The 144,179-nt window shown below is 41.0% G+C and overlaps 1 protein-coding gene and 1 pseudogene across 4 annotated transcripts; both read right to left on the bottom strand.

Moving 5' to 3' along the window:
- Positions 1–34,266: 34,266 nt before the first annotated feature.
- Positions 34,267–103,273, bottom strand: FAR1 (fatty acyl-CoA reductase 1). 3 transcript variants are annotated; one of them, XM_079789124.1, is made up of 12 exons: positions 103,120–103,273; positions 73,499–73,694; positions 66,857–67,032; positions 59,934–60,113; positions 56,084–56,261; positions 54,786–54,830; positions 54,546–54,664; positions 52,138–52,205; positions 50,443–50,614; positions 43,023–43,152; positions 38,633–38,760; positions 34,267–35,567 (listed from the first exon to the last, which is right to left on the bottom strand). In XM_079789124.1, the coding sequence occupies exons 2-12, from the start codon at positions 73,685–73,687 to the stop codon at positions 35,405–35,407; spliced, it is 1,548 nt and encodes a 515-aa protein (XP_079645250.1). In that variant the 5' UTR covers positions 73,688–73,694; positions 103,120–103,273; the 3' UTR covers positions 34,267–35,404. The 3 variants fall into 3 exon arrangements, with proteins under 3 accessions (XP_079645250.1, XP_079645251.1, XP_079645249.1); XM_079789125.1 differs by lacking the exon at positions 103,120–103,273 and adding an exon at positions 102,654–102,810; XM_079789123.1 differs by lacking the exon at positions 103,120–103,273 and adding an exon at positions 88,640–88,757.
- Positions 43,159–49,956, bottom strand: LOC307110079 (small ribosomal subunit protein uS8-like; annotated as a pseudogene). The gene has a single exon. The product of its transcript is annotated as a small ribosomal subunit protein uS8-like (transcript).
- Positions 103,274–144,179: the final 40,906 nt, after the last annotated feature.

Consider the following 144,179-nt stretch of genomic DNA (forward strand, 5'->3'; position numbering starts at 1 on the left):
GGGCCTCACAGGGGCTGCTGATAAGACAGAATGAAGGACAGGCAGACCTAGGCCCAAATCCTGACAATGCTACTTACTAGCTGTGTGACCTTGGGCCAGTTACTTTACCTCTCTGAGTCAGTTTTCTCACCTCTAAAATAGGGGTAGTAATCGTACCAACTACTTGTAGTTGTTATGAGACGGCATGCTATTTTATATGTGAAATTGCATAACCCGCAGCATGGCACATGGCAGCTGAGACTCAATAGCATTGAAACCAGTACACACACTGCCAACACCTCCCGGCCTTCCATGACTCACCACTCACCTCGGCCCACAGCTAGAGACGGCCTCAGCCTCCTCTGCCTCTGCCGGTGTGTGACTTCCCCACGCAACACAGGATGTCGTCACTCCACAGAATCTGGATGCAGCTACACGAGCAGCCGATTTGGCCTGTGCTGTGGTTCAGGGGGGCTGGGCCGAGTCCTCCACTCCATCCCTGAGGACTCCACCGCAGCAGAGAAAGCTGAAGAGGGAAGAAAGTGTGGCTGAGCCACCACCAGGGCCCCGGGGAAGCCAGCATCCCCTTGAGACAGAGGCGGGAGCAGCGTCACTCACCGCCCAGCATCCCATCCTCAGAGCTCGCCCCGCTGGCCACCACCTTCCAAGAAGAGCTGACTCTCAGACCACCCTGCTGTTGGTAGAAAACCTGTGAGGCATCTCTGAATAGGCTTCCCAGCTTACGGCGCACGCACGTCTTTAGCAAGGCATCCACCCTGAGATGGGCAGGGGCTCCTTTTTGTGGTAAGATACACATAACATAAAGCTTACCGTGTTAGCCATGCCACCATCCCCGCCATCCATCTCCAGAACATTTTCATCTTCCCGTCATGAAGCTCTGTAGCCAGTGAACAGCCATTCCCCATTCCCTGCTGCTCCCTGGCAACCAGCTTCCAGCTTCTGTCTCTAGGGACCTCATGTGAGTGGAAGCATGTGTGTGGCATGTGCCCTTTGGTGACTGGCTCATTTCACTCGGCATAGTGTTCTCAAGGTTCATCCTTGTGTAGCTTGTACCAGAACGTCCTTCCTCTTTCAGGCCGAAATGTATTCTACTGTGTGCGTGCGCCACGTTTACTGATCCAGTCACCCATCAATGCGCCCCTGGGTAGCTTCCCCCTTTTGGCCGTGGTGAATAGGCTGCTGTGAGCATTGGTGGACAAATATCTGTTCAGATTCCGGCTTTCATGTCTTCGCCGTATAGACCCAGAGGTAGAATTGCTGGGTCAAATGGTAATTCTATGTTTAATTTTTTTGAGGAAGCACCATACTGTTTTCTGATGTTACTTTTTTTTTTTTTTAATTTAGAAATTGTACCCTTTTATGCCTCTGTTCCCCATGCTGCCTCCCCACCCCGACGGGGCTCCTGGGCAGTCCTTGTCCGTATGCACAGGCTCATCCTCGCTGTTTTGACCCAGCCCCTTGCATTTCAAGAATCCTGATCCCTAAGCCTCTGTTTCTTCTCTGCCCTTGGGCCACACCACCTACTTCATGCAGGTGAGCCCCAGAACCCCAGCCCTAGGCTTCCTGCGGAAGCTAACACCCCAGCACCTTCAGATTGGTGAGGGCACAGGTTGGGGAGGTATTGCTCAAATCCATGGTACAAAACCAGGGCCCAATACGTGCGGCTCCAAAAAAGCCGCCATCCCATTTTTCTCATTTGGGGAATGATGGGCAATAACGTTTGAACTTCCCAAAGGATTAGAAAAACTGAATGTAATATTAACCTACTAGGAGCCCAGCACACAATTCGAAATCACGAGGCACCGCCCACCCTCAAGTCACCGGTCCGGCCCTGCCTCCCTCTCCTGCCCTTGAAGCAGCCTCGGCCGCTTCTGATCAGGCCCTCCCCCAGCACAGGCGCCGGAGGCCCCTGCCACCCCGTCCCCGACGCTGCGTGCTCAGCCTCCTGCTGTCCGGTCAACCCATTACGGCGTCCTGGTTAATTAGCATGTTTCTTAGATAGATAGATAGATAGATAGATAGATAGATAGATAGATTTTTTTGTAAAATAACTACATTCATTCATATTTATTCTTTATTGTGGGGATCCTTAAACTTGTCTTAGATTCTCAAGTGCCTTGCCCTTTCACACTGCTAGCATCCCCACAAACAGAATCTGCCTCAGGAGCAGCGATTAATTCAGAATTGACTTGAACTCCATGTCCAGTGACCTCAGCCTCAATCCCACCAAGTCAGACCAAAGCAAACCAGGGAGAGAAACACACTTGGAGGAAGAAGCTTCTGACTGTGACAAAGAAAGCGAATTTCTTAACAAATATCACAAAATAATGAGCCAAGGCACGGAGCGCTGCGCAAAGTGTCTGGAGACGTTGTAGGAAATGCTGACACCGCTTCAATGCCAGCTGGAGGAATCAAAGCCCAGCAGTCTTCCCTCCTGGAACAGTTATCCACTTTCTCTGGCTTTTTTTGGAGACAATGAAGTAAGAGCAGCAGAAGATGCTGTCCCCTGGGCCCTCAAGATGGGAGAAATGGGGTCCAGGAAAGTCCCCTGCGCAGTTTATGTCAAAGAAGGCCCCACCCCCAGTTGGCACAGACTGGTGTAGACCCCCCCTCCCCCCGTCTCTACGAGAGCAGATGTTTCTGTATGCCCCTCCTGGGCACCAGGGTTGTGATTCGACAGAGAGATTGGGTTGCTCTTCTTAATGGTACTTCTGTCAGTCATTGGTTCGGCACGTGCTTTCTGAACACCTACTGTGTGCCAGGTGCTGAGATCTTCATGGCCCTGCTAACATGCTCATTAAGTGCAAGGCACTGTTCCCACACCTTATATTATCCAGTTAATCCTCAGGACAACGCTGATTGGTGACCGTTGTCCCCATTTTACAGATGAGGTCCCTGAAGCCTGGTGAGTCTATGTAATTTGCTCAAGGTCACAGTGACAGTGGCAGAGAGAGAATTTAACCCAGATTCCCGCCCGGAGAGCGCATGTTTTCAACCACTTTGCTAGAATGAGGACAGCCACTCGGGACTCTCAAGGCTACAATTTAATAAGGCATGACCGTTCACCATTTCCCCCGCCCCTGCTAGGAAGCTCAGAGTCCCACAGGAAGAGTCAAGGCAATAATAGTTCAACACTGTCTGGTTGTTCAAGATACATGGGTGACACCAAAAGCACAACAACAAAAAAGCAATCGATTGGACTTCATCAAAATTTAAGACTTTTGTGCTTCAAACGACACCGTCAGGAAAGTGAAGAGACACAATCCATAGAATGGGAGGTGGACATTTGCAAATCGTATATCTGGAACTCACATCCTATCTAATAAAGAGGTAATATGCTAATTGACCATCACTCCATCACAAAGATGGCTGCACCCACAGCTGAGGCCAAGTTCACATAAGGAGCCTTAACAAGCAATCAGCAGGGACCTGAGGCTACACCTCTCCTGCCCCTGTGGGGCTTGACAGGGGATCTCAGGCCACGTCCCCCACCCAACAGGGCTTGACAGGGGACCTCAGGCTGTGCCCCCCACCCAGCAGGGCTTGACAGGGGACCTCAGGCCCAACCCCCACCCTGGTGTCAGGCTGGGAGACCTCAGGCCACACACCCCGCCCCAGTGCCAGGCCAGGGGACCTGAGGCTATGCCCCCCGCCTGGCGAGGCTTGACAGGGGACCTCAAGGTGTGCTTCCCATCCTGGTGCTGGGCTAGGGGACCTCAGGCTGCTCCCCCCGCTCCAGCGCCAGGCCAGGGGACCTCAGGCCGCACCCCCCCCCCCCACCAGGTGGGGCTTGACAGGGGACCTCAAGGTGTGCTTCCCGTCCTGGTGCTGGGCTAGGGGACCTCAGGCTGCTCCCCCCGCCCCAGCGCCAGGATGGGGGACCTCAGGCAGCACCCCCTCACCAGGTGGGGCTTGACAGGGGACTTCAGGCTGCACCCCCCACCCTGGCACCAGGCTGGGGGACCTCAGACCACACCCCTTGCCCCAGTACCGGGCCAGGGGACCTGAGGCTGCGCCCCCCTGCCTGGCTGGGCTTGACAGGGGACCTCAGGCCGTGCCCCCCACCCAGTGGGGCTTGACAGGGGACCTCAAGGTACACCCCAGTGCTGGGTCAGGGGAACTCAGGCCATGCACCTCCCAGCAGGGCTTGACGGGGGACCTGAGGCTGTGCTCCCCTCCCAGTGCTGGGCCAGGGGAACTGAGGCTGTGCCCCTCCACCTGGCAGGGCTTGATGGGGGACCTCAAGGCATGTCCCCCGCCCCCGGTCTGGGCTGGGGGACCTCAGGCCACACCCCCCATCCTGGCGCTGGGCCAGGGGACCTGAGGCTATGCCCCCTGCCCAGCAGGGCTTGACAAGGGTGGGCGTGGCCAGGTTTGGATTTAGCCCAATGGGGAGGTGGGGGGCGGCCGGGTCTGGGTCTCATGTGATTTTGAGGTGCATGAGTCCCGTGGTGAGCCCCAGACTCTGACAGGAGGAAGGTTTTCATATACACTTTACTAATTTTCTTTCATTTCTGACACTTCTATTATAGAGAAAGGGCAAATATCAATATTAAATTATTTCCTCTAATTAATCCCCTTTCAATGTGCATGAATTTCGTGCACCGGGTCACTAGTCTAGAATAAATGAAGAACTCTTTATACATAAAGTCCATCAGACCAGTGATTAAAATTATGTCCCAAATGGTAAAAAGACAACCCAAGCAAAGTAGCTGATTTGGCATTTTTCCAAAGAAGACACACAAGTGGCAAAATAAACACGTGAAACAAGGCTGACCATCATTAGCCATTGAGGAAGTATAAACAAAAGCACACTGAGCCACGAGAATGGCTATAATAAAAAAGACAGGCCCTGGCCGGGTGGCTCCCTTGGTTGGAACATCGTCCTGTGAATGGAAAGGTTGCCGGTTTGATTCCTGGTCAGGCACATACCTAGGTGTGGGGTTCCATCCCCGGTCAGAGCACATGAGGAAGGCAATCAATCAATGTTTCTCTCTCACACTCTTTCTCTCTTCCTCTCTCTCTCTCTCCCCTTTCTTTCTCTAAATATGTCCTCAGGTAAGGATTAAAAAGAAAAGACAAGTGGTGGTGAAAGTGTCGGGAAATTGGAAGCCTCGTACGTTGCTAGCGGGAATGTAAAATGGTGCAGCTGCTTTGGAAAACAGTTTGGCAGTTTCTCCGAAGATTTAACACAGAGTTGCCATATGACCCAGTTTTCGGGTACAGAAAAACTTAAACACGAATGTTTGTAGCATATGAACATTCATATTTATGTTAATCGTCATAGAGCCAAGAAACAACTTAAATGTCCATCAACTATTGGATAAATAAAATGTGTTGCATCCATAAAATGGAATATTATTTGGCAATAAAAAGAAATGAAGTACTGCTACATGCTACAGTGTGGATAAAATTTAACTCGTCGTGCATATTGTATAATTCCATTTAAGTGAGATGAACAAAAGAGGCAAATCCAGAGGGACAGAACGCAGATTGGTGCCTAGAATTGGAGACTTTGGGAGGACTGTAGAGACTAAGTATAAGTACAGTGTCTCTGGGGTGATGAAAATGTTCTAAAATTAACTGGAGTGATGGTTGCACAACTCTGAATACACTAAAAACCATTGAATTATACACATTAAATAGGTGCGTGGCACGGTTTGTGAATTATTTCTCAATCAAGCTGTCATTTACAAAAAGATACGCTGGTGACAAATTGAAGAGAGAGCAATTGGGAGAAGACTGACATCCTCTGGGAATGCCTTCATTCAGCAGAATGTACTAAGGGGTGCCAGGTGCTGTGCTGGGCGACACAGAAATGAGTCAGGTGCCACCTGTGCCCTCTGCTTGGCCACAGTCCTGCTGGAGTACATGGGGAGTGCAGGGAACTGTGAGGATGTCCATATTGGGGTGCACGAAGCCGTAGGAGCTCCTGGAAGGGGCCAACCTCACCCTGTTTGGAGTGAGGAGTGTAAGGTCGCCTTCTGGGAGTGGAACTGGACATAGACATACCACGTGGGACAGCAGAGAGATGCAAGTCACCAGGAGCAGAGCCCATACCTCGGGGGGAGCTCATTTCAATGCATTGCCATATCCCCAGTAGCAGTTCACTAGGGGGATGAATTTTCTCCCTGGGGGACACTTGGCACTGTCTGAAGACATTTTCGACTGTCACAACTGGGAGTGGGGGTGGGGCAGAGAGCTACTGCCAGGTAGTGACAAGGCACAGGACAGCCTCCCAGCAAGAAGGAATGATCTGGTCCAAAATGTCAATAGTGCCAAGAGCTTCTGAAGCGCTGATCTAAATCTAGTAAGCATTGATCAGCAGGGAATGGTCAGCCATAGAAAAGCTTAGAAAAGGGAGAACCACAGAAACCAACTTCAGAGAGACCATCCATGATGGTTTGAATGGTGTCACCCCTCCACCAAGAAAGAAGATATATTGAAATCCTAATCCCCAACACCTCAGAATATAATCTAATTTAGAAAGAGTCACTGCAGATGTATTTCGTTACGATGAGGTCCCACTCAAGTAGGCTGGGCCCCTGATCCAACATGACCTGCATCCTTATAAAAAGAACGTCACGTGAAGAGGCATGCATGAAGGAGAGCATCAGGTAACGATGACGGTAGATAGTGGGGCGCAGCACTGAGCCATGGAGTAGGATTCTTTCTCAGATCCTCAGGAGGAACCAGCCCGACTGACACCTTGATCTCAGACTTCTAGCCTCTAGAACTGCGAGATAATAAGTTTCGGTTGTGTAGGCTACCAAGTATGTGGGACTCTGAGCACTGTTTGTGGGACTTTGCACATCCCAGGCCTCCGTGAGCATCCTTCAGTCCCTAACATTCCCTAGTTCAGTCTCCAGACTCGCTAAGTTAGAAGTATGATAGTCACTCCCTCCCCATCGCAGGAAAAGGATGAGCTGATTGTGCAGCACAACTATGCCGGCCCCGATGTCTTTCAGGGCCTGAGTTATCCTGGACATTGACAGACAAAAGGGAAGCTCTGCCTCAGGGCTGAGAGCCAGACTCAGCGGGCACTGCAAGGAATGAACAAGACCTTCCATTGGAATGAAGGGAGGAACTATTAGACAGTATTTAGAGTTTTTAAAAATTACAAATAAGTTAAGGTTTAATGATACTTCATGAATGACTTGACAAGACAACCTATAAATAATTTGTGAACACACACGCATGCCTCGTGGGTTCATGTTTTAATTCAGTTTCAGTGATGGCGTTGGGTGGTCACTGCCTCAGTCATGGCCTTAGATGACCACTGCCATTTCTGCAGCCTGCTCTTGCTTGAAACTGATTCATGAAAGGCCTTGGGAGTCGGGCTAAGGAATTTGGCTTCTCTCCTATGGGCTGTGAAGGCTCTCAGAAGGTTTTGAGTAGAAAAGAGATGTTAGCAATTCTGCGGGAAGATTAACAGCACAGTAATTAGTGTGGATTCTGGACCAGCTGGCTAATTTACTAGCTGTAATATTTGCTACATGTTTAACCTTGGGCAAATTATTTAGTCTCTTTAAGCCTCTGTTTCCTCATCTGTGGAACAAGGCTAATAAGAGTAACCACCTCTTTTTTTTTTCTTATTTATTTGAGAGAGAGAGAGAGAACCATCAATTTGTTGTTTCACTTTTAAGCATTCATTGGTTGATTCTTGTACGTGCTGTGACTGGGGATCGAACCCACAACCTTGGTGTATTGGGACGACACTCTAACCAACTGAGCTACCTGGCCAGAGCCAAGAGCAACCACCTCTTGATGTTGTAGTCTGCATTCGGAGCACTGCACACAGGGCCCCTGGCACATGGCAAGCCATCAATAAGTGTTTGTTATCGCTCTCTTTTAGGGTATCCCTCTCTTGGACCCTCATCTCAATGTAAGATTCAGACCTCAAGCTGCCACATTCTAGAACCAGCTCTTCAAATATAGGTGCAAGCTGCCTAAAAAGCAGTATTAGAAGATACAGAAATTCTTTGGCTCCAAAACCTTCTGGTTTACTCAGTCCTGGGCATAAGGGCTCTGAAGGCCTCTGATAACCTTCCAGAGCATGTCTGAAAGGTATAAGCCATTATATGTGGCCTCTGTATAGAAGATTTAAGTCCAGGTCTACCACACCCCGGTGCTCCACGCTGTCTTTTTCTAATATGTTAAGCTCTAAAACTAGTTCCGACTTAAATGCCTTATTTTTTTTAATTCAAAATATTATTCCTTCTTGGTTTAACATCACAGCCTTGGAGCTGTATCTGCCCCCACTGCTAATCAGCATTAATTGGATTTTGAAATCCAAGTGAGAAAATGACAGGTGGTGTTATGTTCTTAACCACTCGGCTTCTAGCTGGTTTTAAAATTGCATTCCTCTCCCCCTCGGAAAATCCAAGTCCCTTTCCTAGTTTAAGAAGAAGTTATTTGCAGGTGCTAAATTTGTTCTTGTAGCTCCGCCAAATTACATTCAAGAGCGGCACCTCCTGGCCAAAGTTGAAAATAAAAAGAAAAGGAAAGAATCAGCAAGCAGGTGCCTAAATGGTCTTGTGCCTTTAATCAGGGGCTTACCTACTTAACCATGAAAAGGAGCTTCCCAAGGATAATGAGAGTTGCCCAATTTGCAGAAACTGGGTGTTTATTTTTGTAGCACAATTTTCCAGATGCCTGCATCCTGCGTCCTTTACAATGTGTAGCATCTGCTTATGCTATGTCATTGGTGTTTATGGTTTTGCTTAAAGATCCCTCCTGAATGCTGATGGGCGTAGCATGAGCTAGGTCTCCCAGGTTTAAAAAATTGGACTCATTGCCCAGCTGGTGTGACTCAGTGGTTGAGCATCAACCTATGAACCAGGAGGTCACGGTTCAATTCCCTGTCAGGGCACATGCCCGGGATGCAGGCTCAATCCCCTAGTGGGGAGCATGCAGGAGGCAACCAATCAATGATTCTCTCTCATCCTTGATGTTTCTATATCTCTCTCTCCCTCTCCCTTCCTCTCAGAAATCAATAAAAACATATTTTTTAAAAATTTGGATTTGTGGATCCAGGAAAGCTTCTGGGTCCTATTAGGGCCCAGAAATCAGGAACAAGTCTCTTTATATTTAAGTGCTAGATCCCACACACACACAAAAAAAATCTTAAGAAGACAGGTTGAATTTTGATGATACTGTCTAAAGCAAGAGAATTAATGAGAACTGAAGCAATGTGGTCTAAGGTCAACACATCTATAGCTATCTATCACTCTGCTCTTTTTTTTTAATGCCAGTGTTTCTGCAGTAATAAGATACATGTGTTCCTGGGGGATTGGGTAAAAACACACTTTCTGCAAAATGGCAAACTAAAAATAATAAGACTTATGGGGAAAATAAGGTTTAGATGGACAATTCAAACCGTTGCAACTTTGCAACCAAAAAGGAATAACAATCTTAATTTTTAAAAATGCCAGCAGAGTTTCGAAAGACTGCTCAGCTCCTAATAAATAAAAATTCTGCAGAAAACAAAGGTTTTACATTACAAGAAAAAAGGAAGAAAGGGTAAATTGATGGAAAGCAACGTAAGAGAAGTTGTAGTCCTTTTTTAAATATATTTTTATTGTTGATAAATCTCCCATTTTCCTCTCCTTCCCTCCGCCCCCGCCCCCCCCCCCCCCCTGCTCCTTCCAGTCCCTACCCACCCTATAGCCTGTGTCCATGGGCTATGTATATAAGTATACTAGTAAGTATATAAGTTCTTTGGTTTATCTCTTCTCGTCTCCCTCTACCCGACATTGAGGTATGTCAGTCTGTTCCATGCCTCCATGCTTCAGGTCTTATTTTGTTGGTCAATTCATTTTGTTCATTAGATTCCACAAATAAGTGAGGTCATGTGATATTTGTCTTATTTCACTTAACATAATATTTTCCAGGTCCATCCATGCTGTCCCAAAGGGTAAGAGATCCCTCTTTTTTACAGTTGCATAGTATTCCATGGTGTAAATGTCCCACAGCTTTTTTTATCCATTCATCTACGGATGGGCACTTGGGCCGTTTCCAAATCGTAGCTGTTGTAAATTGTGCTGCTATGGACGTAGGGGTGCATACATTCTTTCTGATTGGTGAGAAGCTGCAGTCTTGACTAGTGGAGATAAGGAAATGATGCACAGATCAGGACCCCTGAGCAGGAAACTCCTAAGGCTCAGCTAAGGCGACAGGGAGACGGGAGGCACGTGAGCACTGTGACCACTCTGGCTCCCTCCTCACCGTGCTGCAGTCAGCTGTGTTCCCGCACTTGGCCTTCACATGCTGACAGGCCGGGAGTATGAACCAATGCAACGTCCACATTTCACTGACATCGTTCCACCATTTATCAATCACATTGGAGCGAATTTATGTCAAAATCACTCACACACACACACAAGCGTTAGAGCAAAACAGACTGCAGGTGGGATGCTTCCCTGGCACTCGCCCCTGCTGAAAGGGTGGATCCGCCAGCCCTGCTTCTTCCTCCGGCCCCGCCTCCCTGCAGCCTCCGCGCTGGATTCACAGAGGTCCCCACCTCCCAGCCACAGGGGCCCCTTCAGGCTCCGGGATCCCGGGCTTCAATTCTGTCCAAGTTGCCACCAGGTAGTCAGCAAGAACGGTAGATATTTGACAAGCTTATTTTGGTTACTACTGAGAGAATCCAAAGTATAACTTCTTAAGAAAGAAAGATTTTTGCTAACCTAGTACAAAGTCCAGATGTGGCTGTGGCTTCAGGCTTCGCTGGAGTCAGGGGCTCAAATTTGGTCCTTGTCTATCTGTCTTTCCCACCTTCACTCTCCCCATTTTCTGCTCCCGTTGGTGATAGTGTAGTTCTTCCCCCTCTCCCATGAATGGCACCTGAATACCTCGCACTTCACAATCCTTGTAGCTATCTAGCAATCCCGGAGGAAAGTGAGATTCTCTTTCCCAATAATTTTGGGGGGGAAACAAAACAGGAATGGTATTGGCACGGTTTGATGCACGTGCTCCCCAAGAAATTACTCTTATCCACTCTGGTTAAGGATGAGGCCTCCAACTTGCCAGGCCAGGGTCGTGGGCTGACCTTTGGATTCGGGGGCAGAGTGCACCCCAGCCAAACGCATGGACATGAAGAGAGAGAAGTCCCTAAAGGAGAGACCAGTTCAGTATCTGGAAAGGGGGAGCGGAGCACCCCAGACACCCATCCCCATGGAGGTCCAAGCCAGGCACCCGTCGAGTAGCCGGTGAGGTTTAGACAATCTGGCTTCTGATGAACATGGTACCTGAGAAACACTTTATCTTGGACTTGAACAAAGGAACAGAAGAAGATGGGTCTGGCCTGCTTTATATATTTTGCTTGGCTCAACGGGGCTGTTTTTTGTTTTTTTAATTGACCGTCAACATTTAGAACTTGCAAAATTTAGGGCCTCTCTTAAACTGGAGCCACGCCGTGTCCATTTTCCCACACAGTGGCAGCAGGCTGAGCTGAGCAGAGGCTGCCCTGAGCAGGGGCTTCCCCTTTACTGAATCGTCCTCTCCTGTTCACAGTCATTCCCACTATTCCCTGTGCTCTTCCATCCTCCCCCAGTTCATTCCTTTGCCACCCCCTGGCCCCTGGAACCATCTGAATTTGCAATCTGCCATGCCGAGTTTAGCTCTGGCCACCCAGCCTCTCCAGCGGCACCTGGCGCGCGTCCCCTAGTCAGGAAGGGCTGGGTCAGGTGCCTCTGTCTGGCTGTGCTGCCCTGCCCTATGGTGCTTCACACACGCTAGGAAGTGAGTCGATGGCTACTGTTCTATTGCAGGGATTTGCTACCTTTGCATTCCTTTGAAGCTAACCAGCAGGTAATTTCTTGGGATATTTATTCTAGCTTATTCCCCCAGCTATAGGCAAATGAAAAAGTAAATTTTATCTCCCCCATTCTAATAGCCAAGCATTTGTGTCCAAGAGATTGAAGTGACCATTACTTGTGGGAGATTTAACAGGCTTTTGTTTTCAAGAGCCTGGTCACATAGAACCTGGAGCTGGATTGTTCCAGAGAGAAAAGTATTCCAAGGGCTGCAAAGTGGGAGAGTACCCAAGCCAGAAAATAGTCACACTCCGTGAGACTCGAGGAGAGAGGAGAGAAGCTGGATTCATAAATGACCTTGACCTTTGCCTCCCTTAAAATACCCCAAGAGGAGCGGGATCCAGTCTATGTTAGGATTCCTTCTACTGCAAAGGACAGAAGACACAACCAAACAGGCTTAAGGTGGTGATAAACAGATGAAGGGAGTTGGGTAATTTATTGGTTAATTACTAAAAAGTACATTGGTAACTAACTTGGGTATGGTATGATCCGGGGAATCTAAAATATATCATGAGGACTAATTCTACCCATTTCTCAACATTGCATTTTCCTCTCTCCATTGATTTCATTGCCAGGATCCACGTAATGTTCCCTCAGCAGCTGTCTCAGACAACAAAAAACCTCACTGGCTTCTCAATAGAATATACAGGGAGGGTCAGAAGTATGTTTACAGTTGTTCACATGGAAAACAATACAATAATTAATAAATAATAACACAAGAATAAATCTGTATTTCACGTACTCACAACTATAAACCTGCTTTTGCCCCACCCTTATGTCAATTACTGAGCAAATCACTAAAGCCAGTAATTAGCCAGTCACATGCTTTTTCTCTGAAACTGGGAGAACCAGGTACTACACATGGAAGAAGGGGCCAGTGGGAGGGAGAGATGCTGAGTAGCAAAAACCTAATAGAGACTCCAAGGCCACTGGGCACCAGGAACCAGGGCTTAGGAATCTTGGCAAAGGTCTCTGTGGTGAGTTTGTTATAACATGCATGGGGTCCACTGCTTCTGAATGGGTCCAACAGAACATGGACAAGGAGTACCAAGAGCTGCACCCACTTGCAGAGAGCCTTCTTTGGGGGAGGGGGGTACATGAGCCCCTAAGCTCTTGCATAATCACTGGTCAGGAAAGGGGTGCATGTAGTCACCTACACGTGCACACACAATGATAGCTTTTGCTTTTCTTTTTAATTTTGGCAGATAAAGGACTAAGCCAAATCTGTTAGTTTGGGAAGGTGATGTTTGTAGCACCCAAATAACCACACACAGTCAACTCATTTTCGTCATACAAACTTTTTGTCTCAGATCATCTGTTTCCTGTGGTTTCTTAACATCTGCAACTGCATTCCATACAGTCTCCTCGGACTGCTTCCCTCTGCACTAAGGCAGCTCTCTCCAGGGCTCCTTCATCACCAGATACATTTCACGGGCCACACCTGTGCTGCCGGCATGAAGGCGGGTACCCCATGCAGTCCTGGCTGATGTATGAGCTAATCCTAATCTACATGGTCGAAGCTTCAAAAAGCTTCTTCATTTAGGTTAGAAAGAATGGTGTTCATATTATGTTCATTTATGTTGGCCCCCTAACCAACACTATCAACACTATCTCCAATCAGAGATTTTTAATATGATAATAAAAATATATGACAAGCTCTGTGTGTGGTACTTGTTGGTTTCCTCACTGGAAAACAGTATTTTTCTAACCATTTGTAAGCTCTGTCTTTTTTTTTCCCCCCTAAACTGCAAAATCCCATGCCCTCTTATTCTAAGTTAGTTTGAACTTTTAAACCAAATATTTTGTCCACAATTAAATACAAGTGAAGATAATTTTAGATCACACTCTCCCCCGAAAGATTTGAGCCAGTGGGCTGGGGGCACATGCAGGGAAAAGCACAGAAGTTCATATCAGTGCACACAGAGGTTCCATGGGTTTAACACCTTTTAAGTCCTTTCTGTACTTCAGTAAAATGCTACTGACCAATGTTACATTAGAAAAACAAGTGTGGACACTGACCAACTAAAGCCTCAACCTTGTGTGTCTAAATATATGCACACATGCATATGCATATACATATATGTTGCATGTATGTCTGTAAATACACACCCACTTGCATATACATATATATGTATGTAATTTGTTCATTCATTCAATAGATATGTTTCAACATCTACCATGGTCTAGCACTGCTGAGTCAAACAGCAAAAAACTCTTAATCTCTCAGAAAAGGGGAAAAAAAAAAAACACCCACTCTGCAAGTTCGCACTGGAATATTCAGTCTTGTGCTTAGACCAGCAACATTTTCTTCTTTGCTTACAGTTGATTATCTGCCGGCTTTGTACCCAGAGCCACAGTGGGGCGCTTCCATGTAGCTGTTCAGACCCGGCAGGGAAGAGGCCCGCAGTGAGCACAGAGTGGGTGGGGAGAAACATGCTCAGGAGCGTTCTGAAATGTGATCAACAAACACAAGGGAGGCCAGGGTGGTGCAGGAGACCCAGTAATGGGAGGTTTGTTTATGGAGAATTGGGTGGAATTAAGTGGGCTGAGCCTGGAAGACAGAAGACCAGTTGGGTCAGGGTGAGGGCCGTGGCAATGTGCTCGCTGAATGGATCTGAGCTACATTTTGCAAGTAGCACTGCTGAGATGTGCGGAGCGGGATGGAGATTGAGCCCCTGATTTCCAGTGTGAACACGTTTAGTGGGGAGTGGCGCCGCTTACTGAGATAAGGAATGCACAGACAAAAACAAATGCGGGGTGAGAAGGGGAAGTAGAGAGTGTTGACTTAAACATCTGATTATATTTGATTTTTATCCACTCAGGGTCACAGCGTGTGCCCTTAGGGGAAAGTGCAAAGGCAGGCAAGAATTTAAATCTTGGCTCTAGCACCTGCTACTTGTTGACCTTGGGCAAAGTTAGTGAGCACTTAGCATAATGGTTGCTTAAATTTCAGGGCTAAATGAAATAATGAAAGTGAATGGGATTGCTAGGCTCGGTTCACAGCCAGTACTTAGTGAAATTAACTAACACTCTACCCCAGTATCTGTCTGCTGGAGTCAATTATCCTGAGGGATGAGAGAGTGTGGGTGGGGTACAGAGGCCCCTGGGGGGAAAGGGGGAGATGAGGACCATGAGGGGAAGATAATGCTGACAGGTCCCTGGTCAGTTTGAGGGACCAGTTTTGAGTCATCCCCAACCCAGGGTGGGGGTGGAGGGTAGGATGTAGTGGGGTGGGAAAGGGGCAATAGTGGGTCAAGAGTGGGAAGAGGGAGAGGATAAATAAGAAGCTGAGGACACTCTGTCCTTAAAGACCTGTGAGCTTCTTAGGAGCCAGGTGACCCAATATGATTCAAAATTGGGGAGGAGGACATTCATACCACACCTGGCCCCCCACTGAGGGCTTAGGGCACCCCCAACGGAGGACAGACAGCTGCACCTGACACAGCTGTGATTTAAACCAAGGGCACCGTTAGCAGGGACAGGATGGACCACAGGCACCAAGCTGTACCAGGGCTTAGGAAATCATGAATGGACTCGTCCTGAGCCCAGGTAAGCAGAAATACCTGGGTGACTTTGAGACCATCTGGAACTCCATTGTGAGCAGATGGGACTCACAGCAATCAAGATATGAGATTCAATGTTAATTCAATCATATTTTACACTCTCAGGCTGGTGCAGCCAGAAGATTTGAGTGGCCAGCAAATGGTAGGTAAGGCCTATGTGCTTCCCTCACCCATTCCTTTGCCTTTTTTACAATAAAAGCCCCTCCAGCCCAGATTCTGCTGTTTTAGTGCTTCGGTAAGAACACTCATTATTTTACCTATTGTCATTATCTTGCCTACAGCTGCACATATGTGCACATATGTTCTCTGTTGCCTGGCAACATGAGAAAAAGCTGATATATGAGGCTGAGTAAGCAGAGTTGATGATGAGCATTCACTCATTCAGCAAATATTTGTTGAATATGTGCCAGGCATTGTATTGGTTCCAAATCAAATGGTATATTTATTTCAAAATAAACCTAATAATAGGACTGGCACACCTAGAATACATCTTTCCTTCTGTATTATGTTTTTTACCTTTCATATGAGAATTAACTATTGGAATAACATTTACCACTGAAATCAGGGCGCACACACACACACACACACACACACACACACGAAAATCTTAGCCACTGCTGGCTAAACATTATAATAGCACGCCTTCCTGCTTTCAAATGTCAGTCACTCTTAAAATCGTGGTTGGACAAGCTGTCCTTCAAGTGGGTAATTGAGGAGCACGATCTGGGTTCAGACATAGTGCTAGAAAGAAGTGGTGCAAAAATAACTCTGTCCCAAGAGAGCTTTATCCCAGTTGGAAAGACAAGAGATATACCTGAAGTAACTATAGTCCCCAAGAAACAGGCCCCCAGACACTCACTTGGGCTACTTTCCTGGCCCCTTCTGGAGGGATGGGGCCTCGTGACAAGTTCGGTGTCACTTTCAGGCCAATCATTTAATTGTCCATGCAAGACCCTCCAGAGCTCTCCTTCTCTTTGGCACAATGACCAGGACTATTTGAGTTGTGGTAGCTCCATCACTCTGGGTCCCTGAGTGTTCACCGTGAGCTGAGCCCTCTCCTAACGCATCATGGACACGAAGCATTAATGAGAAATAAACGTGTTTTTATGTTAAGCCATTGAGTGTTGGAGGTTGTTTCTTACAACAGCAGAACCGGGGTTGTTCTAACTGAAACACTAAAAGGATGAAATGGCCTACCCTCTAGAGCAGTTTAGAGCATGGGGGAGGATATTAAAGAACTGAGACGAACAAATGCAGTGGTGTGTGTGTTTTTTAATGATTTTCTAAAAACTATAAGCTGCCAAGCTTGACTTTGACTCTCTACAAGAGTCTAGAAGGAATAGGTAAAGAGAATGATCTGTGAAAACTTAAAAAAGAAAGCAGAGACCATAAGGAGTCAATGTGGTTCAATGACCATCGCAACCAACTAATTTTTGTTTGCTCTGCAGGCAGGTTTTATATCAGCTGGAGTGTTGGCAGCTAACAGTGTATTCAAATTAGAATGTCTTTCAAAGAGAGATTTATAAAGGGACTATGCACAGAGACTATGCACAGAGACTATGCACAGGACATAGGGCAACCATAAGGAATTGTACAGTACTCTGAGCTAGAAGAGTTGGAATGTTACCTCCCCTGAGCTAGAATGAGAGAGAGTGACTGTATGCAAGCCACACCATCTTTGCTGGAGGGACTTGGCCAGCCTGAAGTAATCTTGTACTAAGGGATCTTGGAAAATAAATATCCCAACTCATCCTTCTCTTTTCCTCCAATTCCTTGTCTCCATTGGCCAACCCCAACTAGAAATCCAACAAGGGGCAAAGGGGCTCTTGATGTGGTTCAGATTGGTCAGCCTCCTCAGGCACAGAACAGGTGGGGAAGGGTGGAGGTCACATCTGGGGAGGGGAGGTGGCAAATAGAAAATATCCAGCTGAGGGTTATTAGAGAAATTAAATATACATGATGTGCCTGGGCTTGAGTGAGGTATTTGACAAAATTCATTGGGAATTTCTTAAGGAAGCAATATAGGTCACGCTCTCTTCTGTGCTCCCATAGGACTTTGCACTGATGCCCTGGAAGTGGACGGTGGTCAATGCACTTTTCTCAGCATGCTTCTTCATCTCGCTTCTGGCAATAGCACCCTCATATTCTACAAGAAAACTTGCCCCCATCTTTGTTTGGGATGTGCTCAATTGCCATACCTTGTCTTCCACTAACTCCGAACGGTAAACACCTCAGTTAGTCCGACCAGAGTCCTAGGAACGTTCTTGCTGAAACTAGTGGAAAGATGCTATTTTGCCTTTGGTTTACAGTGCTGGAAAGAGGCAAGTTTGGAGCAATGGACAGCCACTGACCCTAGCCCAGCAAAAGAAGCTGTTTACAGTAAGAGTTTGTGTTCCTCATGCAAAGAGAAGCAGAAAAAAAGGAAATCTAAAAGAAGAAGAAAGACCAAATACTTTCTGGATTAAACTGTTCCTGAGGTCAATCACTTCTAAATTTCTCACTTGTATGATCCACTCTATTCCTTCTTCACTTTTGCTAGTTAGAACTAGATTTCTTTTGCTTGCAACAGAGATCTCTGATTAACTTACCTGTATTATAGAGCTTCCAACATTAACCTCATAGTGTTATCAAGAGTTATTTATACATTTCAATCCAATTAATAAAGGCTAGCATAGTGATAAAATCAACTACTATTGTTGAGTGCTCAGTAAATGTTCATGAGATGAATGATTGTCACCAGAGTAAATGAAAGCCTGTCAAAGGCAGGGCAGGGCCCAGCCGAGCCCATAGTCCTGTGACCTTCTCTAGGAACTGCAGTTCTGCCTGCCCCAGGCCCCCATATAACATCTGCCACTAAGGGAGTAACCAAAGAAGCAACAAAAAGGTCAAGTCACTTTCTTCCCTTTCCTTGCTCCATCGCCTTCTGCTCATTCAAGCTGCAATGTTGGGCTTTCTCCCAGGTCACGTGCCGGGAGGAGCTGGATTTGAGGAAAAGGACCAGGCCTTCCCTAGCTAATATTTTAACATAGCCTTAGGACCCTCTGGGAAGCAGGTACCAAAGTACTGGGTCTTTCTCTCACGGAGTACTTTGTGGGTTTCTCACAAACACCCTTCCGTGGTTTCTCCCACTGCACCTCCTCTGCTGCGAGTGATGCAAACTCGGGCTGACTGCTCACAGCTGGCCCCTCCTTTGGTCCATTTCATGCAACCTCTCTGTACTGGCACAAGGTCCTCTGGGCCGGCTCCTTCAAGGTGACTAATGTGCCATGGTGAACATGCCCCTTGCCCTGCCATAAGTATAACCCACCTAATTCACTCCGCAGCCCTCTCTCCTTGCTCAGGCATCAGGCTCACTCCTTGTATGTACAGATGCTTCCCTCGCCTTGGCTCAAATTGGAGAAAGGAGACTACCCTCCTCTCCCCCATAGGTAGGGAAAGAGTCACATGGCACTCCAATAACTCTTTTCCAAGAAATTCCCATTCCTACTTCTCTTCCTGCAAACGCTACCTCCTCTTAAAAATGGTCTGGACATGGATGGCAGGCTAAGACTCATGAGCTGGTTGGAGATGTCCAGTTAGCAAGACCTACCTACATGGCTAGATTCCTTTCTTTAGAACCTCCCCATCCAATAAGGCAGCCACTAGCCACATGTGGCTATGGAGCACGTGAAGTATGGCTGGCCTAAACTGAGATGTGCTGTAAGTGTAACCAATACACCGGCTTTCAATGTCTTAGTGTGAATAAAAGAATGTAAAAAATATCTCAATGATATGAGACACATTTTTTATATATTGGGTGAATTAAATTTCTCACTAAAATTGATTTTACCTCTTTTTCTTTGTTTTAAAATGTGACTACTAGAAAATTTAAATTAGATATGTGGCCCACATTACATTTCTATTGGATGGTGCTGCTATAAAATGTATGGGCACAGGATTTAGGGCCTGGCCCAAACTCGGAGACAGGAAAGGTCCCATTTAAGAGTGTTAGGTGACATCTGTAAATCCCTTGGGCGTCTGCCTGGCACATGTTAAGCACTCAATAATTAGGGTAAGGGAGAGACCTGAGATGGAAGAAGAAATGTTCTTTTGGTAGCAGTAGCTGGTGCTGTTAGTGATCTGATTCGTCTCCCTTTGCCCACCTGTAAAATAAGAAAGTCACTGCTCTGCTGACTTCACAAGGTTGCAAGGCAGTTTGAGTGAAATAGTGTGTGTGATTTAAACGCTCTTTAAACTGCAGAAAGCTGCATAAACCGTGGTTGTCTTGGTGGCAATAACCATAATGGCTGCGGTAATATGCTTGACTCCTGCCAGGAGGTCGGCCAAAACCTGCCTGAGGAGCCTAGGGCTCGGGTGGGCTGGCTGCGGGCCCAGCCGTTCTTTCCACCTCATCAAAGCCGAGCGCTGGGTCACCGCCAGGTGGCAGTGGAAGCCAAGCTGCTGTCCCCGCCAAATCCCCTGCAGCGCAGCCCCACTAAGCCAAGCAAGAAGCATAGCTTCCCAGGGGACCCCTAGGCAAAGCTCCTTTTGCATCTCCAGCTTGATGTTCGGCACTGTGGCACATACAGAAAAGCTTCTTAGACATGGCCCAGCCCTTCGGGAGCTGCAGCATAAGGAAGGAAATCAGCCCCAAACAACCCATCTCATGGCGGAGATCCTGCTTGTCAGAGGGGCGGCTGCCTGGCTGGCCCTCGGTGGGGAGTTAGTTGAAGCTTCCAGAGAAGTGACATTGAGCTGGGTTTTCTTGCCGGATGATTCCACTTGGGGCAGAGGGTGTGCCGAGGGGCATTCCAGGCAGAGGACCCAGCAAGTGCAAAGAGCACGTGGTGCGTTTGGAGGTGAATGGTAAGAGGGTGAGGGGTTTAGTGAGTGCAGGCCAGTGAAGTCGAATGCCCAGCAATATGTGTGGGGGGTACAGTCGTGTATAATGAAGAAGTGTCCTGCCCTGAAATGGCAGTAGCGGCCAGGCTGAAAACTGATGGTCTGGGAGGGGAAGGGGGAGCTTGGATGTGAGATGTAAGGGGAGAGACAGAGTAGGGCAAGTTGAGAAGGGCCTTGTGGCTAGATCGTGGGCCTTGGGCCCTCCTGCAGTGACTCAGAGCCACTGGATTTCTTCCCAGCCGCAGGGAAATGGCTCCCGCTGTTTCTGAAATGGTGCAGGCATCCTGGCAGGGCGCTGGAGGAGAGAAGCTGTGGTGGGTGTGCTCACACGGTGCCCAGGTGTGCTCCTGAGGCTCACCCTCCCCAAGCGCTGGTGTCCTGTGCCTGGCCCCAGCATGATGCCATCCTCCGGGGGAGACTCCAGACTAAGAGTGGACACAAGCAGGCACTTATAAAACATTTGCCAATTTGCATTCACTTCCAAGACCTGGTGCCCCGGCTACATGAAGGCAAACCCTCGGTCCATGTTGACCTTGTATGTTAAGTGAAGGAGGCCCCACTGGATTGTCCGAATCTTTGCTCTGAGCCTGTCTGAGGTCTTCATCCCAGGAGGAGACCAAACACTTGCCTCTTAATGATTCTAAGAGCCAGCATTTAGTAAGCAGGCTACTTTGAGTCAGGCATTGTCCTGGGTACTGGACATACTAGTACTTTACACTTCATCTTCACAGCGAATCATTTTACAGGTGAGAAAACTGAGGCTCAAGGCGGGTAAATGAGTTAAGGTGTCCACGTGGCAGAACCAGACTTTCCACTTTGATCTGTCTGACGGTAAAGGCCTTTGCTCGTTCCCCTACACCAGCCTGTTTCTCTCAATCACAAGAAAATGGTGTTTCTGGCAAGGGACCCACGTAACCCCCAGGCCATGAAAACAGGCATCTTCCTTCAGCAGCCTTGGCAGGATGTGGTCTGTGGATGCTGCCGTGGGTTCCCTGGGAGATGGTGTGGGGCTCCAGCTCACTACGCTCCCGGCCCTTGGTTCAGAATGGGGCCCAGGAGAGCTGTGGAGCGGAAGCAGGAAGTGGAAAAGAGCTCGGGCAAGGTGTTGTCTCCCAGGGCTGCCCAGAGCTGCCTCTGGCAATTCCCAGCTTTGGGCTGGCACCTTGGCTGCACGGGAATGTATTGACTTAGTGACCTTTTCATGGGGCAGAGGAGCTGGTACCTGTGGAGGCAGCACCTCATAGAGAGACTCCTCTTTCCCCAGGGCACCAAAAAGACCTTTGCTAACAGCCATCAGAGCCACTGCACAAAACCCACCACTGGTTGGGTTTTCTTTCTCAACTTCCTGGGCGTGAGTTCAGTCTCTCTACTGTCAGAGGGCTATTGCCCTGCAGGATGAAACCAGAGAGATTAACTGTGGTTGGACTGGCCTGTGCAGGTCCGCTGTGGACTCAGGCCAGGAAATCCACCAAGCAGTTTTTTCATTCACCCATCCATCTATTCACCCACCCATCCATCCACTTATCTATCATCTGCTATGTCCAGGCACTGTGATTAACCCCAGGGAGAAAAAAAAAAAAGGAATAACAATAGCCCCGATCCTGAAATTTGGGGGTTCAGTTACAGAAGACTAAACTCAGTGTCCCCAGTCCTCTCTGCAGCTGGTGAATATAAATGGAGACCTATTAATTAAAATAACTGACTCAGAACTTTAATGCCCTGCAGTGTCCCTCAAATCTTTCTTGAAGTTCCCAAGGAGTGTTTGACATGTAATCATGAACCAATCCATCAGTTTAACCAACCTTGACCCCCTACCCTACAGCTTGCCCTGGTTGTCCCTGTCGTGAGTTCTGTGCACATATCCAGAAACGACAGTGCCCTTTCTGAAAAAGTCATGGCTACTTAAGTAGGGCTGCCCCAAGATCACAAGCCTTCTGTGCAAAGGAGAGACAGTTCTCCCTTGCTTTGCATGGACTTGAGCCCCTCTCCCAGTCCTTTGTTCTGGTTCCCATGTGCAGAGTGATACTGAGTTCCATGCCCAGGAGGACAGAAGGGCCTCTCACATTTGCATTGGACTTGTGTGAAATAGTGCTGCTTCCGCCCAGAGTCTCACAATGTCTGTGACTCACAAGCATTTCAAGGAGCTTGGAAGAGAATGAGCAAATGCCTCCTATGAACAGCCACAATATTCTCCCATCGCCCATTTTTCTCTCTGTCTTCTAATCCCACAACTCTCCCAAAGTTTTGCCTCTCCCAAAACTTCCAGCTTGTGCAAGTAGAATCCAAGAGGGTGCCCAGTCCACTGATTCTGACTCCCATTCTAAGCTCAGCTAAAACACTCTTGTATAAGTAACTACTGTGCAGAGGTAAAAAAATAAAAAAATAAAAAAAATAAAAAACACCTATCATAGTTGCAAGCATAGAGAAGGGTCCTGGAAGCCAGACAAGTGTGTCTTGGAGAAGGAACGACTGAATTAAACCTTTAACAGTGAGTAGGGGAAATTAATGTATAAGGATGCCATTCTAGACAAGAAAGTATGAGCAAAGTTTCAGAGGTGTCAGCTTGGTGTTGCTGGAGTAGAAGATGCAAGTCACGGGGAGAGAGGGGAAACCAGAGAAGTCGGCAGGAACCAGATCAAGGATGGCTTTATAGACCATACTGAAGAGATTGTACTTTAAGGTAACGGGGAGCCATTGAAGGTGTCTAGCTGAGGAGTGAGATGATCAGCTGTGTGCTTTGCAAAGATTGTTCTGGTTACATAGAATAAATTTGAGGAGTGCCAGAGAGGAGAGCGTTAATCTACTTAAGCAAATGTTTGGGTAAGAGGTGATGAGGACCAGAACTGAGCAGTGGAAGAGGAGGAGGAGGAGGAGGAGAGGGCAGAAGTGAGAGGAAACAGCTGCGGAGGAGGACAAGGAGAGGAGCAAGGATGACTCCCAGTTTGTGACTTGTGACTTCACGCATTGAGGCCACTAACTAAGACAGAAAGTTCTTCTCCGAGAAGAAAAATTGGAAGTTGGGAAGATGACCAGTTCCTTTTTTAAAACCGTCTGTGTATATCTTTGAGGGTTGACAGGCAGACTCTGGAAATAGGGATTTGAAGCTCAGGAGCTGAGCTGAGGACATCAATTTGGAATGATCACAGGGGAACCATGCTATGGCTGGGTTGCTGCCAGAGAGCATCTGAAGGAGAAAAAGAGTGCTGAAGCAGAGCTTATGTAAAGAGAAGACAAAAAAGCAACGCCAGTAAAGAGATTAGGAAAACCCAGGATATGACTGTGTTAGGGAGAGCCAAGGGAGGGCAAGAGAGTCAAGGAGAATGGAGTAGTCAACAGTCCCAGCTGATGCAGAGAGGTTAAATGAGATAAGGACTGGCTGAAAGAATCCACTGGCTGTGACTAGCTAGAGTATACCATGCTGAAGTGTGGGTGACAAGGGTGGTCACTGAGAGTGATGAGACCACTCTTTCAAGACTGGAGGTGACAGAAGAGAAACAAGGCATTAGTGTGAGCAGCCGGTAAGGGAATGCCAATCTCCGGATGGGATACATTTGAGCAGGTGGCTAGGGGAAAGGGAAGGAAGCAGACAGAAGGGGTTAGAGAGAATTATTGATAGATTAGTGGCCTGGAGCACAAAACTCATGCACGGGGAGGGGGGGTTCCCTTAGCCCAGCCTGCACCCTCTCCAATTGGGAACATCCTTCTCGCAATCTGGGACTGCTGGCTCCTAACCGCTCACCTGCCTACCTGCCTGATCACCCCTAACTGCCTCTACCTGCCTGATTGCCTCTAACCCCTCTGCCTGCCTGCCTGATCGCCCCTAACTGCCCTCCCCTGCCAGTCTGATCTCACTCACCCTCAATGGCCCTCCCCTGCCGGCCTGATCTCACCCCCAACTGCCCTCTCTGCCTTGGCCCCTACCACCATGGCTTTGTCCAGAAGGAAGCCGGATGTCCGGAAGATGGCTGGTTTTCCCGGTCTAATTAGCATATTACCCTTTTATTAGTATAGATAAGTAATCTGGACCAGTCAAGGGGAGAAGGGTACCTAAGGGGGGTGGAGAGGAGCTGTCTGGCCTTGGACTGGTGGAGAGATGTAGCTCCTGGGACTCAGAGAAGGGACAGCACTGAGGGAGACACTGGCTCTGGGCCCAGAAGCAGTGGGAATGGCTGGGCTAGCTGAGGCCCTCTTGTGGTGGGTCCAATCATCTGCTTGAGTCACACTGAGGGCTGCTGTGCTCCCTGTGATGTCACCCCCACTGACTCCGAGTTCCTTGAAGACAGAAGTTATTGGAGCCACTTTCCAGCACCTGACCAAGAGCCTGACACCGGGAACATTGTAGACACATGGAGAGAGGGTCAGATGAATGGATATATGGGTCAGTGCCCTTCCTGTCTACTGGAGTCTTCCAGGTGACTCCTGCCCAACAATTCTAGTCTGGTCCTCACTACTGGGTATTTAAAAAGATTAAGTCCAATTGGCTCCAGAATTTCTTACTAGAAGGAGCTTAGTAGGAAAGTGTTTGTGCAAATCTTTGAGGGATAACAGGTATACTCCTAAAATATGGACCTGAAGCTCAGGAGAGGTGTCTGAATTGAGGACATAGATTTGGGATCACCACAGGTGAACTTATGCTTGTAGATGGGTCACTGCCAGCAAGTGCCTCCAGACTTCTTACATAAGAAAATTAGCTGCAACCTGGGTTTGGGGATATTTGCAGTTGAAAGCATTCCTGATACAGACTTTATGCCTAAACTGAAATGCACAAGATGGGCGAGAGCAGACAGAATTTTGCAGGCAGAGGGGCATCATGATAAAGACAAGAGAGATTAGAACTTTGGTAGAATAACAAGGGGCTGGGGCATGAGGAGTAGGAAAAATGTGAGGGATGAGAAGCTGTTGTCCAGATCACAATGAGCCTTAGAAATTGTGTTACCAAGTATGGACTTGATCCTGGAGGCGGTGTACAAGTGGGAGATCACTGAAGAGTTGTAAGTATGGAGGCCAGCACAATCAGACTTGTGATTTAGAAAGATCACTCTGGCTGCTGAAAAGAGCATGCTTTGGAGATTAACCAGATTAGAAGCATGGGAATGAATTTTTAAAATTTTATTTTTAAAATTGAGCTATCAGCTGTTAAAAGTGCATATACATATTTTGGGACACCCTGTACTTACTATAAGGGAAGTGTCAGAATGATTTCTGCTTTTAGTTTACCTTGTAGATGATGGGTTTTTACTAATGGGACACATAAAGAGAATGGAGGGGAGGTGGGAGAAAAGAGAAATAATTTTAATTTTGGACAGTCTTGAACATTCTCTTCCAGTTGGTCTTACGGAATGGATGCATGATATTAAAGTACTACAACTGGATTCCATTATCTGACATACAATAGAAGTGTGTGTGTGTGTGTGTGTGTGTGTGTGTGTGTGTGTGTGTGTGTGTTGGGGTGGGATGTACAAACAGGGGAAGACAGACTGGGTAGAAATGAGTAGTTTATTGGGGCAAAGAATTTGCCTTCTGGATGTTGGTGGGCTGACCACATCTGTAAATGCAAAAAGGCAGGGATGGTTTCTATATAATAACAGTGTGCCCACATCAGCTATTAATGGAAATACCAGCCAAAATGAAAAAGAGAAAAAGGCAGTGCACATTTTCTTCAGGAACAGTCACTAGGCTTTACTCCACCACATTTGGGGTCCTAAACTCTACCTGTGGAAGGTACCAGCACTGCCACCCTGTAGACAAGGAGCTGTGTCGAGTCCAGACAGGAAGCATGGCACACTAAGAAAAGTGTGAGTTTCAGGAAGGGACTACAAAAGCATGAGCGGGGCTAAGGCAACCCACAAGGGAAGCCCAGGCACAAGCAACCGTGGAGAGCTGTAGGCGAGGGGGGGGGGCGATTACAGAACTGAGAAACATGGAGCTGTCAGAGGGAGGCCACCCACAGCAGCAGTGGCATGTGGTAGGGGGACACAACCACCCAAAACAGAGCCCAAGAGTGACTAAGAAATCAGTGCTCCTGCCCTCACCCTCTCCTCCTACCAGTGCCTCTCATTGGGTGAACCCACCTGGAAGCCAGAGAGCTATGGAACCAAATGTGCCACCCGCAAAGGTAGGCTTGCTGTGGCAGAGAGCAGAATGAAGAGAAGGGAGTGGGGCTGCAGGGGCAAAAACAGAATATTCAGCACAGGAACCTTCCTGTTAGGGGGAATGGGGCACTTCCAAAGTGAAGACTGAGAGAATTAGAAACTCAGCTCAAATGAAACTACAAAGTTCTAGCCAATGGAAAAGGTAAAAAAGATTTATTTTGTGAAGGCACTGGCTTAAACTGCAATGGAAAAAAATAATTTAGGCCTAGAAAAAAACAACGGGCAAGTGAATGTGGGAAAACTGTACAATCTCTTTTGAAAACAAGGGTGAGGAAGCTGTATGGAATACCTGGAGCAGCAAAGACCCAAATCCAGAACTGAGAACCTTTGACTTACGTAACAATTTTCGAACACATGCAGTACTCTGCAGTTTCTAGTTGTAGGTGAAACTCTTGGGAAGATTTTTGATTGAAGGAGCCTCGTTCGAATAAGAAAATTTAAAATGTATTATGTATGAGGGTGGAATGGTTTCCCTTCCATTTCAGTTAAGTGGGAGTTTGTTTCTGGACAGTTTAACGCTCTTTCTAATTACAGACCAGAGTGTACTTGTGTTTTCAATTCATCAGGGTTGAGAAGTACGGGGTTAATATTAGGAACGTGAAATGCTCTAGGAGCCAAGTTACATAAATAATTAGAAAAACCTACAGTTTTGTTTTATGCTTATTTAAATACACAAAAGAGGAAGAGAGCTCGCAAAATATTTTTGGAACACAAATGAGGCTATAAAATCTCTCAACCCTAGAAAGACAAACTTGTGTTTGCTTAACAACTGACTGCATACAGTTCACTGGGGTAAAGAAAGACAGGGTGAGTTGCCTAAAGGTGTGGCTAACCAATAAATCTGTGGAGATGGGTGATTTGGGAACTGACCATCTGTAAAGAATTCTTCTGCCCAGGGGTGAGACGAGTGGGAATTCTGTTCTTGAGTGGGGAAGTTGGAAGGACCCTCCTTCTATTCCAGTAAGCAAGAGCTGTTAGATGCAGAAGAGCCACAGTGGAGATGGGTGCTCAATTAAAGTGATAAATATTAGCACTGCAAGAAGAAAATAGAACTGCTTTTTAATATTTATTCAAAATGTTCACAATTTGTATTTCTTAATAAAATGTGATAGAAATATTAGAAATGGAAAAATCATAGTGTAACATCAGAGAATATAAACTGGGTCACATTAATATAATTCCAACATAATTCAGTCCACAGCCTGGGACTTTTTGGTGATTTTGAGGTAATACTGAACAGTTACTATGTGCCACACACTTTGTATTTAATCCTTACAACACCCTCCCAGGTAGGCATTTTACAGATGTGGCATCTGAGGTTGAGAGGTTAACTGACTCATTCACCGTCACACAGCTGGTGAAGTGGCAGTCAACTCATACCTAGTCTTGTAGCAAAACTAATGTTCTTTCCACTCTGCAATTCGGCTCCTCTGTCCTACAGAAGTTTTGTTAAAATAGTCCATTGTGCCCCAACCGGTTTGGCTCAGTGGATAGAGCGTTGGTCTGCGGACTCAAGGGTCCCAGGTTCGATTCTGGTCAAGGGCATGTACCTTGGTTGTGGGCACATCCCCAGTAGGGGGTGTGCAGGAGGCAGCTGATCGATGCTTCTCTCTCATGGATGTTTCTAACTCTCTATTCCTCTCCCTTCCTCTCTGTAAAAAAATCAATAAAATATATTTTTAAAAAATAGTCCATTGTTTCTGTGCATCTAGGTTAACACACTTTTGAAATGCCTCTTTTTTGGACCCCTCAAAAGGGAAACCACCCTGAAGAGAACACGCACATAATCTTGTTAACTCTCCTGTAATTCAATCCCTGCCTGGCTATCTTCCCCCTTTCCCGTAACCTTCCTTATGTTCCCTCCCTAATTCCAAATGCATAAAAGAAGCTGTCAACTGTCATTTTGGGAAGCATTTTTTCTTGCTTCCAGACATATTCTCTATTTGACTCAAAAACATTTTTTTAAAACTTTAAAAAAAATAGTATTTTTTAAATTTTAGAAATGCCAGGTACTTCTGCTCTATAGCTACCATGGAACAGTGTGCTAGAGATACAGATATGGGGTACTCACTTACAAAAACAATCAGAATATGCTTGTGCTGAAATAGCAGTGGAATTTGCTGAAAACTGCTAAAGAATTGAAATTTTGCACATTTCTGTCATCTTTCTTGTTTTTTGTTTTGTTTTTTAATCTTATTGGGTAAAAAAAAAAAATCTGGAATGTTTTCAAGAGTGGCAAGAAACTTCTTTAAAAAAAAAAGAAACTTCTTAAAAAGAGTCAGGCAGTTCTTGAATTGCCCTGAATATGTCAAATCACACAGAGGCTTGTTATAAATACATGTGTCTGGTCCCCATCCCAGATCTCTGCTATTAAAAGGTCACTGGGTGAGGCCCAGTCATTTATTTCTGTGCGTATGGAGCTGCTCAGATGATCCTACTGCATACCATTGGCCTAGGGGAGGGAAGAGCAAACCTGGGTCATCATTAGAATCAGCTGGGAAAGTTTAAATTCTCATCCCTAGGATTCTCCCTAAACCTATCAGAGACTCTTGGGATGGTTCCTGGGAACATCTACATTTGAAGTTACCCTAGGAATTTTGATCACAGATCAAGCTACTGGGAGCCCCTGGTTTGGGGGTTAGCAGAAATAAAACTCTGTGTTTGTAGGTTCCCATGGGATATACATCACCCAGGGAGAAATAGGATTTTCAGTTTGCACTTTGATTTATGACCTGATTCTTTAGCAAAACTCTAGCAAGACTACAAAAAACATGAGCTCATCAGAGAACTCATCCAATTTAAATACAAATAAGTATAATACTTGACAAATCCATCCTGACTACTTTTTTACTATTATTTATATTTCAGGGAAGGCTTTTATCTACCCCATATTCTTTCTCTAGATAGCAACTTTTATTTGTTGAATTATCTGGCATATAAAAGGGAAGCCAATCAAGAGACACGGACAACAGGGGGGTGGGGGCATACGTGGGAAGGGGTTTGGGATGGGAATGGGGGGATGAGGACAAATATGTGATACCTTAATCAATAAAGAAATTTAAAAAAGAGACATATTAGACAATATTTCCTATACATATCACTGTATCAGTGAACATTTTTCTCTTAAATTCATTTCATTTAGGAAAAAATGTAAAAGGTCAGTTCATTTAAAGTTAAAAATCTACTCATATTTAATAGGAACCGGGGGTGTTGTTTTTGACAGGTCACTGCACAGCCTAGAGTACATTCTGAGCATGCAGACACCCAAATGCCCCACATGCCTCATCTTTCCTTAGTCATTTTAGCGTTTAACACTAAAAAAATTTCCTTCCTCATAGCTCCCCACACTTCTCAGCCTTTACACATGCTCTATGCATGTGTAAAGAAATGTTTGTCTATCCCATCACTTCTCCCCATCAGACTAAAACCACAGCTCAAATGTCATGTGCGTATGAGCCCTCCCTTAACACTAACCAGTAAATCACTCCTCTCTGCTTCCAGTATTTTGTTCTGTTCTTTATATATTTTATTGAAATGAAGTTCCCTTACCTATGCTAAGTCATAACATCCTGGTGGGTAGGCAGTGTTTCACATTCAGGTCTGGACCACTGAGAAGCTCCATGTGGTGAGTGACACAGACAAATAAACAGATCATTGCAATATAAAACATAGTGTCCAACCCACAGTAGGTACTCAGTATTTGTTGAATGGATGGATGCTGAGTTTTAGAAATGAAGAAGCCAAATAAAAACATTTAGTACAACAGCATTTCAGAGAACATCTCTGAATAGTCCAGAAACATTTGTGGTCCCAAGTGAAAAGTAGTAGTGTGGTGGACAAGTGTAGTAAGCTTTGGAGCTAGACTGAGTTCAGATCTTGACTCTGCCACTAGCAGTGTGACACAGAGTAACTTATTTGTATCATTTGCCAATTACCAAACTATAAAACATGGATAACAGAAGGGCCCTCCTCACAGGGCTGCTATTAAGGCATCCGTGAGTCAGTACATATAAAATACGTAGACAGTGACTGGGACAAAGTGATAAATGTTTACCAGTGTTACTTTCTACAATGTACAAGGCACAAGGCTGGTTTTTCTCTCAAGAAACCAACAACTGCCCTAGCTGGTCTGGCTTAGTGGATAGAGCATCCGCCTGAGGACTCAAGGGTCCTGGGTTCGATTCCAGTCAAGGGCATGTACCTTGGTTGCAGGCTTGGGGGCATGCAGGAGGCAACCAATTGATCTGTCTCTCTCACATCAGTGTTTATCTCTGACTCTTACTCTCCCTTCCACTCTCTCTAAAACTCAATGGAAAAAAATATCCTCAGGTGAGGATTAAAAAACAAACAAACAAAAAATAACAGAAACCAAAAACCAAGTGGGGAGAAATGACAGGAATCTGTGAAAGATGTAACATAAAGCAGAAAATTAGGTATTAAATGTCAAACAATTAAGTACTGATGAAATAAATACACAATATCCTGGGACAACTATCCTATATAATAAAAGCCTAATATACAAATTGTCCCCTTGGGCGGTCGTTTGACCGGGAGACCAGTTCGAAGGCTCGCTGAGGTGCACTGACCACCAGGGGGCGGCGTGGAACATGTGGGTGTTGGTGACACACTGCGATCTCTCGCTGGCTATCTGGGGGTGGGGGGGATGGGGATGGAGGTGCGGTGAGTATGCGGGGTGTCTGCCAAGCTCGCTCACTCCCTCTGCTACCCACTCCCAGGACACCAGAGCGCATGCACCTGTGCTCAGGTGCCGGGCACCTGCAAGGAGCCTGCCCAGCACCCACACAGCCTCTTCTGGGTGAGCCAGGCCACAGCCGCCAGGACTACAGGGGCTGGTCGGACTCCCTGTGGGTTTGTGCAGGAGCTGGTCTGCGAGGCCGGCCTGGAGAGAGCACACTCCCTGCCTGGCTTCTATGCGGTGCAGCTGGGCGGCCCAGAGGCCCACGCTGCGCCCCGGCCCGCAGTGTCCAACTGCACTCACCGCATCTCTGCTTGGGGACTCGGGCGCTGTGACTCAGGCAGAGGGGAGTGCATGGGGGCTCGGGGACCCAGGTGCTGCCCAGGGCCCAGAGTTCAGCTGGACCTGCCCTTCCATGACAGACGCTTGAGCTTTGATCACCAGCCAGGCCTAGGGACCGCACCCATGCACGAATTTCATGCACCGGACCTCTAGTTTTCTTTCATTCATCTGTATATTTAGGTTCAGGTGTTTGTTCAAAATTGAAACCAAAAAAGCAGGTGAGGACAGGGAATGGGGGGGAATCTGCACCCTTCTCTTATCTTGTATAAGATTATAGGTATTGTCTGTGATCTGTGACCAAAAAATAGGGAGATATTTATAGTCTTCTTCATTTGAGTTTGAGCATATAGTAAACATACTAAACTCATACTTATCACTTTGTCTTTCTATATAAATGTAATTGAGAGCCATCAATTTGCAAAGGAGCACATCAAACTTAATTAATATTACTCAAATTTTTCTTTAATTAAGAAAAAACAAAGGAAGTATTTAACAATTTTGCACAACTATGCTCAATTGACAAAGGTGATTTGTTTAGGAATCTTAAGGGTAGCAGAGATGTATTTTAAAAAAGACAAATTCATTCTAAGACTAGAAAATGCTTAGAGATAAAAATATTAATTCAATAAGAAAATATTTTGTATTTCTTTTACCAGAGACTAATTAATTAACTCATTTCTATATCAAGTTATGCAGCACACATTCCTTTCTCTAGTTTCTCATGCAAAGTTAGAGTTTTTCTCAAAAACGAGCAAGTCAGTGCTAATGGCTTTAAGTCAGGTTTGGAGTCAGCCACGAAGAACATACTTGCTTGGCCATCTGCACTCGCCTGACCCCAGCCTGATGCTTTCCTTTATACAGTCTCTATTAAAGTGATATTCAATGCGGAGGAGAGTAGCTGGAACCTAACGACACCCTGGCAATCTTCTCATACTGCTTTTAGAAAAGACAAGGACCATTTCTTCTCAGCAAATACATAAAAATAATACTTTAACAAAATGTTTCATCCCGACTATCTGCTTCCCCTAAAATGCTAAGAAACGTGGGCGTAAGTAAAATTAGGATATAAGAAGTAATGAGTACACTCAAAAAGAGGTAAGAAGTATAAGTGAGGATGTGTCCTGTAAGCCTAACTACAGTATCTCACTGGTAATTTCCAAGATAATTATTGTAAAAATACAATAAATACTATAATGGAAATATAGGGATTCATTTATTACTTTCTGGTTTATAAACAAAGGCACCAATAATGCTTCTATTTACTTTGTGATAGAAGATTATCAATTTACATTTAAAACAAAAAGCAAAAAACCCTGAACCAGCTCCTATAGACAAACACAAAAAAAGGGGAGAAATAAGATTTTTTCCTCCCTGCTTCCATGCTTTATTACACAGATTCAAAGAATGTTTATTTTATACCATCCTTAAGTCAAAGAACATATTGCCATGCTTCTCTGTGTTGAGTTTTAGGACATATTAATGTTGCCAAGTCAAATCTAAATATAGTCACAAATGACAAATGCATATGACAAAATTATAGACTCAAGACTGAATAGGGAGAGAAAAACAAATGTTTTGCAATAGAGCTTTACCGAGTTAAATGAAATATTAAATTTATTTGATTTATTAGGCTATCCTATTAAAAACTAAATTTGTATAGAAAATATAATCAAACAGAACTAAAAACCATTTCTAGCAAATGACAAATATAAATGATTCCCCTAATCTTTAAGTTCGAGTTAAGCTTGAAGTCTAGTTAGTGGGGATCAACAATCCATGTGCTCTTTATACTAATTTTAGAACTTTAAGTTCTAGAATAACATGTTAATTTATTCATTAGCTTTCTTTTGACAACAAATCCTGTTAAATGAACACACAAAATTAATGCAGTGGCCTCAGCACCGTCCCAGATAGCATTTCTTTTAAGTGAAATTATAAGAACAACAACATAGTTCCAAAGGCATACAGCCCATATGTATTTCACATGCCTGCTGAAATTGTACCTGAATCTTTTTCAAGATACAAAGACAATTCATCTGATTCTCAGTATATTTGGCAAAAGTGTAAAAAAATCATACAAATGTGAGCATGTTCTCAACACACTAGGGAAACGCACTTGAAGAGATGGAGCTCTCAATGTACAGAGCACCTATAGTCGATTATGTGGGCCACTTTAAATCAAAGGCATCGTCATTTACTCCATCTTTAGACACTGTTATGGTCTCTCACACCTTATACAAGGTATGGTCCTAGACCAGAGGCTTCAGTGTCATTCCAAAGAACACACACATATATATATATATTTACATACATATTTCTTTTAAAATATTTTTTTAAAGTTTTACTACAGAAAATTTGGCTTCAACATGGAAGCATTTTTCTTTTCAAGATTACACACCTGCATGGGAGAAGGTGATTTCCTTTACATTTCATTTTTTACAATAACAAAATAAACTTCTTATACATTGCATTTAAACTGACAAAGAAAATTAAGATGTAAAGTTCTATGTAACTTTTTGTATTATGAACTGAGCTCATTAAACATATTCAAGATATACTGTTGATGATTTAAATATAGTACAACTTGATCAGCTAAATTAAAACATGTTATGCTGATCAATTTGCTCAATCAAATATATGTTAAACAGTAAAGAGAGTTAACTACTATTAAGGTTTAAAGGGAATTATAATGTATCATTAAAATATACATTAATTTTCTTGCTATTACTTGTTTCTATAGTGCATTTCTTTCTAAAGCTAAAACCACATGCAGAAAAAATAAATGGTATCTTCAAACTCATTCAATAGTTTGCTACTTTATGTGTTACGTAAATAAAGTCCTTTATTTAATTTGATACACATTATTTTATGCATTATTTTATTTTTCTGAAGGAATTCAGTTCTCAAGGTCAAAAGTTAGTATGTGTTTACACACATGTGAGAATATTTTCTTAATGTTATATCTACCTGCAAATAACTTTTTCCATAATAATGCACTTTCAGTTTTCATTGGAAAGACAGCATAAGCCTTTTTAAAGTCTCATTAAAAACATTTATAAAGGGAGGAGAGCACAAGTATGGTGAATCCCTCCCCAACCCCACCAGTCCCCATTTGCCAAAGTCTCAAGAAATCCTCCAGCTTCAAAACATGAACATCTCACAGGATTGATTTCTATTTGGTCATTATGTAGACAAGAAAAATGTATTCTTATTTTTTGATGCTAATAGTCTTATTTAATTCATTTTAATTTTCATTTGAACAACACATAGCATATATTGATATGGATTTTCAAACCCATTTAGATCCAGTAGGATCTTTAGAATATATAGCCTTCTGATTATGAAAGCAACTGATTTCTTATAGGAAAATGATATGCATCAGACCTCTAATCAGAGAAAGAAAAATGAGAACATGTCTTTCATGTCTGAGACCACTCAATAACTTACAGGATAATGTGAAAATAAGTTGGCTATAATTTTAACAAAACTTCAACTGATGACAAAATCAAACACTGAAGAATCAAATATCTACCAACTTAGCTAATGTTCCTGTCCAAATAAATGCTTTCCATTGCACTAAATATTAAAATTAGAATTCACTGTATGTTAAGGCATATTTTAATTAATATGTTCCAGAATTGCACAGTTATACTGGTCAGTGTTCCCATATCCCCCCTTCTACCCTCATCCCACCCCTTTCCCCAAGGGATCAAAATATTACATCATGGTTTTGGTGGCTATTGCAGATTTGAGCTAGCATACCACAGTGTGTTCACTAGATTTTTATGAGCATGAACATTAAAATGTTACATAAAATGTACCATAATTTACTCCACACTCCGATCTAAGATGATTTAATATCTTGACAAAAGGTGAGATGACTTAAGCACATTTTACATTTGTGCATTTAGACCACCACATATGCATAGATGTTCTAATGCTAAATTCTTGTCTTCAGTATCTCATAGTGCTGGATGCTCGGAAGTATGACAGAAACTTGTAACACAAACTAACCACAAAGTACCAGATGTTTCTTGCCATTTGTGATCTTGCAATAAAAATGCGCCAGATCAGGATCACAAGGATCGTATTGAAACCATAACGTATGTTCCTCAACCTGAAAACAAATCAAGAGACCTATTAGATCATATTTTCTAGAATAAAATATTGCTGGATGGCATATAGTCAATACTCAGTTTTTAAATAAAACTCAAGTCCATATTAAATTGAAATTTATTTAAAAACTAATTAAAAGTCCTTAAGTTAGAAAGTTAGCAAAAAATCACCTGATTGCAGTCTATCAAACAATGTATTACCTCTATTAACAATGAATAACACAAAGCTTTTTTTATAACAGTATATTTGGGATGCAAAATTATTCATTCAGCAGGTATTGAGCATCTTTTTGTGTGCCCAGTACTGTGCTAGGCAGCAAGTACACTGGAGGTAACATGGACATGTCCCTTATGTGTTTGGCGCTTTTTCCTTCTTAAATTAAAACGGTTTGTACATTACATACATCATCCTAAAGACAAAATAAACATTTTTGTGACATCTTTAGCTGCTTACAAGTTGTCAGGAAACTGAATTTACTCCTTTCATTATAGATGACTAGAGGCCCAGTGCACGAATTTTGTGCACGGAGGGGGGTGTCCCTCAGCCCAGCCTGCACCCTCTCCAATCTGGGACATCCCTCTCACAATCCAGGACTGCTGCCTGCCAACTGCTCGCCTGCCTGCCTTCCTGATTGCCCCTAACCGCTTCTGCCTGCCAGCCTGATCACCCCCTAACCACTCCACTGCCAGCCTGATTGATGCCTAACTGCTCCCCTGCCAGCCTGTTTGCCCCCAACTTTCCTCCTCTGCTGGCCTGGTCACCACTAACTGCCCTCCCCTGCAGGGTTGATCATCTCCAACTGCCCTCCCTTGCAGTCCTGGTCCCTCCCAACTGCCCTCCCCTACTAGCCATCTTGTGTCCACATGGGGGCAGGATCTTTGACCACATGGGGGCAGCCATCTTGTGTGTTGGAGTGATGGTCAATCAGCATATTACTCTTTTATTAGACAGGATAGAGGCCTGGTGCATGGGTGGGGGCCAGCTGGTTTGCCCTGAAGGGTGTCCGGGATCAGGGTGGGGGTTCCCTTGGGGTGTGGGGCGGCCTGGGTGAAGGGCCTGTGGTGGTTTGCAGGCCAGCCACGCCCCCTGGTGACCCAAGCAGAGGCCCTGGTATCTGGGATTTATGTATCTTCTACAATTGAAACTTTGTAGCCTGGAGCGGAGCCAAGCCTCCTGCTCGCTCTGTGGCCCGCAGCCATTTCTCTTGAGATTGATGTATCTTCTATAATTGAAACTTTGTAGCCTGGAGCGGAGGCCTAGGCCAGCCAGGGCTGCAGAAGCTTTGCTTCCTCCATTGCCGGGGGCAACCCTTGCCTCCTGCTCTTTCCAGCTCCGTAGCTGCCGCCATTTCTGTTTGGATTTGTTTACCTTCTATAATTGAAACTTTGTAGCCTTGAGTGGAGGCTTAGGCCGGTAAGGGCAGGTGGAAAGCTTAGCTTTCTCTGTTGCCGGGGGAACCCAAGACTCCCTCCTGCTCTCTGTGGCTGTAGCCATCTTGGTTGGGTTTATTTGCATATTTGCTCATGATTGGCTGGTGGGCGTGGCTTGTGGGTGTAGTGGAGTTAGGATCAATTTGCATATTACTCTTTTATTAGGTAGGATAGTCACATGACCAAAGACCAAGAACTCATTCATGAATGAAACATGGTACTAGCTCTGGATAGGAGGGCTTGCCATTCTCAAAGTAACATGTACATTTTCTTACTCTGGTTTTAAAACACTTCATATGCTTTTTAATGGTTAGAAAGGAATGCAAATCTTTAGATATGAAGTAATGTTACATACAGTCCATTAACTTCAACAGGCAGGGTAAAAGAGGACTTTAATGTATGAACAATTGGTGTAGACAAGAACTTTGAATTACATTTCAAAAGGTCATGGTTTGTTTTGCCCCCTAATACAATATGACCCAGGCAAACTCAACTTCCCTAAACCTCAGTTCCTCATCTATATAATTAACTGCCCTACAAAGCATCATAGAGTTGGAAGCACAAGAAGAATAATGTGAAAATCTTGAAAACTGTTAGAAAAATTATATTAATCAGGCCCTGGCCAAGTAGCTCAGTTGATTGGAGTGTCATCCTGATTCAGCAAGGTTTCAGGTTCTATGCCCGGTCAGGGTACACACAAGAATCAACCAATGAAGGCATAAGTAAGTGGAATAACAAACTGATGTTTCTCTCTCTCTACCCTCTTACATTCTCTCTCTAAAATCATTTTATATTAAAAAAAAGTTATTCACTAAACTACCAATAAAATAGATTGCTATTAAAATTTTAACTGCATTTCTGAATGATAGATTAACAGTGATTTTTCCTCTTCTATTTTCTGTGTGTATGTTTTTTTAAACAATCTGTATGTATTACTTTATAGAAGACTAAGGGGAATAATTATAGCTCTTTTATAAACAAACAAAAATTCCATGTTAAATGATGTATTAGTATATCTATTTTCCTCTTCCAAAGATAGAGTAGGGTGAAAAAAAAAAACATTAAATAAATAAATTACCTCCAGTTTATAATATATTTTTATTTTCTCCTAATATCTTTACTTCTTCAATAGCAATATAATGAAAGATAACAGCGATTTTTAAAACTAAATTACACTAGCCCTAGCTGGTTTGGCTTAGTAAATAACAGTGTCAGCCTGTGACCTCAAGGGTGCTGGGTTCAATTCCAGCCAAGGGCACATGCCCAGGTTGCGGGCTGGATCCCCAGTGGGAGGCATGCAGGAGGCAGCAAATCAATGATTCTCTCTCATCATTGATGTTTCTATCTCTCTCTGAAATCAATAAAAATATATTAAACAAAAAAAAGAAAACAACTAAATTACACCTGCACATAGTGCTCAGAAAGAGTATAAATTGACGAAGATATCAAGTTTAAACAATATTAGGCTAACTCAATACTACCAAAGTTCCAGTCCAAAGGTAAGAACTTTTCCTAAATACGATAGATTATTAGCAATATTTTTCATTCAATATACCAGCTTATTAAAAACAAACAAAAAAACAAACACCACTGTAAGAAGAAAGACAAAAGGAAATCAAACCCATGTAAAACTTACTTGTTCAGATGTTTTCTAGCTGCAGGGAGGCCAGACATTTCTTCATTCAAAACATATTTCTTAGTGCCCATGCAGTAATTCTCTATGTACTCTGCCCAATGTAACTGCCTTACATCAATATTAAAGGTCTATATAAAGAAAAAAATTACTGGTTACTTTCTTAATTTTTTTCACAACTAGTCAAAAATTCATAGTTTTTCTAAAGGCTAATTTCAAATGACATGATTACAAAATGCTTACTCTATTAACTTTTAAAATCTTACTGCTATTCACAAAAAGTTTTTATTCCTATTCTATACCTTCCCTTAAACACGGAAACATTTGAGACGATAATCTGAAAACTCAGGCTAGCATTTAAAGAGTATATGAAGTGTGAGGAGATGCCTGCAACATCCTCCCACCCCAAAAAAGAAAAAATCCCATTATCCAAATAGATTTATGTATTCCTCACATATATTTATACATATGTTTATGTATTTATTTCCAGTTTGTATCTACAGCGTCTCTCTTCTTGAATATCCTGCATACCATACAGATTAATTTTCTTAGAGAGTATTATTGACATCAGGAGAAAGAATGTTATGAAAGCTGGTTTAGGAGTTTAAACAACAGAAATTTGGTCACCTTGATGAAAAGGGTAGACAAATCTAGAATAAAAAGCCTTATAAAAATGATATTTCATAACAAAATGAGAGGGCCATGCACTACTCAGTGCTCCATACATTTGGATAAACAGACTATTCACTATATATCATCACTTATTTGAACACAGTAAGTTCTAGACCAAACCCCCCCCCCCCCCAAAAAAAAAAAAAGAAAAAAGCTACCATAAGTAAATTGTTACAAAAGTGTAATTAGATTCCCGCAGAAGAGTGAAAAAGGATGGAACTGAAGACTGGCTAGAAATTCTCAAAAAAATAATGAGACATCAAGGCACAGATTCAAAACTCACAATATACTATATGTACACACACATCTAAGCATGTCAGAGTAAAACTGTTGAAAGTAAAAGAGAAAAACAGTTGATTTCTCAAAAGAAAATGGGAAGCCAAAACTATGTTTTCCAAGTGCTCAAAGAAAACTGCTGACACAGAATTCTACACCAGCACAAATATCTTTGAAAAGTAAAGATGTTCCCAGAAGAATAAAAACTGAGACAATCTGACATCCTTGGACGACCCACACTAGAAAAATTATATTGAAAGGCATTCTTTAGGCATAATGAAAATGATTCCAAATTGACATGTGAGATGGAAAAAGAAAAAAAAAAAAACAATTACGCTGATAAATCTATACATGAATACGTATTGCATAGACTGCAATGAGAATAATGAATACTTATTGCATAGACTACAATAGTAATAATGGTTATGAGGCATATAACACATACAGAATTAATATATGTAAAAGCAATAGCAGATAGGTGTCAGTCCTCGCATTTTCCAAGAAAAGCTGGAATTATCAACATTGTATTAGACATTGATAAATTAGGAAAGCATGCTGTAATCTCTAGAGTAACCTATGAAAACACCATAAAAATTAATATATTTGTATGTTACTAATACAGATGGGAAAATACACAACTGTAAAAATAACCTCACAGAAAGCAAAAAAAACCAAAAACTTAAAACAAGGTGGGGCAAATTGTAAGCACTGAGTCAGATTTAAATTTAAAATTACCAGAAATTACATTATGGGTTAAATCTTCCAATTAAAGGTAAAAAATTGTCAGACTAAAAAAAATTCCATCTGCTATTTATAAGAGAAATAACTGAGAGATAAGAATACAGAAAAGTTGAAAATAAAAGTATGGAAAAAGATATACATTTCTAACAGCAATGTAGGAAAACGCCCATTTGCCCAAGGCCTCACCAGAGTATGTTGATAGCTTGCATTTTTTTGCAAATCTGCTAAGGAGTAAATATCTCAGTCTAGTTTTAATTTGTACTTTCATTTTTATGAGTGAGGTTATCTTTTCATATGGTTAAATATAATTTAAGAATTATTTTTTCTATAAACTGTTCATCTCTCTAGCCCATTTCTCAGTAGGATTATTGACATTTTGGGCATGTCTACATAAGCTTTTTATGCAATATGAAATGCATTGAGATACCACTACACACCACCAAAGTGGCTAAAATTAAAATTTTAAATGCCAAATGTTGGGGAAGATGTGGATTATTAGGAATTCTCATAACTGTCACTTGAGAGGTAAATTAATACAACCACTTTGGAAAACTGTTTGGCATTATCTACTAAATTGAACATATGAATACCCTTTGATTCAGCTAGATTTATATCCTATACAAATGTGTGCATGTGGTTCATAGAAGCATTACTCCCAATAACCAAAAACTGAAAATAACTCAAATGTCTATCAACAAAAGAATGAAAAAAACTATTATCCTATATAATAAAGAGCTAATATGCAAATGGTCATCACGCCCTCATGCCTTAACGGCTCAGACACTCAACACTGGGGAGAGAGGAATGGGGACCAGCCAGGCACAAATGAGTTCGTGAGAGAGGAATGGGGACCAGCCAGGCACAAATGAGCTCGCGAGAGAGGAATGGGGATCAGCCAGGCTGCGGCCCGGGAGACAAGCCACCCGCCCACGGTCCCCTGCAGCTGTGGCCAGCCTGGGCGAAGCCGGCCCGGATTCTGCGGCCGGCCAGACGAAGGGAAGCCTGTGTCCCAGGTGCCTGCAACTGGCTGGAGGAGGGAATCCTGGGTCCTGGGTGCAGGGCAATGCAGAGGCGGTTAGGGGCTATCAGGCCAGTAGGGGAGCAGTTAGGGGCGATCAGGCAGGTAGGCTGAGGTGGTTAGGGGCAATCAGGCAGGCAGGCAGGCAGAGGGGTTAGAGGCGATCCGGCAGGCAGGCAGGTGAGCAGTTAGGAGCCAGCGGTCCCGGATTGCGAGAGGCAGTCAGACATCTCCCGAGGGATCCAGGATTGGAGAGGGTACAGATCGGGCTGAAGGACCCTCCCGCCCCCATGCACAAATTTTGTGCACCGGGCCTCTAGTATGATATAATTTGTGTAAAGTCAAAAATGTATAAAACAGTGTAAAAATTCACAATAGATTAGGAGAGAGGAGGTAGTGATTGGGAGGGATTATAAGAGGAATCTTCTGGGGGTAATTTCTATTTCTTCACCTGAGTGCTTATTTTCTAATTATCCATTCAGCAGTATACGTTGTGCATTGGAATGTATAGTGTAAGGTGGGAAGGCGGGGGGGGGGGGGGGGGGGCCGAGTATGGAATCAGCAGAAGCCATAAATCTTTCAACTTGAGCCGAACTGCAAACCCTAGTGACTTAGACCTTCTGCTTTGAAGGCAAGAAGACTGGCTCTAAAGCCTATGGCCCCATAAATTAAGGAGTCTTATCAAATATTCCTGCAAAAACGTAGGAATCCAAAAAGCTGTATCTTCAGAGCAAGAGTGAAAAAGAAGTAAACCCAACACACACAGAAGTGAGCAGAGAGACAGCACACTTGAGAACCTGTCATGCCGAACCAGTAGAATGGACTAAATCTGCACTTTCCTATAAAAGTCACAAGAAGCCACATGCACCTCATGGACATGTGAAATAAGGTTAGCCCGAATTGCTGTGAAGTGTAAAACGCACACTGGCTTTTGAAGGCTCAGTATGAAAAATACAAGGTAAACTATCCTTTATATAATTTAAAAATTTTATGTAATCTTTAAATTTTTGTTCAAATTATATATTGTTTTGAATATACTGGGTTAAATAAGGCATTTTTTAAAAAATGTTTAAAGAAGTGGAAGAGAAAGGAAGCTGAAAGAAAGATCTCAGATAAAACATTTTAATAAGGTCCTGAATACACTCACTAAGCAAGAGACTATAGAAATTGCTTAATTTAAACTTTGTTAGGTATACACATTAAAATATCTAACGTAGCCTCAAAAAGAATACACATGAAGAGTTAAAGTTTCAAATTAACAGAGAGGGAGAAATGTGGAATGATAAAAAGTAAGAGTATGTGAAAAACAATTTCTGAAGGAAGGTTTTTCTCAAAATTCAAAGAAAACAAAGTGTTTTGGCGGGGGTTGGGAGGAGGAATGCATACAGAAGCTAAAGTTCTCTTTCAACCTGACATTAAAAGAAAAGAAAAAAAAAGAATGAACATTTCAATCACACTGTAAATCCAAATCATACTGCCACATCCAAATACTTTATAAATCTAAGGTAGAGCAATTTTATTTCATCATCAACAATTATGATTGAAGCTTTTAATGAGACTATAAATAGATCAATGACTTTCTTGTTGCATAATGATTGTGAAAAATATCCAGTTATTTCTCAGGTTGCTGATGGCTGTCTAATTAGTAAGCTACTTATTTTCTAATATAAAACAGAAAATGCTTGCCTTTTTATCTTCAGGATTTAGTTGATTCATTAACATATTGACGTTGTCAGTATTCCAAACCCAAGAATTACTTGTGAAATACTCAAGAAACATCATAGCTTTGTGAAGACGAGTTATTGCTTTCATCATCCTGTATTATAAGAAAATGACAGATTCATATTCTGCATAGATTAGAAAAAAAAATCTCATCACCACCCATGACACCAGTTTGTAAACTGAGACATTAACAGTAAAATCATAATACGTAATTTAGTAAGTGTACCAACCAGCAGGCAATAAGAATATTTCTGCATCTTGGAAGATTATTTCATAAATCCAAAATGTAAAAGAACAAATTTTAAGCAGCTGCAAATGAATTTAATACTACCTAAAGTTCTGTTGATACATGAAATTCATTTTCAAAGGAAATACAATGCTTTAAGGTCAAATTTTCTACATATAATACTAAATAATAATGAATTCAATTAGAATTCCCTTGCTTTTTGTTCCTTTTGTTCCACATTTTACTAAGACTTTCTGTGAATTCATAACATTCTATATTACATTATACAGAAATATTCGTTTGCCATTTAGTCAACTTTCTGTGTATAGATCTTTAAATAACTTTCTCTTTAACACTGACAAATACCATTCTTGATCATTTTGCTGTGCCATGAAATCAATGACTCATGCTGAAAACTTTTTGAAATATTTACTCACCTTCCCAAATCCCCAAGATCCATCCTTATAGAAATAAGGAAGTTAGATACTGTTTTGTTTGTTTCTTTTTAAAAGGGCAAGGGGCCCTAATCATTAAATCTGTCATTTTAAATATCATGGCTTACTATAAGTCATTGATATCATAACATTAACCCGAGCAGTAACATCTATACAATAATTACCAATGATAAGTGGGGAAGAAAGAACTTTTCAAAACAAAACACACACAAAAAGTTCCTAACCTCTGATAAATAGAAAAATAATTTGTGAAGAAATACAAAAAAAATCCCTCAATTTATAGCCCCACAATAAGGATTAGCATTATATGTAATTTAGAGTCCCAAAATCAGGAACTTTAGAAATGGGGGGAAATTAGCACAGTAGAAATGAGGGGGGAGAAAGGAATCAAAACAGTAACATAATTAGCTAAGCAATTCTGATGACATATTTAATATATTTAGAAAGATATCCTGAATCCAGAATATTGAAAAAAAATGAGGTAGCATGAACTATGTAAAAAATGAGGTAGCATGGACTATGTAAAGAAAAACTTTAGTTCATGCAAGAAAGCAATTACAAAACCTCCATTAAACATGAAAAAAATTAGTGAGCCTCAAAAGGCTGTATTTGGACAAAAATAGTTCCTAAAGATAGACAGTACTTGGTGGGAAAAAAAGAAGACATACTACTTTTAGATAAGAGATTATACAATTTTTTAAAAAACAACAAAAACGATATAAAAATTTTGTGATTAAATCAATATTGACTATCACAGCCTGTATAGTATATTTGAATCACATACATAAACATATCTGGTTAATGTGGTTTTCCAACATAAAGCTTATTAAAAAGTTTTTCTTCCTAACCTCTTTTCACTGACAATTCTCACCTAGTCTTCACATTCATTCAAATGACAGAATTACCCTAAAACCAATCACTGATTCAGCCATTAAAAAATAATTATAATAAAAAATTGGAGTAGAAAAAGGAAATTTGAAAGGCCATAAATTTGTAAGGTTGATAGACTATTATTTATCAAATTTATGGCAGATAAAAAAAACAACAACACAACTTTGCACCATCACTCTTGGGTTAAACATGACGTAAGGGCAAATGCCTGGCACTATATTGTCCTATATATTCTGAGTATTTGTTTATTCTTTATTATAACAACCAGCAAAAATTAATCAATCACAATCCTTTAGAGTACAATGAGATCTTAATGGTCATCTAGTCCAGGGCTAGACATTTTGTGCCAGATAATTCTTCTTGGTGGGGGCTGTCCTATGCATTCTAAGATGCTTGGCAGCATCTCTGGTCTCCACTACCTCCTCCTGGAGTTGTGATAACTGAAAACATCTCCACATATTGTCAAATGTCCCCTGAGGGGGCAAAACTGTCCTCAGATTAAAATATATTAAGCTCATTGAAGTTAAGCTAAAGAGTTAAGCTATTAAATAACCCCAAAAATAAGACTATGGAACCACTTTTTTAAAATGTCATTTTGAGCAGTGATAAAATAGCTACATTTCAAGAGCTAGAGTGAATAATCTATACAACTTCTACATGTAATATCATACATACTAGTCCCTACAGAGTATTAACCAGGATTCTTATGATGCATGTCTAAATTATACTTATCTAGCTGACACTCAGATTAATATAAATGAGTAAAATGGACACCATTAGTGATGATTGACATTAATGTAGAAGTAGTAAGGCCCCAATATAAGATATAAAGCTCAGTGCCTTGCTCAGTATACATGTGAACAAATTAAATAATATAAACTATAAGACTGTATTTAACATTAATAAAATCACCTAACTAAAAAGTCTTTATGTCTCTTTTTGCTTTTAGACTATAAACTCCAGAGGTCAAGAATAATTCCTGATTTGAAAGCCTCACACAGGGCAAACCTCAAGGTTCTTCCTTTGATGTTTCCTATTTGCAGCAGATTTTAATTTCCAAAGGTAGCTATAATATTATCTCCCATCCTCCATGCTCACCTATAATATCACCTTGACTATCTTCCCATCAAGAGGTAAAGGTAACTTATACCAAATAGAATGAGGTGGAAATGAAACAGTGCGATTTCCAAGAGTAGTAAGAAAAGGTGAAGAAGCTTTCTAAGCCTTGCTTGCTGGAATACTCACCCTTGAAGCCTTCAGTTGCCATGTGCTGTCCAATTCCCCTAGAGGCTGCCATGATGTGAGGAAACCCAAACTAGTCCAAGTGGAGAGACCACATGGAGAGGCTCTGAGACTACATGAAGAGAGAAAGATGCCGGGCCACCATAGTTGCTCTGTACCCTTTCTCTCCTTTACCACTCCCTCCAGTGTACCTGCTCGTTTCCTACAAACACTGGAAAGCCTCTGGGACAGAAACACAAAGCCAAACCCTTCTAGAATTCCTGACCCAGGGAAATCATAAGAGACTAAGTTAGAGGTGATTCACAATGCAGCACAGATAAAAGGAACAGATCTTAGTACTAGGATTGTGGGGCTGCTATAATAAAAATCTAAAACATGTATTGGCTTTAGGAGCAAGAGGTAGAATCTAAAAGGCTCTTGAGGAGACCATGGTGAAACCTGAAAGGATCAAGAAAAGAATTTTAGTGGAAGCCTTAAAGGGCTTAAATGAACCTGCTGTTTGAGGCCTTGAAGGGACAAAAATATTGTTGGGAGATGGAAGAACAAAACTGTTGCCTGTGGTAACATGAAAAATAGAAACTGTACCTAATTTTATGATCTAGCCAAGATTTCCTCAAAGAGGACAAAGGTGATATTTAAAAACTGAACTATGTGTTTAAGTGGTATTTAGAGGAAATGAAAATACCAGCCAGCCTTGGCTGGGTAGCTCAGCTTGTTGGAGCGTCATTCCAATATGCCAAGTTTGCAGGTTCAATCTCCAGTCAGGGCACAGCAGGAAGCAACCAATGAAGGCATAAATAAGTGGAACAACAAATTGATGTTTCTCTTTCTCTCTCAAATCAATAAATAATATGTTTTTTAAAAATAAATAAAATGCCAGGCAGGAATTCTTTTGTTTTTTTTCCATTGAGGCATTTTATTTGTGCATTTATATTACATCACTAGAAAAAGAATCCCAGGATTTTCCCTCCTGTGTGTTTTCATCTTGCTTCTTTATGGTCCATGATGCCTACTGAGGTTGTCAGTACAATGAAACCAAAATGACGGGATGGAAGCAGATTGTTCTGGCATTTTTATAAATCTTAGAGTTGGACAGCAAAACTGGGGCTGATTACGCCACACTAGTTTAACCTGCCTGTGAGGTTCACAACTTTCCCAGCTCTGTGGTCATCAATAACTTCAAATTCACCAACATAAACATGCTGTATCACCACAGTTAGAAATCAGATGATGACTTTGGAGCACAGATTAATAAGAACCTGGTGCTTGCCTCTCTTTTTGGCATCACTGATACACTTGAGAGCATCAGCCGGAACATTCAAGTACATTTAAGGTATCATAGAAAGATGGTGGAAAGCGCCCAGAATGGCTTCTGGGCATGGGTCAAATCCCGAATGCAGACATAAGATTTTTAGTTAATACCTCAAAAAGATCTAAGGTAGTACCTGAGGAAAATAGAGTGAAGAAATAAAATGGATTGCCCGGCCAGTATACTCAGTGGTTGAGCACCAACCCATGAACCAGGAAGTTACGGTTCAATTCCCAGTCAGAACACATGCCCGGGTTGCAGGCTCAATCCCCAGTGGGGGGCTTGCAGGAGGCAGCCAAGCGATGATTCTTTTTCATCAATGATGTTTCTATCTTTCTCTCCCTCTCCTTCCTCTCTCTGAAATCAATAAAAACATATTTTTTAAAATAAACAAATAAAATGCAATTGCTTCAAAATTACTAAAATCAAGAAGGTTGAGGTATGAGAAAACAATTCTATTCTTGTTTTAAATAGTCAGGGAACTTATAATTTGAACTTTTCACTCCTGTGTCAATGCCTGGATATATATCAATTTTCTGTATGTCAATACCTGGACATAAACCAGACCTTCAAACAACCCTCTAATTAGCCCCTGAAAAAGTCACATATCCAGACCACCTGACACCCATTATCCAGATCAACCAACATCTGACAAATAATTATCCTGGACCAATCCTAGGGCTAAGAATGCAGGACAGATTCTTCTCAAGAATGTACTTTTTACTATAAAATCTTTTAACTTTTCTTTCTTCTTCAAAATATTCTGGGTATTGCCTAGCTAGGTGTTCTGGTTTGCAAACCCTAAAACCCTTGAATAAGTCTTTATTGTTTATTTCTAGCCAAAGCCTCCAGACTCTTTTTGAGTTCGTTCAACATACCTCATAGAAACTTTCTAACAAAAGGCTTATTCCAGATCTTAGAGAAATGTCTCATAGAAGCCCTACTGTTTAAAGAGGCAGGAAGTAAGAGTCTAGTCTAAGGATCTAAGAGACAAGAATCTAAGATGTAAGGGTGTTATCCCATCCATAGTAACCTCATATAGACCCAAGACAGAGATGGACATGTCTCAAAGAGATCTGTGCGTATGGCTTTGGTCTAATGGAGATTGTTTTAAACAGATACATGGGAAACCCACAAGTTTAAAAGGAATCATATCAGTTTACACTGAAAGGGACATAGATAGTACAAAATGAAAAGAGGCCTCTGGATCAACGATTAACAAACCAACACCCTGGGGGCCAAATCCACCTGTTCCTGTAAATAAAGTTGTATTGGAACACTCATGGTTATTCAATTGCATATTATCTATGGACATCTAGTTGAGTAATTGCAAATGTCTAATTGAGTAATTGTAAGGTGGAGGCTACAATTAACAGCAGAGTTGAGTAGTTGCAACAGGAACCATACAGCCCTTTACAGAAGCTGATCCCTGCCCTGGGACTTCCAACCTTTTATGGGCAAGAAGTAGGGTAAGAAGGCAACTGTTATCAACACACGCTAAGAGAAATAATGAATTGAAATATTAAATTTCAGCTGCCGTTTTAAGCCACTATTAATGATATGACTTGCTATGTAGCAACATCTAGTATAAATTATTTAATAAACTTTGGTTACTCACTCATTTTTAAGTTTACTAAGCCCCCTTTTTCTGTAAGACATTGTGATATATTTAACCTATTTTACTTTTTTGACCTAGTTGACCTAGTGACTTCTCTGTTCTAAATTGCAACAACTTTATTAACATCAAGAAAGCATGCACTGCCATCACTCATAAATTTACATCTACGTTTTAGCCACAAAGAATGCTGCCAATGACAAATACTGTACTTTTCAGATCATTCTAGAAAATATAAAAATATCTTGGAAATACTGTGGATCTTTTTTCCATTAAGTATTTCTTTACCTAAAGTTGTTCAACACCTCTCACATTAAACATATAAAATTAGAAACATAATGGACAACTGAATCCACAGAAAATCCCTACAAGTAAACTCAGATCCTGAAACACTGTAACGGCAGATACCTCACTTTTACTTTTTGAGCAACTGGTGAAAGTTCTGGAATCAGAACCTTACCTTCTTTATACATAAATACTCAAATCCTGAACTCTATAATCAAAGATTCCACTGTAATGCCAATGTAGTTAAAAACCTATTTTATGAGACATTTAACTATAATTTGGGGAAAGACAGGAGGACTTTATGTAAGTTTGTGGGGTTTCAATAAAAAAAGAAAAGAAAGCAAAAAGAAAGGCTGTAACAACTAGAGGAAAACAAAAAAAAAAGTTTTCCATTTGTTATTAACTTCTTAAAAAATATAATATTCTCAACCTGGAAATTAGTCAAAAACTGTAATTAACATATTATAAGCTGAATGGGCAGCTGAGATAATTCAAGCAATTTTCTAAAAGCATCCTACGTTTTTCATATAAAACTGCACAATCTACTTAAAGCAAAACATTTTAACATTAAACCCCTATAAAACTACCCCTATGTTTTTTAAGGGGAAGAGGAGAGGAGCTCAATTTCAGCTTATAATAGCAATGACAACCTTGATGTTGGACATTTCCTACATTATGGGATTTTGGAGGATCAATGGCCCAATAAGCTGAAACCACAGTTTTCCCAAATATCCCCAATTTCTAAGAAATGTCTTAGCATCCTGATTGTGATTGTGATTAATCAGGTTAGTAATTCTAGAGGTAAAGCTCATGCTAGCGACTTTTCGTCTCTCCAGCAAGCTTCCACCACCTTACCAATACATAGTGTATTTACTGCTATTCTTCTTACCACGGTTTCTGACCTGTCAACCTGAGTGCAAGATCGTGCAATAATGCAGGTACTGTATGTCTGACACCCTTCCAATAATGAAGCAATAAGTTGTTGGAATACAACTTAATATTGGGGCGCCTGAATACTTGGTTTAAAGGATTCATCTTGAAGAAATGATTTAGATAATATCCTGTAGGGAAAATAAGCATCAAAGCATTTTGAATGTTATTTGTTATTCAGAAAAAATACCTAAAGTTAGACCTAGAATTCAGCACATGATTACTTATCATCAAAACTTCAGAATAAACTAGAGTGAATTACAACACGACCTTTGCTTTTCTGACAAAGTCTTAAATTCAAGTCTTCTCTTTCATAAAAGGCCATTACGCCTTATAAGCATAAACAAATACAGGGTTAATAGGCATTTTAGTGTAAGCAAGGGTTGTTTAACAGTCAGAGGAACAGATAAGACAGAGCTAGTCACCATTACCTTGGGCTTCTTCCAGTCATCCTGAGGTAGATATCATACAGGAATGCTGGGGCCTTATGGCTTACAGCAATCCAGTAATGATATAAAAGGTGATTGGAGGTTAGATTTACATTGGGCCGTCTGAAGGCCTGTTCGAGAGGATTCCTCTTGAAAGTGGAAATTACATGGTATTCTGAGGAAGAAAAGTTGTGTAACAGCTTTGATAATAACCATGTAATGAAGTTTTGAAAAAAAAAAAATCATGTTTTTTACAAAGCAAAATATTTTACCAAAGATGTCAGAGTTCACTCATTTAAAATACAAACTTTTCTACTCTCTAAAGTCGCTAAAAGAATATGAGTATTAGACTGTTGAACTCAAGTGGTTTTAAAACTGCCACTGTTTATGAATTTTATTTAGATGAATTTTTGCTAAAATTTATTCTTAAAAATCCTTTTAAATGTTTTACCGATGTCATTTTACAATGTCACTTTCTCTATTTCACCTCACAATAGCTTCTTTCTTTCTGTTCCTCTTTTCAGATTCTTATTATAGTACTTACTTAAAAAAGAAAAGGAAAATCATCATCCTTTGCTTATGAATAATTAAGTTGCTCAAATTAATATACATCAACACCTTAAAACAACCCAAATTAACTTCTGCCATAATTTTAGTCTATGCAATGTCAACACAATCAAATCTATAATCATCTATGTTAATACTTCAATGAAAATGTATATTGAGATATTCACTAAAAATATAATGTTCAACTTAATTTTTAAGGAACTTTGGAACATAATGAGAGATTACAAAAAAAAAAGCCTCATATTTAAAGTGTTTTAAAATTATTAAAAGAGCTTTATTTAAATAATTATCATAAAATTAAAATCTCCCCTAGATTTTTCCCCCCCTCTGTGCTCTAATGGCCAATCTTTAAGTCGAAATAAAAATACCCTAGAAAAACCTTAAAATAAAGGACATAAAAGATTTACTTTAAAATCAAAATTGATTTACAAGGATAACAAAAATTTTTCAATTAAAGGTAAAATGAGACCTATTACTAAATCAATGCAATAAATATATTTTACTTTAAATTTTAAAACATAAACCAACAATTTAAAAATTATTCTATTTCAGAAGGCATTCAAGTTATACTATTCCCATTTTAGGGCAAATAACATAGCATACACACTACCTGCTATGAATTTGTAAATTTAAATAGATTAATTAATGGAAATTATTTTGGCAAAATGTACCCATCCTACTTTCTAACTCCTTCATTTATTATTACTCTTTGGGCCACTAGCTATTTCCTGAGATATACCAACTCTTGTAGTTGGAAGTGTTATTTATTGCCTACGGACAGGCAACATCAGCACCAAGAGTGCCCATGACAGAAAAAGAAAGCTGTTTCCATGCCACAGGTACCTATAAGGGCTGCTGCAAATGGCAGCAGAAAAACAGTAAGGGTCAGACAAGGGTGGGGCAGGGTGGGACTATACAGCAGGATATTCTTAAATTTGGAAAACACTATTAAGAACAAGGTAGTATTGGCAGATATTCTTAAGATGGCAATTAAATAAGACTAACTAACAGCAGTTTATTGGAACTCAGTGGCCTTAATGTCTCATGGATTATTCTGACATTAAAACTCAGAGAATATTTTAAGTTCTTTAAGATTTATTCTAACTTTCAAAAACACAAGTAAAATCATACCAACTTCACCCCAATGGAAAGGATTAGTGCTGCCTGTTGTGCAATTATACACCATGATGTTCCTTGGTCTGCAAAAACAAAGATCAAAGCAATGAAAGATAAAAAGAGGCCAAACTTGTCCAATCTAAATCTTACATGATTTCAAATAGGAAAAAGTGATGGTACCTTTGCTACATTTTTAATTATCCTTAAACTAGAGGCCCGGTGCACGAAATTCATGCACAGAGGGGGGTTGTCCCTCAGCCCCGCCTGAACCCTCTCCAATATGGGACCCCTCAAGGGATGTCCGACTGGTTGGATCTGGCCTAAACGGGCAGTCGGACATCCCTCTCACAATCCAGGACTGCTGGCTCCCAACTGCTTGCCTGCCTGCCTTCCTGATTGCCCCTAACCACTCTGCTGCCAGCCTGTTTGCCCCCAACTTCCCTCCTCTGCCGGCCTGGTCACCCCTAACTGACCTCTCCTGCAGGGTTGATCACCTCCAACTGCCCTCCCTTAAAGGCCTGGGCCTTCTCAACTGTCCTCCCTTGCAGGCTGGGTGCCTCCCAACTGCCCTCTCCTGCTGGCCATCTTGTGGTGGCCATCTTGTGTCCACATGGGGGCAGGATCTTTGACCACATAGGGGCAGCTATATTGTGTGTTGCAGTGATGATCAATCTGTATATTACTCTTTTATTAGATAGGATAGAGGCCTGGTACAGGGGTGGGGGCCAGCTGGTTTGCCCTGAAGGATGTCCCGGATCAGGTGGGGGTTCCCTTGGGGCATGGGGCGGCCTGAGCGAGGGGCCTGTGGTGGTTTGCAGGCCGGCCACGCCCCCTGACAACCCAAGCAGAGGCCCTGGTATCTGGAATTTATTTTCCTTCTACAACTGAAACTTTGTAGCCTGGAGCGGAGCCAAGCCTGGGGCTCCCTCCGAGGCCGGCAGCCATTTCTGTTGGGGTTATAATTGAAACTTTGTTGCCTTAAGCAGGTGGGCCCGGCCAGGGTGTGCTGAATGCTTTGCTTCCCCTGTTGCCAGCGGCAACCCTGGCCTGCTCTCTCAAGCTCCATTCTGCCGCCATTTGTTTGAATTTGTTTACCTTTTATAATTGAAACTTTGTAGCTTGAGTGGAGGCTTAGGCCTGGCAAGGGCAGGCGGAAAGCTTGGCTTCCTCTGTTACCTAGGAAACCTTGTTCTCTGTGGCTGTAGCCATCTTGGTTTGGGTTAATTTGCATGCTCGCTCTGATTGGATGGTGGGCGTGGCTTGTGGGCATGGCTGTGGGTGTGTTGGAGGTATGGTCAATTTGCATATTTGTCTATTATTAGGTAGGAAGATTTACAACTTTTTCCCCTTCCCTACTAATATTATTACTTTAAAAATACTGACTTTTTTTTTAAAATATATTTTTCTTCCTTGTATGAGTAGAAATGTGTTTTTAAATGTAATGAGTCATTTTGGCTCAGTGGATAGAGTGTTGGCCTGTGGACCAAAGGGTCCCAGGTTCAATTCTGGTCAAGAGCATGTACTTCAGGTTCCTCCCCAGTCCGGGCCCTGATTGGGGTTCGTGCAGGAGGCAACCAATGGATCGATTGATGTTTCTCTCTGTCTTTCCCTCTCTCTTCCAATGGAAAAAATATCCTCCAGTGAGGATTAACAAAATAAATGTAAAAAAAAAACCAACAACAAATAATCTCAGCTCTTCCTATCTCCTTCCCATTTTCAGAAGCTCTAGTTGAAAATATTATGGACTGATTCCCTTTTACTAGAAACCATCTATTCCTATAATCATATCCCTTTTTGAAAACATAAAAAATACGGACTTCAAAAATAACAGCAGTTTATTCATTAGAAAACGAAAGTTAATGAAAAGCTCAAAGTTTAGGTGTTACCTATAATGCTACTACATTTTAAAAGGAGGCTCCATGAGTTGATTAAAGCTGCTCCAGTGTGACATGTTTGATTTATATAAGCCATTCTCTGTGAATTTTCAGCTCTTTATGCCAAGTTCATTCCACACTTTAGTTTGGATTCAAAAAATTATTGGTTGGGGGTGGGTTCATTGTTACTACCTAATTAACTTGCCCATCCTGTAGTTAGTACATGACAGTTCATGTTAACTCCTAATTACTGCTGACAGAACCACTTGCTATTATTGCCTGTAATAAGCCAATGTTTGCAGTTGGAAGTGATATACAGGGTGTCCCAAAAAAAATGTATACGCACTTTAACAGCTGATAGCTCAATTTTGAAAATGAAATGTATTTTAATGAACAATGCCTTCCTAATTATTCAATGTATACATTTTTAGGGACACCCTATATATTGATATGGGAATGTCAGGATTGAGGGATTAATATTAGTCAGTAGCTCTGTTTTCCCTTCTCAGTTACTATATATTTAACAAGCAACATTGTCACCTCATATACCTATTAACTCCGGAATACCAGGCTGCCGCAAGACTCGTGTTGACAACTACATCTACAGGAACAAGATCTGCAAGGGCACTGTTGGAAGCACGCATTGTTCGAAGAATTCCTTTCCCTGCCTTTGTTAAAATTAAAAACAACACCTTAAGATACATGAATCAGAGTGCATATATACATATAAAGGTATACAGAAAACTAAAGAAAATATAGAATATTAAATAAATCAAAAGATTAACTTACCGCAATAAAGAGACCACTTGGTCCATTAAAGTTATCAATCCATCCCTAATACCAAAAATAAAAAAAGTAGGAAGCTTATAAATATTATGAAGCTAGGGATTTATTACATGAAATCTGCAACTCCACACATATATTTGGTAATTTTATTCTAAAAACTAAAAATTAGACTAGATTCAGGTCAGACTATTTCTCCTCGTCCTAAATAGAAGCAATCTTTCTCTGGAATTGAAAATGGCTAAGTAAAATAGTTTTCAAGGGGTTACCTACTCTTCCTTTAATTCTCTGCAAGGAGAATTGTATAAAAAGAAGTTTATACCTGTCCAATATTTTTGTTAAACAAAGCCTGTTCAAGTTTGATTTTATGCAATTTACTGATACAGTACCTTGATTAGGGGAAATGGCAAATTATCCTCAAAATTACTGAATAAAACAGAGGAAAACAGAATTGTCAAAGCAACAAAAGGCATTCACTTACTACCATTATAGAAATCTAGGTTTTTCCTAAATCAACTTGTCTATTAGTTTATATCTATGTTTACTCTTACTCCAGAGATTCAGAAATACCATAATGCCTTCCTTTCCTATATTACCATAGAACTCTCTCATATCTTTCTTAGCTTGTGATCTATATAGGGAAGAATCTACCTCTTAGAAGGCTTGTCTCCATTTGGTACTAAAAAGCAAATGAAATAAAATAAGATCCTGAATATTTTCATTTCTATCCCCTTCACTTCTGCAAGGAAAGCTAATCTATATATATAAAACACACTCCAGAACCCCTCTGATCCCCACAGGCCAGACCAAGGGACCCCACCTGCCAGAGGGACCCCACTCACTCCGTAAACACTGGGGAGGGACCATGGGAGGTTGGCTCCAGGGCATTTCTGGTCCGTCTCACCCAATCCTGGCCCACCAGCCACCTTCTAATTAATTTCCTTTCAATGTGCACAAATTTGTGCACAGGGTCACTAGTCAGTAAATAATTTTAAAAGCCAACAAATGTTGATGTGTCAAAAGTCCAAGCTCATCAATCACAAAGAAAAAATATAGGGCAAGATCTCCTTTGATGGAGATAACATCATAGTCCCGATTAAGATTTTTAAAATGTTTATTTGCATTCCTAAACAAACATTAAATTAGAAATAAAAGTACCAATAAATATGTCTCTTTCTATGAATAGAAACAGCTCTGCCATATTAAGCCATATTCAATGAATAGCATCTGCTCTTAAATCAAGCAACTGCCGATTATTTTAAAATTTTCAATTATAATTATTTAAAAGATTTCTAACAACTTACTGGAAAAGGTTCTTTCCAACTGGCACCAACAATTGATGGTCTTACAATTGCCACATTTAGCTTTGCTCCTTCTTGTTGTACAACATATTCTGCCAATGCTTTCGTGTATATGTATGTATTAGGTCTGTCTCCTATCAATTTGGGCGTGATATCATTTACTAAGCCATCATCCATCCACCTGGTAAACAAAGAAAGTATGCAGAAATGTTTTCAGATGTTTTACTATAAAATAAAATAAAAAACCTTACTTTGTATATTCAAACATATCTGTTGCTCTGACCCCAAATGATTTGACAACTCTTACTAAAAATATGCAAGTTAGTCTTCCTTTCATTATACATCAAATACAAGTCCATATATCTTATACCCAATTTCTATACCCAAAAACCTAGAGTTCTTTCATAAATCATATGGTAGGTAGCAAAGCTGATCTGAACTGATTTATAATCTTTTTCTTTTTCTTTTTTTTTTTTTTTTTAAGAGAACTCAGTGTGACTATTCATTCCAAAATAGATCTGGACCCATGGGTTTCAGATTAGGAACTATATTTCAGATTAGGAATTCCGAACACTGTAACATATTACTTATACACATTTGCAATGAATACACATTTACAATTAATAGAAAAGACCTAGTAATCTCTATGTTACTGAAAACTGTATGCTCTCACTAACGAGACTAACAGAAATTAAGGTAAACAATAAAATAAAATGAATCATGCTATAAAATTCAATTAGGGCATCATTTCCATCTGCAGCTAATATTTTTGGAACCTTCTTAGTATTTTTCTGAGTTTTTTTTTGTGTTTGTTTTTTGTTTTTTTATTCTCACAAGGGGTTATGTTTTGTTTTGTGTGTTTTTTAAAGCGGAAAGGAGAGGGGGAGAGAGAAACATTGATCAGTTGCCTCTTGTACACGTCCCAACTGGGGGGTTGACCAGGGATGAACATGCAACCCAGGTATGTACCCTGACCAAAAATCGAACCTAAGACCCTTCAGTGCATGGGACAAAGTTCCAACCAACTCAGCCACAATGGCCAGGAAACTTTCTCGGTGGTTTACATGCCTCTGGGATGAAGTACAATATTTTGGCTGACACTTGTATTCATCATTCAGAAATTAGTGCAGCTTGAAGATTTCCTACCATCTTCTACCCCAAACAAGCCTGTCAAGAGGTGGGATCTTAGGAATTTGGCTGTTTTTTATTTTGCTGCTCAGAAAACTTCCATTCCAGCTTCGTCCCTCTTTTGTGCTGGAATTATCCCTTCCCACTCACCCCTCCTTTTACACTTCACAGCTTTTCTGCTGCAGTCCAAAAGTAGCTGAGCAAGGCCTAATATGAAGTAGAAAGTCTACTTGGGAGCTGGTTCTGTTGGTAATGTGGAAATTACAAACTCCAAGGGAGCAAAGGGGCTTTTCAATGTCATTTGCTTTCAGAAACAAGGACTTTCTATTCTCTCTAAGGCCTTGGATTTCTTCTCCCTCATAAAATAGTCTGATAAACTAATTTTTAAAAAGAAAAAATGCCATTAAGTATGTTGCATTGTAGTTTAAAATTACTAATGAGTTCCTGCCTTGGCCAGATGGCTCAGTTATATGGAGGGTCATCCCATACACCAAAAGGCTGTGGGTTCAATTCCTGGTCAGGGATACCTAGGTTGTGGGTTCGATCCCTGAGAGAAGCACTTATGGGAAGCAACTGATCAATTACTAAATCATTTCTCTTTCACATCGATGTTTCTCTCTTTCTCTTCTTTCCTCTCTCTCTCAAATCAGTAAAAACATATCCTCAGGTAAAGATTAAAGGGAAATGAAAAATTACTAATGAGTTCTGGAAAAGAAAAACATTATTTGATTTTGAGTCTTACATGTTTTTAAAAATTAGTTGTGAATGGGTATAAAGTACGAATATTTTGTTTCTTTAGGGAGGACATGTTAAAAGGGTTTGAGGGTTTGGGATGAGATAAGTATTTTGCAGAGCTATCAATGTTCAAATAATTAAAAAATAAATAAGGGTATTTATTTATTTGAACAGTGGAACAATTCAATTAGCAACCTACTATGAAATTCTAAAATTCCTGCAACTTTCTCAGTGTATCTGAAGAAAAAGTCTACTCTGATAATCTGTAAAAGGAAGATTACATAGTACTAGGTGATAAGTATGGTCTTTCCCAGTCTAAATATCTGATTCCAATGTTATATACTTGTTTTCAGATACTTTTCCCTTACTGTCTATAATTCTACATATGCATAATTGTATATTCAGTGTACTGTCACATTCTAATGACAGCCATACTAACTGATAAAGAAGTATAAATTAGAGATTATCAAGATAAATTTTCTTTTGTATGTGGAAGTACTTTTAGTGCGTGAAGGGAAAAGAATACTAATAAAATTGAAGGGCAGTTGCTAATCAACTTAGAAAAACTTCAGAGTGGAGACAACTCTTGAAATATTGAAGAGATGTTACTACATTAAAAGAAAAAAATAACAAATGGCTAAATGGAGGAGAGACTTTAGCCAGTAAAGCCTAATCACTAACGTGAATTTACAGATGCAATCCATGAGTTATCTTAAAATTATCTGTTAGCCAGATTTCTTTGTAAGCAAGGAAAGAAGATATAAAATTAGAAGGTTACATGCTCTTTTTTTTCGGCAACTTAAGTGTTTGGATATACTAAATACTAATAAGAGAAAAAGTAAAAAGCTTCATTAACTTCCACTCAACTTTACCCAGATATTAACAACTTCTGTCTACTGACCTATGAAGAAAATGAGGTAGATATTTAGGACCATCTAAGAAACAGAGTCATAAAACAAAACCAGGGAATTACCCTAAGAATGTCTTAGTAAACTCACATGTTTATTAATTTCATTATAACCCGTCTGCTTCCCCATAGTGATTATCAGGAAAGCTTTAAAGAAAAAGACCTACATGCTTATTTTAGGAGAAAACTTGGAGAAAGAGTTAAGAACACTCTCTATAGCACTCCTGAAGGAAAAAGAATTGGAATGAGAAAGCAGGAAATAACTAAGGAGCTGAAAGTGATAGAATCTATGGGAAGAAAGATCTGAGGAGAAACAGATAAGAAAAAGGAAGTAAAAGACTACAGTAATATTATATGAGGATTAATAAATATGTGAAGATATGATGGATACTGGAAGGTTTTTATAATTATAAAAGAAAAAAGGTTTTTGTTTTTGTTCTGATCCTGTGTTGTTTCACCTGACAAGAAAGCACAGGCTGAACAAAGCAAATGAAATCTTGGCCATGGCATAAGCATACTTCACTTAATCCATATCCAAAATATCTACCATGTAATAGTTGTTGATAGGATCCTAGTCCTTAGAAAGATGACAAACAGTAACACTCAGAGTATCAATTAAAGGACCATGACTCCTCTGATTCCCTAATAACTAAAGATACCTCTACAGACATACTCCATTGGTTCATAATAAAAAAGATAATCTTTTAATAAGTTAGAAACTTGCTAATGAATAGGCAGCCATTAGTCCCTATGGTTTCAGATACTTAATCACTAAGATGGATTCTCTGGAAAACAGAGGCCCTAATATCATTGATGAGTCTGTTCAAAGGCCTACTTCCAATCAACACACCTGATCAAAAGAGAAAGCTCCACATTACAACAGTCATTTAGATATAAATCTATACAATAAAAAAAATAGTAAATATGTAATAATTTGTTGAATAAAAAAAAAGATGTGTGTGTATGTGTGTGTAAAGGGGTGGAGAGAGAGAAACTGAAATTGACCAAGAGATACATATAAATAAACTTGGATCCAAAGTTTTAGGATCAAAGTAAATGTATATAAATTTCAAACAAACATACTCTAAAGAATCAATCAGTTTCTTGGGATCCACAGGGGGTGGATAGACTACTTCTTCAATATGCTTTCGATTGCAGTAAGCATATGCTGTTGACACATGCATGAACACTTCCAGGTTCTTCATTTGTTGTGCAAGGAAAATAAGCTGTCGTGTAGCAATCACATTTAACTGAACAGCATCTCTGTAAAAGAAAAAGCAATAATAAAAAATTAAAAAGCTATGTCATTTATTTATTTGCTAAAATAAATCTTATTTCCATTAGAGAGAGATTGAGAGACAGAGGCTGTTTCTTTACAACTGATCCCTTAGCTCTGATTTTGTGTATTTTATTTCAATATGAAGTACATCCATTCTATCAGTCATGTTTAAAAATAAATATTTCCTGATTATAAAATAAATCTCACTAGAACTTTTAAATAAAAGTACAAATTAAAAAAATTTAATTACTCGGAAATAAACATAAATTATTTCTGCATCTCTGGCTTTTCAGTACCCCTGGTGGTCAGTGCATGTCATAGCGAGCAGTTGACTGGCCTTAACATATCATTAGCATATTACTCTTTGATTGGTTGAACAGATGACCAGACACTTAGCATATTAGGCTTTTATAATATAGGACTAGTACATATTTTACAAGACACATGCAAGATCCCAAAGTGATCTATACATTCCCTTCTTGAAATTTATTAGAAATAATTACACAAATACAAAAGTAAATATGAAGGAAAAAATCAATGAAGCATCATCTAGTAATAGCAATAGTCTAGAGAGTCCAAATATTCACTAGGTATAAAACAATTTAATAAAGTTATCATTTTATCACAATGAAAGAATATAGCCATTAAAATAATTATGACAACTATAAAACATGAAAAACCTAGATGAATATTGAAAAAATACATACATTATGAAATGAAGCAAGATTAAGAACAAGACTCTGGAATAAGACCTAGGTTTAAATAGTAGCTTGGCCTACCTATCAGCTAGGATTAGGTGACCTGGTAAAGTCACTCAACCATTCAGGCCTGTTTTCTCACCTGTGAATGGCAATAATGTTGGCATCTATCTAATAGGATTTGTATAAAATTAAATTAAATAAATAGCTTATAAATATTTAGCATTATTCCTAATACAGTCCCAAACAACCATTCAATAAATATTATTTAAGGTAATAAGATGGTGGGTAGTTTTTGCTTTCTGTCAAAATATTTGTTTACAGCTTGATATCTGAGGGGAAAAATATTTGAAATATTCAATACCAGTAATACTGTGATAAAACTGGAATGGTAATATATTATAGGTGACACTGTATGTGATATAACTGATCCATAAGAGACTAGGACAAAGTACTAGAAATTATAGAAATTATAGTTATTTATCTAGTTAACATAACTAAAATTAACTTAGAGAAAAAATTTGTTCTAACCCAAATTTTTCAAACAGAAAATCAAAAATCTTTAAATTTACTAAATAAACATCACATAAATTATGCTATATCAACATAGAATATCACTATACTATGAAAATTTTAACTATTAAAAAATTAGAAATAGGGAAGTTGTTTCTATAAGTAAAATAGAAGTTCTAAGTTTACATTTTATGTAAAACAATATATGTTCAATGATAGACTGCAAGAAAATTTTTTTAAAAATAAAAAGTTTTGAGTACTTTCTAAAATTCTTACATTTTCAGTATTTAAGAAAATAATCCAACCTTTTTAAGGGGCCAGGATTGTCACAGAATCTGGCCCAGTGGACTGCAAAGCAGTGATTTGATGTCTATCGCATTTGCAAAAACAATGTTTTGGAAGAGGTATACAGAGGACATTCTGTTACAGGTTCCTAAGGACCGGACAACAAGTTCTGGGTCACCAGGAACAAGAAATAATTCATGAAAGGAAAAACTCGCGTGCCTTATTTTTTTTCTCTTAATTTAATAGTATCCAAGAGCCTATGAAACATATTAGAAGGAAATTTTTTAAAAGTGAACTAATTGAATTGGGGTCTTACAATCATGAGTGTATCTTTTTCTTCCTTATCTCAACTGAGGGGGGGAATCTGTTTAAATGGAAATCCGGCAGAAAAGACCTTTCACAGAGAGGGTACTATCCACTAGACTGTAAGGCAATGGGCTCTTTTCTTTTGCATTTGCAAAACAATAGGTGTAAGGATAGTAATGTTTGGGGAGCAGAACACAAAGGATATTCTGTTACAGGCTCCTGAGGATGGTGACAGAGTTTCTGGGTCACTGAAAATAAGGAATAACTTGAGAGAGGAAACACTTCTGTGCCTTTCTACCCCTCCCCCGCCCATCTGTACCTGAGAGCCCAAACCTGAAGGCATTTTGTGTCAACATAAGTAACTCTTAGTATCACTGCCAGGCTAGTAACCTCACTCTATTTTACCACCATCCAATTTCTACTCCATTGAAATTCAGGCCAAGACCCTGACATGTTAGATCAGAAAGCATTTACTAGTAAACAAAAATAATGTTGTCATTATATAATGGTTATCTGGAGTCATAAATGCATACTAAATAAGAGTGACTTTGAAGTAGGCGTGGGGGGAATGAACAAATCTTTGTATTTATGGTCCATTATGAATATATATAGACATAGAAACCAATTATTTTAAAAAAGAAAAAAAAATTTGAGCTCCCAGTAAATTTTCTTGTTCACCTGTCTTCTATAGACAAGTTGGGTTGTTCAAAACCTCTGCTGATAATACTCTTAAGACTGTAAACCAAAGATCTCGCACTTGGCATGACAGACACCTGAGAGCTTATTAAAAAATGCAGATTGCGCCCAGCCAGGTGTAGCTCAGCGATTGAGCAATGAGGAACCAAGAGGTCACTGGTTTGATTCCCAGTCAGGGTATATGCCTGTGTTGTGGGCTCTATCCCCTACTGGAGATGAACAGGAGGCAGCCAGCCTTTGATGATTCTCTCTCATCATTGATGCTTCTCTCTCTCTCTCCCTCTCCCTTCCTCTCTAAAATCAATTTTTTTGTAAAATGCAGATTGCTGGACCTCATCCTCAAACACTTGTTAATATCTGAAGTAAAGCCTGTGCAACTGTATTTTAAATAAATTCCCCTCGCTCTAGCCGGTTTGGCTCATGGATAAAGCGTCTGCCTGCGTTCCAGGTTCAATTCTGGTCAAGGGCATGTACTTTGGTTGCAGGCTCTTCCCTGGCCTAGGCCCTGGTGGGGGTTCATGCAGGAAGCAACCAATCCATGTGTCTTTCCCTCTCTGTCTTTCCTTCTCTCTCCCATTCTCTCTGAAAATCAACGGAAAAAATGTCCTCGGGTGAGGATAAAATCAATCAATAAATAAATTCCCCTTGTCCCTACCTCTGAGAAAATACTATCTAGATGAGACCTCACTATTGTTGATTTTTAAAAACTTAATGAAGCTATATATAAACACAGATGTCTAGGGACCAATGAATCAGTCTTAGGGTAGTGGACCCAGACACCTATCATTTAAATCACATCCAAGGCTCTTGCTAAAAATGAGGAGTCCTGGGTATTATCCCAAAATTAGAGGATCTAAAGTTGGCGTGTACAGTCAAAAACTGTGCCTTTTAACACATCTTCCAAAAGTTCTTAAAATTCGGAATACATTCTAAAGTTTAAGAATCAATACCCTTAGATGCAAGTTTCTTGATCTTTTCTAACAATCAATCTCTACTTCCACTTCTTTCTGAACACCTATTACAACCCTTAATGTATACTTTTCAGTAACTCCTAATTTTCTATCTATATTATGGTTAAGCATATTCTTACTCCTATATTAGATTGGATGGACTTTGCAAATAGGATCTGTGGGCAATTTATCTTGAACTCCCCCAAAATATTGAGTACAATATGCCATTTTTTATTTGTGGGTTAACTTAAAATGTGGTTATAAAGAGCAACTGTTTTGTAAGTAGTTATTATATGCCAACCTACAGTGTTTTAGAATGTCTGGCCTAAATCTAATGTTGTAGTATCATCATTAAAAATGCTTCATAGAAAATGATGATTTCAATGATGAGGCGCTTTGGTCAGCAAACCTACCTGCCTTGACAAGCAAGAAAAGAACAATAAATTTTCTTATTCACCTATCTACCCCATCCTCTATGGTATCTCTAGTAGAAGAAGAAAGAATACTAATGAAAATATTTCCCTTCCATTAATGGTAGCCTTGCTTACTCCCAGGGAACAGAAAGAAAGAAAGATGGTACCCTGAAAGTACTGCACTTTGATGAGTTTAACCCCAACTAATGTTGCCTGTTCAGTGAGGATTATATATACGACAATTACCAAGTATTTATGTACTTTTTCTTGAAAACATTTTCTTACAGCTGTGTGGACTCTTTCTTTTGGTTATGAAAAAAGTAAAAAATAATAAAAGCTAGAACTGTGGGGGGAAATATCTGTTAGATTAACTATTTCATACTAAAAACCTACCTGTAATTACACTATCCTATAGAATAAAAGGCTAATATGCAAATCGACCGAATGGTCGAACTACCAGTTGCTATGATGCACATTGACCACCAGGGGGCAGACACTCAATGCAGGAGCTGTCCCCCTAGTGGTCAGTGCACTCCCACAGGGGGAGCATTGCTCAGCCAGAAGCCAGGCTTACGGCTGGCGAGCGCAGCGGTAGTGGTGGGAGCCTCTCTTGCCTCCGTAGCAGCACTAAGGACCCCTTGGGGGGTCCTGGACTGAGAGAGGGTGCAGGCCGGGCTGAGGGACACCCCCACCCCCTCCAGTGCATGAAATTTCGTGCACCGGGCCTCTAGTCCAAATATAACTGGCAAGTATCAAAAAACATATCTATAAATACACATATACATACATACATGCTTTTTGAAAATATGATTATACAATCTATATATAAAACCCTAATATGTAAATAGACCAAACAGCGGAACAACCGAACAACCAGTTGTTATGATGTGCGCTGACCACCAAGAGGGATGGTGGAGCAGGTGAGCAGGGGCGCCAGACGAAGGCACGGCGCCAGTCACTGTCATTGGGGTGAGCCTCTGGTGGTTACTGAAAATTCTTTGCTCTCTCAAGCCGCGGTCCCGCCAGGCGCTTGCACCTGCTGTCGACACCAGCTGGCGCTCACACCCGCTGCCAGCGCCCAGCGATGGCCCCAATCGCTGCCTGCCCCAATCACTCCTCGGGGCTTCTCCACCTCCCCCTGCTCCTAAGGGGTGATCAGGGCCAGCTGCCACCTTTCAGACCCGCTGCCGGTGCCAGCACCGTTTGCACCCACAGTCGGCGATGGAGCCACTGCTTGCACCCACTGCTGGCGCCCAGCGCCGGTCCTGATCACTCAGCACTGTCAGCAGGTGCGAGCAGCGGCTGCTGGCCCCGATCGCCCCTGAGGGCTTCTCCACCTCCCCCTGCTCCTGAGAGGCAATCGGGGCAGCAGCTGCTGCTCCCACCCACTGACGGCACTGGCACCCAGCGCTAGCCCCAATCACTCCGCGCCGTCAGTGAGTGGGAGCGGCAGCAGCAGGAATGGGGCTGCCAGCAAACAGGGGACAGTGGGCCTCGGCGGAAGGGGCCAGGCAGGGGCACGGAGCATGGGCCGAGACCCGCCCCTGTGCCCACCACAGCCTTGAGGCCCACATTCCCTTTCAAGGTGCACAAATTTGTGCACTGGGCCCATAGTAGTTCTAATAAGATTCTTTTGTCACTTTTCAATCATGAACACCTAACAGCTGCATAAAAAGTACTAAAAAGTAAATAATAAATTATAATCACTAGATAATAAACAATAAAGTCAAGATTAGAATTAAAGTAATTCCAAAGCTCTTCAGCTTTCTATTACACAATGCTGCCTCAGCTTCCTCAAGTATAAAGTAGATTTGCCCATACTACTACAGTGGGTAATGTTAGCATGGAGTAAAATAATGGATGAGAAAATACCCTGAAAACTATAAAGCACTATTACAGAAATATAAGGGACTATTTAAAGTGCCCTCACCTGGGATATAAGCAAAACACATTGTAATGCTTTGGCACTGAACTGTCATGTTATATAATGTCGATTAAGGTTTACACTTCTATGTTAAAGACAAAATGGGTAATAACCTCAATTTAATTCATCATAATTTAATTAAAAACATTTTAAGAAAAAGGCCTTCAAGTAATTGTGAAACCTACAGAAGACTGCACCAATTTAACTGGCATAAGACCATACAATTAGATTAATATTAACATTAAAACTGTATTTTTGAACATACATCAAAAAGAATGCTTTGAATTAAACAGCACTGTTTGAAATTCACATTTGTTCATTTTAATAAAAATTAGTGAACATTTAGAATTTTTTAAATTGAAACAGGCATCTTAAAGTAAGTCCAAGTTATTTTTTAAATTAAAATTATGTCCAATGTACCCTGTCCCTAACACTGCTAACAAAGTTTTAAAACAAAAAAAAAAGGCATGACTTAAATTTATAAGCTGATTTATCTTATTCTACAAACATGAGCCTAATTGATTTAAATTTGCAGATGAATATATGTGCATAGAAAAATAAAGTTGGTCAGGTATAGGCTTCTGAAAGAATGGAGGTAAGAGGAAACAAACACTATTAGTTGTTAAAACTAACACTCCTACCCAAGGTGAACATTTTTTCTTCGGTAATTACACTATCCTAATATAACTCCTATGTCTTACCTTTCCCCTGTCCTGTATTAAGATGCATGGCAACTTCTAATAAATATACACTAGCTATCCAACGTTTTTAAACTGATAACAAGAAAAAGGAAATTCTTTTTTTTTCTCACTATGTAGGACACTGAAAGCTACAAGTGACAGTTTCAAATCATTTTCAAAACAATTTGACTGAAAAGTAGAATTCAAATTACATCTTTTAACCATGCTTAAGTTCAAATATCAGATAAATACCTTTACTTACCTTAAATTTTCATTAAACCTTACTGTAGCTGCACAGTGAAATATAATATTGGTAGAATCTATGATGATCTCTTTATCTTCTTCACTAAGAGCCAGTTTAGGTTGGGTAAGTTCACTGTTGATTGCTACAATTTTCTCCTTAAAATCTGGATTTTCATCTCTCAATCTGTCAAAGAGCTATCAAAGGGGAAAAAATATAGTTTAGGGCAGCACTTTTCAACTTTCTAAAACACATGATCACCTCCCTCTTTTCCACTAATGATCACTATTTTTAAAGCTTCAATTATACAAATCCTAACGCTGCTATTCTTAACGGTTATCATTCTGTATAGAAAACATCCTATGAGGCGCACATTATTATCCCCATTTCATAGATGAGGAATCTGAGGAATCAGGGAGGTTAAGTAACTTGCCCAAGATACAGAGCTGGTAGCTTGCACAGTTAAATTTTAATTGCCCATGCCTCTGTTAATTAGGTTATATTATCACTCAGAATAGACGTAAGCAGTGCAAGTATCAGGACAACGTTTAAAATGATTATTCAGATTTCTCAAATCCAGACTTTAATTTACAAGGAAAAACTAGACAAGTGAATGAACAAATAAAATCTAGTGTTATAAGTAATAAAATAGGAGTAATATTACACTGCTATGACACTGCACAGGAGAAACAACTAACCCAACTTGGGAAAAACCTACGATTATCAAGTAGAAGAATCGTGTTCCAGGCAGAGGAAGTAGCATGTATAACCACTTATAAGTGAGAGAGGATTGATAAATCTGGGAAACTGAAAATAATTCAGTAGCCTGGCAAGCGTGGCTCAGTGGTTGAGCATCGACCTATGAACCAGGACGTCACAGTTTGATTCCTGGTTGGGACACATGCCCAGGTTGTGGACTCAATCCCCAATGTGGGACTTGCAGGAGGCAACTGATCAATGATTCTCCCTCATCATTGATGTTTCTATCTCTCTCTCCCTCTTCCTCTCTGAAAGCAATAAAAATATATTTTTAAAAAAAAGTAATTCAGTAAGCACAATGGCTGGATATGAGGGATAAGGAATATAAACTCCATGAAGACAGGAACAATATCTGTTGCTCAGCATGCAGGCCCTAAATATAAATAGCAGAGTGCTCAGCAATACTGACATGATAAACATTTGTTAAGAAATAAACTCATTGGGTGGAAAACACTGGAAGTGAAAGTAGTACAGTTACAAAGATACAAGTTTTTGAAGGTTTTTCAAAAACTGTTTTGTGAATGTTGAGTGTAAAGTGCCTATGTGACACCCCAGAAGACAGATCTAGTAGAGGTAACTGGCTCTGTGGGTCTGGAGTTCAGGGAAGAGAGAACCAAATGGATACAGACCTTACTAACCACACCTGGTAGCAGCAGTGATAGGTACCCAAAGTCCAGACCACATGAGGCTTTTTCCAAATTCAATTTAAAACACAACTATTAATGTAACATAAAAAAGACAATGCTGAGTAATCACCTAACCCGACCAGGTAAGAAGAAAACAAGGCCTAGAACCAAACTTTGAAGAATATCAATATTTAAGGGATAAGCTGAGAAAAAAAGAATCTGAGCAATGACCAGGAAAGTACTTTTAACACCTTGAATACACATTTTTTTATTCCACATGCTTTCATTCTCCCAGATTGCTAATGACCTTTAATACCCCTTCATATGAGGTATCTCCACCAAGACATGATCATGCTGCTTCACAAGTTACATCACAAACTTAATACTTTTCTCTTCTCTAGTCACCATCTCTATTCAATACCATTTTCCCCCAATGGCACTCCAATTAGTTCCTACTTTATTCCATTCACTAATGCCCTCTTTAATATACTAACTCTTACAGAATTTATTTCTTGGTCAACTACTTTAATTTAATCCTCACAATCCAGTGGAGTTTCTTTTCCCAGAGGCATTCCTATAATCAGTGGTTCTCAAGTTGGTACCATTTTGCCTCCAGGGAAGATTTATTTGGTGATGTCTGGAGACTTTTTGGTTGTCACAACTGAGAGGGTGAGGGAAAGAAGCAGCTGGCATATAGTGAGTAGAGGCTAGGAATGCTGCTGTGACCCTACAATGCACAGGACAGCTTCCCATAACAAAGAATGATCTGGCCCAAAATGTTAATAGTGCTGAAATTGAGAAACTACCATAAGACAATGAATGTCCCACTATTCATTGCTGTATGCTTTTTGCCTATGCTCTTTATTCCTGTTTCAAAATCATTGTAGGCTTACCTTTAAGTTTCTTACTAACTTTAAGTGTCTATTCATTGCTACTTTTCATAAAAAGGAATCATTTTATTGATGCTATACATAATGGAGAATGAGTGGCCCTAAGATTGTGGCAGGATATGCTAGACAGGAGTTAAATGCATAAGAAAAAGGATATAATGTATGGAGTAGTCTAGTAAAATATTTGGACAAATATTGAGGGGAAATGCATTTTTTTTATTGAAAATAATGGCCAGATGTTTAGACTAAACCAAAAAAAATTCAATGAAATTTCAGACATTATAGTAAGTGGAAGATATTAATTTTTTTTACAATAGATTCACCATGGAGGAAAAGATTTAGAAGCACTGCCCTGGAGACCCCACAGGGGTGGCCCAAATCTTTCACATTATACTCAGGCCCTCAATTTTAACCAAGACATCAGCTTCAATAACTGCTCCTATCTTATCTTTCTTGACACCTCTACACTCTCTTCCTTTCCTCTTCCCTCTTAAAAACTCTCTGGACTGTAGGCTCCATTAAGACAAGGACTCTATCTTATTTATTCCTGGATACAAGCCCCTGCATTAAATCAAATATTTAGCACTAAGTAAACACAATAAATATTTTCTGAAAAATAAAAACATGAATAATCGACATTCCTTTGGGGGATATGCCTACAGAGTCAGATTCCTTATGTGCACCAAATTTGAGCTCATACTATTCTAACCCCAGCTTCATTCTCTGAATCTTTCCTCCAAGCTTAGATTCAAATTAATTTTAGATGTCTGTTAAAGTCAACTCTTTCCTTAAAGTATGAACATTTGCCCCTATCAGGTATATTCATAAGAAGGTACCAGCAGGCTGTTCCCAAATGATCTAAGCAACACTGTACACTCTTACTCAGCAGCAGTTCTCAAGTGTTGTCTAAGGATCCTAGGAGTGCCCAGGACTATATTTTAGGTAGTTCACAAGGTCAAAATTATTTTCATACTATCACTAAGACATTATTTGCATTTTTCACTTTCATTCTCTCACAAGTGTAGAGGAATTTTCCAAAAGCTACATGTGTGATGACATCACTATTCTGATGGCTAATGATATTCTTTTTTGTGTGCTTGTATATTCTTTATTTTTTGCTTGTATATTCTTCAAAGTTTGTTTTAATTTCTACTATGGTAAATATCAGTAAGATAATGAAGCAAAGCCTCACAAAATAAAACCTCTTTTAAGTACCCAATAATTTTAAGAGGGTAAGGGATCCCGAAACATAAAGTTCGAGAGTTACACTGCCTTTAATAAACAGAATCTTTTAACCTATTTGGCAGATATGGAAAAGTATAGCCACAAGGTAATATCAATCTGCATTACACTGAAATCAATCTATCAATTCAAAAAATTTTCTCAAGAGTTAGAACTCAGTCCATCTCACTTCTTGGGGGAAAAACTGAAAATGAACTTTGTACCTCCCATACTTTAAGATGGCAAATTCTTCAATCACAGTTATTTTGTTTATGTTGGTTAATATTGAAATATTAACTCCCATTTTACTTTTAAAAACAAGTACCTAGAAACCTCATGTGGTAATTCTTTGAGTTTATACCAGCTACACTTATCTCATGTTTAAATATAAATATTTGTCTGAAGTCCTCTTCCTCAAGTCAAACAAACAAAAATTTTAAATAATAATAAACTAACAATTTTATTGTATTTTAGGAGGCAGAAAGCCCAGCGGGAGAGAGGAATGTTGGCAGAGAATACCCTGGCACTTAATATTTACTTCACATGTTTTATATAGCTCCCAGTGTAATAAAAATCATAGCTTGTCCTGATGCTCTTTCTACCTATCAAGCAGTTCCCATCTCAGAGCCTTTGCCCTTGCCATTTCCTCTGCCTGGAACACTCTTCCTCTACATTCCCACAGGGATTCTTCCTCACTTCATTCAGGTCTCTGCTCAAATGTCACCTCAGAGAACTCTTCTGACCATTGGATCTAAAGTAGCACCTCCATCACTTTCAATCTCCTTTATCTGCTTTACTTTTCTGCACAGCATGTATCGCTATTCAACATGTTAAGTATTTATTAGCTTGTCTCCCTAACTAGAATGTAAATTTCCCAAATGCTGGGATTTCGCTGCTATATCTCTGTTACTGTACGCAGGACTCCATGTATCTTTGTGGTAGGAGGAAAGAACACAAGTACTTCAGAATTTGAGGCAATGGGAAGAACGTTACAAAAGTGTAATTAGCTATATGAATTATACTATCACTGAGTAACTCTCAAAAGAGTAGATCTATTTTAAAAACAGTAATTCAGAGAAAATTAGTTTTTCCAGTAGAAGTAAGAATTACTTAAAGTGTTCATGTGGGGAAAAATTGAATTAATAAAGTGAAAAGTGGAGACAAAAGTAAGTATATTTTTATTCTTTAACCCCATATTAATAGTATCAAATAATTTATTTTAAAAGGAGAAACTATTAATTTATACCTCACTGTTAAAACTGTGTGGGTATAAGATTACCTTTTATAAGGGGGGAAATATAAACAAGGAAAATGTGGATGTTCCACACATAAGTGAAGTTCACCTTTCTGAACCAAAATTATATTTGAATGGAAATCATTCCCAAACAATAAATATCTCAGTAAAGAAAACATTCTAAATATAATTTAGTCTTTTAATTCATCCTAAGTCACCATGTTAATATTGGTTACTGTATTTTATTATAATGCTGTGATGTTAAGACAATTAAGAAGTTATATTTTAACACCCCTAAACTTCTATACAGGTTTTTTTCTTTTTTTTTTTTCCTCATAATTGTTCTTCTGTTATCATATTTTATCACTTCCAGGAGATATGCTTCCCATTATTGCCCTAACCCATAACCTGACTCTTCCTGCTGTGTGTTACCTCTGTTTTTCTCTGCTCTTCTTTTTGCTCTTTGTCATGTTCTCTTCTAATTTTTGTCAACTTGGGCACGAATTGCCATTTGCTTCAGGAGATTAAGCTACTTTCACTCAGTGTACCAGGTACAACTCTTGCAACTAGTAAGTAAGCTATGAACTCCCATTGTACCACAAAGCCCTCCCATCACCTTTCCCTTACTTTCTTATCTTTTGGGGAAGTAATGTTATAAAATGAAAAAATAATAGGGACTTGTTATCAAGTCATCTGTGTTATCTCCACCATCAGCTCCATAACCTCAGATAAAATTATAACCTCTGAGACTCATTGTCTATACTTGTAAAATGGGATCTAGCAACATCTGACCTGAGCATAAGCTCTAGGTCAAATGCCAGAATTAGATATTGGCTCAAACACTTCCTAACTATATGACCTTATAAATGGGAATAACACCAGACTTACCTTAAGGAGTTATTGTGATAATTAAATAGATATGACGTGATTTGCACACAGTTCCTGGCATACAGTAAGTACTCAACAAACTATTAACTACTTTATGGATTTCTAGTAAAAGATGAAAACACACTGGAAAATAAATCATGTCTAATAAATTATTTATTGATTAACCCTAGAGAGTGGTAAATTTATAATTAATCATTATATCTTTTGACACTTTTCAACAATCTTTAACTCAAGAGTGATTCAGAGGTTTTGTTTTTGAACCATAAGTCACTGAGGTTAAAAGATATCATATACCTACACAATAATTTAAAAACTACATAGATAACTACACTAAACTTACTATGAATGAATGTCAGATAAATTCATTCATTTTTAGAGAATTCAAAAGCTTATGACTGTGAAATAATTTTACTCCAGCTCATTTCCATTTTTTCTTAGCAATACAGAGGTAGGCAAAAGTAGGGTTACAATTATTTGCATAATAATACAGTAATTAATAAATAATATAATACAGGAATAAACTCGTGTTTCGCATACTCACAACTGTAAACCTACCTTTGCCCACCCCTGTATTTTTCTAAAGTTTCAAAATGTATGACATATTCTTGTATTCTATTTGACCCTTCTGTCATCATGTTCTTATTTGTCAAAGAGAAGTATGTGACTTTGCTACCATTTAATACTGTTGTAGGTAGCAATTAGTGCTTACAAATTTTTAAGTGTTATCAAAGCACAGTGTTTCACAGCATAGATCATTAGAAATGACCTCTTAATTATTATTATATTCTGAAGTCTACTTAAATCACAAATAATCAGACTCAAATTTTCTAAAAACACATTAAATATCTACCATAAGAGTAATTTAGACTTGTTATATAATTCTGCCCATCACAGAGAAAAGATTTTTTCTTCTATTGATCACAAGTCATACCCAGTTTGCTGCCATTCTTAGGGTATTTTTTATTAATTTATTTCAGGATACTGAAGAAATATACACACAACATGATACTTTTTCCTCTCCTCCAAATGATTATTTTCCACTTACCTTGCCACTGATGACTTCTTCTACTCGCTCTTGGGGTGTCTGTCCAGCTTTCTGCCTCACCAAAACATATACTAAATTCACCTTCGGACAAGACCTCAGCAACTTTTCCAGAAGTACCTTCCCTAGGAAACCGGTAGCTCCAGTGAGGAGAACATTCTTGCCTTCATAATATTCTGGGATTGAAACCATTCTGATCCTAAGGAAAACACAAGTAAGCATCAAAGATTTATGTTCATTCTTATGTACTAAAGTCGCTTGGCATTCAAATAAATATTTTAAAGGACAGGCAAAAATCAAAGTTGAGTGTTAACAAAAGGAGACTTTAACCTCTGGTTCATTGCAGTAAGGTGGAAAATAAGGAACCACAACTATGGCTTCTAATCCCTGTGTTCTCCCCCTGGATCACCTCAGACAAGTCACTCTCCTCTGGGCCTGGGTTTCACAATTTGTACTAAATGGCTTATAAAAAGTTCTTCCAGCAATAAGAACTCAAATCTTCATTTAAACCTCACTTAAACCCAAACACGAATGAATGGTGTCTCTCTGTCTCCAAAAGGATTTATAACACCAAATAGAGGTCAGCAGCAAGACTCAATTGCCCAGCTTGTATAACATCGCCAGGTGTCATATTCACCTATCATCACCAGTTGAAACAAGAAGAGGTAACACCAAGTCTTTTTTCCTACATTTCTATAGTGACAATATATCCAAAAGGTGCTTCAATCTCCCTTTGAAAAAAGCCATACTAGAAATATATGAGCTGACTTATCATCTTTATCCAAATTCTACTGAAACAGCAGAAAAGATAGTATGCTAAGAGAATGAACAAAGAAAAGAACCACAGAAATGGAGAAAAACAAGATGCAGAAGGATTCAAGCAGTATGTCACTATGCAAAGCTCAAACACATTTAAAACAATGCTCTTTATTGTTTAGAAATACATACAATATTAATAGATGCATGAGAGGGAGTGTAATAAAATCAGAGAAAAGAATAGAGAGCTTCAATTGTACTTATTTTTTATTTAAGCTGTCGAGTAGATACATGTGTTTTATGTCCAAACTTTTCATAACTGTAAGAAAATTCATGATAATCTGAAAATAAGAAATAGACCCATCAACAAGCAGGAAGGAAGGAAGAGAAGAAGGAAAGGGAAAGGGAGGGGAAGGGGAAGGAACGGAAAAAAAAGGGAATGAAAGGGTAAAAAAGGTGGGGAAGAATTTCTAAAAGAAACATGAGACTAATTGGCTAAAGCTGTAGCAGAAGAAATAACAAACTGACCAAAACAAGCATATGCAAGGACTATAAGGAAGCAAGAGCTGTCCCAACCCCCTGAACAGAAAACACCAAACTAAGGAAAAGAAGCTGAGTTAAGGGAAATCAATGTATTAAAAGCTGCTAACAAAACAGCAAAGCCACTCATGACAGTCTTACTTCCTGTATAAACTTTGGTTCCTCAGGCTTAAGTATCCAGATCTGAGAAGAGGATCCAGCATGGGGGTGCTAAGGATAAAAGAGAAGTAGGGCTGAGCTTGAGGTTGTTCCAAACTTCCACAAATGGAAGGTGGGGGATCAGAAAAGGAAACAAATACAACCAAAGGAAAAAAGTCTTCATAGCACTGGAGCCCCAGAATAAGTTTCAGGTCCCCAGCCTAACTGGCTGCTACTAGCCCTTAAAACAAACTCATGCAAAGCTCTCAATCAGTAATTCCATTTGGAGAAAAGTTCTTTTGGAAAAACAGATCTCAAAACACTGAGAAGAAGCCAATGTCAGCCACCAAAAGCAACCTTTGTAAATATGAACAGATAACCAAAGATCACAGTTATCTATGAAGTACTTACAAAATAAGATGGACCAAAATGAAAAGCAATAGAATCAACCACAAAGGAAACTAAGGTAATGAAAATTTTAAAGAGAGTTTAAATTCTAATAAATATCCTCTAAGCCATTCACAACAACATTGGATCCATAAAATAACAAACCACTAAATACAGCACTTGGAAATCAGAAATTCAGTTGTATAAAAAAAAGTCCAATAAATATACACAAACTATTAGAATTATTAAGTGAATTTAAGGTCACTAGATACAAGGTTTACATAGAAAAAAATATATTTCTGTATACCAGCAACACACAGAAAACAAAGTAAAAAAAATACACACAACTATACTGTCAATAATACCATTCAAAACACACACAAAAAATCATAGAAAATAGCAAGTATTGATGAGGATGTAGAAAAACTGGAACCCATGAACATTGTTGGTAGGAATGTAAAATGGTTTAGCTGCTGTGGGAGTTTGGCGCTTTCTCAAAAAATTAAACACAATTATATTACCCTGCAATTTTACTCCTAGGTTTGCAAAAGAACTGCAAACTGATACTCAAAAAAGTACACGTATGTGAATGTTTGTAACAGCACTGTTCACAACAGACATTTATCTTGTTTGGTTCTTTAGTTTCCTCCTCTCTAAAATATAGTCGCACACCCACCTGCCCCCCTCACCTTATAGCATTTGCATGAGGACTAAATTTAACAACACATAAAACACTGGGCACATAATTACATTCCCTTATTCCTCTTCCCTCAACATCTTTGACACTGATTCTCAGTCTGATCCCTAAGTAGTCAGTCTAATCTGTAATATTTCAGTCTGAAAATCTTTAATGGTCCTTTTTTCTATAATCACTTATGAGTATAATTTTTAGACCAGGAAAGAAATAGACTAATAGCTATTTTATAAAAGTAGGCTACAATAGCATAGCTACTTTTTTTTTAATGTATTTTATTGATTTTTTTACAGAGAGGAAGGGAGAGAGATAGTTAGAAACATCGATGAGAGAGAAACATCGATCAGCTGCCTCCTACACACCCCCTACTGGGGATGTGCCTGCAACCAAGGTACATGCCCTTGACAGGAATGGAACCTGGGACCCCTCAGTCCGAGGGCCGACGCTCTATCCACCGAGCCAAACTGGCCAGGGCCTAATAGCTATTTTATCTCTGGATACATATTAGTATACTCACATGCACATTTACCCATTTTTAATTTATTTATATATCTTTTTATATATTTTTATTGATTTCAGAGAGGAGGGGAGAGGGAGAGATAGAAACATCAATGATGAGAATGACTGACTGGCTTCTTCCTGCACACCCCTATTGGGAATCAAGCCCCCAACCCAGGCATATGTCCTTGACCGGAATCGAAACCTGGGACCCTTCAGTACACAGGCCGATGCTCTATCCACTGAGCCAAATCAGATAGGGTTACCCATTTTTAATTTTTGTAAAGAAATTAATGACTTTAGTAGAAGCAGGCTTAAACCAAACTTCTGAGGGTTGACACAACAACTGATAAGCGATACTTAATAACTAGCTGAAAGAAGAGTTAACAAGTCTTCAAATGTCTCCTAAGGTAGGAAGTCATGCTATAGTCCCAACATAGCTTTATTAAGAACAATAGGTAATCCCTCTACCATAGGGGTCTCAAACTTGTAAATGATGGTATAAATCTGGAGCTCTCCTAATATTACTAGTACAGTGAAAATGGGTACAGTCACTTTGAAAAACTGGTAGGCAGTATTTACTAAGGAACACCAAAAGATGTGAAGAACAAGAAGATTCATAGAGGTACTGTTTGTAACACCCTAAAAGTGGAAAATTTTCAAGTATCCATCAAAGGTAAATGGATAAATAATGGCATATTTTACAGAAAATTCTACATGGCAATGAAGAAATGAGTTCTCAAATTTTAACTAAAGAACCCAGATGCAAAAAGATACATCTAGTGCGATTCCACTTACATAAACTTCAAAGAAAAGCAAATTAATCTAGGTGTCAGATGTTACAATAGTGGTTACCTCTGGGGAGGAGGATGGAACATTAGTGGGTCTTCTGGGGCTCTAATATTTTCTACTTCTTGACCTGTCTCTGATTACATGAATGAGTTCACTTTATGATTATTCACTGGTTAAGCTGTATGTACTTGCAAACTTCCCTGCATTAGACTTCAAAGAAAGTTTCTTAAGATGCTCTTTGCTACACAGATACACAAAACCTTGGGATTATCCACAGTTGTTTTCTGTGATATTGTAATTTATAATAAAAAATATATATTTGGTATTCACCCCATTCCTGGCTCACAGCCTCTAAAATCCTTGGAATTTCCTAAGTCAGGAAAGCAAACAAAACAGGTATCTCCTGTATGTTAATGAGGTGACATTTGGACCCCACCCAAGGGTGGAGGCTGGTTGCAATAGGAACCAACCAAGTGGTCAGAGGATTGGAATTTTTAGCCCCACCCCCTAAAATCCCAGGAAGGAAGAGAGGCTGGAGGTTAGCCAATGACTTAGTCAATCATGATTATGTCATAAAAAACAAAAGGACAGCTCATCACCCCCTTTAGGAGAGCTTCCACACTGGAGAGCTAGAACTATTCCATGTGCCATTATACTGTGCCCCAAGCTACACAAAGTCAGAAACTCCTTTGTTCAGGGCCACACCCTATGCATCTCTTCATCTGGCGGTCAATTTGTATCCTTGAATATCCTTTGGAATAAATCGGTAAACTAGTGAGTAAATGGATTTTCTTGAGTTCTGTGAGCCTTCTAGCAAATTAATTGAACCCAAGGAGGGGGTTGTAGGAACCTCTGATTTATAGCCATTCAGTCACAAGAACAGGTAACAATCTGGACTTTCAATTTGCATCTTAAGCTGAAAGGGTCATTGGAACATCAAATGTGTATAGCCAGTAAATCAGAAGTAAGGTAACAACCTGAGCTTGTGATGGGCATCTGGGGAATTTGATGCTATTTCCAGATAGATAGTGTCAGAATTGAGTTGACTTCTTGAACACCCTGCTACTGAGTATTGCTTCTTGGAGCCTCCACATATACTTTGGAATTGGGTCTAGGAACCGTTTTTACTTTTATACTACCAACAGCAGAGTTGAGTAGTCACAACAAAGACTTTATAGCCCACAAAGTCTAAAGTATTTACTGTCTTGTCCTTTACAGAAAAAGTTTGTGGACCCCTGGCCTAGACCAAGATCCTGAGTTTCTGTCCCAGTTCCTGGGTTAATATTCTGTTTCCCCACTGAGTCTTAAACATGGATTTGAACGCTATTCCTCCTGGCTGAACTTCTCACAATCTGTCTAGCTCTCATCAGTTTTCTCTCCCCAGAACCTGTCCCTAAACCTAAAGCCTCTACTTAGAAATTCTGTTTAAAGCCTAATAAATTCTGGACCCTCAGGAACCCTATGGAAATGAAACATTCTAGTGATAAAGCCATATCCATAAACACCCTGCCTCCAGCTCCTCCAGACACAAAAATCCACACCTCAAATATGTTTAACAGTCTAATTTAGAACCAAGTTCATGAGACCCTAATCCCTGCACAAATACCCTCTTTGGGAGGTTACAGCCTTTTAGGCCAGGTGAATCCCTCCACTAGCACTTCCCTAACTTTAATGTTCATACAAATTAAAAACACAGATGCTAGTTCAATAGATCACACACTAATAAGATTCTACTAGACAGCTCAGCCAGAGTGGCTCAGTTTGAACATTGTCCTGTGCACCAAAAAGTTGCCACTTCTATCCCCGGTCGGGGAGCATGTGGAGGGCAACTGATGGATGTCTCAGTGTGTGTGTGTGTGTGTGTGTGTGTGTGTGTGTGTGTGTGTGTCTGTCTGTCTCTCTCTCCCCCACTTCCTCTATGCATGTCTTCGGGTGAGGATTAGACCACTGTCAACTATTAGCTAGCTTACAGAGGCCCAGCTTCCTGAGTACCAAGACTATTTAATAATCTGCTTTACTTAACAAATTAAAAGAAACAACAACAAAAATACCAGGAATATTCCCCCACTTTTCATGTACACACACACACACACACAAATACACACACCTTTACATTACATACCTATGGTCTCTAACATAAAATGCAAATATTCCAAAATGCTACAACTGGCCAGAAAAGGAAGTATATCTTATCAAAGAGAAAGGGCCAATTCTGTTAACATATAAAGAGCATTTGTAATCTAATAAAAAAAGATCAACAATCAATTAAGTTGGCAAAAGATAAACAGAAAGTAAACAGAAAAAAATATGCAAATGGCTCTTAATCGTTGGTAAAGAACTCAACCTGACTCATTCAGAAAAATGCAAATTAAAAGGACAAGATTCATTTTTTCACTTAATGAGACTTACAAAGACCAAAAAATAATAAATTTACATAGGAAATAGAGATCTATATTGCTGGTAGGGCTATAAATTAGCACAGCCTCTATGGGGATGGGGTAGGGTGGGTAAGACGGAGGTGTGTGTCGGGGGGGCGGGGGGGGGGGGGGTAGATCTGGCAACACCTACCAAATTTTAAATGCCCACTACCTTTGACCTTGCCATTCTTAGTTGTTGTTATTGTTTTCACCCTGCAATTCTATTTCTAAAAATTTATCCTGAAGCTAATCTTTCATATGTGCAAAATGATGTGTTCAATACAACATTAATAGCAAAAGACTGAAAGCCTAAATGTCCACAAATAGGAGATTGAGCAAACAAACCGGCACCTATATATATAAAAGCCTAAGCAACCGTTGCAACCAAAACAACCGAATGAACAACCAAACAAGCTGCGTGGGGCGACCAGGCTGGCAGGGGGGTGAGGGATGACGAAACGACTGAGCAGCAGGCTGCATGGGGCAACCAGGCCAGCAGTGGGGGCAGTGAGGGGCAACCAAACAACCAAACATCAGACTGTGTGGGGCGACCAAGCCAGCAGGGGGGCAGTTAAGGGTGACCAGGCTGGCAGTGGACATCCCCTGAGGGGTCCCAGATTGGAGAAGGTGCAGGCTGGGCTGAGGGGACCCCCTGCCCCGTGCACTAATTTCATGCACTGGGCCTCTAGTATTCCTATAAAGGTATATATACTCTGCTTCTAAAAAAAAGAACAAATTGTTACAGAATAAATTTTAAAGCCAAAATGTAATAATGTCTGATAATACCACCTTTTATGAAAAGAAAAAGAAATAAATACATAGATTATTTTTGGCAAACAAAAATAAATGGAGAAATGGCAGACTGGGGTACAGAGATAAGAGGCAGTTTCTCTTCATTAAATATCCTTTTGTACATTTTTAAATTATGTACTATGTGCATGTAGTATACATTTTTAAAAACCACTATTTTTGTAAAAAGTAGAAAAATCAGAGGCTACAAAAAATATATTTAAAAGAGCAAAGGTTCCCCTCAATGAGTTAGTCTCTACTATCTTTTGTCTTCTAATAATTTACAAACTCATTTTCATCTGTTATTGGAAAAAAAATTGACAAACCATTTTAAAAGTGAAAACAAGTCCTAGCTGGTTTGACTCAGAGGCTAGAGCGTCGGCCTGTGGACTAAAGTCTCCCGGGTTCGATTCCAGTCAAGAGCACATGCCCGGGTTGTGGGCTCCATCCCCAGTACAGTACATGCAGGAGGCAGCCAATCAATGATTTTCATCATTGATGTTTCTCTCTCTCTCTCTCCCTCTCCCTTCCACTCTGAAATCAATAAAAATATATGTAAAAAATTCTCTATATAATAAAGATGTGATATGCAAATTGACCATCATGCCCTCACACAAGATGGCCGCCCCCAAGTGGTCAAAGATGGTTGCCACAAGATGGCCAGCAGGGGAGGGCAGTTAAGGGCAACCAGGCCAGCAGGGGAGGGTAGTTAAGGGCGACCAGGCTGGCAGGAGAGGGCAGTTGGGGGGAACCAGGCCTGCAGGGGAGGGCAGTTGGGGGGGACCAGGCCTGCAGGGGAGGGCAGTTGGGGGAGACTGGGCCACCAGGGGAGGGAAGTTCAGGGCAACCGGGCTGGCAGGGGAGGGCAGTTGGGGGTGACCAGGCCAGCAGGGGAGGGCAGTTGGGGGCGACTGGGAGGGCAGGGGAGCAGTTAGGCATCAATCAGGCTGGCAGGGCAGTGGTTAGGGGCAATCAGGCAGGCAAGTGGTTGGGAACCAGCAGTCCTGGATTGTGAGAGGGATCTCCAACTGACAGGGATCAGCCCTAAACCAGCAGTTGGACATACCCCGAGGGGTCCCAGATTGGAGAGGGTACAGGCTGGGCTGAGGAACAACCCCCCCCCATGCATGAATTTCATGCACCATGCCTCTAGTAAATAAATAAAAAGAAGGCCTGGAAAATTTTTTTTAAAATAAATAAAAGTGAAAATAAAATACTAGCATTGTGTTAAGAAAAAAGGTATTATCTTCTGCTAATCTTTATTACTTAAATTTTCATTCCATTTATTAGATGGAAAATCTACTAAATTAAAAACCAAATGATTACCTATTAAACTGTTGATGAACAGGATTCTAACAGGTTGATTTTCTAAATGGAATGTGAAAAATTCATCCCCCCTCAAGATAACATTGATCTTGAGATCAGATGCCCCTCCTTAGAGATCCCTATGTTCAACATGTTCACTAAGCAGTCAAGTACATACAACTACCAAATACAATTTTGTAGTGAAATCTAGACTTGCTCTACCTTATGTTTCTTTCTGTACCAATATACATTGAATACAAACAGTAAAACCTGACAAATGGCATTTGTAAGGACTCTTGGGTCCTTGTTTTAGCTGCTACAAAATTTCCACAACCTACAGCTACTGGTCCATTTCATTGTCTTCCTATGAAAAACAGGTTCCTGCCCTGGCTGGTGTGGTACAGTTGGTTGTGTGTGCACCAATTCCCAATCAGGGCCCATGCCCAGGTTTCAGTTCAGTCCCCATTTGGGATGCATTGATGTTTTTCTCTCTCTCCCTCTCCCTTCATCTCTCTCTAAAATCAATAAAAACACACACACATATATATATATATATATATATATATATATATATATATATATTTTTTTTTTTTTTTTTTTTTTTTTTAAAGACAGGTTTCTCTGTGTCTTCACCATGTACACAAAGTTAAAACCTACCAATGGAGAGAATGGGAAGGGCAAATGGACAAAGAATAAGATATTTCATCTAGCTTTTCATTGGGAGTCACTGATTGATTCCCAATCAGGAGCAATTCTTCCTTGTTTAACACAGCCACCTCTAATGCTATTTTGTCTCACTGTCCTACACCTCTAAGCTGGAGGACCACTTGGCAAATGTGAAGGAAATTCAAGTAGCAGATAGTTGAGCTAAATGGTATTTTAATATTCCTTGGATTCTATTACTGAAAAGTTAAAGAGAAAAAAAAAAAAAAACTTCAAATATCCTTAACCTTTTGCACTCGGATGTCGAGTGTGACTCGACACAGTTAGCATCGGTAGCAGCTCTTTTTATACTCTTTGAATGTATCAATAATTTGAAATATAAAAAAATCCAAATAAATAAGTTTGTATGAAAAGAAACTCCCGTTTTTTATTCTACTGCCGCGCTTTGTAAAATCTGGGGTATTTAAAAAATTAAATCCCGAGTAGAATAAAGGAATCGAGAAAAAAGCAAGCAAGTGCAAAGGGTTAAAAGAAATTAATTCCAAAATCTCCTAATCCAAAAGTTGGCAAAAAATTTTGTGAAGGATCAAGGTAGTAAATATTCAGCTTTGTGGGCCATACAATCTTAGAACAACTACTCAATTCTGACATTTGAGGCACAAAACCAGCCATGGACAAAAATAATCAAATGGGCATGGCTGTATTTCAATAAAACTTTATTCAGAAGAACAGAAAAACAATTTGCAGGATATAATTTGCCAGCCCTTTTCTAAATAACGATTTGCAATATTCCAAATTTGGAAAATGAACTACAAATGAGAAAAGCATCAACAGGAAACCAGTAGTCTAAAAATTCATTGGCTATGATTTCAGTATTACTAGAGTTACTGTGCATATCATTATAAAATGAACAGTAAATACTTGTCTATATATATATATATAAAAGCCTAAGCGACCATCACAACCGAACAGGCTACATGGGGCGACTAGGCCGGCAGGGGGGTTAGTGAGGGATGACCAAACAACCGAGCAGCGGGCTGTGTGGGGTGACCAGGCTGGCGGGGGGGGGGGGGGGGGGGGCCAGTTGGGGGCAACCAGGCTGGCGGGGGTGACAGTAAGGGGCGACCAGGCAGGCAGGCAGGCAGGCAGGCGAGCAGTTAGGAGCCAGTGGTCCTGGAATAAGAGGTATGTCCCGGATTAGAGAGGGTGCAGGCTGGGCTGAAGGGAACTCACGCCCCTGTGCATGAATTTCTTGTACCAGGCCTCTAGTTTGATATAACAGCTTCAAAAATGAACCAATATTTCTGAATGCCAGGATTCAGAAATATGGATATGCCACAGACTAGATGCAAAATGAAGACATGACCTATAGCCTTTTCAAGGTGTATAAAAAAAATCTGTGTTTCATAAGAAAGTCCATTAAGATAAGATGTTCAGGGGTGAGACTTGGACATTATTATTTTGGAAAAAAGGCTACAAGTCAAGAAGAGCACAGAATATAATCCTGTCACAAACTCAGAAACCCTAGACCACTATTTAAAAAAAAACTTGATATAATAATAAAAAACACACAGAATTTAAAGAGGTCAAAAGCTAACTTAACACCCTGGCAAGATATAAAGGTCTGTTTATATACTGAATACAAGTCTAAAAGAACCTAGATTATTCTCCTCTATAGATGTTGATGTTATTTATAATTTTATAAACTGTAAATTTATATTTACAAACATTATACATGAGGTATGGGTGGAAATATACATACATGGTAAATAGCACATAAATATGAAAATTCCCAAAAAAACTGCATTGACCATGAAGGCATCCTATATACATATACCTATGCTTTCTCCCTTCCCCACCTCCCCCCGTTTATTTTTCCACTAAAAGGGAAATAGGGATTAGGAATCACTAATCAATGGAAATTAATAACTGTCTAATCCAGAAGTTCATGAACAAGTTGGGTGTGTATCCAGGAACATGTTAAAGTTTCATCCAAAACATTATTGTGCTTGCATGTATTTATATGTGTGTGTACAAGTATGCATGCACACCACACATACCTCTCTACCTTTTTCTAGGGCAGTGATGGGCAACCTTTTGAGCTTGGTGTGTCAAACTTCGCCAAAAAACTGAGCATAATTCGGGTAGTGTGTCACTTTGAGGGAAAAACATTATTTCGCAAATGTTTCATCCTCGGCATGCGGCCGCCTCAGTGGCCGCGTGTCATCAGAAATGGCTACACGTGTCAGTGCTCACACGCATGTCATAGGTTCGCCATCACTGTTCTAGGGGAAGAATCCACTGCTTTTATCAGATTCTCAAAGGGGTCAATGAACCTAAACAGTTTAAAATTACTATCAAATTTTATGTGTATTATTTATGCACACTGCAGCAAAGGGAGACTTAACATGAAGAGAACAGAGCCTCATGGGCACTAATTAAAAACCCCATTCACATCTAATATGGAGTAAAAATGTGTAAATGGTTAAAACATAATTATATCAATCTCCCTTGAGGCCTGTTTTGGATTGAACTGTGTTTCCCCTAAAAAGATACATTGAAATCCTAAACCCTAGTACCTCCGAATGAGACTTTATTTGGAAATAGGAGTTTTGAAGATGTAATTAGTTAAGGTAAATGATGTCACACTAGAATAGGTGTCCTTATAAATGGGCCATGTGAAGACAGAGAAATTCACAGGCAGAATCCCATGTGACAACAAAAACACATGTTGGAGGCAGAAATTGGAGTTATACAGCTACAGGCCAAGGAATGCCAAATTTACCAACAAAAAAAGGTAGTAAGAGGCAAGGAATGATTCCCTTACAGGTTTCAAAAGGAACATGGATTGTTTACTTCTAGCCTCCAGAACTGTGAAATAATAAATTTGTTGTTTTTAGCTACTCACTTTGTTACAGCAACCCTAAGGAACTATCAGAAGGCCAAATATCATAGTAACTAAATGTAAGGCACAGAGCAAAAGGTCTTCTAAAGATGATGCATATGCTCTCATGACACAGTAAATACACATGACAGAGTTTCAGTTACCAAAAAGCCCTCTTACTAAATACCTAAGATGGAATGGCTTTTCCAAATGGGTATAGGAAAGAATGGTAGAGAAAAGTTTATATAAAAAGGTAGGAAATCAAAATAAGGTTATGTTCAGATCCCAGAACAAATCACTGGGGTGTATTCCTAACTGCACATCTGCATATTGTCAAATCTCAGTATATAGTAACAGATTCAGAAAATGAAGTGTTCAGATTATCTATTGCTATATACCAAAATCACTCTAAAACACAGTGTCTTAAAATAACAACCATTATTTTATTCTTCCTCACAATATCTGTGCATTAGAATTTGGGAAGGGCTTGACTAAGCAGTTCTAGCTGAACAATTTCTAGCTCCTGATCCTAGATCCTCTTTGGATGATCTCTCCACATGAGGTAGTTTTTGGGTTTCTCTATGAGGATCTCAGGCTAGGCTGCTTATAAAGCTGCTAAATGTTAATTCTAGTGAGCTAGGTAGAAGCTATTCAAATCTTTTACTTTCTGACCCTGCTTTGAAAGTCCCACAGTATAACTTCCGCCTTGTTCTATTGGTTACAAATGATTCAAAAGACCATCCAAATTCAAGGAGAGGAGACATAAACCCCCACCTCAGGGTAAGAGAAGAGTTAAAGTCACCCTGAGATGGGAGATACTGTTACAACCATCTTTAGAAAATATAATCTGCCACTAAGGGCATGGTGAAGTAACTGCTTGTTACTCTTGAGAATGTCCACAATTTAATCCATGTTACACCTACTTCATGTGGCTAGGGAATGAGTTGTTCCTGACTACATTTTTTAGTCACCCCAAGTGCCTTTAAAATATATATATATGATCTCATGGGTCTCACAGTTGGAAATGTTTTGCTCCCAAATAACCTCATTTTCTTAATAAAAACTGTCATCATCCCATGTTCAGGTAATTGTGAGCTTGTAACCAGTAAGTTACCACTTGGAGTTAACACACTTCTAGACAAAAGAAAACCAACTCATTTTAGTTAGACTATGAAGAGGTCTCACCTTGTAAGTATATACTTTCTTTTAAGATCTGTGATAGACTCCCAACTGGTTTATTGGTTCTAATAACTCCCGAATCTTTAGTGTTTTAAGATGCAACATAAAAGAAACATCCTCTGAAAGTAAACTGTAAGGAGCAAATGCCTTTGGGCAAAATGCAAACTCAAAATGTATAAACTATTTACTGTAGTTTGCTAATAAGAATAGTGGGTTCCTTTTTAAAAGGCTTACAAGGCATTTTTTTACAAACAAAAGAGTAGCTGTAGCATCTTGGTTAACATTTCTTTTTCAATAAAAGATGCTAGTGTCCAACCCTGTTGTTAGCACCCATTGAAGTAGATATAATGGCCACTGTGTTTGCCTACACAGACAGACCCTGATACCAGTACTTAACTCTCTGTATCCTATTTTCCTCAATGTCGAAGGTACTTCTTGATAATAAGTAATCTCAATAGGTTCATTAGTTCTTAGGGCACTACACAAGTATTTTGTACACTGACATTGATCCCTAAGCATGGCACTTTTACAAGAGTTAAAAATGCCTCTAAGGCCTCATTATTCTGAAAAATATTATACACTCAGAATTCCTGAGTGATGTAAATATCAAACACAAAGACATCTTAAGAAGTCAAGTTCTACTCCATCAGTGAGGAAATCTCAATTCTATAGCATTAAAATTATCTGCTAACAAGAAAGCAAATTTTTCAGCAATATCCATTTTCCTTTGTGTATGTCTCAGTCCTCAAGGCCTGTACCAGTAGGGTAACTTCTCTACTTTGAAGCCTACAGAAGAAAGGCTGTGCTCTTGTTAACACAGTTTTGTAATAAACTGTCCCTTTGCTTGCAAAAACACGGAATCAATGCTGTGTTAGGGGAAACTAATTTTTCAAAAGTAATTTCCATAAGTCACATGATTCTTTTTTAGGCAAACTATTGTGCTATAATCTCTCCTTACCATAATAAAAGAATTTTCATGCTAAGAAATAAAATTTTTATCCTAATACTTTCAGACTCAGAAAAGAGAAATGCATTTCAGAAATAGTATTCCAAAATACATTGGATTATCTTCTAAAGTAATGACCCAAAAATGGGTCAGACTACCCAGGGACTACAAATTATTTAAAAAACATGACCTTCCTTTGATCCATAAGGCTCCTTATGAATAGACTTAAGTCAGATATTAAGAGTTACAAAAATGAACATGCTGATGTACCAAAGATTTTAATTTATATACAATAACTGTTTGCTGCAATACTGCAAAGCTCCTACACCACATATGCACACTCAAAGCTTGAATTCTTTTATTTTTAATTTTTTTATTGATTGATTTTAATCCTCACCCGAGGATATTTTTCCATTGATTTTTAGGGAGAGTGGAAGAGAGAGGGAAAGATAGAAACATCAATGTGAGAAAAACACATCAATTGGTTGCCTCCTGCAGGAGACCCGACCAGGACCCAGACTAGGGAAGAGCCTGCAACCAAGGTACATGCCCTTGACCAGCATGGAACCAGGGGCCCTTTGGTCCGCAGGCCAACACTCCATCCACTGAGCCAAAGCGGCAAGGGCTATTTATTGATTGATTTTAGAGAGGAAGGGAGAGAAAGAGAGAAACATTGATTTATTGTTCCATCTATGTATGCATTCACTGGTTGTTTCTTGTATGTGCCCTGATCAGGGATCCAACACTCAACGTTCACATATTGGAATGATGCTCTCACCAGCTGAGCTACCTGGCCAAGGCCAAAAAATTGAATTATTTTTCTTTTTTTGTTTTCTTTGATGCAAAAGCTTTTTATTGTTTCCATTTGGTCTAATGCATGGGAGAGGGCTTCAGGGTGGTTAAAAGAATGGCTAGTGGTTTCGGGGAGAGGCTCAGGTAAAAGCCAGACACCAGGGGAATGCAGAGGGGCCTCTCAAAGGCCTCTGGGCTCCAAAGGCTCCTTGTTATGCTTCAGGGTGAGCCTTTCAAAGAGATAATCGCCCAGCACAACCTGGTGAGCTCCCAGCCCAGACTGGGGATCACCCAGCCCAGCCTGGGAGCCGACCAGTCTTCGGAGGTTAGTCAGCAGGTCGCCTATCTTCTTGATGAGTTTCACCTGCTCATCCAGGAAGTGTTTCTCCAAGAAGTAACAGAGATGAGGGTCTTTATGGGCAGAACCCAGGGCATGCAGCTTCAAAAGGGATTGGTTAAGGTTCTTCTCCAAGGCCAGGGCAGTTTCCATGGCGTCCTGAGTTTTGTCCCGAGTTTTGTCCCACTCATCGTGGGAAGGCTTCTGCACATCATGGAGAACTATGCGGCCACCTCGCTGGTTTTGCATCTTATAAAGAAGCTCAGCACCCTTGAGCTTCTTCTCCTCCAACACTCGGAAGAAGTGGCCCACACCCTGGAAAGCCACATCATCACGGTTGAAATAGAAGCCCAGAGAGAGGTAAGTGTAGGAGGCCCGCAGATGCAGGTTGGCCAGGCGGTTGACCTCAGCCTCCACTTCGGTGGAATAATTCTGACGAATCTGGGAGCTCATGGTTGTTCAGTAAAAGGAGTTAAGGTTAAAAACAACAACAACAAAAAAAAATGGTGTTGGCTGGTCTCAAAGGCTGAGGATGGCTGAGGTGGTTCCGAAGGTGGTGACTGGAAAAGAGGTTGGAGGATGGTCAGAAGCTGGAAGAAGGGACATCCCTGGGTCTGTTCCACCCAAACACGGTTGAAGCAAGAGAAAGATCTGAGAGACCACCAAGGGCACTGCCTTGAATTCTTTAATTTCCTAAAAGGAGACTCACTGCCAGTGAAGTTGTGTTGTCTTTAGCAGATCATGGTTTTCGATTATCATTATTCTTACTTTTCAATTAAAAATTACCATCAGTTGAACTTCATTATTGTCATTTTGGCTTTAGTTGTTTTAGTCAAACTTCAGAATATATTCTACATTTGTATTACTAGGATTTTAGGCCTAAGTTTTTCTAACTAGTATAGGCTTTAAGAGAAGTAGTATATTTTTTGTGATTCAATGAGCAACCATCCATATTCCTAACTGCTAAAGAAAATCCCTCTTTCCCCAAAATGCTTGCACTTTGACAATTAGTTGTTACTAGAGGCCCAGTGCACGAAATTCGTGCACGGGGCGGGGGGGGGGGGGGGTTGTCCCTCAGCCCAGCCTGCACCCTCTCCAATCTGGGATCCCTCTCACAATCCAGGACTGCTGGCTCCTAACTGCTCGCCTGCCTGCCTTCCTGATTGCCCCTAACCGCTTCTGCCTGCCAGCCTGATCACCCCCTAACCACTCCGCTGCCAGCCTGATTGATGCCTAACTGCTCTCCTGCCAGCCTGTTTGCACCTAACTGCCGTCCCCTACAGGCCTGGTCACCCCTAACTGCTCTCCCCTGCAGGCCTGGTCACCCCCAACTGCTCTCCCCTGCAGGCCTGGTCCCCCAACTGCTCTCCTGCAGGCCTGGGTTCCCCCCAACTGCTCTTCCCTGCAGGCCCGGTAACCCCCAACTTCCCTCCTCTGCTGGCCTGGTGACCCCTAACTGCCCTCCCCTGCAGGCCTGGTCCCCCCAACTGCTCTCCACTGCAGGCCTGGGTCCCACCCAACTGCCCTTCCCTGCTGGCCACCTTGTGGTGGCCATCTTATGTCCACATGGGAGCAGGATCTTTGACCACATGGGGGCAGCCATCTTGTGTGTTGGAGTGATGGTCAATCTGCATATTACTCTTTTATTAGATAGGATAGAGGCCTGGTGCACGGGTGGGGGCCGGCTAGTTTGCCCTGAAGGATGTCCCGGATCAGGGTGGGGGTTCCCTTGGGGCGTGGGGCGGCCTGGGCGAGGGGCCTGTGGTGGTTTGCAGGCCGGCCACGCCCCCTGGCGACCCAAGCGGAGGCCCTGGTATCTGGGGTTTATCTATCTTCTACAATTGAAACTTTGTAGCCTGGAGCGGAGCCAAGCCTTCTGCTCACTCTGTGGCAGCAGCCATTTCTGTTGGAATTTATGTATCTTCTATAATTGAAACTTTGTAGCCTTAAGCAGAGGCCTGGGCCGGCCAGGGTGTGCGTAAAGCTTGGCTTCCTCCATTGTCGGGGGCAACCCTAGCCTCCCGCTCTTTCAGCTCCGTGGCTGCTGCCATTTCTGTTTGGATTTGTTTACCTTCTATAATTGAAACTTTGTAGCCTTGAGTGGAGGCCTAGGCCGGCAAGGGCAGGCGGAAAGCTTGGCTTCCTCCATTGCCTGGGAAACCCAAGCCTCCCTCCTGCTCTCTGTGGCTGTAGCCATCTTGGTTGGGTTTATTTGCATATTCGCTCCTGATTGGCTTGTGGGCGTGGCTTATGGGTGTAGTGGAGTGATGGTTAATTTGCATAATACTCTTTTATTAGATAGGATTTTTCCACTAGAAAGTGGGAATTAATGAGCTAAAGAATGACCCAGCTAAAGGGTCAGGATTAAAAAAGCTTGAGAGTCACTGTTCTAAGAGTCCTTACCATGGCTATAGGGTCACTAATTGTAGGGACAGGTCTTCTCCCTGGCCACCAGGTCTACACCAACCAAATGTGACATAAGGACTTGGAATCAGAGCCTTTCGTGGAAGTAATAACTTCCCTGAACTTGGATGTCAATAAGCCTCCAGTCTCTAGTTCTGAATGAGAAACTTCCAAGAAATGTCTTAAAATGACTAAATCTCTTAGCAAACCCGCTTCTCAGAAATCATTTTCTGGCTTACCTTTAAAACCTTGCAGGTTCATAGAACAGCTTTCAACTAAATGCTGTCAGGCAGGGATCACCAGCCCAGAAAGGTATAGAAAACACGAGGAAACTGATGACTTTTTGGATCCTTTTATATATATATATATATATATATATATATATATATATATATATTTTTTTTTTTTTTTTTTTATTTCACAGAGGAAGAGGGAGAAAGAGCTAATAACATCAATGATGAGAATCATTGATCAGCTGCCTTCTGCACACCCCCTACTAGGGATCAAGCCCACAACCCCGGCATGTGCCCTTGACCAAAATCGAACCCGGGACCCTTCAGTCCGCAGGCTGAAGCTCTATCCACTAAGCCAAAGCAGCCAGGGCGACTTTTTGGATTCTTAGTATCTGTTTCCAGCTGTGAAAATGACTCAAGCTACTAAGAAGCCTACCCCAATAAGCCTTGTAACTGTGGGTTATTGTGCTAAAGATGAGATAAGAACATGCCTAACAAAGTAAAAGCATTATAGTATAAAACTTCAGGGAATTCATCAATTTATCAATTGAAAATCGAAGTCACAATGCTAAAAACCCTAGTGTTAAGATACTTCCTTCTTCATAAACTGAGTTCCAAAAGGAAAAGACAGCCAAAATATATAAGCACAACAGACTTACAAAAAATCAGTAAGGTAATGAATAACTACACTAATGGGACTGCCACTAACCACCTGACCTTGGGCACGTCAATTAACTGCTCTGATCATTGGTAAAATTCATTGAAGGGGAGGCCAAATCACTAATGGTTAAGTCTTCTTCTAGCTCTCAAAGTCTATCTATCTATTACTAGGTATTAAAATAAGTTGTTGCCTAATAGTACATTAGATACTCAGTGAATTATTAACTCTAATACATCACAAGGGTTATCACTTTAAAGCAATACATCTAATACTCACTGATCTTCAATCAATATACTGCTCTGTAGAGTCAAATGTTCCAATAGCAGCTAATTCACCTGTTCCCATTCTGCATATGCTAATAACCATTATTTTGACTTCATTTTATAGGTACAATCCACAAGTTTTTAAAACAACATATTTCTAAGAAACTTATTTAGGACCATCCTTGAAACTAGATGGATGTTAAGATCTCTGGACTCCACTGAGAATCAATCCTTTGTCAGCCAAAATATGTCTCTAAAACTCTGTATCACACCAAGGAGTTATTTTAACACAAATGTAAACCTCAAAATACTTTACTAGATTCTTTCATCCACAAATCTTAACTATGTAAGGGCAAGATAAGTCAAAGAAATGTTTTCCTTTGTCTCTGAAAAAAATGGTATTTATGCATTTATTCATTCTTATATCATATATTCTACTTCCTGTTAATTCAGAATAAATAGCAGCCATTATATAAAGTACCATACACTTATTCCAAAATCTTTGGTAAAACCATTCCTACATACTGATTAAACCGGCTATAGCTTGCTTTCACCCAAGAATCCAATTAAGAAGTGGTATATTTTTTAAATTAATATTTGCATAATGAGCTTTATAATTTTATCACTCAATAATAAAAAAAGACTGCTTATAAAAGGTGAGCAGTTCACAGAAATAAATTTGAGTTGAATTTAAACAGTAGGCTTTCTGCCTATACATTAAAGAATGGCTTATTAAACCAGAATCCATAGGCCCCCTAAGGATATTTGAGTAGGTTCTGAGAGTCTTATTAACCCCCTGAAATTATATGAAAAACTAAATGTATATTTTCTGAGGAGCTAGCACAAAGCTTTAAGGAGATACTTAAACAGGTTCATGACCTTTGACTATGAATCTCTGCATTATGAATATATTTTAAGATTTTATTTCCAGCCCTAGTCAATTTGGCTCAGTGGATAGAGCATCGGCCTGCAAATTGAAGGGTCCCAGGTTTGATTCCGGTCAAGGGCACATGCCCAGGTTTCGGGCTTGATCCCCAGTAGGGGACATGCAGAAGGCAGACAATCAATGATTCTCTCTCATCATTGATGTTTCTCTCTCTCTCGCTCCCTCTCCTTTCCTCTATGAAATCAATTAAAATATATATTTTTAAAAGATTTTATTTCCAATTAATATTTCTAAATATTTAAGACAATACTCCAAAATAATAAGATATAATGATAAGAATTCCTTAAATTCAAGAAGGATTGCTCATGTGACTAGCAAGTATTCCATAAAATAGATTCAGGGGTCCTCAAACTTTTTAAACAGGGGGCCAGTTCACTGTCCCTCAGACCGTTGGAGGGCCAGACTATAGTTTAAAAAAAACTATGAACAAATTCCTATGCACACTGCACATATCTTATTTTGAAGTAAAAAAACAAAACGGCAAAAACACCCGCATGTGGCCCGCGGGCCGTAGTTTGAGGAGGCCTGAACTAGATATTTCAAAGTAATTCTAAAACTGGCAAATGGTTAACATTTAAATGCGCGCGCGCGCACACACACACACACACACACACCTGCCACTATTTAAAACCTCTAAATGACATACTTCAAAGCTGATCACACACACACACACACACACACACACACACACACACAAAAACATTCTATAAGTACCGCGCGCTAACCGATTGCGCCACTGGAGCTCCCACACAAACATTCTAGACAAAATGGATCTATTAATACATGTGGTACTAATATATTCAGAAGGCTTTTAATGGAATGTGTCAAATAATTCACCATGGACAGTCACAAAGTAGTGTGTCCTAATTTGTAATAAAGCAATTGGCTCCTTTTAAGTATGAATGTGAAATCTACAGTATGTCAATAACATATTACAGGGGTCTAAAAGATATAGAGAGATACAGATTTATACACAACTTATTCTATAAAGCTAAAATTACATTTTTCTACTTGTTTTCTCCATGTGATCACCCTCACCTCCCCCACTTAATGTTCTTTCCCCCTGTCTAAATCCTACTTTGATTCAGAAATAATGTCATTTCCCACTTAGAATCTCTATAACCAATTTTGACATATGATCTCACTACATTCTATTTTATATATGCACACTCAGTCTCCCCAATTACATTATTCCTGCCCTACAGATTATTATATCTAATTTCTTTTGTCCAGTCTCCATGTGATATATATAAAAAAATTCCACTTCACTTTTTTAGCACATCTATTGTCACACTTATCATAGTATCTGGTAATCATTAGTAAAAATGTCTAGGGATTTGCTTCAAAATAAAATAATGGGGAAGTGAATGGAAGTACAGATGAAACAAGATCGACCACAAGTTGATAATTGTTAAAGTTACTGATATGCATATTATTGTATTTTTATGTTGGCAATTGCCCATAATACAGTTTTTTAAAGTTTGCCTCTTCTACTATAAGAGAGAGCTTCTTATAGACAGGCCCAAGTGTGCACCTGACCAATAGAGAGCAGATAAATTTACTTTACAAAAGATATTTCATTCTTTTTTTTTTTAATCTTTGTTGTTCAAAGTATTACTTACTAGAGGCCTGTTGCATGAAGATTTGTGCAATAGGCCTTCCTTCCCCTGGCTGCCAGCACCTGTTTTCCTCCGGCACCCAGGACCCGGGCCGCAGCAGAACCAAGCCTTCAGCCTTCAGGCTTGGCTCTGGCCGCAGTGGAGCCTTCAGTCTTCAGTCTTTGCTGCTAGCCTGCGTATGCAAATTAACCTGCCATTTTGTTGGGTTAATTTGCAAACTCACTCCTGGTTGGCTGGTGGTCATCACAGAGGTAGAGTCAATTTGCATCTTTCTCTTTTATTAATGTAGATGTCCCTCTTTTTCCCCCATTGACCCCTTCTAGCCAGCCCCTACCCCTGGCCTTCACCACCCTATTGTCTGTGTCCAGGGTATGCATATATGCATACAAGTTCTTTTTATTTTTTTTAAGATATTTTATTGATTTTTTACAGAGAGGAAGGGAGAGAGATAGAGAGTTGGAAACATCGATGTGAGAGAAACATCGATCAGCTGCCTCCTGCACAGATGTGCCCGCAACCAAGGTACATGCCCTTGACCGGAATCTAACCTGGGACCTTTCAGTCCGCAGGCCAACGCTCTATTCACTGAGCCAAACCGGTTTCAGCTGCATACAAGTTCTTTGGTTGATCTCTTCCCACCCCCCCACCCCCGCCTGCCTTCCCTCTGAGATTCCACAGTTTGTTCCACCATGGTTCTATGTCTCACATTTCATTCTTTAGGCAGAATTATCTTGCAGTGAAAGTTCAACAGCTTTCAGATGGTATTCTATTTAAATGATACTCTTATTAATTCAGATAAAACACATTTATTCAGTCATTAACTATTTAACAGGCACCTATTTTCTCAGATATTCTGTCCTGGTAAATGCAGGATATCAGAAATAACTCACCCTCTCTAATAAGTTAAAAATCTAACAATACCCTCAAAGATCCATGGGGGAAAATGGACAGGAGGGACGACAGGGAGATGAAGAGAAAGAAGAAATAGTAAAAAGCAATAAATACCGTTTTTAAGAAAGGGATTTATAGCATCCACATTTTTTATTAGAAAGAGAGCAGCCCTAGCCAGTTTGGCTCAGTGGATAATAGAGCCTCGGCCTGCAGACTGAGGGTCCCAGGTTCGATTCTGGTCAAGGGCACGTACCTCGTACCTCGGTTGCAGGCTCCTCCCCAGTCCGGGCCCTGGTCGGGACTCATGCAGGAGGCAACCAACCGATGCGTTTCTCTCACATTGATATTTCTCTCAGTCTTCCCTCTCTTATCCACTCTCTCTAAAAATCATTGGAAAAATATCCTTGGGTGAGGATTAAAAAAAGAGGGCACACAGTTTGTTCAAGATAGACAGGTCTGAAAGTTCCCCACCCCACTCCAATTTACAGATGAGGAAACTAAAGTTCAGAAAGGGGAAGTGACTTGCCTCAAATCATACATCAAGTTACTAGCAAAACCAAAATTAAAACTCAGATCTGCTGATTCACAGTGCAATGTAAATTTTCTACATCACAGTATCTTTTTTCTATACTATAATATTCACTAGCTAAAGAGAGTGACTATTTTATTATTAATATATACTTCAGTTCTGTATTATGCCATACTGGAAAAAAAAAAGTAATTGGTTAAGTAAAGAGAGGAGGTTGGGAAGAAATTGCACACAACAAATTGCTAAGACAGTTATACATAAAGACTATATGCATATACCACACTACCTCAACTCTGAGACACATTAAATTTTAAGACATAGTATCCATTTCATAAACATTTTAAAATAAATATAGCACTGTAAATACATCTTCATTTCAGAAAATACTAAAATGTGAGCACACCTCTAAATGTAATATAATGCGCTCTATAAGACACAAAAATTACTATCATTTAAGAGCCATTGTCGCAAAGCACAAACACACAGAACAAGAATCCCTTCTAAGGGTAACAAATAGTTACTAAATACCTAAGGCTATGTGCCATTCCTTTCAATTGCAGGTATTCAAGTAAACAAGTTCTTCTTGCCATTGTCTCATATGCATGAGTTCTGGAGTTTTTTGACAAAGCAATGTTTGACTCTCAGCTCTGTCACTTATCTTTTCAACCTTTGGAAAATTACTACTCTGAATCCCATTCTCTTCATCTGAAAAATGGGATAGCCAACTTAGAGAATTATATGAAAATTAAATGTGATAATTTAAGAAAAAGGACAGTACCTAGATGAAATACTGTTTTCTCCCACAATCCCTATGGGCTAAATGAAATTTAAAAACTAGAACTTAGCCCAGCTGGTGTGGCTCAGTGGTTGAGCATAGACCTACAAACGAGGAAGTCATGGCTGGATTCCAGGTCAGGGCATTCGGGTTGCAGGCTCAATTCCCAGGTAGGGGGTATGCAGGAGGCAGCCAATCAATGATTCTCTCGCATCATTGATGTTTCTATCTCCCTCTCCCTTCCTCTCTGAAATCAATAAAAATATGTTTGTTTGTTTTTAAACTACAACCTATTCTTGACTTGCAAAATTCCTCCCTTTCTCATTTAGATATTGGAATAAATCCGTACTGGATCCTAGAGCAAATCCTACTAGTTTCCTTTGGAGAAATTTTATGAGAAAAGCTTACTTTTTTGAAATCAGTCTCTTTTCTTCTTCAAATTGGGAACAGAAAACAATGAAAAAATTTAAGTGTTTCAGTTCTATGCAAATTCAGCACTTTCATATTGTCTTACTGAACTGGGACTCTAAGCCCATTACAAACCCACTGAAGACAGGAACTACAGAATCAACGTGTGGGAAGAGGAAAGAATAAAAGGCCAAAAGATAAAGTTGAAATAACTCAACTGCACTGGTGGTTTGTTTTCTTTTTAACCTTTAATCCATTTATTAAACGCAAAGAAAACAATGTTCAGAAGAGTCAAAACCCTATCTTCATGATTCAGGGTGCTTTAGTCACCTGATCCCTCAGATTAAGCACATGCTATCTTTCAACATGTAGTTTCAGGATGTTTACACTGGTAACAACCCAGACATTCTAAGATGGGAATGTGCCTACAAAGTGGCTCATATGCAGTAGGCACTGAAGTAAAGGCCATCTTTTTCTCTGACCCCAAACATAATTCAGATTAGCATTAGCCCACCCACATATTCCCTATTTCAGTTGAATAATTTGCCCCCACTAATTACAAAAATAATAATGCTCATTTTTTTATTTGAAAAAATACTAAAAGTACAAGCATTTTTAAGCCACTCACAATCTTACCAGCCAAAGATTAAAATATTACAAAGAGACATGCCAACATCTTTTCTATGAATTTGACCATAACTGTGATCATACCAAATTTTACATTTGTATAGAGCACTTACCATTAAACATGATTAACTATTGGCCTGTATTTTAATATCTTCATTTTGGCTTTCTTGAGACTAAATTCACAATACTTTTCCCTTACCTAACTCAATAGTTTCTTTTCAATCTTTATTCCTCTGAGTATCTCAGCTATATAGTTTGCTGCTGACCACTTCCTCTTTCTTAAAATTCTAAGTGTCCCTAAACAGTATATTGCTCAGTGTCTACAAAAGTCCTTCCAACTAATCTTTTTCTCTTTCTTCCCTCACTCTCTTCTGTTAACTCATGAAAACCTCTAAAAAAAAAAAAAAAAAAAAAAAAAAAAAAGGCTCAGACCTGACCTTTGGATTTGCTATCAACTTTGAATCTCCAGCACTTAATACAGTGCCTGACATGAAACAGATGCTCAATTAATGTTTACTGACTGGCTACGCCAATCCTGACCTTATTAGCTGTGTAATCTTGGGCAAATTTAATCTTTCTGAATCTCAGTTCCCTCATCTATAAAATAGCGATAATCAAAGGAAGATGATGCTCAGGAAGCTCAAAACAATGGCTGGCACAAAGTAACATCCAATAAATTATAGTACTATTATCAACATAATCTAGTACAGGACACAAAAATGTTTATTATACATAGTTGAATACCAAGTCTACCTCTCAACAACCCAACTTACTTTCACCATATTCTCTTATAACTATCAAAAAATACTTTTATGCTCTTTCCTTCACAACCTATCTCCAATAACCAACTATTCTAATTATTCTCTTACCAGAATCATCATTTATCAACTAAGCTACAACAAACTTAGTTGAAGTCCACACCCTTAAATCTTCATTCAAACCTTCAATTCTCCTTTAAAGCCATTTTTCATTTGTCACTCATTATAATCTTCATGTCTTCCAATAACCCAAATCCCAACTCCTAATTCAAAGGATGGTTCAAAAATCACCTCTTTATCAACCCAAACCACTATGCTCAATTAATATTTGACAAAGGAGGCATGAACATACAATGGAGTCAAGACAGTCTCTTCAATAAATGGTGTTGGGAAAATTGGACAGATACATGCAAAAAAATGAAACTAGATCACCAACTTACACCATACACAAAAATAAACTCAAAATGGATACAGGACTTAAACCTAAGACGGGAAAGCATAAAAATACTAGAGGAATCCACAGGCAACAAGATGTCAGACATATGCCAAAAGAACTTCTTCACTGACACTGCCCCTAGGGCAATGGAAGCTAAAGAGAAAATTAACAAATGGGACTACATCAAAATAAAAACCTTTTTTACAGCAAAAGAAACCATCAACAAAACAACAAGAAAGCCCACTGCATGGGAGAACATATTTGCAAATGCTATCCTATCTAATAAAAGAGTAATATGCAAATTGACCGTCACTCCAACACACAAGATGGCTGCCCCCATGTGGTCAAAGATGGCTGCCCCCATGTGGACACAAGATGGCTGCCTCAAGATTGCCAGCAGGGGAGGGCAGTTGGGAGGGACCAGGCCTGCAGGGGAGGGCAGTTGGGAAGGACCCAGGCCTGCTGGGGAGGGCAGTTGGGAGGGACCAGGCCTGCAAGGGAGGGCAGTTGGGGGTGACCAGGCCTGCAGGGAAGGGCAGTTGGGGGAGACCCAGGCCTGCAGGGGAGAGCAGTTGGGGGGGACCAGGCCTGCAGGGGAGGGCAGTTAGGGGCAAACAGGCTGGCAGGGGAGCAGTTAGGCATCAATCAGGCTGGCAGGGGAGTGGTTAGGGGCAATCAGGAAGGCAGGCAGGTGAGCAGTTGGGAGCCAGCAGTCCTGGATTGTGAGAGGGATGTCCGCCTGCCCGTTTAGGCCCCATCCTACCGGGATTGGGCCTAAAAAGGCAGTCAGACATCCCTCAAGGGGTCCCAGATTGGAGAGGGTGCAGGCTGGGCTGAGGGACATCCCTCCCCCCCTGCACGAATTTCATGCAGCAGGCCTCTAGTCACTGATAAAGGTTTAATCTCCAACATCTACAGGCAGCTTATGCAACTTAATAAAAGGAAGATAAGCCCTAGCCGGCTTGGCTCAATGGATAGAGCGTCAGCCTGCAGACTGAAGGGTCCCAGGTTTGATTCTGGCCAAGGGCACATGCCTGGGTTGCGGGCTTGATCCCCAGTGGGGGGCATGCAGGAAGCAGCCAATCAATGATTCTCTCTCATCATTGATGTTTCTCTATCTCCTTCTCCCTTCCTCTCTGAAATCAATAAAGAAATACTTTAAAAAAATAAAATAAAAGGAAGATAAATGATCCAATAAAAAAATGGGCAACGGACCTAAACAGAATATTTTCAAAAGAAGACAGAAGGAAGGCCAAGAGACACATGAAAACATGCTCAAAGTCACTTATTATCCGAGAGATGCAAATCAAAACAACAATGAGGTACCATCTCACACCTGTCAGAATGGCTATCATCAACAAATCAACAAACGACAAGTGTTGGCGAGGATGCGGAGAAAAAGGAACCCTCGTGCACTGCTGGTGGGAATGCAGACTGGTGCAGCCACTGTGGAGAACAGTATGGAGTTTCCTCAAAAAACTGAAAATGGGACTCCCATTTGACCCAGTAATCCCACTCCTGGGAATATATCCGAAGAAACTAGAAACACCAATCAGAAAGGATATATGCACCCCTATGTTCATAGCAGCACAATTTATAATAGCTAAGATTTGGAAACAGCCTAGGTGCCCGTCAGCAGATGACTGGATCAGAAAACTGTGGTACATCTACACAATGGAATACTATGCTGCCATAAAAAAGAAGGAATTCTTACCATTTGCAGCAACCTGGATGGAATTGGAGAACATTATGCTAAGTGAAATAAGCCAGTCAATGAAAGAAAAAGACCACATGATCTCATTCATTTATGGATAATAAAGAACATTATAAACTGATGAACAAAAAGATAGATACAGAGACAGTAAAGCATCAAACAGACTGTCAAATTACAGGGGGAAAGTTAGGGAGAGGTGGGGGAGATAAGAAATCAAACGAAGGACTTGTATGCATGCATATAAGCATCAACAATGGACGCAAAACTCTGGGGGGTGAGGGCATGTATGGGTGTGGGGGGGGGGGCAATGGTAAGATATGTACACATATAATACCTCAATAAAAAAAATCCAAAAAAAAAAAGATTGCTTTGAGAGATTAAAAAGTTAAATTTATAAAAAAAAAAAAAAAAAATCACCTCTTCCCAGAAACCTTCCCTGAATAACTCAGATTACTTCTCTGCTCTGAGTCGCCTCAGCACCTGTGAGCACTTGGGTATTCTGTTATACTTAGAGTAAAATGTGATCAATGAGTAGCATTACCAAGAAATTACTCCCACAAAATTATTTCTACATCCCAAAGAATGGCTCATTAGCTATAATGCTTTGTCGATCTAGTTAATAAGGAAGCACCCTATACATTCAATGAATGCCCTCTTTGGTTTCTGTCCTTGACCCTATACTATTTTATGTTTGTCAAAAGTGCTGAACGCTTCACATTCTTTTTGTTATATCCTCAAGCAGAAATTATACCTCAGTGCCTATCATCTCCTCCCATTTAATTCCACTGGAAATTAGGTAGTGGGACACTCTTTCTTTTCTACTTCCTCTTCTCTGACCCCAACCTCTGCCCTCACCCCACAAATAAAAAATCCAAAAGCTTGAAACAGTGATACACATGTACCATGCCTGACTTTCCTCTAAATGAAAGGAACTTTGAACCTATTTAGCTATAAAACTTCCCCAGGCTGAAAATGTTCCCAGCAAGCATGATACATAACCAAATTCTACTACATCAAAATAGTTGATGCTGCAGAATAGCAGGGTTGTACTTACATGTTAACTCTCACTTGTGTTTCTGTAAGAACTCCTGCATCATTTTTATGCTAATATTACACATGCCCAACAAGATAGTTGAGAAACTCCCCTACAGGGCAGATTTTCTAAGAGTATCTTCTGACAATGCGTTTAAACCAACGCATACTTTTTTTTTTTTTAAATGTAAAGAATTATGCGATTCTTCACTGCCATCCAATCAAAAGCAAACACTTGTGCCATTAATTCTGAGAGAGCGAGCGTGTGGGCTGCTGAAGCAAAGCAAATTAGATGAACTGAGGGGCGGAAGATCGATCAGCCTCAGCAGTGAGAGTTGTCAAATCTCAGTGTTTAGGCCTCGATGCAGTGCAGTGAATGAACCCATGAACTTGGCTGACTGACTCCTTCCTGAGACATCTGGCTCTCCCGTCTCTGCCAAAACCGAGTTATTATTTATTACTCACTCAAAAGGTCCACACCCTTCAGCTACCACACATAAACCTACCTTGTCTGCTCCTCGTATAATTTCCCCTAACTGGCCACCTAAAGCTCTCCAGTGAAGGAGCCTCTATCCACACCTCACCTAAAACCTTCTCCTCTCAGTCACCTTCCGGTTTCCGTAGGTGCCTCTCACTCCACATCCACGTGTCCCTAATTGTCCACATCTCTTAACCTTCAAAACCCAAGCCTGCCCTCCCCTCACTCCCGGCGGATTGCCCCCCACCCTCTATCAATGCCTACTTACCAGAGGCCAACAACACTGCACAGCTCCGCACCGTCTCCTCCGGCACCCTTTTCTGAGCATCAACCTTTTCTCATCACTTTCTTCCTCCCCAGACCTGGAATCCTTCAATCACAGGCTTCTGGTGCACACCAGCCCGCTCCTCCGTTAACTACCCTGCCCCACCTTCACCACCTCTTCCCGGCCTCCCCACCCCAGGAGGCGCCCCCAGGCTCCGCAGCAGCAAACCAGGCTCCTCCCTTACATCCCTGCTAGCGGTCCCCGCCCTCCGGAGGGCAGCGGCGCGCCCCAACCAGAGACCATCCGGTCCGAAGCCGGCACTCCCAGCCGGGGGCGAGGACGTGGGCGGGGCGCCGGGTGTAACCCCCGACTGGGCCCGGCCTGCCATCCCGGCGCCCGCCGCTGCGGCCCGGGCCAGGCGAGTAGGGGCCCGCACCCGGCTTCTCCCACCCGGCGTCCCGCCTCTCACCTAGATGCACAGGCTTGGGCCTCGCTTTCCCTCGGGTCGTCCACCGATGGCTCCGCTGCCGTCGCGCTCTCCTCACTGGCTCTTCCACCACCCCCGAGCGGCTGCTAAAGAGCGGACGGGTAGCGGCACGCCCATTGGCTGCGACCTGCACTCGCGTCAGCCGGCCCCCGACCCGGACCGCGGGATGTGACTGGCTGGCGCGGCGCCACTTTTCGACGTCTTGTCCTGATTGGCTGTCTCGCGCCCCCTTACCAGTAGGACCGCTCACCCGCCTCCCCGCTTTGGCCTCCCACCACCAACCCTTTTTTTCGTCCGGGAGGGAGGGGGGCGGAGCGGGCGCGGGTTGGAACGCAAGCGACCAATGGAAGCGCCGAAAGAGGGTCGGGTAGGTGGGCTCTGCGGCCGGACGGGGGAAGGTTCAGCCAATGGGCGTGCGCCCCACATCCCGGGCTCCAGAGCGCCTCCCCTGGCCACTCACGTTCTCGCGGGTCGCGCCCAGGGCCACGCCCGGCTGGTTCCCTGTCGCGCGGGAAGGGCGCCCACTCGAATGGTGGGGAGCTTGCGGCGAGGCTGGCGTGGGAGACCGCGGGCGGCTATTGTGGCGTGCTCTGGCACTGCCTACGTGAGGCCCGACCGCCTTCTGGCGGGGCTGGCACGGGTCCGTGAGAGCGGAGCCGTCACTCCGCGGACCCCCTGGAACCTCCGCGGGATGCCCTTTAACAGGAGAGAGCCAAGGGTGCGTCTCGTCCAGGCCCGCGGGATTGTGAGCCAAATCATTCCATTTCTCCAGAATAATTTCATACAAAGCTTATTAGTGGTGTAAGAGTTTAGAATAATGGTTACCTCTGGAGGGATGGAAGGGGCACAAGGGAATCTAATAAGAGTTTTAAAAAGCTCCGTGTCTTGATTTGAGTAGTAGTTACAAAGATGTGTACATATGTAAAAATTCATCGAGCCTTAAACTTAAGATGAGTGCACTCAACGCACTTTATGTGTCAATTTTTATTAATAAAAGGATTATGAAAATAACTGTAGTAACATTACCATAACCTCCATGGTATAAACAATCCCATTAGGAATCGCCTATCATTAAAAAATGACAAACTGGGGGAATAAGAAAAGGGGGGGGCGGGGATTGTGAGAATTTTAAATGAAGGAAAGCTTCTGGCACAGAGAATAACACAGATTGATACGTTAAGCATGAGCCACGATGATTGAAGGTGATTTTTTTCTTTGAGGATTCAGTGCCTGGCACTGTTAGTAGCACAAAAGCACCCAGGGTGCTGCACTCAGTGGAAACTACAAAAAGTTTACTGAGCTCCCTGCTTTGTGGCCACATAAGTCTGAGCCCTAGAAACCTTCGTTTCCAGCTTTTGCCTGTTAACGAAAAAACCATTGAAACCTGTAAAGAATTTTAGTGAGTTTATTTGAGCCAAACTGTCGACATATGCCGGGAAGCAGAACCTCAACGAATTGAGATTATGCTCCGAAGAATGGTGGGTTACATCTGTATTTATACATTGAGCACCCAGGGTGCTGCACTCAGTGGAAACTACAAAAAGTTTACTGAGCTCCCTGCTTTGTGGCCACATAAGTCTGAGCCCTAGAAACCTTCGTTTCCAGCTTTTGCCCTAGAGCAGTGGTCGGCAAACTCATTAGTCAACAGAGCCAAATATCAACAGTACAACGATTGAAATTTCTTTTGAGAGCCAAATTTTTTAAACTTAAACTTCTTCTAACGCCACTTCTTCACAATAGACTCTCCCAGGCCGTGGTATTTTGTGGAAGAGCCACACTCAAGGGTCCAAAGAGCCGCATGTGGCTGGAGAGCCGAAGTTTGCTGACCACAGCCCTAGAGGATCTCACAGTCCAACACGAGTATAGTCATTTCTGGAAGAGGGCACAGAATACAAAGCTAACACAGCTGCCTGCTACCCTCACCCTCAGGGATGAAACATGCCACTAGGTGAGGCAAGATGTGAGTACCTGGAACCCAGTCCCATACCAGAATTCTGAAATAGCCAGGGTCAGGTGAAACACTCTTAGAAATAGGTCAAAAATATGCTCCCCAAACAAGACATAAGAACTCTGAACCAAATTCTAGCCTGTTATAGGGCACCAGCAAAACAGTTAAAGATGATGGATTCATATTTAGTAATTTCATAATTAAGTTGTTCAGTTCAGATAAATAGCTTTGTTTAAAGCCCTTATTCCTGAACTAGGCACATAAAATTAGATAAGAGTATTTTCCATAGAGCAAAGGGTGTAATAGGGAGACAGACATAAACGGATAATTCCAATATAATGCTGGATGTGGGAATACATATAAATAAAGTGGATATAACCCAGTCTAGGGAATGTAGGGGCATCTTCTTAGAGTACACTGTTAAGGTTTATCAGCATACCATATGTAATTAGGTGCTACTTTTGGAGAATACTTTCATTGCAAATGTTTAAATTTTTGTGCAAATATCTTTTTATTATATTTTTATTGATTTCAGAGAGGGAGAGATAGAAACATTAGTGATGAGAGAGAATCATTGATTGACTGCCTTCTGCACACCACCTACTGGGGATCCCACAACCCAGTGGAATCGAACCCGGGACCCTTTAGTCTGCAGATGGCCATATATTGGAGTCAACTTCATTGTAATTTTATTCAAATATAAAACACCTGTACTATTATAGTCTACAGTCTAAGGAGAGATATATAATAATGAAGAAATACATAGGAATAAGCACTAAAACAAATATGCTACATAATGTAGTTATAGCGATTTATGAATTCCTCAGAATTTTATAACATCTTTAAAAACAGAAGTACTACCTCTTCCTGCTCTAAAGAAACACTTCTATTATTATTTTAAATATATATATTTTTTATTTCAGAGAGGAAGGGAGAGGGAGAGAGAGATAGAAACATCAATGATGAGAGGGAATCATTAATTGGCTGCCTCCTGCACGCCCCCTACTGGAGATCAAACCCACAACCCAGGCATGTGCCTTTGACAGGAATTGAACCCGGGACCCTTCAGTCTTCAGGCGAACGCTCTATCCACTGAGCCACACCAGCTAGGGCAATGCTTTTCTTTTAGCATGTATCATTTTCTAACATATTTTTCCTCAATGTCTTATTAAACACAGATCTGCTGAGGTTCTTCACTGTGTTATAAAAGAGACAACAGGCCCAAAATACAGTCACGAAACTGATATCTAATACGTAATCTAACTAATCTCACCCTTTTGAGGGAATATAACTTTCAATCAGTTAATCTGTAATTTCCTGGTCAACACTAGTGAGGCAATCTGCCCAATAGATACCCCAAAGGAAAGTGCCTTGCCTGAAATGTTGCACTCTTTGCTAGAAACTTCGTTTTTCTGCCCCCTACTCCTTATAAAAGGCTTTCATTTTATATAGCTCCTGGGATCTCCTTCCTGTTTGCTAGATGGGATGTTGCCTGAATCATTGAATAAAGCTAATTATATCGTTAAATTTACTCAGTTGAGTTTTTTTAACAGCTGTATCTTCACAATAACCCTATGCAAGTATTTATCTATTTATCTGAATTTCATAGAAGAAAAAATTGAGGCTCAATGAGAGAAGTACCCTGCCCTAAGTCACACAGCTGTTAGGTGGCAGAAGTATGATTAAACTCTAGATCTGTTTGATGGCAAACTCCTTAATCTTTCTACTATGCCACATTTGCCTCCTCTAAAACAAGATCAAGTCATTTTGACTGCTCCTTATACTTCTTTGTATTTCCCACAGTGAATAGCACAGAATCTCACATATGTCTCAGGGAACTCACAGAATTAATTATTTTCACCATGCTTCTGTACTGATTTCATGACAATGTAGAGTGTGAACTATTTAAAAGAAACCACTTTTCATTAAAAATGTTCATTTTGACAAAACTAAAGGGGACACAACTTTCTTTGAGGTTGCAGTAGACAACCCATCACAGCTATCTAGAATGCATCAGAGATGCTAATTTTCATAGTCTAGAGAGTTTCAGACAACTAGAGAGAGCCAAATTTCTAGTAAGGGCAGTTATGCTCTGCAGTTAATTTGCTGATCTCTATCTTGCCCTGTACTCAATTATGACATCCAGAGTTGGTCTGCTTTAAACATATTTTTAAAGCTTGTTAAAAATAAAAACAAAAAAAAGTTCTACCAAAGTTTCCAGCATTTCTATTAAAACTGTGTACAGTCTGAGCAAGTACACAGGTCCCTGTGGCTTCATATCCTCATCTCTAAAAGGAGGGTGAAACTTAATGCCCATATCCATCCTGAGTGTTTCAGAGATCTGTGCAATATAAGTCTGGTTTTCACCAGGAGATGAATAATCGGACCTTCAGTTATTCAACAGCTTAATCTAGGTGGAACAAAACAGCTTAATCTAGGTGGAGCTGCTATAGTCTTGGCTGTTCTAAATCATTCCTTGTGTCCTGGCCATTGACTTTCTGTTTCTAGAAAGTATATGCCACCTCAAAATATGCCACTTTGGCACAAGGATTATTTAGAGCTAAAGACACATAAAATACAACAGGTTCAAGAAGGGTATTCTAATCCCCCTTTTTCTTCCTGGAAAGAGGATATAAAAATGTCCTCCTTATACCAGGAGAGAAGACACATATGACAAGGAAAAAATTCTGAGATGTCCTAAATTAAACGACAAGCTGGCAGAGGATAGGAGGAAGATACAAGGAAGGTTAATTCAGTTAAAAACCTCGAGGGGAAAACAACAAAAGACTGCTTATTTTCCTGAATATATATTGAATTTTTGAATTGAATTCCAAGTGGCTGTTTCTGACGTTATCTAGATAGAATAGCCGATGAATGAACTTCCCAAAGTATTGCCCACAGCCAATCCAGAAAGAGCAAATACTTTCTTACAGACTGTATACCTATCCCAAAACTCGTTCTGCTTCACCTTTTCCTGCCCCCTCTATCTATAACCAATCTAAATTCTTTCAAAACCACTTACTCATTCTATAAAAGAGCCCGGTCAACCCCAGGATGTCAGACATGTTTTGCTTCTCCACCTAGCTCTACTGCTGGCAGTTTCCACTGCATACCCCAAAACCCGGTGCTTTTTCCAGCTGACATATGGCTCGATATGCCCTTTCTTTCAGAAAACTTTCTACTTTAAAGGTTTTGTTCAACTCATCCTTTAATGGGGAATCAAGGCCGGGAGAATCTTGTATTAAATAGACCTTTTTAAAGTAATTCTTACCTTGATTGAGGAAAAAAAGAGAGAGAAAACTCGAGGAAATGGACAACAGTATGGTGATTTCTGGGGGGAGGTGGGGAGAAGTGGAAGAGGGCAAATAAATGGTGATGGAAAAATAAAATAAATAAATACATTCTTTTTAAATTTAATTTTTATCTGTCTTTAGCCTCCTCATATAGTTTAGTGACTTTTCCACCATTGCCTCTCTTTGTTCAATCTAATGTAAAAGCCTGTAGGTTTCGCCATATTTTTAGGGCTTTATATTCTTGTGAGAGCTTTCATGTCATGTAAAACATACATTTGTATACTTTTCTCCTGTTAATCTGTCTTATATCAGTTTAATTCTCAGGCCCAGCTGAAAAACCCTAAAAAGGTAGAGGTAAAATTTTGCCTCCCTCAACTGTCTCCTCTAGACCCTGTTTATGTTTAAAAGTGTGCTGTTGTTACCTAGCTCACAGGTGTTGGGAGGCAGAAGAACAGTATTTGTAACATTTCTTTACATATCATCTGTTATCTATTTTCCAAGCATCATTGTAAAAAGAATAAATCATCTTGCTGGCCAATTTCTTCCCACATCTGGTTAGATGATCATTTTGCCCTTCTTTGTTGAGTAGCATTGTTTTTACTTCATTATTGGGCTATAGTAACTCAGTAGAGCCCTGAGACCTGGAAGTTATTCTTTTCTTTTTCTTGTCTCCTTTTCTTTATTTTTCTTCTCCATTTTTAGGAATTTACACCCTTTGTACATGAGTCAGAACAGAGTGCTGCAGATGCCCAGAAATGGGAATTGCTAGTTCGTCATCTGTATTCAAATATCACAGCATGTCTAAGGTGTAAGCCACAGACTCTGACTTGCCTATTTCCTGTTCTTTGGGTGGTGGTTTTTGAGAACTGTGCTTAAAGTCTCTAAGATCAGTACCTCACACCTTTGAACTACTTGGGAAAGGCCTCCTTTCAGAAATATTTGCAAACAGAGGCCTGGAACTGGAAGAACTTCAGGCAGCAAACCACACCTATGTGTAACAAATTGTCAGTATATACAAAAGTATGACTCTTTTTCTTTTTTTTGAAGTATGTCTCTTTAAGTAAGTAAAACTTACACTTGACTCAGTCTCTACTCTCTTATTTTCCAGAGCTCAGAAAGGGCACAAATGAGCGTTTCTCCATAAACAAAGCCATTTAATTGTTGTGATGATATTTATTAGAATAGCAAATTGTAGTGTTGTGTGTGTGTTTTTAATGAATTAGGCAAAGTTTGGCTTGAGAAGAATAGAGCACAGTGATTAAAAGTCCTGATTCTAGAAATGAACTCCTGGGTGTAGAATCTGAGCACTACTATTTACTATCTTTGTGAACTTGGGCAAATTATTTATTCTCTGTAACTCAAGTATCCCAAAGGTAAAATGGAAATGACAATTATATCACCTACCTTATAAGGGTGCAATGAAGCTGAATGAGTTAATATTTTAAAGCACCTAGCATGGCCCATGGTAAACCTCCTCTTAAAGGGTTACCTTTAAGGTTGTTAAATCTTAAGGAAAAATAATAATAAAAGTGCAAGATTTCCCAGAACCAATAATAACGTCTATATTCTATTTTTGAATATATACTAATATGCCAAACATTTTGTAGATATTATTCCCAAACCTCACAACAAGATAGGTATTGATGTGTCCATTTTACAGATGAGGAAGTGGAAGATGGGGAATTTAAATTGCTTATGGGTACATAACTGAGTAATGGTTGTGGGAAGTCTAACTTAGTTTGTCTAATTCCAAAGCATATGCCCTTCCACTGTGCAACATTGTTTCCTAAATCTTCTAACCCATTTTCTCCATTTATTTATAATCCACACTATTTTAGAACTGGGCTTAAGAATCACATGGCACCACTTCTTGGCCTTTAGGCTAAGATCAAGTGTAGTATCTATTCTTATCAGTTTAATATCTGATATGTCAGCTATTCGAGGACAGTATATTAATGGATGGACCTAGAGGGTATTATGCTAAATGAAATGCTAAATAAAAGACAAATACCAAATGATTTCATTTATATGTGGAAACTAAAAAACAAAATAAATGAACAGAACAAACAGATACAGAGAACACAGTGATGGTTGGCAGAAGGGTAAGGGGTTGGGAGCTGGGTGGAAAAACTGAAGGGATTAAAAAGTACAAGTTGGCAGTTACAAAATAGTCACAGGGATGTAAAGGACAGTATTGGGGATATAGTCAATAATGGTGTCAGGTGCGTTCTAGACTTACGGGGGGTGGAAATCACTTCATAAATTATATAAATGTCTAACCACTATGCTGTACACCTAAAACTAATGTAATATTCAATGTCAACTATAATGGAAAAACATTTTTAATTTAACAAAAATAGGCTCATGGAAACAGAGACCAAAGGAATGGTTACCAGAAGGGAGGGGTGGGGATATGGGTGAAAAGAAGGAGAATATAGTCAACAATATTGTGATAACTCTCCACGGTGACAGGTGACTACTAGAATTAGTGGTGTGATCACATTGTAAGGGTATAAAAATGTCAGATCACTATGTTGTACACCTGAAAATAATATAACCAATATAAGATTAAATTAAAAATTAATTAATTAATTAAAAATAAAATAAGAACAAAAACTAGAAAAATAAAATAAATAAAGCTTCTGCCTGGGGGAAAATGTCATTTTGCCCAACCCCTCTGTCCTTTCACACATAAGTAAATGGAGATCATTAGAAGTTAAGTTGCTTTCCAAAGACTACCTAATTACTTAATGACTGTTCAGTAGCTATTGAATGCCAACCAACCACTTGATGGTAAGGAAAGGAATAAACAGTTATGTATATTGCTTATCACAGTGCCTTTCATATGGTAAGTAACCAATGCAAGCTATTTTTATCATCATTCATTCATTCATTTATTAGGCATTTCTTACAAGTTTGGCACCTGAGAATACAAAAATGAACAAGATGTGATTCCTTTTGAAGCTCACACTAGCTGTCCAATCTGAAAGCCACTAACCACAGTATTGAGTACTTGAAACCTGGCAGATTGGAATGTACTGTAAGTATAAAAAACACACAGGATTTTTGAAAACACAAAAACATAAGGTAAAATACATAATAAATTGTATATTATGTGTTGAAGTGACAATATTTGAGATATATTTGAGTTAAATAAAATATTAAAATTCTTTTCATCTGTTTTCCTTTTTTAGAATTATTATAATTATTTTGTTGTTGTTAATCCTCACCAGAGGATATTTTTTCCATTGATTTTTAGAAAGAGTGGAAGGGAGAGAGAGAGAAACATCCATGTGTGAGAGAGACACATCTATTGGTTGCCTCCTGTACACTCCCCAACCCGGCCCAGGGATTGAACCTGAAACTCAGATATGTGCCCTTGAACGGGAATCGAACCCAAGACCCTTTGGTTCGAGGCCCAACATTCTATCCATGGAGCCACACTGGCCAGGGCCATTTTATTTTTTAATGTGTCTACCAGAAAAGTTAAAATTACATGCAGCTTGCATTTCTTTTGGACAGCATTAGTCAAGATGGCAAAAAAGATGAATGCAATAAAATGTAAGTGCTATGCCTTAGTTTGGCTCAGTGGATAGAGCATTGGCCTGTGGACTAAAGGGTCCCAGGTTCAATTCTGGTCAAGGGCAGGTATCTCGGTTTCAGGCTCAATCCCTGGCCCTGGCAGGGCTCATGTGGGAGGCAACCAATTAATGTGTCTCTCACATCAGTGTTTCTCTCTCTCTGTCTCTTCCCCCTCCCTTCCACTTTCTCTAAAAATCAATGGAAAAATATCCTCTGGTGAGAGATATGCTATGAGAAAAGTCAATAGAATGTTTCGTGGGAGCACAGGAGAAACTGAATATGGGAGTCAAGAAAGGCTTACAGAAGAGAAAATATTTGAATCTCAACAGACAAGTAAGAACAATGTTAGGTGAGTATTTTCCAGCCAGAAATGAGCATGCAGAATGCTACATAATCATGAAAGAGTAATCAACAAGTTGAAATATGATAGTTTGACTTTTCCAAGTTAAAGAAAAGAGGGCCAGAGTGTTTGATGAGAAGTAGTAAGAGATGAAGTTGGAAAAATACATCGAAAGATTATGAAAAGCCTTGCATGCCATGTACTATTGAAATTTTTAATGAAGGCCGGCGTTGTTTTATTTGAGCTTTAGAAAGATAACTCTAGTGGTCTTATGGAGGTTGGACTGGAAGTGGGAAAAAGACTTGGGATGGGGAAAATGGGAAACAAAGACAGGAGAGTTAAATGGCCATAATTTGGGCGATGGGAATTCAGAGGACAGGTCCACAAAAGCTATTTCAGTACAGTAGAACTGATGAGACCCAGTAATTCATGTCAGGGAAGCAAAGTACAGAGGGATTAAGAGAGACACCCAGTCCTGGTCTGGTTGCTCAGTTGATTGGAGCATCAGCCCATACCACAAAAGGTTGCGGGTTTGATTCCCTGTCAGGGCGCATACCTGGATTGCAGGTTTGATCCCCAGTTGGAGCACCTGCATGAGGCAGCCAATCAATGTTTCTCTCACATTGATGTTTCTCTCTCTCCCCAAAAATCAATAAAAAACATATCCTCAGGTGAGGATTTAAAAAAGAGACATCCAGTTGTATTTGTACATTGCTACATAGTGGCGTTTCTTTCTGTTCAACAAATACTTATTGAAGGCCTACTTTTATGTCAGGTAGTAGGTATTAGTGCTTAATGGACTTCTGGTGACAATGTCTTAATATTGTGTGACTATGTTTAAAATATGTACTGAGAGTCAGAAAAAAATAAGTAATTAAATCCATATGTAATTATTGGCCCACTAATGAAAATTTTTATTTTACTTTTATAGAATTATATCTTACTAGAGGCCCGGTGCACAAAAATTCACCGGGGGTCCCTCAGCCTGGCCTGCGCCCTCTCGCAGTCTGGGACCCCTCTGGGGGTGTCCACCTGCTGGCTTAGGCCCACTCCCCGGGCAATCGGGCCTAAGCTGGCAGACAGACATCCCTCTGGGAGCCCTCAGGGGATGTCCAACTGCAGCTTAGGCCTGCTTCCCCCGGGGGGAGTGGGCCTAAGCCTCAGTCGGACATCCTTAGAGCTGCCAAGAAGGTGGGAGAGGCTCCTGCCACCACCACTGCGCTCGCAGCCATCAGTCCAGCTTGTGGGTGAGCAAAGCTCCCCCTGTGGGAGCACACTGACCACCAGGGGGCAGCTCCTGCGTTGAGCGTCTGCCCCCTGGTGGTCAGTGCACATCATAGCGACCAATCATTCCCTGTCATTCTGTCATTAGGGCAAATTTGCATATTACCCTTTTATTATATGGGACTAGGGGCCCGGTGCACAAAATTTGTGCATTGGGGGGTTGGGGGGGGTCCCTCAGCCAAACCTGCCCCCTCTCACATACTGGGAGCCCTCAGGGGATGTCCTACTGATGGCTTAGGCCCGCTCCCCCCGGGGAGCGGGCCTAAGCCACAGTCTGGCCTCCCTTTGTGGGAGGCAACCGGGCTGATCAGGGGAAGGCACCAGCCCCATCACCCCGCTGCTGCAGCCACTGCCAGTCACCACAGCCACCAAGGTGTTTTCATCAACACGGACTCCAGTCCCTTCACCAAGAAAAAATGACAACTTTATTTAGGCATTTTCAAGATGTATCTTTCATAGGATATGCATTTCTTTCTTTCTTTTCTTTTTTTTTATCCTCACCTGAGGATATGTTTCCATTGACTTTTAGAGAATGTGGAAGAGAAAGGGAAAGACAGAGAGAAACATCAAAGTGAGAGGAACACTTTGATTGGTTGCCTCATGCATATCGATCGCATGCATGAGCCCTGACCTGGGCCCCAGCCAGGGAGGAGCCTGCAACCTAGGTACATGCCCTTGATCATAATCAAACCCAGACCCTACTGTCAGCAGGCCGAGGCATTATCCACTGAGTCAAACTGGCTAGGGCAGGATATGACATTTCTTAGCCCTCCAGCAGCGGACCTTCATTTTTTTCTCCAGAAGTGTGGTGGAAAAACCCTAGATCACCTTTTTGGATTCTTATTATCCAAGTTACTAAGAATATTACCAGTGGCATACAGGAAGCTTACCCAATGTGCAGTCAGAAAAGGTGTTTCCTCTATAGTTCACACCAATCGCGGGCTGGACCCTGCCCAGGCCTAAAGCCTCTGGCCAAAGCTTTAGGCCTGGGCAGGGGCCCTCCAGCTCCCTCTAAACGCCGGCTCCGCCCCTGCCCAGGCCTGCTTTCGGCCTTGGGCAGGGGACCCCCAGCTTCCTGAGATCGATCGCAGGCTCTGCTCCTGCCTAAAAGCCTTGGGCAGGGGACCCCCAGCTCCCTGCGATCGCAGGCTCTGCTCCTTGGGCAGGAGCGAACCCCCAGTTCCCTGCCATCGATCACAGGCTCCGCTCCTTGGGAAGGAGCAGACCCCAGCTCCCTGCTATCAATCGCAGGCTCCGCTCCTGCCCAGGCCTGGGGGTCCACTCCTGCCCAAGCCGAAAGCCTCCAGGGGTCCGCTCCTGCCCAAGGTCGAAAGCTCCCTGCGATCGATCGCAGTGGGTCCACTCTTGCCCAGGCAATGGATCGCAGGGGGTCCGCTCCTGCCCAGGCCAAAAGCAGACCCCCAGCTCCCTGCGATCGATTGCAGGGGGTCTGCTCCTACCAGGTGATCGATCGCAGGGAGTCCGCTCCTGCCCAGGCCAAAAGCAGACCCCCCAGCTCCCTGCGATCGATTGCAGGGGGTCCGCTCCCTGAGATGACAGGCTCTGCCTCTGCCCCCTCGTTCTGATTGCAGGCTTGGCCCTGCCCAGGAACCCCCTGGCTCAGGCCCTTCCCAGGCTGCTCTGGGCCCACGTGCCTTACCTCATAGTGACCTGGGTGCCAGGATGTTCCTGGAACACAGGCGCTGGGTGCCTATGTATGCAAATTAACCGCCATATTTTTGTGTTAATTTGCATACTCACTCTGATTGGCTATGGGCCTAGCGAAGGTACAGTCAATTTACATGTTTGTCTATTATTAGGTAAGATTATCAGGGAACTTAAGGGCCAAAAGTCTTGCGCTAAGGTGAGAGCAGAGTTCCTCATCTAATGAGATAGCCAGTTAGAGCAGAAATCTGATCCCTGAAGGGAGAAGTTAACCCACAAATTGACAGGTAGAAAGTCTGCTACTATAAAGTTTAGGACAGATGTGAAGAAACAGGAATCTCTTCATAAATTGCTTGTAAATTAATACATTGCATTTTGAAAAGAAGTTTGGCAGTTTGTAGTACAATTGAAAATGTGCATTTCATGGAGTCCAGTCATTAGATTTCTATGTCCCTGAATAGTGCTCTGTAAAGCAAACACTAAGTCCAAGCTATCTGTAGCAATAAGACAAAAATTTTGTCAGTTCACAAATTACCCTCTCTGTTTATTTAAAATTAAGTGTTTATTTACTGTAATAATCACCCAAAAATCATGTTAATAAAGTTTGAACAACACATAATGAAGAGAAAACAAATATTCAGCAATCTTGGTTTTCATTCTGGTTTATAAGAAGACTAGAGGCCCGGTGCACGAAATTCGTGCATTGAGGGGGGGTGTCCCTCAGCCCAGCCTGTACCCTCTCCAATCTGGGACCCCTAGAGGGATGTCCGACTGCCCGTTTAGGCCCGATCCCAATGGGCAGTCGGACATCCCTCTCACAATCCAGGACTGCTGGCTCCCAACTGCTCGCCTTCCTGCCTTCCTGATTGCCCCTAACTGCTTCTGCCTGCCAGCCTGATCACCCCCTAACCACTCCGTTGCCAGCCTGACTGATGCCTAACTGCTCCCCTGCCAGCCTATTTGCCCCCAACTTCCCTCCTCTGCCAGCCTGGTCACCCCTAACTGCCCTCCCCTGCAGGGTTGATCGCCTCCAACTGCCCTCCCTTGCAGGCCTGGTCCCTCTCAACTACCCTGCCTTGCAGGCCAGGTGCCTCCCAACTGCCCTCCCATGCTGGCCATCTTGTAGTGGCCATCTTGTGTCCACATGGGGGCAGGATCTTTGACCACATGGGGGCAGCCATATTGTGTGTTGGAGTGATGGTCAATCTGCATATTACTCTTTTATTAGATAGGATAGAGGCCTGGTACAGGGGTGGGGGCCAGCTGGTTTGCCCTGAAGGGTGTCCCTGAGCAGGGTGGGGTTCCCTTGGGGCGTGGGGCGGCCTGAGCAAGGGGCCTGTGGTGGTTTGCAGGCCAGCCACGCCCCCTGGCGACCCAAGCAGAGGCCCTGGTATCTGGAATTTATTTACCTTCTACAATTGAAACTTTGTAGCCTGGAGTGGAGCCAAGCCTCCTGCTCGCTCCGTGACCGGCAGCCATTTCTCTTGGGGTTAATTCACTTTCTATAATTGAAACTTTGTAGCCTGGAGTGGAGGCCTAGGCCGGCCAGGGTAGGTGGAAAGCTTGGCTTCCTCCGTTGCCAGGGGCAACCCTGGCCTGCTCTCTCCAGCTCCGTGGCTGCCGCCATTTCTGTTTGGATTTGTTTACCTTCTATAATTGAAACTTTGTAGCTTGAGTGGAGGCTTAGGCCTGCAAGGGCAGGTGGAAAGCTTGGCTTCCTCCATTGCCTGGGAAACCTTGCTCTCTGTGGCTGTAGCCATCTTGATTGGGTTTATTTGCATATCTGCTCCTGATTGGCTGGTGGGTGTGGCTTGTGGGTATAGCGGAGTTAGGGTCAATTTGCATATTACTCTTTTATTAGGTAGGATGCTGGCATGTGTTATATTGACTCACTAATACATTGTATTTTCAATGTAGGGTTTGGGGAACTTTGAGTTGTAAAGTAAGGCTCTCAGTTACAACAGTTATTAAAAATGATTGACAGTCAGGTTAGAATTGTTGGCCAGAAGAACTTGAAATTCAAGTCAAAGTTTTAGAAACTATAAAAAGTGAGAAAGGGGAAGGATTTAATACTTAAAATACAATGACATGAGTATTTCCCTCTTAACTCTGAAAAGTGGCAATTCAGGTTACACAGGCCTTCAAACATAGAATGATAAGGAATGTACACAAAGATTAAAGAAAAATTAATTGTTCAGGAGGGAGAGAATCAAGTTCTTTTGTTTCAACACAGTAAAAACCTGGGAGAGGCTGGATTCTAGAATCATTGTTTATTCTAGAGTTATTGTGCCCATTTTTTCCAGAACCTATGTTAGTAAAAGCCACACTTTTACTAAATAAGAACATCAAGGGGGCTGAAGGAATCTCACTTTTGAAACTGGTGTTCATGTTATTCAAGAAAATAAAAGAGATGCCAAGATATCAGAAATTGGCTTTATTGTCTTTAGCAAGTACCAGGCATTGCTAGGAGAGCTAGCTGCCAGGAGGCCTATTGAGCTGGACCAACAATGTGGATAAAGGGAGGTGGGGGTGGGGGTTGGTAAGATTTCAGAAGGGAAGCCACCTGATTGTAAGATTTGGATTTGAGGCTTGCTATTCCAGAAAGTAGACTTTGGACCCTAGAATGAGCAAGTTCTCAGAGTTTCGTAACTAAATTTAATGAGGTTGGTGCAATTGGCCTGAAGACCAGTTTGATTGATTTATTATTAGGGGATATATCTTTCTAGTGACAGTATGTTCATGTGCCCTCTCCAATGCATCCCTTTTCCCAGGACCACAGACCTTTGTGGACTGAATTGGTGATCCAAACATTGTTGGATAGGCAGGGAATTCCACCCAAAGGAGACAATTAGACCTGAGGCACATTTCAGCCAGTTCAGATCTGGGAAAATATTCCTGACCCACAGAAATACATTTCTCTTGTGCTTAGACACTCTGTTAGAATTTGCTTTTCTGAACCTGTTTTATATTTACTAGTAGTGTTAACATCTTATTCAATCAGTTGTCAAAACTAAGAAATTAACATTGATATACTACTGTTAATCATGGACTTTTTCAGATTTTATCAGTTTTTCTGCTAATGTTCTTTTTCTATGTGTCCCACATTTCATTTAGTCATCACATTTCCTTAATCCTGTTCAGTCTATGACAGTTTCGTAGTCTCTCCTTTGACAGTTTTGAAGAGTACTGGTCAGATATTTTTTAGAATGTCCTTCAGTTTGGGTTTTTCTCAGGATTATACCAGTTTTGTGGGAAATTACCACAAAGGTGAATTGCTTTTTTTCTCCTATATTATCAGGGGGTATATGCTATCAACATGATTTATCATTGATAATGTTAACTTTACCATTTGGCTAAGGTAGTGCCTGCCAGTTTTCTCCTATTTTTCTTTCCCATAATCTATTTTTTTAAAGTATGTTTTTATTGATTTCAGAGTGTGGAAGGGAGAGGAAGAGGGAGATAGAAACAACAATGATAAGAGAGGATTATTGATCCACTGCCTCCTGCATGCCCCTCAATGAGGATTGAGCCCAAAACCAGAGCATGTGCCCTCACCGGGAATCAAACTGTGACCTCCTGGTTCATAGGTTAACACTCAACCACTGAGCCACACCAGCCAGGCCCCATACTCTGTTCTTTGGAAGCAAGTCACTAAATACAGCCCACACTCAAGGAGAGGAGAATTAAGGTCTATCTCTTGGAATGGGGAGTATCTGTGAATATTATTCTGGATTCTTCTCTAAGGAAAATTTGTTTTTTCTCCAGCACTTACCTATCTACTTATTTTTTCAATTGTTTATTTACATCAGTATGGCTCATGGATATTTATTTTATTCTTTGAGTTATAGTATTTGTTGTGCAAATTGCTCCAGCTTTGGCCAAATTTTTCTAGCTCTTGGGCCTCTTACCTCCTATGTCCCCTTATTAGAGAATTATACTTGGAAACCAAGATTTGGGTGTGGTATGTGCTCACTGCTACCAAAGTGCCACTGCTTGTAGGCCCACTCAGTGAATGGAGCTAACGTGTGTGTGTGTGTGTGTGTGTGTGTGTGTGTGTGTGTGTAAATACACATATCTATATTTGTTTCTGTGTTTATCTACAGACATCCTAATATATAAAAACTCTGGGTCATAAGGAACAGTAATGACCGAGGCTCGACCAACCAGAAGTCAGTCCTGCAGTCAGTGCTGGGTTGCTAAGGGGCCTGCAAATCAGGGCCAGAGAGAGGCCTGAAAAGAGAAGCAAGGACTGATCTGTTGCCTCTGTGGCAGCTTTTGATCAGCACTTGCCTCTCTCTTTCTCTCCCAGTCTGGCCAGCAGCCAATCCATTTCTCTCCAGGCCTCCACTGGGGCTGCCTTTCTGATTAGGCCCAGTTGATAGGCCCAGAGCTGCTGACTGGCATAGAAACCGACCAGTCAGAACCAAATCTGGGTGAAGTGTGAGGAACCAATGGCTGCCTAGGAGGCAGAGCTTTTGACGCTGACTGGTATAGAAACTGACCAATCAGAACCAAATTGGCCGGCAGAGGAGGGCAGTTGGGGGCAAGATCAGTCTGGCCAAGGGAGGGCCGTTGGGGGTGAGGTCAAACTGGCAGGGGAGAGCAGTTGGGGGCAACCAGGTCACCAGGTCAGCAGGAGAGGGCAGTTGGGGGTGAGATCAGGCCAGCAGGGGAGGGCTGTTGGGGGTGATCAGGCAGGCAGAGGCAGTTAGAGGCGATCAGGCAGGCAGGCAAAGGGGTTAGGGGCAATAAGGCAGGCAGGCAGAGGCAGTTAGGGGCAATCAGGCATGCAGGCAGGTGAGCGGTTAGGAGCCGTGGTCCCAGATTGCGAGAGGGATGTCCAACTGCCGGTTTAGGCCCGATTCCACAGGGACATCCCCCAAGAGGTCCCCAATTGGAGAGGGTGCAGGCTGGGCTGAGGGAACCCCCCCCCCCTCAATGCACAAATTTCATGCACTGGTCCACTAGTATTAAAATAAAATGAGTTCATACAAACATCCCCAACACTAATAGAGTATTACAGGACTCATTCTAGCCTTCTCTCCTTGATTTTTTTTTTCCCTGCAAAAAGCTTCATTGTTTCTATTTGGTCCAATGCATGGGAGAGGGCTTCATGGTGGTTAAACAAATGGCTACCAGTTTCTGGAAGAGGCTCCGGCAAAAGCCAGACACCAGGGGAATGCAGAGGGGCCTCTCAAAGGCCTCTGGGCTCCAAAGGTTCCTAGTCATGCTTGAAGATAAGACTTTCAAAGAGATAATCGCCCAGCCCAGCCTGGGGGCCGGCCAGTTTGCAGAGGTTAGTCAGCTGTTTGACCATCTTCTTCATGAGTTTCACCTGTTCATCCAGGAGGTGGTTCTCCAGGAAGTCACAGAGATGAGGGTCTGCATGGGTAGAACCCAGGGAATGCAGCTCCAAAGGCTGGTTCAGGTTCCCCTCCAAGGCCAGCGCAGCTTCCATGGTGTCCTGGGTTTTGCCCCACTCATTTCAGCACATTCTGGAAAAGTATGCCCAGCTCCCTTGTGCTTCTTCTTCGCCAACACTCAGAAGAAGTGGCCCACGCCCTCCAGAGGCATATCATCTCAGTGGAAATGTAAGCCCAGAGACAAGTACGTGTTGGAGGTCCACAGATGCAAGTTGACCAGGCGGTTGACAGCAACCTCCACTTCAGTGGAATAATTCTGACAAATTTGGGAGCTCACGGTTGTTTGGCAATAAGGAGTTAAAGTAGAAAGAAAATAGTGTCTTGGCTACTGGTCTTAGAGGTGGTTCCGAAGCTGGTGACTGGAAAAGATGGTGGAGGGTGGTCAGAGGCTGGAAGAAGGGGTATCCCTGGGTCTGTCCCATCCAAACACTGTTGAAGCAAGAGACCGATCTGGGACTGCTGAGGGTACTCTTGATTAAATACAAGTTTCCCCTATTAATTGATTCATTCACTTTAACTATACAGTTGTTCTGAGGGCCTAGAAGACAATTTGCTGGCTTCTCAGATGTGCTGAGTAGATAGGTTTAGGGTTCAGAGGGCAGCATTCTTTCTCATTTCTAAGATTTAGAAGGCTCCTCACTGCTGCTCACTCACTCCACTGCCATGTATTAACTAAGTAGCTTACCCACAAAATCATAATGACCAAAAATTTGCATTTGAAAGATTAATTTTGGACTGCACTATGAGACTGTTTCATCTCCCTTATAATATCATATCAGAGTAAGACATGACTTTCCTGGAAAGCATAGATATATATTTAACCTATTACTTACAGTTACTGAGGACTTGGTATTTGTGTTATGAGTAACTCCCAGAACAGTTTGTAAGAGCCCTGTTTGTTCAGACATCAGAACCTATCCTTCAAATGTCAAAAATGGTCCACTGTTGATATGTCTAGAGTGGCTCCTTAACCTTTGTTGGTCAATTTCACAGCCTTGTAGACTCTTCTGAGAATATGGTGAAAGCTATCGACCTTTCCTCCAGAAAAATGCATGAACCTACATCCACTCAAAATGCTACATATTTTGAAAAACTTCACGAACCTCTAGAGGTCCATGGATTTCACATTAAGAATCTTGATCTAAACACTAAGGCAGGTTGATGAAACACAACAAAGGATTTGCTGATAATTAATGAGTATATTTTACTATAGAGTTAAATATACATATGTATATTGTGATGGTTAATTTCATGTCAGCTTGGTTAGGATATGATGTCCAGTTGTTCAGTCACAGCATTAGTCTAGATGTTCTGTAAGGGTATTATTTTTACATGTGATTAAAATTTAAATCAGTAGACTTTGAGTACAGCATATTACCCTCCACAATATGAGTGTGCCTCATTCAATCAGGTGAAGGCTTACAAACAAAACTTGAGGTTTCCTGAAGAAAGACTTCTCAAGACTGCAATGTAGAAATCCTGCCAGTTTCTAGCCTGTTGCCCTACAGAATTCTCAGGGCTGCAACATCAGCTCTTACCTGAATTGCCAGCCTGCCCTACAAATTTCAGACTTGCCAGCCCTGCCCTCCATTGCATGAGACAATTTCATTTTTTAAAGTCACACACACACACACACACACACACACACACACACACACACACACACACACAAAATCTCCTATTGGTACTGTTTCTCTGGAGAACTCTGACATATATATATATATATATATATATATATATATATATATATATATATATATATATATCAAACTGTAACAAATGCACAGTAAATCTCCATAGACATGTTCAGTTCTCCCCTCTGGCTATGAAAAATGATGAAAATTTACTGTTTAGCTAGGTATTGCCTCTGTTTGGTTCAGTTTTGATTCCTCTTGTCTTTACATGGTCCAAGTCCTGTAGATTGTCATTGCTGTGTTTCGTGCTGTTCTTATTCTGTGTCTGCATTTGGATGTCCTATTTCTGCTGTAACAAATTACCACAAACTTAGAGGCATAACACCACACAACTTTGTTACCTTACAGTTCTGGAGATCAAGTCTAAAATAAATGTCAGCAGGCTGTGTTTCTTCTGCAGGGTCCAGGAAAGAATCTGTTTCCTTGCTCTTTTTATTTTCCAGGTGTCAGCTTCTTCCATCATTTCAATTTATGCTTTCATTGTCACATTTCTTTTTTTTTTAATGGAATATACATATTTTAATATACTTTTATTGATTTCAGAGAAGAAGGGAGAGGGAAAGAGAGATAGAAGCATCAATGGATGAGAGAGACTCACTGATCGGCTGCCTCCTGCACACCCCACACTGGGGATTGAGCCTGCAACCCAGGCATGTGCCCTGACCGGGAATCGAACCGTGACCTCCTGGTTCATAGGTCGACACTCAATCATTGAGCTATCCTGGCTGGGCCATTGTCACATTTCTAATTCTGATTCTGACCCTCCTACCTCCCTTTTATAAGAACTTTTGTGATTACATTGGGCCTATGAGGATAATCCAAAAATTTCCTATCTTATGGCAACTTAACTTAATCATAACTAAAAAAACAACAACAGTTGCATGCAAAGTAACATTCACAGCTTCTAGGGATTGGAACATAGATATCTTAGAGGACTCATTATTTTTCTACCACCAATGTCCTTTATTTTCTAATTTATTCTGTTTTACTTAGTAATTCTTATTTTTACTCATGAACTTATTAATAAATTTTATTTAAAGGATTATTTTGATTAGTTTATTTTTCATAGGTTTATTCTTTGAATACTCTACCAAAGTATTTTTCACTCATTAAACACCAATTGCTTTTCTCTTTTCTGATTGAATAATTCTGAAGCATATATATATATATATATGTATATATATATATATATATATATATATATATACATATATATAACCTCTACATTCTCTCTGTGTTCTATTTTGTTCTTTGCATGAAAAAGGAAGGGCAGTTTAACAATCCATTTGTTTAAAAAATATTGATTCATATTCCAACTGAAAATGGGTTTCCTCCCTTTATATAGTGGTATCTAGATAGATAGTGCATATACTCAAATGCTATTCTCCCCTTCATTCCTGCCAATAGAACCCTGATTTGGGTCTGAAGTTGTGACAACCAAAAAACCTAAGAGTCCCTGGAGAGACTTTTATTTCCCCAAGTATTAGTAACAATTTTTCCGCCATGTTCCCCAGGACCTGAACCAGTGTGCTAATAGGTCGCCTGGGGTTGAAATTGGATCACTTGGGGCATTTACTTGGGATTTCAGATGTATTAACAAAGGAGAGATATTAACAGATTCATCTGGTATAAAAAAAAAACCCACAACATTCAGTTTGGGTAATTGCACAGGTGCTTGCCTTCCTGTAACTGGATGTCACATGAACAGTGGAAGTCTGAGGTTAGAAAGACAAATTTTATAGGGACTTAAATTGGAAGATCATAGCCTGATCTTTACATGTGAATGTAGCCACAGCCTTGGGAATCTGGCCAGGCTGTGTAAACCATAAGTGTTAGCCAGGAGAGGTAATGCTTTCTGTTGTAAGGAGGTAAATAGGAGGGGTGATATGCCAGACCAGGTCCCCTACCTCCTCCCATCTTTCAGTGGTGCATGACCAGTCCACATATTGTGTGTCTACATGGGTTCCAACTGCGTTAGGTGTCAGGGTCCTACTGGGAACTGAGCAGTTCTTCCCCCGCCAGGGGTATGAATTAATTGCCCCAACCAGCAGAAGACCCCATTGCGGATTCCAGTAAATAGTCCCAGTTCTAGGGACAGTAGGGCTTGGTGCCCTCATTATCATGGCCAAGCCATAGAGTCAATAATTTCAGAATCACCCAAGTGTCAGTATACAGGGTCAGGCCAAGGTTCATGCGTGATTACCAACCAGACCCCTCATAACTCAGCCCATTGGCTACTGTGATTTATTCCTGTTTCCACATAGAGAGTATCAGTGGACAGTTGAATGCTGGCTGCCATCCAGGTGGGCAGATTAGCACAGCTAGAGCCATCAGTGTACCAGGCTCCAGTCAAACTTCCTTACAAGCCTGAGACATTTGGCAATGTGGGCACGAGCACAGTTCCCAAGCTTGAGCAATTAGGCAAGTCAATTGAGCTTGCAGCTGCTGCCCTTTGGGATCTTGGGCTTGATCTCCCTGGGCTTGATAAGGTCCTTGATAGCCTCAGCACGTGCTCTCCTGGCCTTGGTGTTGGCCTACATCTTCAGGCCCTTCTTGCTGTGCTTCTTGGCAGAGTGCATGTTTCTCAGGAACTATCCCCTTAAGAGATTCATATCTTTGTGATTGAGGTTTCTTAATGCTGTTTCTGTGCCATTTTTGGGACTGGTTGCATGTGGTGTGGTTCTTGGACATGGCCCTATTTGCACCAAAGCCCACAGCTGCAAAAGCACTTGCAACTGGAAGAGAAAGAGAAAGGCCTCCCAGAGGGACTTCTGAGAATCACTGTTTTAGACCAATCATGGCCACCCAATTCTCTATCAGTGATATATTTGGGGAAGGCATACCATCCAGTTCTGACAAAATGGATCTTTTGGTTTGAGGTTGAAAGGAAGAGAGATCCTGAGGAAGATTTGCCTTTCTGAAAAAAAGAGAGAACTAACAAATGATAAGGCCCTTTTCGTCCCTTCCCCTTCCTTGTTGCCTGGGATGCTGGTGTGCACGGACTCGAATTTGGACCCGTGGCAGTCATCTTGGGATTCTGAGGTCAGCAGGGCAGGCAGACGGGAAGAGCCTAGATCCTCGATGACATAGTTATACTGCAGAACCAACTTTGGAACTGACTATCTTTAAATAGTAGTTATGTGAAATAACAGAATGTCTGTTGTTTAAACATTGCAGAAGATTCTGTTATTTCCAGCCCAAAGCATCCTAATCAATAGGATTAAAATATGCCATATTAAACATTCTCCCCCTCTCTGCAAATACCCAAATGGTGAAAGTTTAGAGGAGTGTGAAATGTTTAAGAAGAAAGAACTGTAACTATTTACATATTATCCATATTCAGTACTAAAAAAAAAAAACAGAATAAAAATACTCATGAGTACTTTACATCTAACAAAAATTTAATAAAAATATAAATTTAATAAAGCAAGAACTTAAATGCCAGATAAAATAATAACAGGAGATGGAAAAGGAAATTTCAGAGTTAAAATAGCAATTCAATGACCAAATTTGTTAGCTGTTACCTAAAAAATTAATATGAAATAGAAAGAAATAAAATAGACACCACTTGACGTGAGATTTCACAAAAGCCTTAGTTAAACACTGAAATGATAAAGGAGAAGAAAACAAAGATTAAACAATTAGAAAGAAGTTAATCATTAAAGAGGACAAACATTACTCAACATAAGATTAATTTTTCCTAAAAGAGTAATCCTAAAAACTAGCAGGAAAAAAAAGGATTAAAAGAAAGTGAATTTGCCCTGGCTGGTGTGGCTCAGTGGATAGAGCATCAGTCTGCAGACCGAAGAGTCCTGGGTTCGATTCTGGTCAAGGACACATGCCCGAGTTGTGGGCTCGATCCCCAGTGTGGGGCGGGCGTGCAGGAGGCAGCGGTTCCATGATTCTCTCTCATCATGGATGTTTCTGTCTCTCCCCCTCTCCCTTCCTCTCTGAAATCAATAATGATATATTTAAAAAAAGGAAGTGAATTTGCAAATCTTGTTCTAGAAAAAAAGTGATATGAAATGATCAACCTGATGTCAGATGGGTACTAGACTTATTAGAATAATCACTTCATAAGGTATATAAATGTCTAATTGCTATATTGTACATCTAAAAACTAATATAATATTGTATGTCAACTGTAACTGAAAAATACATTTTATTTTTAAAATATATTTTTATTGATTTCAAATGGGAAAGGAGGGGAGAGAGAGAGAGAAAAACATCAATGATGAGAATCATTGATTGGCTGCCTCCTGTATGCCCCCAGGGATAGAGCCCACAACCCAGGCAAGTGCCCTTAACCAGAATCCAACCTGGGGCCCTTCAATCTGCAGGCCAATGCTCTATCCACTGAGCAAAACAAGCTAGGGCCTGAAAAATACATTTTAAAAAATTATTAACCTGGGATGAAAAATGCCAAATTCAGTTGAATGTCAAGTAAAGTCATCTATTATAGAGGAAAATAGAATCATCCTTTGACTTTTCCACAGTAATATTAAATGCCTAGAGAAAACAGAGCAATATATAGAAAGTTAAAATGTGAGACAAGACCATTAAACAGCCAAGTTGTTCACAGATAAGGAAGAATATTTACATTCCTAAGTATAAAGGAACTCAGGAATCACATTACCCAGGAATCCTAGAACAAAACTACTTTTTAATGAAGTCCATATATCCATGAGGTTTCAGGATAGAGAAGGCAAAACAAAATCATTGGTGGTAAACAATTAATACATTTAAATACGAAATGAAATAGCTGTGATATAAAGCATGGTCTAAAGCATGATTCACTAAATATTTGTGATGATTATTTCTGGGTGATAGAATTTTTAAAATATATATTTTTATTGATTTCAGAGAAGAAGGGAGAGGGAGAGAGAGAGAGAGAGAAACATTAATGATGAGAGAGAATCACTGATTGGCTGTCCCCTGCATACCCCCTACTGGGGAACTAGCCCACAACCCAGGCATATGCCTTTGACCAGAATTGAACCTGCGACCCTTCAGTCTGCAGGCCAACGATTTCTCCACTGAGCCAAACTGACTAGGGCTATTATATTTTACCTTTCTTGTTAATGTCTCTACATTGTTTGAATGCTATTCAAAAAATATGCTTTATTACATATTCATAAACATAATCATTAGTGAAAATATAAATTTGTGATCTAGCTTAAATAATTTATCTCTAGAAATTTTAGGAGGGAATAAACTATCTGGGATAAAACTTGGCTTGATTTTTCTGAAACCGGTTTGGCTCAGTGGATAGAGCGTCGGTCTGTGGACTGAAAGGTCCCAGGTTCGATTCCGGTCAAGGGCATGTACATTGGTTGCAGGCACATCCCCCGTAGCGGGGTGTGCAGGAGGCAGCTGGTCGATGTTTCTCTCTCATAGCTCTCTATTCCTCTCCCTTCCTCTCTGTAAAAAATCAATAAAATATATTAAAAAAAAACAAACTTGGCTTGATTTTTATCCTTTAAATATTTAGTACCTTGTTCATAAGTCTACCTTTGTATATAATATTTTGTATTCTTATAACCCAGAGATGTAGAATTATTCAGTACAAAACAGACATTGATTTTCTTGGCTTTAGTGCATTACTAAGGCCTTTGCAAATTCTTTGAAAAAATAGGAGGGGAGGGAACACTTCCTAACTGATGAAAGATTAAAACTTTTTCCTAAGATCAGAAACAAGACAAGTATGTCTTGACACTTTTATTCAACATTGTGCTGGAGACACTAGTTAGAGCAATTAAGCAAAAACAAACAAACAAACAAATCAGATTGGAAAAGAAGAAGTTAAATTACTTCTACTTATAGATGACATAAACTTGTTTGTAGAAAATTCTAAGGACTCCATTAAAACTAAGAAATGCATTAATTCATCAAAGTTGAAGAGTCAGATCAATTATAAATATCAGTTTCATTTCTGTACACCAGCAATAACAGTCAGAGAATCAAATTAAGAAAGCAATTACATTTTAATAACATCATAGAAATAAAATACTAGAAATATTTTTAATTATTAAAATTTTGAAAAAAATAAAAAACCTAAATAAATGCAAAGACATGTTCACAGATTGGAAAACTTAATATTGCTAAGATGGTGATAATCTACAAATTGTTCTACGTAATCCATGCAATCTCAATCAAAATCAGCTTTTCTTATATAGAAACTAGAGGTCCGGTGCATGAAGTTCATGCACGGAGGGGAGTCCCCCTCAGCCCAGCCTGCACCCTCTCCAATCCGGGATCCTTTGGGATCAGGGATCAGGCCTAAACTGGCAGTTGGACATCCCTCTCACAATCCTGGACCTCTGGCTCCTAATTGCTCACCTACCTGCCTGCCTGGTCACCCCTAACTGCCCCCCAACTCCACAGGCCTGATCGCCCCTCACTGCCTTCCCCCACCAGCCTAGTCGCCCCTCACTGCCCCCCCCCCCACCTTGCAAGCCTAATTGCCCCAACTGCCCCCTGCCTGCTGGCCTGGCTGCCCACAACTGTACCCCCCCATTAGTCCCCCCTGCTGGCCTGGTCACCCCCAACTGCCCCCCCTGCTGGCCTGGTCGCCCCATGCAGCCTGCTTGTTCAGTCGTTTGGTCGTCCCTCACTAACCCCCCTGTCAGCCTGGTCATAGGCAGCCATCTTGTGAGGGTGTGAGGATAATTTCCATATTACGTCTTTATTATATAGGATTGATAAGTTGATCCTAAAATTCACATAGAATAACAAGGGACCCAGAATAGCAAAGACAATCTTGAATCTGACTGGTGTAGCTCAGTGGTTGATCGTCAACCCATCTCAGTTTGATTCCTGGTCAGGGCACATGCCTGGGTTTGGGGGTAGGAGGGGGTTGACCACCCAGTATGGGGCATACAGGAGGCAGCCGATCAATGATTCTCTCTCATCATTGATGTTTCTATCTTTTTTTTCCTCTCCCTTCCTCTCTGAAATCAATAAAAATATATTTATTTTAAAAAGGAAATCAGGAAAGGACAAAAAGCCCTGTTACTGGGCATTTTTTCCCTTCTTAGCACCCCAATTTTCTTTTTTTCTCCATTGCCTCTTCTACTCTGGCTAATTTGGTAGAGCTATTATTTGAGACTTGGCTTCTCAAGCTAGGGCATTGTATTTTCCCTCCCTGTAATTTGCATTTCTAGTGCAGGGATAGAGATTGAAGCTATCAGTGATCAAGTTTCTCTTCTGCTTGTATAACAGCATCCTGACCAGACCATTCCTGCCACAGAGACTACTATTGTCTTCAGGGCTGTCTTCCTTCCACTGTGCAGGGGCCTGATGCGGCGGGGGCCAAACATGGCGGGGATCTCCCTTTGCCGCGTCTCGCGCGGAAAGAGAGATGAAACGAACCGGTTCTAAATGGAGGCGGCCAGGGATTGAGAAATAATAGAAATAAAGAAAACAAGATGCAGAAATAGATTCATGAAGCTGGGGCTGGGTGGGACGCCATCTTTCCTCTCTCATGGAGAGGCAGCATGACGACAACGCTGAGCCACCCAGCAGGTTTATTTTATATCCCAGAAATCCAGGAAGTAACACCAAAACTTAGGATCAAAGGAGCTTATTTGCATTCTTAACTAGGCCCCAGCATTACTGGATTTACATATCTAGACCTGCCCCTGCTGACACCTGGGCTGCTCTCTACATCTCACCCTTTCTTTTGTTTTTAAGCTGCTATAATAAAAGTAAAATTTAAACATTAAGAATAAAGCTCTAATATTAACACAATTGCAAACAATGCCAATGCAAAACTAAACTATATACATGTTATCATTTTCAAAACTTGAATGTCAAGAGCAAAACTCTGGCTATTAAATAATAGCTATTAAATAATAACAAAACAACGCCAGTGCAAAACAACAATAAGAGAAATCAGAACTATGGACATGTTAACATTTTTTGCTACTAAATGAAAGAAAGTCTCTCTTGCTGCTGGTGTATATTTACTCAGAGTCCTTGGACTTGGCTGCGCAAGACTTTGCATTAGACTGGCAGCTAACAGATGCTAGCATGAGCAGGAACATGGTTGAAGAAGTGGCCTCAACTTCTTGCTTTTCCACAATCTGCTGTGCTTCAGTCGTTTTCTTCAGATGACTCCATGTTGGCACCTCAGTCCCTTGTGTAGCTTAGCTTTCAGTTTTCTTCTTCTTCCGCTTTGCTGTCATCAGGGCAGCTCTCAGTCCTTTTGAGTGAATGGACACAGGAGCTTCTCTGGGTCCATTGTGGTGACGGATGTAATGCTCTGGCACCCGAATTGGCTGCATTGCTCCTTCTGGAAAGATATAAAACACAACCTCTTCCCCACATTATTACTGAATCTGATAAAACTCTTGTCTGGTTTATGCTTCCTTCCACCTAGCTGACTCAGTGGAGGCTATTGTACAGGAGGCCTGATGCCTTTCACCTGCTGTACAATACTTTGCATTACAATTAAAAATTTTTTAAAGTATAAAAGGCTTGACTAAGCCTCTTTAGAGGTGACACATAACACCTATCTCCCCCTTTTTGTTTTAATAAATGATTTTAAGAGTACGATTGGCTTTTTCCACAATTGAGTAACATCTATTTTGTCAATTTGATTAGGTTTAAGTCGTCTGGGATTTACCCCCTAAAGTTGGCACAGAGAGGTGGATAACACACTGAGGACATTGCTTCCAATAAAACATGGACATTGTCCTTCTCTAATAACATTTTAAAGGCTGAAAATTAAATGAAAAGTTTCCTCTGAATTAGTGTGCCCTATAGTAGCTGTTACAATAATTTTGGCCATACTTATCACATAAGCACTATTACTATAGGTTGATGGGCTCTGTAGCAAAATCTGTTAAGGCACAAATAAGAGCTTGTATTTCTACTGAAATATAAAAAGTTTGAAGGATCTTTGCTCTCCTGCTGCAGTAGATCCAGCCTTTCTAGAACTGGATCCATCTTTAAAAATGGTTAATGCCTGAGGTATAACATTTCTTTTAATGTGGCAGTTAATAGCATTCCCTGAGTTAGAAATAAGGCAAGACGCCAAGTCAGGGTCCTGGTAAAAACACAAAACATCAAACATTTTGACTTCTATGCAGAAGGGTGTGCACACATGGTCTGTAAGCGTGCACACCGACCTTCCTTGCCCTTGGTCAATCTGCAGCAATGCACAGGTGCTGACTGCTAGCATGGCAAGGCATCTTCAATATTTTTATTTCTGGACTATTTCTCTGTTCTCAGGGGCCACTGCTTCTTCTGTGGCTGCAGTAGTCCTATCAGGTCCTCTCTGGGATCTGTTGTTGCAGGAATCCATATGGGCTTTGGAGTTTCCTGGAAATACAAACATATTCTCGACCAAAGGTTAATAAAGAACTCTTTTCTATAAATTAGACTTGGGATCCTTTTAATCTTTGCCCAAACAATTTTCCTTTGGTTTATTTTGACACCATGTGAGTTTTTCATGGGTGTCTTGCTCTTTGCATTACAAATAAAAATTAATTTTCAAAGTAAAAAATATCTAGATGTAATTTACTTTCAGGATATTTTTCCTTACAGAATATTACTCCACTATCCCCCCCTTATTTTTATTTAATTATTAGGAGGCTTTTAGAAAATGTTTTATAATGCAATCTTGATAACTTTAAATTTTAATTTTTGCACAAAAATGTGACTGCTTTAGGTTCATTGCATGTTAAGTAATTTTACCATGAAATGAACTATCAATAGAAATTTTGGTTAATACTTTAGGAACAGCTTTTGTACAATTACATTTTTTGAATATTCATTTATTTCATTTAGCTAATTTAAATTAATTTGAAAACTTGACTATTTTACTGTCAAATTTAATACTGTAATAACAATCTTAGTTTACTCTGTAAATATTAATGGAAAGGATTATTTTGCATCCTTGAGAAAGCCCTGAGCATTCCTGGTGCTAGGCTAGATTTAGACATAGGGCAGCTGCCATTGGCCAACTCTCTGTTGCCTGGGTCTCAATATAAGCTGGGCCAAGTCTCTTTCTGTTATCTGGGTCCAGATCTGATCTGGGCCAAGTCTCTATGTTGCCTGGGTCCCGATCTGAGCTGGCATGGGAAGCGCGAAGCAGCCATGGGGCAGGAGACCTCCCTCAGAAGGGGCGAGTGTTCAAGCCCCTGTAATGTTGGGGGGGGTGAGGATCTGTGCCCCACCTCTGTTGACCCCCAAATTCTCTCCTGATGGCCCCTCTGCAACTGTGCCTGTCTTAGGTTGTTCCTCCCCTTGAGGAATCTTACCCGTCTTTGACTAACCAGCCATCCTCTGGGGCCAAGCAGGGTGATGTGAGGTTCAGTTCTGTCTCCTTGGTAGCCTATGCCCCCATGGCCTCCATTCCATGCCCAGCACCTGCCTTGGGATCCCTTCGCCTGCTGGCGGGGCCCCGGCACTGATCACAGATCTTGGGGAACCCAGGTTTCTTTTCCATGGAGGGCCCAGCTCACGCAATTGGGCGAGAGAAAGATCCATGGTACCAGCCACCACGAGGCTTCAACCTCAGCATGAACTGAAAACTCAGGCAACAGCTGTGGGCAATTGGATTGTGAGAAGAGGGTCCCTCTTGGCAAAAAGGGCAAGAGAGGCCAATATAGAATGCTCAAGTGCCTTCCCAAGGGGCCCTCCACACCGTGGAAGGGATTAAATCCTTTTATGTCCTTTTAAATTGCTGCCAAACATTCAAAGAATTAGTTTGTAAGTTTGGGATAATTGTACAATATGCTGTTGTAAAATATCAAAAATTATAATGAAATTGTAGAATATCATGTAAGAATATTCTTTGTTCTAGGCCATGGCAATTAAATCTCAAACTGGCTATCAATTTCTTTTTGTATAGAAAAGGTTTTAACTGTTAAAGTCCCCTAATAATTCCTAAAAGTTACTTAAAGTTTTAAGACAATTCTTTCTTATCTCCACCTTCTGAGGCCTAATGCATTGGTTATCAATTACAATCCCTATGATATTTGAAAGAAACCTCTTCTTATTTCTTTCCAAAATAATTTTCAGACTACAAAGACTTTCATTTAAGAATCTTTGTCTTTCTTTTACAACAAGTAGTCTGTACGGTTACAGCTTGAAAGGCAAGCCTCAGGCGACTAGCTAGCTATATTACAAGTACTCTTACAGTAAGGCTGACTACTAATTTACTTTCAGATTTAACATTTTAATAACCATCTTCCGTTTATACTGTAAATGTTAGTGAAAGAGAATTTAAAAATTTAAAATTTCTCCTTATAACAAATTTATAATTATATTTTTAAAGTATCCTCTTAGGCTTATTTGCATATACAGAGGGATCATGGGAAGCCTTCAGTAACTTTCTTAGAAGACTTATTTAAATTGCTTTCAAAGACATTGGCTTATTTAAAGGAAAGGGGTTGGCCTTTGTTATTTCAAGATGGTGGCCAAAAGCCACATGGCCAGAGGGGCAGGCAAGATGGCGGCTGTCTCACAAGCGGCAAATGTTGCTCCTCCTCAGGCTTAATTAAGAATGCAGGCTACTATGAGTCAGGATTCAACTACTTATAAAACATTGGCTTCTCATGTAACTTAATTTATATGAGACCTTGATTATATTTTAAAAATCTAATTTATAAGGTAACTTAAGTAGGTATCTTTATTTAAAAAGCAAAGAAGCTTATTCAGTAAAACTTACAGGTTTGATACTTTATTGGTCTGATCCAAAAGCATAAACAGTGTCCCACCTCCAGCCGATTCAAAAATGCAGGCTGCTTGAGGCTTTTTGTCTTCCTATGAAATTCTACTTCTGTTGAAAATTTTGGCTATATTTAAGAAATATATTGTTTTTGCTCTTCTTACAGGCGAAAACCTTCATAACATTTAATATATATGTATATAAGTAAAATCATTAATTTTTATTTGATAAAGCTTTCCATGAGATTTCAAGTATCAATCGGTTTAATTAAAAATATTTCTTTTAAGAGAGAATAGACTTTTGAAATACATTTCAAGGGCCCAATGAAATGCCCAATAGCCGCTCTCAAAACCTTGAAATACACCTGGAAAGATCAAATATATAATATATATTTATATATATGATTTAAAGATTATATACTTAAATTATTTTAAAGAATATCAATTAAATTTAAACTGTATCACAGAATTATCTTTTAAAAATCAGACCAAGAAGTAACATTTTGAATTTCTAATTATTTAAGAGAAAACATTTCATTTTCTCAAAAACACGTTTTTATATTTTAGGTATTATACCACATTTATATAATTTCTCTCAATTCAATTTGCACTTTAAACTTTCAGAGCTTGCAAGTCAAATATTAGCAGTTCTTTGATTAACAACTCTTATATTCTTAATAATAAATTTCTAAAACACAAGACATAATCAAATAGATTCAATGCTGTCTTCTAAATCTTTCATGAGGCAAATTTAGATTAATATTTTAGCGTTTTTTCATTTCAAAATATCTAGATATTTAATAAACTTTTATTATTTATATAATTATATAATTAAGCAAACTTTTTAAGATTTTTAAGCACTAAAGCCAAACCTATTTAAAGATGGCAAAACAGGTTTGGTCTATTCAAATGTAAATGACATTCTTAAAAATGGCTATTGGCGGGAACTTGCCTACCTGAATGCTGGGGGAAGGGCGACTACGCCTTCCTGCATTAACAAGGGGCATAGCCAGTCTTTATCTGGGCTACTTTATTTTTATATGTTTCTTAACAATTTTTGAGTTTCAAATCCAATTCCAATTATTTTAAGGCATTTACTTTGGATAAATTTTGTCTTGAAGACCTTAAGGTTAAATTTTTAACACTTCATTAGCATTTTAAAAACTACTCTTTATTATGGAAATGTCAATCTGCTGCTGGAACTAGCCTGTTTTTTGTTTTTTTTTTTTTGTCAAATCCGCCATTTCTAAGGCTAAAAACAGTCTCGGGCTTTTATTCTGTACACAGCTAAGAGTTAAGTTCAGCTCAAAACTATGCGCACTCGTTTTTAAACTGGCCTTTTCCCTTTACATGTGCACAGAAATCCCGGATGCATTTATGAATTTGTAAAATCTTTAAGTCATTAGCTGGAAAATAAATAAAGATGGCGAAGATGAGGCCTTTCAAAGTGGCTTTCTTGGGGAGTGGTGTCCATATTGGATCGCCAAGTGTCTCCCTTCCCCCACCTCCTTGTTTCTTAGGGGGAAGATTCAGTAATGGTCTGGCATCTACTGTTTTTATTTTATTTATTTTTTCAATTTTTATTTTTAAGGAAAAAAATGATTTTTAAGATAAAGAATTTTGGCAGTTGCTGAGAAACTTCCTTTAATCTTTTTCTACTTGGTTACAAGTAGTTTACACGTGGAGGCAGAGGAGGTGCAGATGGTATTCTTAGAGACTTGCACCCTTCCACTCCAGGCTGTAAGGCCGTGGCTGCACCCCACTTAGACATTCTTAAACTCTCCTGTGCTGAATCAAGCATGCAACTGCTTTCTGACCTTTTCCCAGGTTTCATCAACAAAACTTAAGAAAGAAATCAAGAATCTGACTATGCTTAACAGAGCATAGTTTAAAGCATTTTTGAGGATTACCCACGTTTTACACCCGGCTATTTCAATTCAGTTCAATACAATACACTCCCCAATACCTTACATTTCTTAAATCTGTGGCGCGCGCAATTCTTGGGAGCGATCCCTTGCCTCTTACCTCTTGTTGCCTCTTTCACGGCCCACGTTGGTCGCCATTATGCAGGGGCCTGATGCGGCGGGGGCCAGACATGGCGGGGATCTCCCTTTGCCGCGTCTCGCGCGGAAAGAGAGATGAAACGAACCGGTTCTAAATGGAGGCGGCCAGGGATTGAGAAATAATAGAAATAAAGAAAACAAGACGCAGAAATAGATTCATGAAGCTGGGGCTGGGTGGGACGCCATCTTTCCTCTCTCATGGAGAGGCAGCATGACGACGACGCTGAGCCACCCAGCAGGTTTATTTTATATCCCAGAAATCCAGGAAGTAACACCAAAACTTAGGATCAAAGGAGCTTATTTGCATTCTTAACTAGGCCCCAGCATTACTGGATTTACATATCTAGATCTGCCCCTGCTGACACCTGGGCTGCTCTCTACACCACTGTTCTCACTCCTGACTCTCTTACCTCTAGTCTATTTGATTATATCCCTAATGCCTTTTGAATAAATTCCTTCCTGCTTAAATTAGAGCCATTTTCTGAAGCATGCCACAGAAAGATTCACTCATGAGTGGCAGGGACCATGATAGGGTTGGGTCCCATAGGACTGGGTAGTCTTGCAGAATCCAAAATGGCTCTAGGGTCCTTAGCAATAGAAATTCAAAAATTCGCCCTAGCTAGTTTGGCTCAGTGGATAAAGTTTCAGCCTGCAGACTGAAGGGTCCCAGGTTCGATTCTGGTCAAAGGCACATGCCTCGGTTGTGGACTCAATCTCCAGCAGGGGGTGTGCAGGAAGCAGCCGATCAATGATTCTCTCTCATCATTGATGTTTCTCTCTCTCTCTCTCCCTTCCCTTTCCTCTCTGAAAACAATAAATATATATAAAAGAAAATGTATATATAAAAAAGAAATTCAAAAACTCTCCAGTGTAACATAACCAACTACTCTCTGCCTATCTGCTACTACTCTGCATCTGTTCCTTTCCCTACTACCAATTGATGTCCTCACCTTTGTCTAATTTCCAGCTCACAGTTTCTGTATACTCAAACTTTCCGTTATTCTCTTCAACATTCTCATAGCCCTTGGAGAGGAGATAAAACTCATTTTTTACCCTCTTAGGTTCTGGTACCAGGCTAAAAATGAAACTGACATATGAGGCATATCAACAGGAGAAAAGCATATAAATTTCATTTAAAATTTTCATGAAAACTTAAGACTGGACGATGCAGTTAGGACAGAGCTTAGCTACTGTTTTGAACACAACGAATGTTAATTTGTGGAGAAGAGACAAGACACAGGAAAATATTCTAAGCTTCTAGGAGTGGTAAATTGTGAGGAAGTGACTAAAAAATACATGGGGGAACTAATGGAAAATAAGGGTTGTTTTCATAGGTTTGTTTGTACAGATTTATTTTGGCCTTCACTCCCTCTGTTGATAAGAAAGTTCTGGTACAGGTAAGGCTACTTTCCCAAGGGAAATTTTATGATCTGCTTTTAGGCATGTTCTGTTCCTCAGGAGCCCTCAGCTCACAATAAATAGGCCACAGCATTATATTTGGGGGTGGCATGTTCCGATCCCCGAGGGGATCACACTTCTGAACCTCTGCTCTCATCTTTAATTTACTGAATCTATCAGAATTCTGCAGTTAAACTCCTGTGAATGAGAATCTGTTTGCCACAGCGCGTTCTCCAACAATGCAGAGTGTTACACAGGGCAAGGCCTAGGATGAAGCAAGCAAGGTGCCCAGGGCATAACATTTCATAAGGTAGGTTTCTCACTTGTGATGACAACCAGGCACTTACACAACCCTGAAAGGGAGCACTTCTTGAAATGCTGCACCCAGGGTATCTTGCTTGCCTCACCCTAGTCCTAGCCTGAAATGCTTCAGCATAGTGTTCTGAAACTATGCTTATCTTAACCTCAATTAAGGCCAGCCTAATTCCTGCTACAGTACCCTTCAGCAAATCTCTCCTCCCTAAAGTCCATTTCTCAAATTCCTAAGACTCAGTGAGGGGAAGTTGATTTTATCTTTCCCAAAGAGTCCTCATTTTATGCTCCAGAATTTACCTTTTCCCAGAATGATTAAAGGGGGAAGCACACATTCTCTTCACACCCCACCCTTGGAGCTGTCCTTCCATACCATCAGAAGGTTCTTCTGAAAATAATGAGCAGTGTGTATTCCAAAATATGCATGTCAGTTTTTAATAATATCACATATAGGCTTACAACCAGATAGTCAAGTTTGTTTTGGATAACTGGTTTGTCTCCAGTTCTAATTTTCTATTTTTACTTCCTTGAACAAATCACATTTACTTCTCCAAAATATCGATTTTTATATATATGCTATTCTAATACCAGATTAGAGTAAATATCTTTAATATCATGTTCAGGGATGTGGTTCTACAGAAAGATATACCAACTTACTTTTCTAAACAGAACACTCAATTTTCAACATAAGTCTTCTATATTTGGATATTATCATTGACTTTCCCAAGAAAAATTAATAGATAGTTAACTTATATCCATTTAACTAAAAAGTCATGCAAAAATAATACTTCCCAGAACACAGGGAGGGTATGTTCCCCAAAACAAGCTGTTTTTCCATTCTGGGTGGCAGAAAGTGCTTCTAATTATAAATTCAATTTTTTCATACATCTATATTTTTTGTAAGGTTCATTCTTCAATGAAAAAACCCATTCCTCAGTTAAGGCACAGCACTTCATGTGATCCCACTGCATAGTATGTAGGCCAGCCTGTGTTTTGGTTGTTCTTCAGTCAGTTCACTCTGTTAGCGGTGGCCCTGGGAATATGGGATGAGTTGGTAACATGATAGAAAACAGGATTACTAGTCAGCATGGATCATGGGTAGGGCTGGGGACATGGCAAAAATTTTGATAGCTCTCTCAGCATCATTCTAAGTAAGTCACAACCACAACAAGGAGTTTGGTGGAGTGGACACAGAGAACAACACAGAGCTGACATAGGGCCCCACCCTGACCCTCCACAGTGGTGCAAGAAGCAAGCAAGTTCCTCATTGGGGTTCCTGTTTCTACTAAGTTGCCCTACTTGTCACAGACTGTCCTGGAGGAAGAGCAAGTATCCACAGACCAGAACAGAGTAGGTGAAAGAAGTTCACCAAATAGTGAGCAGGCTTTGGAGGTGTTTGGTCATTTGGTAGGAGTGAGGTGCCCCTGGAGTGGCTCAGTTGGCTGAGTGTTGTCCTGTGCATGGAAAAGTTGCCAGTTTGATGCTATGTCAAGGGACATACCTGGGTTCGATCCCTGGTCGGATGAATATGGAAGGCAACCAACCAATGGTTCGTTCTCTCTCTCTCTCTCTCTCTCTCTCTCTCTCTCTCTCTCTCTCTCTCCCCCCCCCCCCCTCTCTCAGCATGTCCTTGGGTGAAGATTTAAAAAAAAAGGGGGGGGGGTACAGTGACTGTCTGGTACTACAAATGTAACTCTTTTCCCTTTCTGAAGGTAAAGAAGAAAGAGGCAAGAGAGACAAATTGCTATGTGGATACCTCTGGTTTAGAACCATGTTCAGCAGGACATTATTTTGCATTTTAATTTACTTTTAAAAATTTTTTGTTTGGTTTGGGTTGGTTTTTAAACTAGAACAGGTGACAAATTAATAGACAAGTGCCAAAGAATAGAAAAGATTTTGCAATTTCTTTCCTTCTACCTCTATCTTCAGGAAGATTATCAGTTTTGTAGAGGTTTTGAAACAGGAATTTTAGGGGTCAAATAGGACAGGTTTAGGAAATTTTGGAAATTAAGGGGACCATGGAAGAAGCACAGGGCTGCAGAGCAGCAGAAGGTACATTTCCATAGAATGAGGGAGCTGGGAACATCAAAAGGTCTATATTTACAAAATAAGGAGAAGGAAGCCCTGCATACAGAAGGAGAAGAATATTTCCAAAGGGAATAGGAAAACAATAAGGAAGAAGGCAGGGTGAGGGGAGGAGGGGAACCTCACATGTCCCATGTGAGGTTCAACCTTTGAGCCCAGGAGTTACTATACTAACCAGTCCAAGGGAATAGTGACCAATCATAGGGGATATCAAGGCACCAGGATCTGCAGCCTTTATAAGCCATAGGGAAAAGGAACTCAGTAGGATCCTTTCCCTCTCCCTACTTGGGAGTCCATTCTGTGGGACTCTTTCCCTCTCCTCATGTGGTAGTCTATACTTGTTCTTCAATAAATTTCCACCTTTGCTATACCATCTTCTGTCCACAGCCTGCTGTTCTGTCCATGGATTCATTCTTCGATCAGGGATCCAGTCCAAAAATTCCATCTTAGTTTTGTTTATTTTGTATCATTGTTTAATCTTTAATTACTAGAGGCCCAGTGCATGAAATTCATGCATGGGGAGGTCCCCTCAGCCCAGCCTGGGACCCCTTGGGGGATGTCTGACTGCCCATTTAGGCCTGATCCCAGGGAGGAGAAGGAGGAGAAGGCAGTTGGATATCCCTCTCACAATCCTGGACCGCTGGCTCCTAATTGCTCACCTACCTGCCTGCCTGCCTGATCACCCCTAACTGCCCCCTGCCAGCCTGATCACCCCTAACCGCCTCTGCCTGCCAACCTGATCACCCCTAACTGCCCCCCCCCACTGGCCTGGTTGCCCCTAACTGCCCCCCCTGCCAGCCTGGTCGCCCCACTCAGCCTGCTTTTCAGTCATTTGGTCGTCCCTTGCTAACCCTCCTGCTGGCCTGGTCACTCCATGCACCCTGCATTCAGTCATTTGATCATCCCTCACGAACCCCCCTGCTGGCCTGGTCGCCCCACGCAGCCTTCTGTTCAGTCATTACTGTTACTATGATGGCGTCCCAGACAATTTGCATATTCCTCTATTATTAGTATAGATTATTATAGATCTAAAGTACCTTTCTTGAAATAGTGTTTTACTTATCTGACTTTTGAGAAAAATTCTCATTTTTTGAAATTTATCTTTATTGTTGAAAGTATTACAGATGTCTCCCTTTATCCCCCTATTGACCCACTCCACCCTACCCACCCCTCCCAAGCCTTCACCACACTATTGTCTGTGTCCATGGCCTATGCATATATACATGTTAGTTTCCCAGTTAATCTCTCCCCACCCTACCCCAAAATTCTTACTTTTTAAAAGAGCTTTAGAAATTTGTTAATTTTACATCTGGGGTAGGGAGGAGGGGGCTTGTGCCTTGTAGTGTCATACATGAGGCTTATGAGGACCATTGTTTTACTAAATCTGGAGGTGTCCTTTCCAAATTCCCAGATTGCATCTCTGCTTGGTATAGAACTTGGTAAGCTTGATGCTTCTGCTCAAAACATAAGTTTAAAACCAGGTCCCCAAGTCACATTTTATCAAGTTGCCTATATTTAAGCCTTAGATTCCCATGGGAGCATGGAGTGAGAGAACCTACTGTTTATTGAATATATACCATGTTCTAGGCACTATAGTAATACTTTATATTCAAGCCACACAACAGCTTTTGTAGGAAGTGCCATTATCTCTACTTTACAGCTGAGATAAAAATAAAATTGAGAGTTGAGTAACCAGCTCCCTAAGGCCATCCAATGGCTAGGAGATAGAGATAAAAGTTCTTTGCATCACTTCATATAATCACTATGTAACAGTTACACATTGCTTATGAAAACAATTTTTGACTTTACACTCATATAACCTTTTGTCAAATACTTGAAGAACTCCAGTGCTATATTAAAGTTTGTAATTCAGCCATTTTACAAATATTTGTGGCTGTCTCTCCTTAAGAAATGACTTTCTTGGATGACACCACTATAACATTTCTTACATATTCAAAGTTTAAGTGGCAGATTTAACATAATTTCTCTAACACTATCACACCTTTGTTCGAATATCCAACCTCAAAGCTTTTTGTCTGGCTACCTTCCAAGGGAACTCAAATAGATTTAGGGCTACTATTTGATTCCTTGAACAGTGAGTTTGTGAGCTAAACACTACATATCTTTTACTTGTTGTCAAAGATCTTAGGGCCAAATGGTGTATAAGAGTCACATCTGAGGTTGAGATAGGGTATCATCATACCTAATAAAATGGTAATATGCAAATTACCATCACTCCGCTACGCCCACGATTGGGCCGGCTGGAGGCGCGGGGGGTGGGACTCAGGGTGGCCGATTGGCTGGCGGTAGGAGCAGGGGGCGGGGACTCGTGAGTCCCCGACCCCCGCTCCTCCCGCAGGCTTAAACGGCCGGCGCTGCTTAGGCTGGCGCTACGGAAGACGCTGGTGGCGGAACTCGGGGTGGCCGATTGCGTGGCTGCTGGCACCAGTTTTCCGCCAGCAGCAGTTTTCCTCTGGCCACCCGCCTGATTGGAGCGCCTCCCGATCGGAGTTCCTCTCGGGGTGGCCGATTGTGCTGGCGGGAGGCGCTCTGATCGGCGGGCGGCCAGAGGAAAACTGCTGCTGGCGGATAACTGGTGCCGGCAGCCAGGTGAAGGAAAAGTCTATTGCACAAAACTTCGTGCAACGGGCTCCTAGTATATAATAAAGAGCTAATATGCTAATGGTCATGACACTCTCATGCCGTACGACCGATCAGCAGGAGGCTGCGTGCGCATGCGCAGCACAGCGAAGCCGTCATGTTGCTCCAGAGATGGGGTGGAAGCGGGGAGGCGCCCAGAGGAGGTGGGACCATCCCATGGCAGGGAGGGTGGGGGTGAGAGACCATAGCGCCCCCCTCACCATTCCTTCGCCACCCACTGCTCGCACTCAGAGTGCCCTGCCGCCCACCTGCCAGGGGAAGGAGTGCAGCGCACGTGCTGCCAGGAAGTGGCGCTCAAAACTCTGCAACAGGTGCGGGGCTTCCATGCTCTCCTCTGGCGCCATGATGGGGCGGAGCCGCCACATTGCTCCGGAGATGGGGCGGAAGCGGGGAGGCACCCGGAGGAGGCGAGACCAGCCCGATGCAACTTGTGGAACTGTGGAACCGAGGGTAGGGCTTGAAGTGGCCAGAGTAGGCCAGAGGGATTGGGGGCGGGGCCAGGCATGCTCAAGCTCTGGATGGAGAGGTTAGGGTGTTAAGGCGGGGCGGTGGGCGGGTGGGCAGAGCCATGCGATTTTGCCCACTGGGCCTCTAGTTATGTATAAAATGGACCTTACATAGTCTGGAATGCCTGAGGCAGATATTAAGAGCCTAAGTGCAGAACTGAAAAAGTGAGAACAACCAGAAAAGAACACTGTAGGAAGTAGTAGTAGTTTTCAAACTTGTGTGCTTAAGGACATTCTGATCTGTAGGTCTGGAGTAGAAGCAAGGTGTTTGTATCATTAACAAAGGTCAGACGTGATCCAAATTTGAGAATCCCTGGGAAGGGCATCAGTAAAACCAGAAGATGTCTAGTAATGAATTCCCATTAAGGAGAAGGAGCAGGGAATATCTATGGTTGGAATTTGTCCTGCTCTACTCCCAGTCCAACTTGGTGTACATGACTCTGATCCATATACATAAATGGGCGAAGGTTCAGAGAACAGGTTGAGGGAGTAGGATATTTTGCTTAAGACCAAGATTTCCAAAGGGCAGAGTGGATTAGGGAGATTTCAGAGTGGATTAGGGATATGATATTGGGTGATATCACTAGAAGATGCTCAGAGCCATGCAATTTAGTATGTCCCAACTTTCAAAAAAAAATGCTTCTTCACCCCTCTTCCCTTTGTAAATGTTTCTTCATTTCTCTGTCCCACTTTATAGCGAGACTCTTCAAAAGGGTGGTCAATTTTCCCTATTTTATTTCCTAGTCCATCTTAAATCCACATCAATCAGGCTTTATCCCAACAACTTTGGCAAAGTTTTCAAACTTCATGTTTCCAAATCTAATGGTTATTTCTCAGTTTCATCTTGTTAATCTCTTAGCAGTGATGACAGTGTTGACCACTTCCTTTTTCTTGAAAAAGTTCTTCACTTGGCTTCCAGAACATCATATTCCTTGATTTTCCTTCCACCTCATAGACCACTCCTTCTGAGGTTCCATTGTTGACTCCTTTCCCTCAACATTTATTGGAATCCATCAAGGCTTAATGTCCAGCCCTCTTCTCTATCTACCTTCCCTTGCCAGATTACCTCATCTAGTCTCATGGCATCCATGTGTTAATGACTCCCAACATTT

This window comes from Cnephaeus nilssonii (genome assembly GCF_951640355.1).
Source record: "Cnephaeus nilssonii genome assembly, chromosome: 13".
In the NCBI taxonomy this organism is placed as follows: domain Eukaryota; kingdom Metazoa; phylum Chordata; class Mammalia; order Chiroptera; family Vespertilionidae; genus Cnephaeus; species Cnephaeus nilssonii.

Bases quoted from the DNA above. Each gene is read 5' to 3' on its own strand.
- FAR1 (XM_079789123.1), bottom strand. From the start codon at position 88,710: ATGCCCTGGGTTCTGCCCATAAAGACCCTCATCTCTGTTACTTCTTGG. The intron at 60,114-66,856 runs GTAAGTAAAGGT...TTTCTTTTACAG, and splicing joins AGGTTTAATGAAAATTTAAG to AGATGCTGTTCAGTTAAATG. The intron at 54,831-56,083 runs GTAAGTTGTTAG...TTTTGGTATTAG, and splicing joins GTTGGAAAGAACCTTTTCCA to GGATGGATTGATAACTTTAA.